The 144179-nt window shown below is 41.7% G+C and overlaps 2 protein-coding genes and 1 pseudogene across 4 annotated transcripts; 1 reads left to right on the top strand and 2 right to left on the bottom strand.

The window, feature by feature from the left end:
* Positions 1–35321: 35321 nt before the first annotated feature.
* TMEFF1 (transmembrane protein with EGF like and two follistatin like domains 1) lies at positions 35322–139928 on the bottom strand. 3 transcript variants are annotated; one of them, XR_008558333.1, is made up of 12 exons: positions 139721–139928; positions 116468–116577; positions 109175–109304; positions 105472–105498; positions 103131–103227; positions 86535–86683; positions 84642–84707; positions 70257–70380; positions 66074–66232; positions 61490–61929; positions 35862–35950; positions 35322–35740 (listed from the first exon to the last, which is right to left on the bottom strand). XR_008558333.1 is itself a non-coding variant. In XM_054727478.1 (10 exons), exons 1-10 carry the CDS (start codon positions 139926–139928, stop codon positions 61845–61847), a joined length of 1155 nt encoding a protein of 384 aa, XP_054583453.1. In that variant the 3' UTR covers positions 60880–61844. The 3 variants fall into 3 exon arrangements, 1 of the variants encoding a protein (XP_054583453.1); XR_008558334.1 differs by lacking the exons at positions 35322–35740; positions 35862–35950 and adding an exon at positions 53625–53636; XM_054727478.1 differs by lacking the exons at positions 35322–35740; positions 35862–35950 and having other exon boundaries at positions 60880–61929.
* On the bottom strand, positions 52879–60329 carry CAVIN4 (caveolae associated protein 4). The gene is made up of 2 exons (XM_008141855.3): positions 59922–60329; positions 52879–53636 (listed from the first exon to the last, which is right to left on the bottom strand). Exons 1-2 carry the CDS (start codon positions 60327–60329, stop codon positions 52950–52952), a joined length of 1095 nt encoding a protein of 364 aa, XP_008140077.2. The 3' UTR covers positions 52879–52949.
* Positions 113377–113922, top strand: LOC129151716 (ferritin light chain-like; annotated as a pseudogene).
* Positions 139929–144179: the final 4251 nt, after the last annotated feature.

Below are 144179 nucleotides of genomic sequence, written 5' to 3'. Positions count from 1 at the left end.
GAAGCAGAGTGACCATACACCCAGTTTGTCCAGGACTGTTGTCACCTGTTGTCCTGGCTTTTATTACTAACAACCCCGTTCACTCTCAGAAGTGTCCCTGTTTGGGCATGTCAATTATACACGGTCACCCTACCTAAGGTCCTCTCCGGATTCAATGTGACTTAACACACTCTCACCAAAGATTTCAAGGGCTTCTAGACCCTTCCCTGCAAAACTCTCCCCAGCTGTTTTTGAGATTCCCAATAGGGTTTTTTCCTAAGTGTCTCTGCCTTCACACTGCGGTTTCCCTATTTCCTCCTCTCCTGCTCTGCTCCAGTGAGAAGCTATGTCAAAACCCCTCACCATGGAGGCCGCACAGCAGCAGCCCAACTGCTCCCCAATTCTGGGTAATGCAGGGGGAGAATCCCACACACCTGCTCGTGCCACACTCAGGCAGAAGGCCTGGGAAGCAATGTGAACCCAGGCACCCAACAACGCTCAGAGGTCTTTCTTGCATAACACCTATTCTTACTGCTCAGTGCTCCTGTTAGACTCAGCCCTCAAACTGAGGGCCTAGCAACCAATCTAGGTTACAAGTGTGTTTCCTTAGACCCACCACGTGGGTGTGTGTGTGTGTGTGTGTATGTGTGTTTTTCATGGTGAGCCAACATGAACTGTTCAACCATCACCTCAATTTAAGTATTGCCTTTGTTTTTAATATAATTTATTTAGGTATATGTTTATATAATTTGCTTAACAACTTGCTCACAAATTTCTTGAAAATTAACATTTGGCTTTCACAAGTCGTTTGTTAGCACATCACATGGTAAGATGTAAACCTTGACAGGTATTGCCAGATGTTTTCCCAAAAAGTTCTCACATTTCTAATTCCAACCAACAATGTATGACTACCCATTTTTAATTTCACCAGCATGTAGTGTTTTCAAATTTTCCCTTTTTATTTTCCTAAGTACTAGTGAAACAGAGCACCTTTTTATGTATTTACTGGACATTTGCATTCTTTTTGTGAATTTTCTGTGCATATATTTTGCTCGTTTTTTAAATTAGGGCATTTGCCTTATTTTTATCACGGTATTAGAGCTGTTAAATTTGTCTTTCATAGATGTCAAAATATTTTTCCTTTATGTCTTCTATCTTTTGATTTCATTTGTTATGTTTAAATGTACATATTTTTAAGTTTTTGAAGTTTAATGTCTCAGTTTCTTCTTGCAACTGAGTTTCTTGTCTTGCTTAGGAAGTTCTCCCTTCCCAAGATTATGAAAATATGCTCCTTAATATATCTTTAAAAATATTTAATATATCCACAATGCATTTTTATTGAGGTAAAATTCACATACCGAGAAAGGCACAGATGTTAAGGGTAGGACTCAATGGTTTTTGACAAACATTTACACCCAAATAAACAACAAAAACGTTGAAATCCAGAACATTTTCATCACTCCAAAGAGTTTTCATGTGGCTTTTTGCCATCAATTCACAGACCTCATTGACAGCCACTGTTCTGATTTCCATCACATACGTTAGTTTTGCCTATTTTGAACTTCATATCAATGGAATCATACAGTGTCTGTCTTCTTTCACTCAATATAATGTTTTTGAGGTTTTTCCACGTTATTGCTAAGCCTGCTGAGCTGTATTCCTTTGTATGAATATACAAGAGTTTGTCTACCCATTCTCCTGTTGATGGATGTTTGGGCTGTTTCCAGTTTGGACTCTAATGAATAAAGCATCCATGAACATTCACAAACACACATCTTTATGGACAGATTGGATAGATCTTCTCATTTCTTCCCAGGGAAATAGCTAGAATTGCTATGTCTTCAGCTAGATGAAGATTTAAACTTTTTTAAAAGTTTAAATAAACTGTCAAACCTTTTTCCAGAATGACTGTACCATTTGATACACATACAAGCAAAATTGAGAGTTCCCATGGCCTCCCATCCTCAATATTTGTTGCAGTCCTCTTAATCTTAGCCATGTAAGTAGCCTTGAAGTGGCTTCTCATTGGGATTTAAATCTGCACTTCCCTAATGACAGCCCCTTTTCATGTCCTTAGAACCATTTAAATTGGGCAGTTTGTCTTTTATTGGTGAGTGGTAGAGTTCTTTATATGTTCTAGATACAACCTTGTTGTCAGATCTCTGAATTGTGACTATTCTTTCCCACTTGTGGCTTTTCATTTTCTTAACAATGTCTTTTGATGACAAGGCATATTTAATTTCAATAAAGTCTAATTCATCAATTTTTGTTAGTAATTATTTTCATGAGGAATCTGCATTCTCTGAGTTCTCAAAGATGTTGCCCTATGTTTCCTTCTAGAAACTTTACAATTTTACCATTTAAATATAGGTCATTAATTTATTTCAATTAAGTTTTGTTTATAAGTATGAAATAGGCCTTGAAGTTCATTTTTTCTCCGAATGCTTAATCAGTTGTTCCAGCACCACTAAACTGAAATCTTTATGAGGGCAGGACTAGTCCTATCAGAATGAAAAGATAAAAAAATAATTGCAATGACTAGAATTATTAAAGATAGAATTGGACATTTTTATACAAGCTGGTGTATAAATCATAAATTGATAGTCCTTTTCTTCAGAGCAATTTGGCAAATTATCAAGATCCCTAAAATATATGTAAACTTTGAACTAGCAATTAATTGATTTTAAAGGTTGAACTTGCAATTTAATTTCTAAGAATTTATGCCAAGGAAATAACTCATATGCCCAAAGATTTATGTACAACAATAGTCACAGGATAGAAGTAATCCAAATGTCCAAAATCAGGAGGCAGGTAAAATAAATTATGATATTTATAATAAATGTTACAATAGAATTTTATGCAGCTATAAAATTGGGTTCATGAATGCTTTACAACCCTATTGATATATATTTGCAATATATTAAAAGAAAAAGTAGTATAAAACAGCAAATATCATTTGACTACATTTTCACAAAAAGATGGCATGAAAGATCAGAGGGATATACAGCAACATGTTGTAGTCTTAAAAGAGTAGTTTATTCTTTGCACCCATTCATTCTTCAATCCTTTACAAAATTTGGCGTTGGGATTATAGGTAGTGTTATTTTTTTTGTCTATATTTCCTTTTTTTCTCTACAATTAGCATATGTTGCTTTTATACTAAGAAAAAAAAACGTAATAATTTTAAAAGAAAAAAAAGGGAAGCCTCAAAACCCAGTATGTGTTTTTGGTCACAAGTTGTTTTCCCACTCAGCTTCTACACAGCTGTATTTCAGGGTATCGCTACTTCTTTCCCCTTGCTCTGTGCAGATATCATGTGGGTACATGGCAGATTTACAATTACTCCTCCTCCACTCAGCACATCTATTGTTTTCATCACAGCTCTGGTAAGTGTGTGTCATGTGGGCAACCATGGAGAAATAATGAACAGCTCATCAACACTATCACAGAGTAAAACGGGAAATAAAAGACTAGATTGAGAAAAAAAGATAATTTCTAGCAAATATATCCATAATTTCAGCTTTCATGCAGAGAAGAAAATTAGGGGAAAATTGGAATTGCATTTATTGTCCATGTGTTAGAATAAAGAGAACTTGTCTCCTCACCTAACCCCGCCCCCACCTCTGTACAGTTTGTGCTACCATTTTATACATTTGCTTTACTTATGCAGATAATAAAAGAGGCATGCTATTTCTTGTTCTGTTTCCTCTTTATGTCAGTAATATAACTTTAGCCCTATCAACTGGTCCCCATTTGACCAGTGCCTGGAATCAGGAGTTTCCCTTAAACTGAAGGACTTCCCTTGATCTGAAAACACAATTCATCAGGATCTGTTTTCTTCTTCTGAAGTCAATGATTATACTGGGAAAGGAGTAATTGCTGCTAGCTGCCATCCACTCTTTAGTCCTCCACAGGACTGTAGCATTTTGGAACTAGAGAAAGTCTTAGATGACAATAGCTGTCCCTTGAAAGTGTTCACTCTATAATAGGCATCTTTCTAGGAGCCATGCACATATATTAACACATTTAATCCTTACAATTCTGAGGTATGGTCTATCCGCATTACAAAGATCAGGGAACTGAGGTACAAAGACATTAGGTGAAATTGTCCAATGTCACATCAGAAGTATTCCAAGATAGGAAGGGAAGTTGGCACTAAAGTCCCTTAACAGTCATGCTCTGCTGTTGCATTTTTTTAAATTCTATTTTAATCATGTCTATTTTCTTCTTTATTTTATCCTTCTATCTTTTCATTTACGTCTGTTACCTAATTATGATTTATTGACCCATGTATCTTCCTACATTCTATGGAGGATATAAAATAATCACCTGAAATCTTAATCTTGCAGTATTTTGTTTTCAAAGATACATTCTTCTTTTGAGTTTTCAGGATCATATTTACTCTTCCATGTTTTATCATCTTTTCCAAATGTCCCATGTTGAATACTCGACTTCTATCTTTAAATGAAATAAAAATTATTAAATATTTGCTCAAAGTCAGGTAAGTGAACTTCTCTTGCCTACTTGTTTCTTGAATACTGGAGCTTTCTTACTCAGATATACAGCTGGAAAGTAGATTGTAGGTTGGGAGTAGATTTAGATTGCTTCTAGCAGGTAACTCTGCTGTTCTGGTGTGAGGGGTTTCCTTTCCCCTGTTCCTGGGGTCTCTGGCATACTGAACCATTCCAGTGAATTAAAAACCAATTCCCCAGGATGTACTGCAACAAATGTCTCTTTTGCAGTCTCTCCCCCTAACCATAATGTTTTACCTGTTGAAAACTACACATCATCATCATCATCATCATCATCATCATCATCATCATCATTGTTCACTACACATCTTGAACACCTATCATGTACTGACACTGTATATAACACACTTTATATCTCCAATCCATACAATAACCCTACAAGATAATATTATTGTCTCCATGATATAGATGAGGAAAGTGAGGCTTGAGAAGAATAAGTCATTTCCCCAAAGTCTCTCAGCTATTATGTAAAAGAAGATTCTAACCCAGATTCATCTGTTCATTCATTGCTCCTATACTCAACCCCTTTTTGCAACTCTGTTGTTTTCTAGTAACCTTTTGTGTAAATTAATATTAAAAGATAAGAAGGTGGAATTTTGTATTTTTGCCATCTTAAAAGTCATCGATTATGAAGGAAGTTCAGACCTTGAGTCCCTAAGATGAGGCTGATGCTAAGTAGGAGGAATCACAGTATTTTTCCCTTCTTTTTTTTCAAATGGTGGCTGTTTCATAAGGTAAAGCATGGATGTGCCAAAAAGGGAAGATGAGGAGGTATTTCTTAATCTACTCTCCGTCAGTAAGCCCTTTTTCTTTAACTTCTTAGGTGGTATAATCTAGTTTTATGATTTTCCTTGTATCTTCATAGACATGTTCATACAAAGTTAGGAAAGGTTATATCAGAGATTGCTAGCCTAATACTATTTTTAACACTGCAATTTTCTATCATTGGGCTAAATTAGGTGGTTTGTGAGAGTCACTGAAATATATGGGGCACACTGACCTTCTCACCCCTCTCCTACACGTGAGCCTATTTCACACACATATAGACACAATTACCTGAGAATTTTCAGATGTCAGCTGGGGGGAATTTGCTACAAACAGCCACAAGTTTAAAAATACTCCTGGCATTAATTTCAGGTAAATTAGGAAGATGAGTTTGTCGTGAGGCCAAACACCTCCTCTAACCTGAAGGAATGATCATTCAGAGCATGTCATTCAAGGTGACAGAGAAGACTGAGGGTCATTCAGTTCTTTTCAGAGTTGCTGCCTGTAATTATCTTTATTTACATGGCCTTTTTATAATTTTCTACTTGAATCAAGGAATTGAAGAAAAATAAAATATCCATGCTCAGCATTCTTTTCACGCATGCATACATTCCCTAGATATTTTTTTTTTTAGAGAAAACATCAATTCAATGGGAAGAATGCTGAGAGAGCAGGATATGGTCCGGGTTATAAATTAACAGCCCATAGTATTAAACAATGAGGATCATTCATTAATGAGCTAAATACAATGGACAAAAAAAAATGCATTTTCCTTCTTCCAAGTCATTTGGTGAAATATTAGAGCTTAATTAATTGTAGTTTGAGAAAGAACATTCTCTAAAAATATTTTGACTTCATTCTTCAGTAACGGAAGCCTACTATTTAGTATCCAGGAGTCATAAAATCTGTCCTCTGTGCTCTTGCTGTTAACAATTTTGTACTTGCAACTACGCGTTACTAAAAATATTGAAGGAATTAGCACGGGGTTAGGACACTGGGAGCTGAAATCCTATGCCCGAGAAACTCCTGTGGGTTTTGAAGTCAGCCACATCGCTGAGTCGGTTGTTCATGTGCATGTCTGCTGGAGAGCGTGATCAGCTGGTGCCAGACTGGGCAGGTGTTGTCTCCACGTTCCAAAGGAGGGACAGAAGCTCTCTAAAAATATCTCCCTTCCTTATTCACGCAGGCACCATACTATTCTGGGAATAAATGCTTTACTCCCAACCACAGGGTGTGTATGTATTCGTTTATCTTTTATACAATTTCTTGTCCCAAAGAAAAAGATTTGTGTTTACTATGTCACATTTGACTTGATGCCTGTAACATATTCCTCAACAGATGCTGAGGAATGAATGATTCAGCAAGCAACTCAGGACCTCTTTCCTGGGAATTATATTGTAAAATACCGAAAGCCCAAAGCAATTGGCTTATTTTTAAGTACCAGTGCATTCCTTACACATTTTTATTTATTTTCATAATGCTCATCCTTATCTAGATATACAACAGTAGTAGGGGGAGATAGAACTTCCTTTGGCAACACAGCCCTCAGCTTCTGTCTTCCTGAGCTTTCTCCCAAACATATCTCCCTAGGATCCTTCTCACTATTTTTGCTCAAGCTATTACCTCCTCCTCCAATGATTTCCTTCTCATTTACAACAATCTGAATTTTTTAAGTCCCAGCTCAAAATTCACTTCTTGTAAGACTCTCTCCCCAGGAGCCTGCCATCCTTCCCTACTTCACCCCTCAGCTCATACACACTATGTCTGTGCTGGTGGCCCTGGTACTTCTAGTCTCCCCTCTTTATGGTTGTTCTCAAGTTACTTACGATGCACCACTATTTTATGTCTCCTTAATTATGAATGCCTTTCAGGAAAGCACCTGTTCTGTCTTTTAGACACACTCCCTTCCACTGCCCAATAGGGTTGATTTCCCTACATTGTATACAGTAAGAACCCAATGAATGCTGAACTGTTCAAAGATCACACTTCACATGGTTTCAACCAAAGCTCAAAGCAGTTTTTTGTTCTTGGTTCTTTGGACAATCCATACAGCCCTCTGACCTACAGCCCGGCACTTCATACACGCACCTTTTCCTAGAAACATAGTCACCCCTCGGTAATGTATCCTAACTTATCTTGTACTAGTGGCCCAGTGCACAGACTCAAACACTGGTGGGGTCCCTCAGCCTGGCCTGCACCTTCTCGCAATCTGGGACCCCTGAGGGATGTAGCAGTGTGGGAAGTGGCAGGCGGCCAGGGAGGAGCCCAAGCCAGGGCTGGGCGCCAATTCCACTTAACCAGCCCCGCTGTGCCTGCCACTGCTACCACTCACCACTTGATAGCACTGCTGTGGAAGCAGGAGAGGTTCGTGCCACCAGGAGGGTGCAGGGGGGAGGGGACCAGCTCCTGCGTTGAGCCTCTGCTCCCTGGTGGTCAGTGCATGTCATAGCGACCAGTTGTTTGGTTGTTCAGTTGTTCAGTCACTTAGGCTTTTATATATATATATACTAGAGGCCCGGTGCACGAAATTCGTGCATTGGGGGGGGTGTCCCTCAGCCCAGCCTGCACCCTCTCCAATCTGGGACCCATCAAGGGATGTCTGACTGCCCGTTTAGGCCTGATCCTACATCCCTCTCACAATCCAGGGCTGCTGGCTCCCAATTGCTCACCTGCCTGCCTTCCTGATTGCCCCTAACCGCTTCTGCCTGCCAGCCTGATCACCCCCTAACCACTCCCCTGCAAGCCTGATTGATGCCTAACTGCTCCCCTGACAGCCTGTTTTCCCCTAACTGCCCTCTCCTGCAGGCCTGGTCACCCCTAACTGCCCTCCCCTCCAGGCCTGGTCCCCCCAAATGCTCTCCCCTGCAGGCCTGATTGCCCACAACTGCCCTCCCCTGCTGGCCATCTTGTGGTGGCCATCTTGTGTCCACATGGAGGTAGCCATCTTTGACCACCTGGGGGCAGCAATCTTGTGTGTTGGAGTGATGGTCAATTTGCATATTACTCTTTTATTAGATAGGATAGAGGCCTGGTGCATGGGTGGGGGCCAGCTGGTTTGCCCTGAAGGGTGTCCCAAATCAGGGTGGGGGTTCCCTTGGGGCATGGGGTGGCCTGGACAAGGGGCCTGTGGTGGTTTGCAGGCCAGCCACGCCCCCCTAGCGACCCAAGCGGAGGTCCTGGTATCTGGGATTTATTTATCTTCTATAATTGAAACTTTGTAGCCTTGAGTGGAGGCCTAGGCCAGCCAGGGTGTGTGGAAAGCTTGGCTTCCTCCATCGCCAGGGGCAACTCAAGCCTCCTGCTCTCTCCAGCTCTGTGGCTGCCGCCATTTTTGTTGGGATTTATTTATCTTCTATAATTGAAACTTTTTAGCCTTGAGTGGAGTCCAGGGCCAGCCAGGGTGTGCGGAAAGCTTGGCTTCCTCCATTACCAGGGAAACCCAAGCCTCCTGCTCACACTGTGGCCACAGCCATCTTGGTTGGGTTAATTTGCATACTCGCTCCTGATTGGCTGGTGGGCATGGCTTGTTGGTGTAGTGGAGGTACGGTCAATTTGCATATTACTCTTTTATTAGATAGGACTAGAGGCCTGATACACGAAGATTTGTGCAAGAATAGGCCTTCCTTCCTCTGGCTGCCAGCACCAGCTTCCCTCTGGCAGCCAGGACCTGGGCTGCTTTGTTCCGACTACTGCCAGGCACCCGGGACCTGGGCTGCTTTGCTCCTGCTGCTGCCAGGCACCCGGGACCTGGGCTGCTTCGCTCTGGCCGCCACCACCACAAACCAGGGGTGCTGCGGCCACTTGGAGCACAACCCCACCCCTGGTGTGTGTCCACTGGGGCTTGAGGCGGCATGCAGTCCCCTCCCACCCATCTGAGTGTGCAGCTCCTCCTGAGCTGGTCGTGACCATTACAGCATCCCAGCCTAATTTGCATATTACTTCTAGATATAGATGATATATATATAGATACAGATATAGATATAGATATAGATATAGATAGATAGATAGATATAGATGATATATAGATAAGACCTTCCTAATAGGATCTCACAAGTAATTTTATGTCAACTCAGACTCATCCATGCTCCCTTCTCTTTCAGAGCCTCCTACAATTCTTAGTCCAAATTTCCTTCAAAGTCTTCCCTGCATTTTTTCACCTTGCCCCCTATCCTCCCCTAACCAGACAGAACCACTGTGTCCTCTACTTCCTGTAGGTCTTCACTTATGCCTCTGAAAGCACTTATGTCTCTCTCTCCTCTACTAAATTGTGAGCTCCAAGAGGGTAGGTAGGAGCCACATCTTATTCATCTTTATGCCATGAGGATAAATGCCATGGCACCGTTTGCAGCATAACCAGGGGCTCCAAGGGAAAATATATCATCGCTATTATTACATGGAGAGACAGCATCATGTGGCAGCTAAGAGCAGGAACTCAGAACCAGACTGCCTGGGTTCAAGCCCTGGCTCTGCCCTCACTAGTTATAACTTTGGACAAGTTCATTAACCTCCATGCTGCAGTTCTCTCATCTGTAAAATGGAGATAATACTAGCACCCACTTCACAGCAAGATCATGAGAATTTTATGAGGCAGTATTTGTCAAGAGCTTAGAAGAGTACCTGGCAGTGAATAAATGTTTAAGATGTTTGCTTAAAAATAAATATTACTCAAGTCCTATTCCTGTGCCACATCATTTGAGAGAGAAGAAAATGCAACTCAAATCCAAACTCTTAAGGCTGATTTTCCCCATCAATTGTTTTCACCAAGTATTTGCACAGTCAGAGCACATGGACCCTTTGTATTGTTCCCTACCCTGAAAAGAGGAATTTGGTAGCTGGAATTGATTTCAGAGATCACTGAGTTTAAACTTCTCATTTTAAGGGTGAGGAAACCAGGGCGAAGTGGCTTTCCCAGGGCACAGGGCTCATTCATGACAATACTTTGTTTTCCACACATTCTCAGATAATACCAGAAAGCTTGAGTGTGGTTAAAATTATTTGGAGAAAAAGAAATGTCAGCAAAACTGGTGTGAGCACAAGGCCAATGGTGATTAAACCTGTGTTCTTATTCAAAACAGACCTCATTATTTTCCGACCACAGTTGGATTCTACTCCTTCCGGTGAACTACTGTGCCCTTCTCCTTAGATAAAATTACCGTCAGTTTCAGAAAAGGCCCCTAATTGCTTAATGAGTGGCAGGAAGACTCGCAGAATGTTAAATTGCCTTGGTGTCATCCGGGGAGAATCCCATCAATTTTATGCTTCCAGTGGGAGAGTACAGATGATTGCTACGGTTACAAAGCGGGGACCTCATGGAAGAGAATGCAATGCAAAAGGTGCATGCTTTCTTTTTTAAGGGTTAAAGAAATTTCTCATGTCTGAGGGGGATGCTTCAGGCTGCACCTCCAACCCTCGAAGATCAAGTCATTTTGAGATGCAGTGAAACAGGAAAGTCAGGGACATGAACCATGGGGTGGGTTCACATTCAAAATCCTCACACGGGAAGTCTGGTCCTAAAGACACAAGCAAAAGCAAAACCCGCGTGGTCTCTTTTGAGAGATGATGCCTGTTTTTTTGCCTGCTTCTCTTTGACAAACACGATGTGCAGCTGGGAAAGAGCATTTTCATAAATGTTTCATTCTCCCTCCTCCAGGCAGAGCATCGCTGGAGCATGAATTATGGCCACTTGGCTGACAAGCCTCTTTCCATGAGCATCCTTTCTCATTGGCGGTCACAGTAGAGCCTCCAGGGGAACTGACTAGGAGAAAAGAGCTCAGGATCGGAAAACACCCATGGCTTCTCCCTTGCCCTGGAGTTTACCAGGCAGTTGTAACCTCTCCGTGCCTCCGTTTTCTCATTTATAAAATGGGGGTGGTAATAGTATTTACCTTACAGAATTTTTTTTTCTCAAAGCCAAGATGAACGGGGTTTTCTTGGTTGTGAACATAGGAAAATTCTGCTGTTGCTGACTTCTCCCTGTTATGATTCCCCTTTCAAGCATTATTGCCATTGTGTCATATTTAAACAATAAATTATTGTTAATCCTTTTTTTTTTGTAATGGTGAACAACTTCCATGGTTGCTGAGTGTTTCCCATTGCAGCTGTAAGCACAGCACTGTAGGGGTCACGCAAGGAGAAAAGAACACGATGTAGCCCCCAAAACCCTCTGCCTCGTTCATCTCTCCTAGAATTCCTCTCCCTTTTCATCCTTACCTATAACACAAAACCATCCACAGAATCCACTTAATTTACTGAGAGGCCCTCATAAACTACTTCCATAATACCTGGAAAAGTAGAAGTCGCTGAAGTAGGAAAATCGAGTCATCTTTAAGGAAACCCTCAATGGGAGGTAAAGCAAAATGCACTCTGGGAGTATTGTGCTTTCCAGGACTTGACTTCTCCTGTGTCCCCAGCTCACTGATGGCCCCTTTGCCCATGCAAACACCCAGCTCAAAAACTTCCTCTTCCCTCCACCTCATCACCAACACAGGTAAGTTCTACTCTGAAATATTTCTTAAATATATCCCCTTATCCCTAACCTCTGTTACAACCCCCTTGATTCAAATCATCATTTCTCAGTATGTTATCTGAAATACATTTTGGAAGGCCTATTGGGTGAATAGGAACCATTGCTCAGTGCAGTTATTTTTTCAGGAGGTTTATAAGGGGAAATCAAGGCTGAGAAACAGGAAGTAAAACATGATTAATGGCTTGTCAACATGAGATGTTGCTAGTAATATGACCTTGGGTAATGCGTAACCTCTCTGTGCCACGGTTTTCTCATTTATAAAATGGGGTCAGCAATAGTATTACCTTACAGAATTGCAGTAAATAAAAAAATGGGATTTTTGAATGTAGAGTACTGGGCATAGCTTGGTACATAATAAGCACTTAAAAATGTAAGCATTATTATCACCGGTATTGCAATTATTGATTATTTTAAAAGCCTATCTATGCCACAAAGTCTGTATTTGGAAAGAAAGTATAAATATGGACAAAACATGTTCTGGAAATTATGAGAGCATAATAAGATTCAAACTTACATCAATTAAGTCTTTGTACTTATCTCCCTCCAATTCATTCCAAACAGTAGAGCTACTGGAGTTCCTCATTGGTAAAGTTAACCAAGTCCCAAATAATATGTTTCAAGAATTTGATATTATGGACAGAGCTTTCCTCCAAACTTTATACAACTTGCCCAAGAATCCAGCTGTTGAGATGGAGAAAAAGGTGGGACTATTACCTAATGAGATCTAACTCACAAAATGAAACGTCATACATAGAGTTATCTCAATAGATGTTTCCTTTTGACCAATCGGTATTACTCGTCAGTTTTTCATGATAACGCCCACATTTTGTAAACTAAGCTGTCACTAGCTGACAAAACTGGAGGGTGTTCCAACAAGAGAGAGAGAGATTTTGTTCTTACTTCTACATGCTGTCCAAGTTCCTCTAATGCTTGGTCCAGGTGCCTAGTTGGATTAGGTGTTAATAAAACAATCAAAATCAAAGAACATTACTCCTAATGCTGTTCTAACTGCAGATCTTAGGAACAAATCCTAGTAACAATTAGTCAGTGTTTCTTCCAAGCTTTCTAGGTTTATTCCATTCATTTTAGAATGTCAGTTTTAAATTTTGGAATATGTAATTTTGTGATTGAGAGACTTAGGTAATGGAAACTGAACTGAAGCCACTAATTTACATAAATGCTGCTATTCACATGAGAACTCCTGATTGTTTTTAGCCAGATTTTAGGAGCTAGAATGAAAGTAATGAGCTAGAGACAATTTTGTCCCCATCATCATAGTAATTGCTTAGGGGTCTGTCCATGATTAGCAAATGTTTATTATGAATTTCCATCTAGCCCTAATTGGCTTAGATAACACATTTGGATTCTCAATAGGATTTGGGTTGCCATAAACAAAAAAGTTACTGCATTATAGCTGAAGAGGCCAGGCTTTGAATGAAGGGGTTTCTAACAGGCTTATGCATTTTCTCTATGTCCATGGCAACAACTAACATTTTGGGAATGCAAAATCTGCTCTCCAGAGGCCACATTAAGTACTTCTCTGGATCCTATCTTTTCATCTCTGCAATAAACCTACAAGGAGGCTACTATTAACATTAGCACTTAACCCATGAGAAAAGTGACATTTAGAGGTTTTAACTTCCCTAAGGCCCAACAGCTGGTCAGTGTGGGGCAGCAGTGGCCAGACCAGGCCTGGATCCATGGAGCCCTTGCTTTGCCTCACATATTGAATCTGAAAGCAGTTCCTGGGAGATCACAGTTCTCTTTTCATCGTTCACCTAATCATCTTTCCCTCCTTTCTTTAGTTGCTAAGGAAGTCAGGACCAGTTTTCGGTGCTCCCGGGGGAAAGCCATTTAGCATATTGGAGGATGGCTTAGCTCTGATCTGTCAGAGACAGGCCCACATGTCAGCTCCACCACTCCAGCCGTGAGAACATGGGCCCGTGATTTCACCTCTTGGAGCTCTGGTTCCTCATCAGGAAAACAGCAATGTAATACCTGCTTAGGGTTGCTATAAGGACGCAGTTAGACAAATTAATGCATGTCGTGTTGTCAGTAAACCGGTGGGGATGTGTTTGATGAAAAGATGTCAGCCTTATATAGTAAGTACAAGCACTGTTTCATAAAACGTGTGCCTGGTGTTGAGTGCTAATACACATCCTACCGTGTCACCATGTGCAATGTGTTTGAGTTGGGGCCACTGTTTCAAAGCCACTGCTCTAACCCCTCCCACCCCTTTCCTCTGAGAACTCCGGGGTCCCTTTCCAACCTCTTTTTGTTTCTCTTGCAACGAGAAGTAGAATCCCCTTTTCCTCTGGATCTGAGCTTCCTGGCAGAGATATTAGGAATACACTCAGCACAAGAAAATGAACTCTTATGTACAGGCCCTTTCTGACCTGGGGAAAAGAAACCAAGAACTTTTTCAGTGTCCTAAGCTAAGTGGCAGAAATTCGTCTGATTCTCAAATACTGCCCCCAGGTATCTCTGTGTATAGGCACGTTCTCTGACCTAGAGGTTTGCTAATAACTAATTATCCCAGAGTTTTCCCAAGTGAGTGTGTCTGGTGATTTGGATCAAGTACTTCATCCTAATTCTTCTGGTTTTCCTGTATTTATTCCATTCTCCCAATCCCTCTTGTTTATTCCTTTACCTCCTTAAATCCTTCCATTCTTCCTTTTGGCCAAATAACTTATTAGAATGCAAAATGCTAATTTATAACCTTTGATCATATATTCTTTTTTTTCCTTTTTAAAAAAATATATTTCTTTATTGATTTCAGCGAGGAAGGAGAGAAAGAGAAACATCAATGACAAGAGAGAATCATCACCGATCGGCTGCCTCCTGCACGCCCCCCACTGGGTATCGAGCCCACAACCCAGCCATGTGCCCCGAAATCGAACCTGGGACCCTTCAGTCCGAAGGCCGACGCTCCATCCACTGAGCCAAACCAGCCAGGGCTCACCATGTATTCTTAATGACAATTACACAAAACCAACATCCTTTGGTCAATTTGAATTAGCACAACTCCTCCGTAAGTGAATGGTCATCAGAACAGGTCAGAATAGTAGTATTGGTAACAATTGTTTCCACCTTCAATCTGCCATTAATCCATCATCAGGGGCATAAGCTCACCTCTGTATTCCCAAATTCCAGCAGCACCTCTACAAAGTGATTTATGAAGCTGCTCTTTGATTTGCTAATCATGCAGGCTTATAGGAGAAGCGCCCTACATTCAGAAGGCACCCTCACGAAAGCAAACAGCTCTATTAACAACGTGAGGCACTGACACAGTCATTCCGAGCCAGTAGCATCATCACATGCACAAAACAAGATGAATGGCACAGTTTATGAGGCCAAGCAAAATCCCTTCCATTACAGGATAAAAAATAAAAGACACCTGATTTACCATGAATGCGAGAGACAATCGTCATCTGTGATGTATAGTTACTTCTCTTTACTGCAGACTATGAGGAAGTGTTTCAATCATGTTAGCTGGGGTTTTTACTTTTACCACAATAATTATTATTGACAGATTCATTTGGGGTAAGAAATGGTCTTTCAGAAAAACACTGGGTGATTTCAGCAGAGCCCCGGGTCTGGGAGCAGATGTGCATTATAACGCAATATGTGGTATAATGAGAAAAGCATTCTTCCCTATCCTATTAATTATTGGCACTACCTGATAATCCAGAATTACTGACCCCTCCCACCCTCCAGCTAGCAGATATTTGTGTATCGTAATACACTGTGGCCCAAACACAAGCTCAACTCTGTAATGGTGAGAGCCAGTGTTTCAGTGATATCAACCTGAACTCCACCTATTCCTTCTGCATTGCCTATAACACAACTTGTGAATAACACATAAATTCCTTCCAATAGGTGAAGAGCTTAGTAAATGATACAATGTAATTGATGCACTATTGCACAGAAATTGTTATTGTTCATTACAAAGATGACTTTAAAATATGGAAAATGCTTAAGATGTGAGGTTAAATGATAAAAGGAGAATGCAAAACTGACAGAATATTAGGATTACAGATGAATAAAAGTGCAGTTGGATATAGGAAAACAGGAAAAGGCAAGCTGTTGTATTCACAGGGAGGATGACAAGCAATTTCTTTTATTTTCCTTTAAAAATACCCTTTAATGTTCCTCGATATTCTTATCATAAAAGTTATTTTAAAATCAAAGCTCACCTCTTACAAAAAAAGTTATTTACTCCTTATCATAAACTAAACTAAAACCTGCATGTGATAAAAGCTGAAACTTTTTTTTTTCAGGTTCAAAAATAGTGTTGGAATCTGCCAAGGAATTGGCTCACATTATTCAATGTCAGACACATTTACACTCATGTGTATTAGTAATTCCTTTGGTTGACTTTGCCTTGCTGTTGTCATGGCAACCATTTCCACTGCCATTAGTACCTCTAGGGCCCAGCTTTGTTCACATATTTTTAGGCCGGTTCTCTCCTAACAAAGCAATTAATACTTGTGGCATATCGGTAGCAGAAGCCCTGGCGACCGGTCCTGTCTCTAGAGCTGCTGAGCACTCTGTTTCCCGCCTTCCTGCTTTCACAGGTGCTCTGTTTCGCTTGCTTCGTGCACTTCGTCCCTAACTCTTGCAAGCCTCTCTACTGTTTCCAATTACAGCCTGCTTGGGTTATTTCAGGTTTCCTTTTCTCACACATATTCCATGTTTCCCTACCAAATGGCCCTCTATCCATCATCAACAAAACAGCACATTTTCATTAGTGATTCCTTTGGGCCACGGCTATAGAAGAGAGGCAAAATCCCCTAGGACTAACTGAGACTGTACAGTGATTCTGGACTGATAATCAGAGGGTAATATAGTCTGGACTTCCACAACTCTAGTTGCAAGGAGGTCACAAAAGCACAAGATAGCCCCTTGCATTTTCTGACCACTGGAATCATCGACTAGTCCTTTCTAATGAAGATTAAGAGTATTAGCTTCCTTTTGTCATGCCAAATCAATTTCTCACAGTATGACCAATGTGGCGAGGTTGCTATAAGATGGGCTTATTCTTATACTGCTGAATAGAGAATACATTTTGCACTTTTTGTTAAGCAATAATCACTATTAAAAAAAACCACACCTTATCAATGTTTGCTCCCTTTGGCTCTAAATTCTTATAGGAATATTTTCTAGGAAAATAATCTAAAATGTAGAAAAAATCAGGTATATAATTTATGCAAAGTTGCTTATAATTGCAAAAACATTGGTAGCCATCTAAATGTCTAAAAGTAGAAAAATATGTGATGTCAAGGTAAAATATTATGCAAATGATACATCTATAATAGCACACCAAGTGCAAATGATGTAATGATAATTTAAAATATTAATTTAAGAATAGGATGGGAATATGTGATAACTTTATAAAAAGAATAAACTAGACACTGGGGCAGTGGGGGCTTGCCCTCATCGGTGGGAGTGGTGGGGGGGGGTCAATAGGAAAAAAGGAGACATAGGTAATACTTTAAACAATAAAAATAATAATAAAGAATAAACTAAAACACAAGCCCCGTAAGAATAGTAATCATGTTTGTCCTATCTATATTGTACATATATAACTTACAATGTCTATAAATATGTGTTGTGTAAGTGAGTGAATGAATGGACAGTTGAATATGGGTATCAAAAAATGCTAATACACCCAAATTTTTTAAATGGTTGTTTTGGGACCTGGCCAGTGTAGCTCAGTGGTTGTGTCTAACTATGAACCAGGAGGTCACTGTTCGATTCCCAGTCAGGGCACATGCCGGGGTTACAGACCCGATCCCCAGTAGGGGGCATGCAGGAGGCAGCTGATCAATGATTCTCTCTCATTGTTCTCTCTTTCTCTTCCTTCCTCTCTGAAAAATATATATATATATTAAACTGGTTGTCTTTGGGAGACAACTTTTGGTGTTTTCTAAATTGTTATTTATTTAATTGTGTTTTCCATCTAACTAACTTTTAAAGACTTTTGGAGGAGATGAATTAATCTTCTTAGATCTATACATTTCCTAGGAATCAATACAGAATAAGTCTATACCCTTTTTATAGAGAGACATTCAAATAGTGGGTGTCAGTTGCAGTGATTTCAAATAGACTTTGTGTAACACAAATTCCCAGCCTCACCTAAGGCTTTAAGTACTTCATTCTACAGGATTAAATGTTTTTAAAGTAGGTAGAAAAGCGAGTAAACTTTAGAACTCTGTACACATGAGAATTCTATACACTAAAGTTACATTTATTATTTTATAAATTCTCTTCCTAATGTATGGGTCACATCTTTTTCATCTTCAACATTTTTCTTGCCTAATGAATTAAATTCAACTTTTTAGTCTGGCATTTAAGGACTTGAAAAACCTGGTTTCAAAGTCGATCTCCAAGTTCATGTCCCATCACAATATTACCCAAAGCCTACACACTAGCCTCCCCAGATTATTTGCCTTTTGCTATGTATACAATATAATGCCTTGCCTTCCTCCCTGTGTTCACACTGTGCCCTTAACTTGAACTGCTCTTTTCCCTTCCTTGTCAAAACCTTTCAGCACCAGCTCACATATACCTTCTCTGGGCATGAAGATACTACCAATGATGAAAACCAGTCTGTGGAATGCTTGGATTGAATCCCTTTTACAGTTTCAAATACTCAGGCATTTTAGTTTTTGCTATCAAATTGATCAAAAATCAAAGCATCAATTATTCATTGGCCTTCTAATTAGGATTTACTGTGAGCAAGTCTCATTAACGAGAAACATCCATTTTACCTGGCAGAGGTTCACTCAAGTCCATCCTGACAGGGAACTGTGTGTGTGTGTGTGTGTGTGTGTGTGTGAGAGAGAGAGAGAGAGAGAGAGAGAGAGAGAGAGAGAGAGAGAGAGAGAGAAGGAGAGAGAGAGAGAGAAGGAGAGAGAGAGAGAAATGGGGCTTAGACTCAGGGTTAATGCAACCAGCACTCGGCAGCATGTGTTGAAAGTGTGCGTTGGGTGATGAGGGAGAGGAGCGCATAGGAGAAATTTCTGGGATTGTGGAACCATTTGCTAACTTCTTTAAGAGTTCCAAAACTGAAGTGTGGCTCACTGGTGGTAAGAGAGAAGAAAAGAGTAGTCATTCTCTAGGCTGGTAGATAGGCCAAGAATAGCATGTGAAGGGAAAAATAAATTTCAAAGGACATTTGTTTCTACCTTTTAAGGCATACTTGGAAAAGTTATCAAAAGATGACATTTTAAAATTTTTTAAATGTTTCCCTTTTCTAATGGTTGCCCAATACTAGCCGCCACCCTGCCAATGAGCACACACAGGAGATAAAACCACCAACCCAGAAAAACACCAGCTGTCGGAAGAGACGAATACATGGCCCCTCGGTTAATTCAGGCACAGAGATGCCCACGTGGAAGCGCATGTCCTTTTTCTCTCCCACCTCCTGTGGGTGACACCTCAGCACAGCCAAGCCATTTTCTCTTGCTTTATAGTCATCTTTCTGCAGTCTTTTAGAGCATTTATTACATTCCCATTTTTAATAAATGTTCAGATTTTCATCCTCATCACTAAAGGCCATATTTATAATACCTCTCTCTAATTTGTATGGAAGTCCACTCAACCAGTTCATTTCCAATAAACAGAATGCACTTTTCCTCATTTTGTACTTCACTAATTCCCTCAATAAGCTCTAACAGAATTACACCAATATTTCATCTCAATGCCTTTTTCCACTAATTCACGGGAAGACTGCTAGTTCAAACTATTTCAAAGGTCCAGATAATTGATTGATGGTGATAGGTATTACTCCATCTCTCCAGAAGAGTGAACAAAAAGAAATGGAATTAAATCACCTCAAAGAGGAAATTCTGAGACAGAAGGGAAAAGCTTCTTAAGCATGTAAGTCACATATTACAAGAGTTTCTATGTCAGTTTTAGAACACCAATCCTCAAAGTTCTTTACAAAGAAGTTAAGCCTATTTTTAAAGCCCCAATCTCCTTGGAAGAAGTGATTTTGAGCCCTGGCCGGTTTGGCTCAGTGGATAGAGCATCAGTCTGTGGACCGAAGGGTCCCGGGTTCGATTTCAGTTAAGGGCATATACCTTGGTTGCAGGCTCCTCCCCAGCTCTGGCACTCTGGTCAGGGCTCCTGCAGGAGGCAACCAATCAGTGTGTTTCTCTCACATCGATGTTTCTCTCTGTCTTTCTCTCTCTCTTCCACACTCTCAAAAAAAAAAAAAAATCAATGGAAAAATATCCTTGGGTGAGGATTAAATAAATAAAATAAAATAAAATAAAACATGGCAAAAAAATTTTAAAAAAAGAAGTGATCTTGAATGAAAGACTACTTGATGCCTTGTATACTATATTAATGTACAAAAAGCCATAAAAATATTAAGTGGATTCTAGTACCAGTCTCATTTCACTATGGAACTAATAAGAACATAATTACATTATCATTTGTACAGCTAACATTTATGGAACATTTAGTAGGCAGCAGAAATTTTGCTAAGAGCGTCACTTGAGCTGTGCTATCATTATTCTTATTTTACAGGCAACATAATTGAGTTTGAGAAACACAAGGTCACACAGTTATTACGTGGCAGATCCAGGATATAAACCTGATGTTCTGACTCCTGAGCCGCACACTTAACCACCGCACTATCTGAGTTAACTAGCAGGGCCAGGGACTGGCCAGACTTTCTCAGATGGTTCTCTCTGGACCCTACACTGAATGGCTTCGTGTGTGTGACTCCCACCCGCCCAGCCTGCCCTCTGCTGGGTTCTCTGTGGTGTCTCATGTTTCTTCCGGGGCTCTTATTAAAAAGACTTGGGTCTATGGTTGAGTACTTACTCGAAGACTGATTTTGTCATTTTCTAAATCCCTAAACATCTGCTTGGCTTCCCTCCCACAGATTCTGGGTAATGGCTGCATGGCTACATGGGGCTGGAGCTCCCTGGTTCTCCTGTCTCGGTGCTCTGCAGCTGGCTCTCCTGGCCCTAACCTTCCCTGCTCTGTAGCTGAGCTCTGGTAGCAGGCTCAGCATAGTTCCAAGTCCCTTTGCCATAAAAGGTCTACATCTGCTTGAAGTGGAAAGTAAAAATGGCTCCCTCATTGGACAGCAACATGGAAACAAGGACATTCTCTACAAAACCCCATTGAACAACCCCATATAAAACGTTCAATTACTTCAAAAACTAAATAAATAAATGTTTCATTACTTCACACCCAACTTTTGTATAGGTTGTTCTAGAATAATCCAATAGGAAACAGAGCTTTTGAATCACATTAGTAGATTATAAATTGAAAAAACTTTAATAAATAAAATCTCCAGGTACTTTCACGTCTCCCATATTCCCATCCTGCAGCACACACACAGTAAGAGTATTAGTTGTACCATGTCATACAGTGATCCGTTTATCTTTCCGTTTATCCGTTTATGCTTTTTGCTTTGGCATTTGGCCATTTACCACAAAGGAGGTGAGGACCATAGGGATAAAAGATGGACACGTGTAGTTCTGCTACTTTTTTTTCCCTCCCCCTCTCCCCCCCAAAAAACAGTTTTTAAAGACACATGGTCTCTACATCATATGTCTTTGCTTTGGATTCATGTTATGGGGATATTTGAAGGAGCTGGGATAATTCCAGCCACACTGGAAAGGAAAAAGCACCAGTGTAGTTATCAATCATGTTTTCAAGAAGATATGAGCATATTTTCTTAAATGCTGGATAAAAAGGCATATGAATAAGGAGTATGTTGAAAATCTCAAAAATGCATCTATATTTTAACTGCTAAAATCTGCTGTCTCATTAAGCGCAATAGGTAAATTCCAAATGGAGACCATGTAGCTTTAAGAAAATTAAGTTCCTAAACAGTAGAAACATAGCCAATCATTATTATCAAAATTATTTGTCTATCTTGCTTAGTGCACAAGGCATCACTTATTCCCAAAAAGAAATATTAGGGCTTTGTGGTGTGGCGGCTTCTCACAGCTGTCGGAAGCCAGTTTTCTTATCAGTCCAGCAGGAGTGTAATTAAAGACAATAGCCAGAGCAGCTGTATTGAAAAAACAAGTCATTTGTCTTCCCCTTCCCCCACCCCTTCTGCACAAGTAGTTAATCTGAACACAGCATCAACTCCAATCCTCAACGCTTCTTCAAAAGGCAGAATAGAAAACATATCTGCTTCCCACTGTGGATTGTGAGGGTTGAAGAAATACTTGCTCTTATCTTGCTATTGCATTATATAAAATGCAAGTGATTTAGGTCTGGATATTCAAATGCTCCTGAGGTAGGGCAAGATTTTGGAGAATGAGAAAAATTACCTTAGGGAGAAAGAGAATCTTGGAAAACAGCTTATACTCAGTGTTATTTTGGGAAATGTTTCACAACAGGGTCTCCAGGGGGGAAAGGCCATTATTTGTAACATTTTCTAATGTCTGTGGTGTGAATGTCCCCACAGACATTAGAAAAAGTCTAATTTTGGACATTTTTGGCTGATTTCCAGCTACCAATATGACATCATTGAACAGAGAGTTGGGAAAAGATGCACAGTAGGATGCCCTGATACAGTATTTCTACCACACCTACAGGAGATGTAAATATTCTCAAGGACTTCAGTAAGAGTAACATAACTAGGAAGTAGTGAGTTTTTAGTATTTGTTATCTTTGTTTTTAATGTAATATGTTAAAATTTTATATAATTTTTAATAATGGCTATGTTTTTCGCCTTGCAGAATTCCTGAAAACAATCAGCTCTTACAAGCCAGTACCAGCTGACTCCAGCCCACCACTGTCTACTATGCTTTAGCTACCACATTACTGGAAGTAAAAAGTAGCCCTCTAGTTATAACAAGTGAAAGAGAAGGCTTTAAGAAAACCACTCGGAGAGTTCGATATTTGGCCTCCAGGGATTGGGACATACAAACTGACTCTCGCCTGAAAAATCTAAAGGGCAAGAACGAGCTAGCAAGAGGCTTTGATAGAAAAGCAAATGAGCCCAGCCAGTATGGCTCGGTGGTTGAGTGTTGACCCATGAACCAGGAGGTCACAGTTCGATTCCCAGTCAGGGCTCATGCCCAGGTTGCTGGCTCGGTCCCCAGTGGGGGGCATGTGGGAGGCAGCTGATCAATGATTTTTCATTGTTGATGTTTCTGTCTCTCTTTCCCTCTCCCTTCCTCTCTGAAATCAATCAAAATACGTTTTTTTAAAAAATATCCTCACTCCTCGGGTGATGATAAAAATATATTTTTAAAAAGAAAAGAAATTAAAAGCAAATGAGAGGTGGCTCCTTGGGGCAGCCTATTTTCCCAGAGTTTGTGAAACAAAGGATGTGTGACTATTTCCTATGGACCAAATGGGGACTGTGCACAAGAGAGCTAGCGTGGTCTTGTAGATCAAGTTCAAGAGAGTCACCCAGAGGCACAGAAAGACCACCACAGAAAGAAGCCAGGGGACTTCTGAGTTCCTGAAGGAGGCAGGAGCTTTCCTGAGCCTTGCTTCAGAATCTAAATGCCCATGTCAGGGAAACAGTGCCTTTTTTTTCTTCTGAAAAACCAAAAATCAACATGGGGTGGAATAACAGAAGTCCTACGTTGGAAAGGAACAGGCAGCAGTCAATGCTGGGTAGTGTTCACACGTGGAGTCTTCTTGTGTTGCCACAAGATGGCAAACACTCAATATTGCTTCTCAAATTGAGCAATCCTGTGGATTCCTGTGAACAGGAGCTCACAGATAATTTTTGATCATCACATAAAGGGGTCAGGGTCTTCACTACTCAAATGTACTTTGAAATTGTTTTTTAATTAACGTCATTACAATATAAACAGCAAGTGTAAATTCATTAAAATTAAACAATTCAATGGAATCATTATGTTCCCCTAAATATATTCTCTGATGCTGCAGTCTTTTATGAGAAGACATACTTTTTCAGGCTTCTCTCTTACCTCGGCTGTCTCCTCATACCCCTGCCCTGAACCTTACCCCCACCCCATTCTTCTCTCCAAAGAGAAAATTCTAAATTCTAATTATAAGTCACATTCCAGGGCATGGATCATACCACATTTGCTAGTGGGTCGAGCCACCAGGCATAAGGGGTCAGCATATGAGTGTGCTTTCTCTCTTCTTTCTCTTCCTTATATGATGCTGAAGTGATAAGATGACCCATGTCCTGGCCACGTGCTCTCTGAAGAGGATACAATGATCCTCAAAAATTCTTAAGGGGGAAAAAGAAAGTTGTAGAAAATTACTCTAGTATGGTAATATCTATTTCTTTCTCGTGTTCTCTTTTCCACCCTTCTTTTAAAAAGCATCTTAACATGCTTTTTTAATTTTATACCCAGAAACTATTTCATTCAAAATTCTAAAAGAAAAAAATTCTACAAGTTCTAATCCTGCTACTTGTTTCTGATGACGCTTACGTAAAGTGAATTGTTTCCATATGTGTTTTGTGCTTTTAGATTGTGAGCTCGTGTTTAGTGCAGCCTCTAATTTGAAAACTAGCTGTAAACATGGGGAGGAAGGATGTTCCCAACATTTACTCTTTAACAAACATTAGCTATTATGCCAGGTGGACCCTATCCATAAGGAGCTTTAGAGTTATATCCACCTGTACTGATTGGATCAAATAGGCAAATCCAAGTTATAATATTTATAGCTAACACGTACTACGCCATCCTTAGGTGCCAAGCACTTGATATGCATTACATGTAATCCTTCAACAATCCTTTAAGGGAGGTACAATTATCCCCATCTTACAGAAGAGAAAAGCTGAGGCTTGTAGAGAAGTTGATAACTTTCCCGTGGTCACTCCTAGTAAATCGTACAACCAGAATTTAAAATCATGTCATCCTGATTCCAGAACCCAAACTAGGCTATATTATAGTCACACACAAATTTCAAAGCATTCACACTCAGACACGAAGCGAAGGTAACAACGTAAGGCCAACAGGGGGGAGACTGGACTGAGATCCAGATGCTCTTCATTCATTTGGGCATAAACTATGGGCTGAGAGTCAGTAACCTGCTGCAGAAACCCACCTTACGGAACACACACACCCAAGGTCTGGTCGGGAGCAAGATTTACTAATTATAAGTTAGTAATTTCACGTTTCACAAAAGAGGGACACTGAGGCTGCTGCTTCCCATGCCCCCATCGGAACGATCCTGGGCTTTCAGGAGTTCAGCGGCAGGGTGTTTGGAAGAGAAAATAAGGTTGGGGTTTCTGTGGTAGGGGCAGATAATTCCAGAAGTAAATATGGTTACACCAACGTTTATTGACATGCTGAAGCCCACCATCTAGTACACACATGTTATTAGGATAAAGAAATCAGGATTTTCACCACGTGCTGTGGTATTTGAAAATGTCACCGCACGGGTCTGGAGGACACGGCTCTCAAAAATTTGTATTTCTGGATTTAAACAAAGACAAGCTGAGATGGTTTGTCACGTTAAAAACATGAGACGCTAAGAGTAAAAAAAGCATTTGGGGAATGGGCTTCTAAATGGTACTTTGAAGTCATTATTTAGATGGATAATCAGTACCAATAAACATCAAGAACGCTTGTGCCCACTTACTAGCAGGTGCAACCTCTTCTGAAGAAAAGGTATTTTCAAGAACTCAGACTAAGTGAAATATGGTAAAATACTTGCATCTCAATAGAATACATCGCGCAGCCTTGAAAATCTCATGTTAACTGCTTATACCACTATTTGCCATCTATAAGAGTTCTACCTGGAACAATTAAGAAGGGGCCGAAACCGGTTTGGCTCTATGGATAGAGCGTCGGCCTGCGGACTCAAGGGTCCCAGGTTCGATTCCGGTCAAGGGCATGTACCTTGGTTGCGGGCACATCCCCAGCAGGGGGTGTGCAAGAGGCAGCTGATCGATGTTTCTCTCTCATCGATGTTTCTAACTCTCTATCCCTCTCTCTTCCTCTCTGTAAAAAATCAATAAAATATATTTTTAAAAAAAAGGGGGGGGGGCGAAACTGAATACATTCTTTCAAAATAACCCATGCTCTTGAGCATTATGGAAATAAGCACTCTGCAATTATTAACTCTCAGATTCTTGCCTGAGGCTAATTAATCTCTGGAGAACACCAGACAGAGTTCTTGTTAATGAAGTCACGGCCAGGGGTCAGCAGGAAGGCTATTCAGGGTCACTGTGCTTCGTGACTTCCACCACCCCAGCTGGTGGCAAGGGGGACACAGCAGGACAGAGGGCGGAAACAGCCCTACTGGTGCTGCCTTTATATACAAAAGAAAATGTATTATTAGGTCATTGCTGACATTTAACAGGTAATTCACTCACATGACTTACCATTTCATACCCTGTAATTTCACGTGGTTCTCCTTTTAATGGCACACTAACAGATGCACATTTCCCATTTATGTCCAAAATCACAGCAATTTCTCCTTTCACCAGTACGGCTCTTCTGAAGGGTGAGGAGTGTGAAGGTGGGCGCACCAGGGAACCGCACCCAGCGCTCTCGACTGAACTGCCTGTCCGATCATTACTCTGCCTCCATCTGCCTCTTGGCCTCTGTGAGCGCGTCCCACCCCCACGTCGGGGCCCTGCCTGCTTTCCTTTCCATTTTAGAGCTACTGTCTCCCTTTGCGCTTTGGTATAGGACTCCGTTTCCCTGGGCGAGATCTCCTAAAGGAAGCACCAAGAACATTCTTGAGGATGTTGCCGTTTATCCCAATGGGAAAACAAACAGGCCTTAACCACAGTAACAAACATGTAAGCTAGAAACTGATTAAGACTCCTCGGGTCCCCTAGTAATTGTCCTCGGGGAAGCACAGTTCTGGGGATAGTGCAGATTCAACATATGTTTCCAGAAAGAAGAATGCACTACCACTTAGTAGCTTACGGTATAACTATACAAAGACCCAAGCTGCTTTAAAACAAAGAAGAGAGGGGCGGGGGGGAGGTGACTTGTATATTTACATGGAATGATCTCCAAGATAATTTAAGTGAAAACTAAGTATAGAACCGATACATTTTGCGTTAAAAAAGGAGAAAAATATAGTTAAATATATCTACTTATAAATGCCTAAAATACCCTCTGAATGATACACTTGAAAACAGGTAACAGAGATTGCTTCCCCGGAAGGGACCTGGGTGGCAGGAGGCATCCCTTGGAAAGAAAACTTCTCTCTGCAGTCCCTTGTATATTTTTTGAAGTTCTGTTCTTTCCTCTCTCAGCCTCTTTACATATAAATGTACTCACCATTCCATAGATATAGATAGCTGATAGACAGATTTTCATGTTAAGAATCGGAAGAGATCATCCAATTCTCTGGCATGAAAAAGATAACCCTCTCCTTTCTCTCACTGCCACTTCTGTCTTCATTCATCTGTTTATTAAAGGATTGTTGTGAAGTGAAAATGCATTCTTGAAGTATAGGAAAACTACAGGAAATGAAAAACTAGCTCCCTTCTCTTCCCCATTTTTCTCCTCCACTCTGCCTCCGCTTTACACAGAGCCTTCCTTTTCCTAAAAATAAATTTTGAAGAAAGCTCTTGAGCTATGTCTAATAATACATTGTTGATTATTAGATTGAACTTGAAATATTTTTAAAGACTTTGTGGGAACATATGCTTTGTTCCCAGGGCTTTTCATCTTTATTTGAGTACCACCAGTAATACTTAACCATCTAAGATGTAAATGTTCTCTGAAAATTAAGTTGAAGGCCTGGCAAGTCTTCTGATAAAAGACAACAGCCTCCTGCACATAATGTCTTCCTTCCATCAAGCATTTTTCAAAAGAAAATTAACATCTTCAAGTTTAGTGAAAAACAATTTGATTCAAAGGAGAATTGATGGTTGCAGATGGCCCTCAACTTCTGTTGCAGCTTTGAAAACATTCTTCCGAGTAACCAAAAATTGTTAGTCTAATGTGAAAAAATGAGAACTCAGCCCTGCCATAGAAAATGTAGCAAGAGCCAATAGTTTGCATTGCCTCTGAGCTGGAACTGAGAAAAAAAACAGTAGATCAGATAAAGGCACTATGTTAAAATATATGTCAATTTGCTGATATTATTGCTGACAACTATTTGCTCCCTACCCTGCAAGAGAGTAACGCATCTCCGTGGTTTGCCATGATTCCTGCAAGGCAGAGCACAGCTCACTGCCCATCATCAGATTTGGCCATGGACTTGATTGGCCAATGAATGTCAGCAGAAATGACAGTGTGCTCCTTCCAATCCAAAGCTTAAGAGGCCTGCTCTTGCTTTGTAATCTCTGCCTGAAGAACAGCATATCCTAGAGGGGATGCTCCATTAGCCTGGATTCCAAAATGAAGACTCATGGAAAAGAGCCACCTGGAACAGAGTCCCAGCCCCAGCTGCAACCACAGTCAACCTACAGCAATTTGGGAGAGTGTCAGCCCATCCACGCAGGACGGACAATGAGGCAAAGAAATCAATCTCTGTTGTTACTTGCCACTGAGATTTGGGGGTTGCTTTTTATCACTGATTAGATTACTAATACAACAAACAAATTAGGATGCACACATCCCAAGAATGGGGAAACTAGATATCTGTGTTCTAGAGAAAGGGGAAAAGAAATGAACATTTTAGAACATTTGCTCTAGGCCAACTAATGTCTAGGAGTTTTCATGGAATTGCCCACCAATATGATGCCCAAAATAACCTCTTGAGTCGCATCTAGAAAATGAGAGGCTAGGGTTCTAGGATCTGTAAGTTCCCAGAATGGCATTTCACATGAGTTCTTTAGTGGAGCCTTTTGTAAAAAATAAATAAATAAAAATAAAAGATTCATGTCATAACCTATAGTCACTGCTTTTTCAAGAGAGTGGATATCTGGCCTAGATTAATCCCCAGGTTTTTTAAATACTATGACTAGTGTTTTAAATGTACCAAGAATTAGTACTATTTTTAGAGAAGACTATTGTCTAATTCACTAATGTTTGAATTTTATTACTTCAGAAAACAAACCCATTTTTATTTCCTATTTTTCCTTAATATCACCTAACTACCAAAAAAATCTTAGAATTCTTACCTTTTTAAGGCCAATCTTTAATTAAAATTTAGTTTCCTCTTAAATGTTCATGAATTTCATTAAGATGCTGAGAAGTGTAATGATATAAATGTGACTCTAACTACTAATTTGTCTTTTCCAAAAGTTTATAAGTGACAAGAAATATCATCAAAAGATTTCAACTCATCAGAGTCTGGTATTATTAGAGATCAATACCATCATCATTAATAACATATGGCCATTGTTCTGGGAAGAGGAATACATCTGGAATTTGATAAATGGATTTCTAAAAGAGAAGACTGGAAATAATCTATTCAGGCTGAAAGAAAGCTTCTACTAGTAAAGGCAGGCAAAGTCAAATGTAATATTCTGAATCAAAATTCTCCCATGCCTCTCCTGATTTGAAAGGAAAAACATCTGTAGAAAGATACCATACACATATTTTAGTGACGCTAATATTTTTAGCCATTTTATTTAACACTTTAACTATATACCTATTGAATAGAACAAGATATCTATAAATGTGCCAATCTTCTTAATTCTAGGCAAAAAATGAAAAGATGTTGGGCCAGAATTAGAACCAGCATATTAGAAAAAGATACATGGAGGCTATATTTTTCCAAGTGCATCATTAAAATTCAATGCTATGAACACTCATTTCACAATTGCACTGTTATAGATGCATACATAATACAGACACAGACAAAAAATATAAAACATAAGTTAGATGAGGGGGTTTGGGGATAATCTTTTGATTTATATATTTTCTATTATCTTACCTAATAATAGACAAACATGTAAATTGACCATACCTCTGCTACACTACACCCACAGCCAATCAGGAGTGAGTATGCAAATTAACCCAACAAAGATGGCGTGTTAATTTGCATATACAGGTGAGGAGCTGCCAGGAGGTGCGGGACGCCTGCTATGAGGGGGTGGGGGCAGTGGAGGGACTACAGGAGCGGTGCTCTGGCCAGGAGTGAGGACTTGCAGGCTCCCAGGTGGCCAGGAGTGAAGCCAAGGGAAGGAAGGCCTTTTCTTACACGAATATCGTGCAACGGGCCTCTAGTTGTTATAATAATATTTTTAAACAATTACAAATAAATGCTGCTCCTAGTATCTTATTACAAATACTAATTTTCATGTTCTATTTATATATCTTAATTTTAATAAACCTAAGCAATCATGCTCTTTTTCAGAAAACATTGACATCAATAGCACCAGGGAGTAAAATGAAAAGCAAAAGTATCCATGAGCCTAAAATAATTCTAAATTATGCCTTTTATCATTGCATATTTATGAATAGGGGGAAGATAATGGAGTTTCATCCCCATGACTATAAAATTAAAATATATATATATATATATATATATATATATATTAAAACAGAAAAAAAATAAAATTATAACGCATAGTTTTAGATAGCCCTACTATTCAGAACAACTAAAAGATGGGCATAATGTTTTAATATGTATATTTGAAATATACACTACCCTCAAAAAGACAGTAAGAAGATGTGAGGCCAAGATCTAAGAGAAAAGGAAAACCAAGAGAGGTAATTCCAGGATTTAGAACACTTTCTCCTCAAGACAAATGCCAGTCCTGAAAATGACAAGTGAGAAGCTGAGAAGGTGAGCACAGTTCTCTTCAGTCTCACAGGCTGAGGGGAATAAGCATTTGAGTCCCAGGCTGGCCAAGGAAGAGGGGCTCTGCACTTCCAGTGAGATTCTGAGAGGGTGTGGGGGTGCAGGAGAAACAGACTAGCCCTCACAGGAGCTGAAGCTCCGATTCCAGTCTGCTCTGAGTTTCTGGTGGAATTCAGTTGATCTGCCCAGATGAACTGTCTACAAGAGCCAAAGGAATCATCCCTGGAGGAAGAGAACATCACCCAGAGCCTCAAATAATCTTTAACATTTTTCAAAAGTAATACCTAGCACTCAATAAATTTAAAAAGGCATATAAGAAGATAAGATGTATTTGAAAAATAAGGAAAAAAAACTACAGGAAGCAAACTCACAAGTGATACAAATGTTGAGCTATCAAAGACAGATATAAATTATTATTATGTTAAATCAATAAAATGGGAAGATGGAGAATTTCAGCGAAGAACTGGGAAGCAGAATATAAATAAAATGGCAAGTGGAGAACTGAAAACTAAAACATTGTAAAGTGACAACAGGAGATTATACACAACCGAAAGGACAATGGAGTAGAATGTCAGAAGAAAACATGCAGGCTGGAGCATGGAGAGTCAAAGTGGAAAAACAGAAATGAACAGCAAAGACATGGGATGTGGTAAAAGGGTCCAAAATAAGAGATAATAATGCAGAAGGAATCTTTGAAGAAATAATGGTAGAACTTTTCAGAAAAATGACAGAAACACCGAGAAGTGCTACAAACTCCAAGAAGAATAAATATTTAAAAAAACCATACCTAAGTGCATCCCAGTCCAACTGCTGAAAAACGAAGAACAAGAGAAAATATTAAAATCAACCAGAGGAAAAGAGGTATTACCTTTAAAAGAACAAAACCAAAAGGAAAGAAAAACAGCAAGAAGACAATGAAATATCATCAAACTGGTAAAAGAAAATACCTCCCAACAGAGAATTCTATATTTACATAAAGTATTCTTCAAAGATTAAGGCAACATATCTCTATACATAAAAGCCTAATAATGCGAATTGTCCCCTCGGGAGTTCGACCGAGACACCGGGAGTTCGATTGCTCACTATGATGTGCGCTGACCACCCGGGGGCAGCGCAGAATGAAGGAAGGCCCCTGCCAGCGGCCAGGGCAGCTGGCAGCCAGGAAAGGGAGGCCCTGGCCAGCAGCCAGAAGGAAGGCCCCGGCCAACAGCTGGAAGGTCCCGATTGGCCCTGATTGCCAGCCAGGCGTAGGGACCCTACCTGTGCACAAATTTCATGTACCAGGCCTCTAGTATTTAATACAAATACTGAGAGGATTTGTGATCAGCGTAAATGCACTAATGAAAATACAAAAGGCAGTTCTTCAAGAGAAAGGAAAATAACCCCAGAAAGAAGCACTGAGATGCAGAGTACAATGCCGAGAAGGGTAAAGTATGTCAGTATATCTCAGTGAATATTGCCTACAAAGTCATAGTAATAATGTCAGGTGGAGTTTAAAATATAGTACTAATATCCTTGACATTAGTAGCACAGAAGGCAGGAGTGGCTACTCTATCATTTTTGCATTACCCAGAACTGATAAAAGATATAGATAAGATAGATCACAGGTATTTGATCAGTCATAAGAAAGTAGAAAAAAAGAACATAAACTAGTAGGACAAATAAATATTAAGATGATCAATTTAAACCCAAATATATCAATAATACATTGAATATGAATAGATCAAAATACATAATTAAAAGAAATGGTTGTCAGACTGTCAGATTAAATATAAGCCACTCAATCCCATAAAAAGATACATTATAAACAAATGAGATTGAGACTAAAAGGATGGTAAAATTGTATATGCCATGCAAACACTAAACAATAGAAAGCTGGTATATCTTCACTACTATAACACAAAGCAGACTTTAAGACAAGAAGCATTACTAGACAGACATAAAGATGGACATTTTATGATGATAAAAGAGTAGATCTAAAAAGAAAATATAATAATTCTAAATTTGTAAGAATCTAAGAACATGATCTCAAAATATATTAAACAAAAAAATGGCAAAATAAAAGAAGTAGGAAAATCCACATCATGGAGACTTTAACACATCCTTCTTAGTAACTATAGAAAAAGCAAATACGCCATCAATAAGGATATAGATTCTAACAAGATTAACAAATGACCTAATGGACATTGTGCCCAACTAGTGTCAAATACACATTCTTTTCAAGCACCACAGAATGTGTTTATCAAATTGTCCAAAGTCTGAGACAAAAATCGAGTTTCAAATTCAAATTTCAGAAAATTTAAATAATATAGGTTATTTCCTGACTAACCACAGTGGAATTAAGCTAATAATTAATGCCAAAAAGATAATTAAAAATCCTCATATGTTTGAAATTAACCGACACCCTTCTAAATAGTTCATAGGCTAAAGAAGTTAATGAAAGTGAGAAATCTCTGAAATGAATGACAATGATTTTTTTAAATACTATATATCCATTTTTACAGATGAATAACTAACACCACACTTAGAAGAGCTTTTATGGCTTTAAATGTGCATATTAGAAAAATGAGAAAGGCTCAAAATTAATTATCAGAACTAATCTTAAGAAATTAGAAAGGGACATTAAATTAAAAGCAAAGGAAGGTGAAGAAAGGAAAACATAAAGACCAGAAATTAATTTAATAAAAAGCAACTAGATGAGAGAATCCTTGACAGGCCTAATGAAATTAATAAGCCCCCCACCAAGACCAAGAAAAAAAGGCAAAAATAGGAATAAAAAAGGACATCAACCACAGTGGCTACAGACATTAAAATACAATAAGTGGATATTATTAACAACTTTATGCTGATATACTTGAAATGATAAATCAACTGAACAAATTCCTAGAAAAACATAACTTAGCAAAAATATTAGAAAGTGTCAGTAGTCCTATATCCCTAGAGAAATTGAATATAGCCTGATATTTTTTCATGCAGTAATTTATTACAAGCATTTCCTTATGTCATTAAATATACTTGTTCAGTGATAGAGGACATTTATTAGTTACGACTGGGGTTTCATAAGCTTTACTAATTCTTAACAACGTGACCTTTGGTTAATTATATAACCTCTTAAGGCCACAATTTTGTTAAAAATACCAACCTCACAGATGGAATATCACATTTACTTAGTACAATGTTTGATCTAGTAAATGTTGGATAAGGATAGCAATGAGTGTGTTTAATGACTGCATAGCACCCTATTTTTTTCCCTCTTACAAATGTTACAAGAAAATCCTTGTTTATCTACCTTTACACAAAGCTCTAATTCCCTCAGGATAAAATCCTGGAAGTAAAATTGATGGATCAAAAGAGATTCATGCCCAGCCAGTGTGGCTTCAGTGGTTGAGCATCAACCTATGAACCAGGAGGTTACAGTTCGATCCCTGGTCAGGGCACATGCCTGGGTTTCGGGCTCCATTCCCAGTGTGGGGTGCGCAGGAGGCAGCCAATCAATGATTCTCTGTCAACATTGATGTTTCCATTTCTCCCTCTCCTTCTCTGAAATCAATTAAAAAAAAATTTTTTTTTTAAAGAGAGATTCATGATGGATGGAGTCTAATTGTCTTTCAGAAAAGCTGAATCCAATTATGCTTCCACAAACAGTATAAAAATGCTCACTTTCTATGTCCTTGTCCACCTGGACATTATCCTGTGGGGAGCCGGCACGGCCAAGGCATACCCAGCCCCAGGGCACCTTATGTGCCGTGCCAGCTCAGCCAGGTTCAGTGAACCCGAGTGGGGGCGATGAAGGATTGGAAAAGACAGACAAGAGAATGAAAGCTAGGAATCGGTGGGACGCCACTTCCCTGCTGGGGATACAGTGCCATGGACCACAAGCTGTGTCTTTATTTTATCGCCAGATGCCACGAGGCAAAGGAAGGGCGTGGTCAAGATGTTTACAGCATTCTCGTGGGTTTCAATCCTACTCAACTACATGCACCTGATCAAGCTTTGTTTACTTGCAGCCTATATCACTTAGGCACGTGGGACCATGTGTTCGGACCATAGGTTCAAGCTGACAACTACAGCTGTTGGCTATAATTGTGCTGGGAGGGCTCTGTCCTCCAAGCTGGGACTTGCACGTGGCCACAAGAGGACTGTGCCCTCTCATCAGTCCAAGGCTTGAATCTGTCCAAACACTGTAGCTGCGCCCCACATTCTCCTTTCATATTTTTGCCGATTTGGTAGGACAAAGTGGCAGATCAGTATTGCATTTAGTTTGCCTTTTATTTATTACTTAGTAAGTGTGAGCATTTAGTAGATCTCTTGGCATCTGTAATCGTCCTTACATACGTTGCCTTTTCATATATTTTACTGGAGAAGAGAGGGTGTTAAACTGCGAAGATCACCAAGTCTTTGTCGCAAGGAGAGACAGAGAAAAAGGCAGACTACTCCAGATTGGCAGGGGGCAGGTTTAAAAAAAATGCAAGGAAACGTACGAGGGTTGTCTTCTGCAGTCGCACCTGCCCACCAGAATTTTAAACCTGTACATAGAGCCTTAACAGGGTTCAGTCACGTTTTCAGTTCAGATGACCCTCAAGGCTGCGCCCTTGAAAACAGCTCCCATTGCGGGAACTGTGGGTGGAAGTAACTTTCCAAGGACAGGGGAGGAGCCTCTGATAGAGACAGAGAAAAAGGCAGACTACTCCAGATTGGCAGGGGGCAGGTTTAAAAAAAATGCAAGGAAACTTACGAGGTTTGTCTTCTGCAGTCGCACCTGCCCACCAGAATTTTAAACATGTACATAGAGGCCTTAACAGGGTTCAGTCACGTTTTCAGTTCAGATGACCCTCAAGGCTGCGCCCTTGAAAACAGCTCCACTGTGGGAACTGTGGGTGGAAGTAACTTTCCAAGGACAGGGGAGGAGCCTCTGATTGCCTGGATTTAGCTCTGGGGTCAACGGAAGGTCACATCCTCTCAATTACCTTCTCCAACAACACCATCTGAAAGTGTTTTAGCTAATCTTTCCTTTCTGGAGACCCAAAAATTGTTTGGGCTTCTTGACAGCCCTTCTTTCACCGAATTTTCTCCTGGGACACTTGTATTTCTTCACATTGATTTATAAGAGCTCTTTATAGAATTATTTACCTTCTAATTCTGCTTAGGTTTATTTACTTTCATCCCCATTTAATAATGAAAGTATTCAGGCAATGGGTTTGTCTCTGATTGCAGTTTTGGTCATAGCCTCTGGGGCCCTCCAGGGAGTTTTCTCATTATCTTCTCAATTTTTCCATCTGCAATTTGTTTTTCATAGTGTCTAGATTTAGTACAGAAATGTGAAAGAGAAAACAAAATCAGGGCAGCACAATTACCAACTCACATTATGTTAGGTGTAGATTCTTGAATATTACATGAAACAAAGCACATAAAAATCATACCATGAGGATATTCTCAACGAGGGTAGTTGGCGTCTTTCCCAACTCAAAGGTTAAAGGAAAAATATTGGAGCAGGGAAAGAATATAAATTCTAAAAGGCAAAAAAAAAAAAAAAATACATCTTCACTGTCAGAAGGGATATGTAGTTGAAATGATATTGTGCCCATTACAAATCATGTTTTCACATACCAGATGAAATCCACAACGCTCAAGTCTCACAAAATGAGAGAATTCCAATGCCAGGCTGTGGACAGGCACCAGCTGTCGTTAAGTCCTCAGTGATCCCGAGTGAAAAGCATGTCACCACAACAAACTGCCCTGGGGTCTGTTTCCCTGGGACTGGAAATTACTTCCATGACTAACAATGTATGGAGCATTGTTTATATGGTAGTGTTGACAGCTTAGAAATGACTGACATTTGCAAAAGAGCCATCTGATGAGAGTTTCTGTGCAGTGAGAAAATGGGCAACCCCAATTTTGCTTAATCATGTTTATAAAATTAATAGTTAACACCTTCCCTGAGGAGCAGATTACAATAAAAAAAAATTATAAAATTGTGTCCCATCCAATGAGATACAGTAAAATAGGACGAGAAGAGCTTGGAAAAGCAAAGTAAAAAAGATGGGAAAAGTGTCCAATTGCATAAGGGATGCTGATTCTAGCTCCTATTTTGGCACAAATGACCCTGTTCCTGTCAACGCTTAACTGTAACAATCTGAGGCACTGGCTCTTTTCAGATGCCACAGACATAGAGGATTTCTTAACATTGGCATTTCCCAAAATGACTTCCCACAGCATCCTTACAACACAGCACACATTGCACATTGGTCTGGGAAACATCATTTGGAAGGTTTTTTGTAAAAGGATGTTTATTGACAAGCATACAATATATTGCCTGGTAATGCAACACTACCTATGCACAATTAGTAACAATGATCCTATATAATAAAAGTGTAGTATGCAAATTGTCCCCTCAACTGGGAGGTCATCCAGGAATTTGACCAGGGGGCGGGGCCAGCTGGGGGAAGGGAGGGAGGCCCCGGCCGGCAGCCGGCAGCCACTAGGAACCCTACCAGCATACAAATTTCATGCACTGGGCCTCTAGTGTTGTTATATATTTTATATATTATTTGTTATATGTATATATAATATAAATATATGTAAAATGTATTTAGGTAGTATTTTTGTTATATATATATACACTAGAGGCCCAGTGCATTGGTAGGGTCCTTAGGCCTGGCTGGCGATCAGGGCCGATCAGGGCCTTCCTGCTGCCAGCCAGGGCCTTCCTTCCAGCTGCTGGCTGCTGGCCGGGGACCTTCCTTCGTCCCACGCCACCCCCTGGTGGTCAGCACACGTCATAGCGAGCGATCGAACTCCTAGTCTCCCAGTTGAACTCCCATAGGGACACTTTACATATTAGCCTTGTATATAGATACGCAGTTGCTCTTCATTAATCTTAGAGTCCATATTTATAAAGTTTTCTATTTGCTAAAATTTATTCATAACCCCAAAATCAACACTCAGGGCACTTTCAACAGTCATCTGCTGACATACATAAAGTGGGGGAAATCTTGAGCTGCCTAACGCTCGTATTCTCAGCTCAGGTGGAATAAGGTGACACTCGGGCTTCTTATTGTAGCTCTCATGCTGTAAAGAAATGGGTGTTTTGTGGGTTATTTAGTAGTTTGTCTCTACCTCTCCAAAATTCATCTTGTGTGCTATACATACATACATATATGTGTGTGTGTATATATACTAAATATATATATATGTATATATATGTATCTCAACATTAAAAACTCTAGAATAAAAAAGAACTACAGTTGGAAACACTGAAAATCCTTAAATATAAATCGTTTGAATAATTATTGCTAGAGATTGCAAACAGGGGAAGAGAATGTTTTGAAAAGAACAAGTGACATTTTAAAAACAATTGATGTGCAATAACCTGGAGAGGATAGTAAGAAGACGGGATGCAGAGGTAGGATTCTAAGAGCCTCCCATGCCCAATTCCTTCTCAGGTGAATGGGGAAATCCTACTCCATAAAGAACCACTACATGCCTGAAACACTTTCTGCAAAAAAGGTATAGTGAAGAGGCGTGGGCTGGACAGCCCACCTACTTTACTGTCCACCAATAGTCACAAGCTGAGAATTTTCCCTTCTGGCATCTCCTTTCTGCAGACCTTGCCGCAAACAAACCCTCCCACTCGGCCACAGCATTCAACTGCCTAAACTAAAGGGATCTAACAGTGGCCAGCTAGTCTCTTACCTGTGTATGCACAAAAATACTGAGTTTAGTTTTGATTTGCCTGTTTTTATAAGTATAAGGACACTAAGAAAGTGTACGGACTATCCACTATCTTTACCCAAAATGTTTTGTCGGGAAGATGATCTGTAGAAAATGAATTTTGTTGTTTAAAATTTGCAAAATGAATTAACATCATTCTGCCTCAGCAATGTCTGAGCGCTTACAACCTCATAAATAATCCAAACCACCCATGCCAAGAATGTTTCTTGAATGAAAGGTAAATAGCTACAGGGCCTTTGGTTCGTATCTTGACAAATGAAGTGACTTAATTGTCCTGCTATGGGAAAGCATGCAAAAGAAACTACAAGTAATTTACATCATGTATGCCCATATTTTCCACTTAAAAAAGAAAAGATATAGCACACTCTAATGCCTAGTTCCTGAAAGGAATTAATAAATAACATGCTGACTTATGTGAGCCAAATTTCCAAGGAACCTCAAGAAATTCACATCGTCTCACCCAGAATGTTTGCTTCTTGAAAGACAGTTCGAATTGCTAATTTCTAGGGGAAGTCAGCTACATGCTAGCCAGATATTAAGGCTTCTAAAAAGTTTACATCCATCCCAAAATTTTGTCTTAAAGGGCCAGAGAGTAAATATTTGGGGGGCTTTGCAGACCATATGGTTTCTGTCACAACTATTGATAGTTGTGCAAAAGACTAACAATATGTCCGCAAATGGGCATGGCTGTTTCAATTAAATGTATTTACAAAAACAGGCAGAGAGCCAGATTGGCCGCTAGGGCTGTAGCTTGCTGACCCCTCACTCTAAACCTTTCCTCTAGAACTCACAGTTAATGCAAAACAAGGTGTGAGGAGAGGGGCAATGAATACTCCCCTCCATCCCTGAATCGGAGCCCGGAATTCTAAATACAACATTAGCCAATGCGAATCTCTCCTTTGTCTTGCTTGCTAGTAGGACAGGTTGTTCCTCAGAGGCAGTGAAGACGTGAAGGTGAAGAGGAGCTTTCAGAGGAATCTCCTGTAATAGCACGTGACTCAATCTCACTTCAGAGGGATCCTCCTCTGGTTCAGAGGAAGGCATTTTAACCTGAAGCACCACGTCTTTCTCCAGGAAAATCAAGCACCAGAGGGTCTTAGCCTGTCACCTTGTGGCGAGTTGGAGTATGGACAGGGAAATCTTAAAACCAAGACAACCAGAACAAGGTAGAACGCTTTGTAACAGGCCCTCTGTAACATTCGCTAGAGTGAGGCTACAAGCCATACAAGGAGCCAAAAAAGCTAGTCCTTGTCCTCAAGGAGTTTACTATCTGCAGGGGACCAAACAAATATGAATCCAAAAGAATTGCACAAACATATGTAAAATCACAACCACAAAAACATGCTCTTGCGTGGTGCTCTGAAAGGGAATAGAAGTGATTCCACCTCTCGGGAAGGTGGGGTAAGCTGCCCTGAGAATATGATGCCACTAGGCTGAAGGCCGGTAGGGACTTAGCAGGTGGAAAGGTGACGGAAGATGATTTCAGAAAGGGAGCCGTGTCTGTAAAAGCTCGGCCACAGGAGGGAAGCATGGGGGCTCTGGAGTGAGACAAGGGCAGGAAGGGAAAGGGGCCAGACTGTGCAGAGCCCCAGAAACCATGAAAATGGGAGAGGGGGTCTTTATTCGGTAAGCAGAGTGAAACCATAGAAAAGTTTTAAGCAAGGAGGAGTGGCAAGATCAGATTTACATTTTACAAAGATCACACTGCATCTCAGTCAAGGTGTAATCGGGAAACAGAAATTACACAGCAATTTGGGGAAGTTTAATATCAAGAATTATCACCTATTTAACAGGAGATTGGAGTAATGGGGGAATGGCCTGTAAGAAGTAAAGAGAACTCCAAAAGTACAGGGGGGGAGCAAAAGTAGGTTTATAGTTGTGAGTACACAAAACAGAGTTTACTCTTACATTTTTATCAATTATTGTATTATTTTCCATATGAACAACTATAAAACCAGTTTTGCCCTCCCTGTATAAGCATAGCGAGTACAAGGAGCAACCACTCCCAAGGAAGAGCCTCCCACTCCCAGGGCTGAGACCCAGACCTTGCAGGGTGAGGGGTTAGGGATACGGATAGGGCTAGGGTTAGTGTTAGGGCTAGGGTTAGGGGTAAGGTTAGATAACCATAAAACTAGCCCAAGCCTAAGCCTTAACCATAACCCTAACCTAGCCCTAGCCCTAGCCCTGGTGCTGGCAATGCAGGGCACACTGGGGAGCCTGCAGAAAGTAATGCACACTTTCCTCCAGTGTCTCTGCAGTGCCCTCTACTGACAACGTTTAGCATCATGCAGATGGCAAAGGAAACATATTTAAAGGATCCAGCAAAGCACCGAGTACTTGAAGCTGAGAGGCCACAAATTGATAACCAAGACACACTGGCCTCCATATAGAGAGCCTTCTAGAAGAGGAGGAAAAGTAGGTAAAAATAGACCAGTTAGGAGGCATTTAAGTGATCCAGGAGAGGAGAAAGTGGTAATCCTATATAATAAAGGGCTAATATGCAAATCGACCGACCAGCAGAACAACCGGTCGCTATGACGCACACTAACCACCAGGGGGCAGATGCTTAATGCAGGAGCTGCCCCTGGTGGTCAGTGCAGCCAGAAGCCGGGCTCACGGCTGGGGAGCGCAGCGCTAATAATGTCCGACTGACAGCTTAAGCCTGCTCCCTGGAGCAGGCCTAAGCCATCAGTCAGACATCCCCTGAGTGCTCGCAGACTGCAAGAGGGCGCAGGCCAGGCTGAGGGACCCCTCCCCCACAAATTCATGAATTTCATGCAACAGGCCTCTATAGTAACCTATAAGATGCTGCACAAAACACACTAGCAAGTTCCCTGTGGGCTACAGGAAGGAAACAAAGAAAGTGGTTTGTGGCCCTCTACTCACTGGACTTGAAGAGCTGCCCCAGAAGATACGGCAAGAGAGCAAAAAGGGTCAGCTGTCACAGGTCCTAAGAGATTGGTAGTACCTGCTGTACTGAGTCAATGCTTTATAGACAAAAGGCACAGGGGTAGGATTGCTCCCAAGAGACAGACTTGCTGGGCTTAACAAACACATCCTGTGCAATCAGATCCACCCAATCCATGCAAACACAACCACAGCCAGGCTTGCAGAAGCAGGCCTCAGGCTCTGCAAAGTCACTCAAGAAAAGTGAGTGTCACTGACAAACCATCACTCCTATTTTTTTTTTAATTTTTAAATGAATGGCCCTTTTTTAAAAATCCAGCAAATGTGGACTTCTGGTGTTTCATAAGGGCCTTCAATTTACCTGCTGTCTCAAGATCATCAGGGGCGCAAGGTCCAGGTTGGGGGGTGGTGGTGGTAAAGTGGCCCAGCTTGTTTATAAGAGACGGTGCATTTCTCCAAAACCATTAACAGCACCAGGTGGTAGAACTAGAGTACCATCTGAGAAGGCAGGGTTGAAGTTAATGTGTCTACAACTAAAACGTACTACCTAAACACAAAACCAAACAAGAGTTGCCCTGGCCGGTGTGGCTCAGTTGGTTGAACGTCACCCTGTGCATTGAAAGGTCACAGGTTCAATTCCTGCTCAGGGCACATACCCACGTTGCAGGTTTGATCCCTGGTCAGGGTACATGTGTGCGGGAAGCAACCAATAGATGTTTCTCTCACTCTCTCTTCCTCTCCCTTCTTCTCTCTCTAAAATCAGTAAAAACATTTTTAAAAAAAAAAACAAGAGTTTATAACAACTCCCTCTGGGCAGTGGGACTGAGGATGGGGAGATGAATGGGGCAGGTGACCATTATTTTTGTTTTTCATTTTAATAAACCCTTCTATGTGGTTTGATATTTTTTTAATCAGTGAAGTAAAGGTGCTGAGAAACGTTCAAATGGATGAGAGAAAGCTGTTATATCATTACGACACTGGACTGGAACTTTAATTACTCCAAGACCACTGTTGGGTCTGAAAGTAACACAAGGACTTAGAAACACAATTCTTTGCCCATCCTGTATATCAAAAGGAGTGAAACAGATCACCCTAGTGGATTTGCGAAGAACTTGGCTAAAAACCTCTTGAATCAACCATCATCCTGCCCATAAGATGATATGAAAGAGTCAGAGCAGGGCTGGAAAGGGGGTGAGACCGAGAGCCCTGTTGGTCCTCCGACCAGGGATGGTGGGTGTAAGAGGCCTGCCTCTGACTTCAAGCTTAGCAAAGGGGACCGCTGCGAGACCACGCAGGGAGCTTGTACTTCAGGGGTCACAGTGGATTGCCGTCTGGATTTGAACAGGTCTGCACATCTGGAGATCAGTGGCAAATTCTGATGTGGCAAATTCTCGGAGCTGATCCTTTTTCTTGTGGAGCGTTTGCAGAGCTTCCTCCTTCAATGCGTCTCCTTCAGCAAGTCCCCAACAAACCACCCCCTCAACTTCTGCATCTAACACTACAGCTCTAGCCCCTTCTGCTCGCGTCTCCTCCCCTCTGAAGGAAGCCAAAAAGTAAGGAGGTACCTTAGGCTCCTCTCTTCCTCTCATGCCTAGACGCAGCAGGTCCCCTGGGAAACAGACGCTGAGATATGCGTGCAGATGGTTTATGGAGAGCAGGTGCTCTCTGAGGGCTGAGGGAGGATGGGGGCAGGGGGCGGTAGTTGAACCACTGATTCAGTTCCCACAGTGGCCTCAGCCAAATCCTAGGATGATCTGGAGCTGGGTGGCCTTCACAATAGCCCCTCCCTGAGGCAAGGGGTGGAACCCGTACTCTCCAATCAACCTGGGCCTGCACGTGGGCTGCTCTCAGGAGAGACCATGTGCTTGGGTGAGGTGGATCTCTTGGTAGAGGGCAAATCTGATAGCAGGACCAGCTGAGAGGCATCCGAAACTCCCAGCACCTGGAGGTACCAGTGCCTCGTCTGCAAGAGGGAACCTGGACATCACACCTCAGACCCCACTCCACCCTTCCTATCAGAGCCATCAATACATGTCTCCCCTATGTCTACATTTTAATTTTCAAATAAACTCCTTCTCTTTTCAAATTACTATTTAAAAAATACCTAAAAGGCACTGTGGTAGAGACCTAGCAATTGGTCAAGCAGACAAATAACTATCCAAATATACACTTTGAATCTATGTTGTGTTCTGAAGAAAATTTAAAAGTACAGAAAGCTATGTGATCATACAATAAGGGAGGTTTGCCCAATAGGGAGTTAGGTGCAGTCAGGGAAAGCTTCCCTGTAGACGTGTCATATAAACCAGAAAGAGAAGTGGGTATTAACCAAGTGTGTGCTTAGTTGAGGGGTAGGGTGGGGTGGCAGAGGTGTGGACAGGCTAAGGGGATGGCCTCTGCAAAGTTCCTGAGACAGATAGGACAAGGGATGAGAGGACCTGAAGGGCCCTGAGTCTGGAATGCAGACACTGAGAGGGAAGAGTAATCATTGATGAGGATGAAGAGGTGGTCAGGAGCCAGATCCTGCATAGCTAAATATTTAGGTCTTCTTTCCTAAAAGTAATGTGAAAACCACTAAACAATTTTAATCTCTATGTAGTATAAATTATATGCATTGATTAAGCAGCATATTCAACTATCCCCACTCAATGCAGATTAAATGGATCCTAGAGATAAACAAAATGGTTAAAAGCTAAACTCTTCAAATGTTAAGTGCCGGGCGCAAAAAAAAAACACACAATGTTTTGAATGCAGATTCTATTATCACTACCTCGAACAGCTACTGCAACTTGGGTTTCTCTAAATAGTACCTAGCTGGCACTGACTGTTTCTAAATGCTAGTGCGAGTCCTTTGCGTAAATTACCTGACTTAATAAAACACTCTCACAAAGAGGTACTATTTAGAAACTAACGTGCAATTGCCCAAGTTCTCACGGTCAGTAAATGGCAGAACAAGGGGTCCAATTATAAAGCTAAAGCTTTTGGTTGCTACATTGAAATACGCCACCCAGGTCTGGGAAGCACCCAATCTCACCTGAGTTTGAGTATGTCCACACGGCCTCAAACTTCCTCCCACCACGCACCCCTCAGACACCACACAACAAACCACAGGCTACCTTTTCAGGGCCACCCCCTAAAGTCAGAGAACTTGCTACTGGCTGATCCCACTGGGTCCTGACTTATTCTCCCCTTACCAGCTGATGCCCCAATCTTCTGGCAGCTAAACTCGCCAGGTCTAATGGATATATCCTAAAAACATGCAAACTTAACTGACTACAAGCCAAAGAAAAACAAGGAGGCAAATCCGCTGTACTATTTGAATAACATTATTATTGTCCTATCATCCTGTTTCGTGATGTTAAAGTTCGCCCTCTATTCCTAAGAGCTGGTATGCTCCAAACTGCAGGTTTATAAACAATTATGAAATAAATATCCACTAGATGTCAGCCTTGAGCCGCAATGGGTTTTCCTGGCACAAGAAGGAGTAAGCCATGAAGGAGCAAATATTTGGAGTTGGAGTGATTTCCTTTGCAGTGGGAACTAAGGCAGGAATTGTAGTCAGCTTTTTGTGTGAACACTGGTGTGATTTTTCAACGAGTGTAAATAATTAGGTCAATAGATTTGATCATGTCACTTGCTCAACAAGCTCCAATATGTCCTCCTTCAGAGTAAAAACCAAAGTCTTTGCCACAGCCTATAACACCCCCCTCTTCCCACTCTTCCACCTTCACCCACGTCAGCCACTGACCCCTGACCACACTGAAATTTTTCCCCAAATTTTGTTGACTCATTCACTTCAGGACATTGTGGCTCCCTATCAGAGAGATCTTTCTGGACACTCTTTCTAAAACCGCACCCAGCCTGCACCACCCACCCATTATGCCCTACCCCCGAACCCTGACTTATTTTTCTTCATAACACTTATCCCCACCTGATATGCTTACTTATTGTAAGTCTCTCTCTGCGGTGTTAGCTCTCTGAGAGCAGGGACTTTGTCTTGTTAACTGCTTTAAGCCCAGAGTTTGACGCTACCAGGCTTATAGGAGGAGCTCAATAAATACCAAGTAAATAAATGGCCTAAATTCAAAGATCTTCAGAGAAGATGTCATACAGTTCCATCATTCATTTGTTTACATTTCGTAAATACTTATTCAATACCTAATATAAAGAAGACATTAAATTACAGGAGGTGCAAGAGACATTATCTCATTGATGAGAAACACAGTTAAGTCTCTTGCACTCAGCTCAGACTCTCGGAACGCACGCACGTTAGAAAAGGTTTTACAAAAGGAGCTGTATGAACATGACACCCCTGGCTGCTCATTATGAAAACTATGGAACAAAAACATGATGCAGGCATTGGTCTCTAGGCACCTGATTTATTACCCTGCTCCCAAACAGACTGTTCAATTCTTAAACCCTCTCTGGAAGGAGGTGCTTTTCTTCACAATAAAGAAAAAGTCTTTCTTTGTGGATAACGCAATTCCCTTCCCCTACATCTGAAACCCATGTTCTTTTGCTTTCTTCTCAGTGACCACAGAGACCACCAGACTCCTCCACAGGCTCTATTAAAGATGTTCCTGGCTTTGATCTGCAATTCAGCTGAGAGAGTTGGTTTGGGGCCCAGAAGACTCATGATTAAGTTTCACAATTTCCATGTTCATTCTCCCCATTTCCATGCCCCTGAGGAAAAAATGTAATAATCATCATCCTTTCTGCACAAAATTTTTAAAGGAAAGGAAAGCAATCCACCTTATGCATATCATCTGATTTCCATCAAACTGTAAGAGTAAGTAAGTTACAGCTCCTTTGGACCCTAACCAAATAGTTAGCCTCTTTCCAGCCCTGCTCCCTTCCAGATGCTGTCATTCTGGAGAGGAAAAAAATAAATGTTTAAGACTGACATTGAAGGAGGTAAATATATATATATATTTCAGAGAGGAAGAGGAGAGATAGAAACATCAATGATGAGAGTATCATTGATTGGATGCCTCCAGTGTGGGGACCGAGCCTGCAACCTAGGCATGTGCCCTTGACCAGAATCGAACCTGGGACCCTTCAGTCCGCAGGCTGATGCTCTTTCCACTGAGCCAAACTGGCTAGGGCAAGGAAGGAGGTAACTTTTTAAGAATATGGGAGAATGACTACTACATTTTGAGTGATTTTACTCTCCAATACAGGTTTGCCTATAATGCTGGTGATGGTTTTTTATGTGAGGAAGATGTATGAGTTTCAAATAGAGAACTTTTTGGTGAACTTTCCTCATGGATCTACAACCTATTGTTTATGTGACTATTTTTTCTCCTGTTGAGGACAATTTAGTCCTATTTCCTTACAGCTGACAATATGTACGTTTCCCTCTGAAATCTTCTCCATTGCTTGAACTAGAGCCAAACGCATCCCATGCGTAATTCTGTTCATTTATTTCTCCTCCTTATGGGAATGTTCTAAATAAATGTGGCACAATAAGAGTGACAAATCATTTCAATGGGTTTTATTTTATTCTAAAACAATATATCTACCTACCTAGACAGTTTGTTGAGAATTTAAAGCTTATGCAAATTTAAAAGGCCTAATGAGACTAATAGCAATGTTATGATTAGCCCAGGAGATTACCAGGATATCACGATTGATGCCAGGGCCAGGCTTCAGCAGGAGGAATAGCTCAGTGAACACAAAAGCAAGAAACTGAACCAAACCATCCAAACTGTGGTGTCCACTATAGTGCTAAGTTTAAGCTTAGAACAATATATGATGTTTCTCTGATCTTCAAGTGAATTATATCAGGAAGGTTTGGAAATCAGACAGTATCTGAGGATAGAGAATCCTTATCCTTTCAAAGGTAAATGAGTCACAGAATGGTGAGGAGAAAATTCTTGAAATGTGAGCCCAACAATTGTTCAGAAGAATAGCTTCATTTAGACATTAGCTAACTTCTTGACTCACTCCTTCTTTCAGGGGAGATCTTTATCCACACCCTCCTTCAAAGTCAAACTGCCTAAGCCCTGGCCAGGGTTGCTAAGTTAGAGCATTGGCCCTGGCACCCAAGGGGTCTTGGGTTCAGTTCCCAGGTAAAGGCACATACCTTGGTTGCAGATTCTATCTCCAGCCCCAGTCAGCTCAGTCAGGGGGTGTGCAGGAGGCAACCAATCGATGTGTCTCTCACATTGTTCTCTCTCTCTCTCTCCTCTCTCCTCTCTCCTCTCTCTCTCTCTCTCTCTCTCTCTCTCTCTCTCTCTCTCTCTCTCTCTCTCTCTCTCTCTCTCCCTCTCTCTCTTCTCCCCCTACCCTCTTCCTTTCACTCTAAAATATCAATGGAAAAAATATCCTCAGGTGAGGATTAATAAAACAAACAAATAGCAAAAAAGTTAAGCTGCCTAAAGTTTCAGCACCTTCAGGTCAATGTGCCCACAGCAGGCCTCAGGAGTGGCAGCCACCTTCATTGGGCGACATTTAACTGCACATTGGGCCTCAACAACATGAAACAGGCTGTGGCTTCAAAATGGACTCTACATTCTGGTGTGGTGGGTTTTCTGGCCCAGAGCCCTGGCCTCTCTAACTCATCTCCTTGCTACCTGCCCTTCTGAACCGGGTTACTCAGAAGGGAGGCCTTCATTCTCACAGTTCCCCCTGGAGGAGTATGTGAAGGAGGCCTGTGGCTTCCCTGCTAGTTGAGAAAATGGACTCTGTTCTGCTCCACAAACCTTGCTCTCCACACTGCCCACCAGAGCATGCAGTGGGGAGAGAGGAGAGTCTATCTCGTCTTAAGTCTAAGCCACATTCTGCAAAAGAATTTACCAGATGTTCTACGTTTGAGGGATTTGTTGGACATGTACCAGCCAGTAATAGATGACACTTTGGTCCCACTTTGTTGGCAATCCTTATATGAACTCTTCCATCAGCCAGAACCTTTAAGAGGAATGGGTTGCATCAAAACCCACCTTAAACCCCTAATACATTTGTGATGACGTGACTCAGACTAATGCGACAGTCCCCAAAGTACCCACAAGGAGACAGAGACTCCTATTGCAACCACGGCGGCTGATAGGAGTAGCTACATGAGCATGGCCTTGGCCTTGGCCAGTGTACCAGGTGACAGCAGCTTTCTCTGTAGTGTCAGCTGCAATATCAAGCATTGTGTTGACTGGAATCCTCAGGTGCCAAACAACGGATATTAAGAGAAAAATTCCATTCTAAGAATCAAAAGTAGCTTTTCTCTGGTGCACACAATGAGCAAGTACAAACTTGGCCTTGAGCTAAGCCAGAGATGAGAGGGAAGCTCTCACAATGGCTTGGACCTGAAAGGCAATTCTGCTTCTCAAGGACTTTGGAGCGCTGGTGGAGAGGCTGAGGAGCTTGTCAGTTAAAATCGGGCTTTTCTTCAAGCAGAGGGGAGAGCCACAGTGGCTAGAGAAGGGGGGCTCCAGCGTGGGAGCTTCCGGAGTCCCAGCTCCCCCTTTGTTTCTCAGGCGAGGCCCAGGGACCAGCAACCAAGGCCGTCAGAGGCTCAGGAGTGTTATCTTAGAATCCCTATCTCAGCGAATAGCATAGTCACCTGCCCAAGTCAGAAACCTGGCTCTCATTCGCTTCCCATCACAACCCACATCCAAGTTTACCCTGTTCATAGCTCTGCCCGTGTCAATGCTCTTTCTTACCTGGAAATGCAAGGGCCCAAGTAACTGGTCTCCCTGCCTCTGGTGAGTTAATAGAGCAACTTTTCAAAAACATCGATCATGGCACTCGGTTTAAAACCCCTCAGTGGTGTTTTATGGCCTTTGATGTAAAACCCAAAACACCGTCACAGAACCTCTCCAGCTGTAACTTGGCTTGAATTCTACATCATTTAGCTGATTTCGGATTGGTCTTCGAAGGCCAACTGAAGCATCATTTCCTCTAGCTATCAGACAGCCCCTCCCAGCTTGTTAAATGCTTCTTCCTCCGTGCTCTGTCATCCTTTCTGAAACCTGAGGCTCTTATCACAGCACAATGATGCTGGGTGACGTGGCCATCTCCTCCACCGGTGAAAAGGCTCAAATGCAGGGACCATGTCCTTCATCTCTGCATTCACGATGCCTAAAGATGGCTCTCCAAGTGCTGGTGGCCCAAATGAGTACAATCCAGTTCCTGCCCTCTTGAGAAGCACAGTCTAGAGGACAGTGACACAAGTGCTATGACAGATATAGGATCAACATTCTACATCAACACCTTCCTCCCTACAGTCCCATTACCTTACACACAGCACTAGTCGCACTGTTGAATTTTTGCTTCACTGTCTGTCAAAACATGGAGCCAGAGATAAGGGTTGGGAGAGAGGAAGGAAGGGTGTCCTATTCTTCTTTGAATCTTCAGTGCCACACATAGAAGCCGGTATGTAAAGGTGCTATATGTATTGAATACATGGAATAATTTAATCATGCCCCTCTCCTAGGGGATGGGGAGGTGACCAAGGAAAACTAAAACAAGAAAATTGACATCATCATTGAACTTGAAAGTCATCTCCCAGAATGAGCAAAGGCATCGAGTGGCAGGACAGTCTGGTGAGGGCCCTGGACAAGCACAGCTGATTTTAGAAAGGTGCCCAAAACACATTCAAGCCTGAGGATAGTCTGCTTCTCCATTCTCTCCTATGGGGATCTTTGGATGTCCTGAGACGCACAGAGAAGAGGTGGTTATCCTAAAGCTCCTATCCGCTTACAAATCACCGAGGGAGTCTGACCCGACAAGAGCAGCTACAAATCCTCAGACATCACATAACTCAGAAGCGGTCACAGGAGACACACCAAATTCAGCAGAGGCTTCTTCCGTTTTCATCCACCTCAAACCAGGTACCAGCACACCCCAAATTCACATGGAATTGAAGATGAGACCACAGGGACCATGCCCCCTAGTCCTGACTCAAATATGCCATGCAACTTATTTGGGGATCAAAATCTGTAATTTTAAAAATCAGATTTCAATAAAAGAAGCTATAGAAAACGTGTCTCAGGAAAAAAGGAGTGGGGGGAAGCGCAGTAATTTCATGTAATGGAATTGCAGTTAACTGTGATTCTGTGGAATATTTTATGTGGAATGCCCCATGCTTTTCAGCTGATAGAATCAGAATGAACTTTGTTCTAAAGCAAACCCTTAAATGTGCAGGCAAGGCAAAGAATAAAGCCCAAATGAAAATACTGTTTTAGTTTATATGTTGATGAAAACTTGTTCAGGGGAGTTTGCACACACTACAAATACAATCTCGGCAAGCTGAAGTTTCACGCGTCTCTTATTACTAATTCACATTTGGCCTGTTTCTCTCACCTATAAGCCAGAACCAGCCACCACAGAATCTCCAGGAAAGCCCTGGACCATCCCGTGCAGGGGAGAGGGTGGCACTTCCCTACTCCAGCCGTCCATTCTGTGGAAGAGCTTAGCTTGAAAGGGGCTCCATGCCCTCGGGACCCATGGATGTTGCATTGTCCTGCCTCACACACAAAGAGAGGGGATAAATCCTGCTAGTAGTTTTATTTGAATAAATTGTTAAAAAGCTGACATGTATAATTTCAAAAACAGAGAAGAGTAAAATGAGCAGAAAACCTGTTGTGTTGTCTTTTACAATAAGGAACACTAACCAGCCTATTCCTTGCATTAAGTGGGAATGTGTGATTTTGCAGCCCATTATAAATAGCCATTCTTTACATCAAGAAAACAGGGGAAAGAAAAGAAGTAAATATCATGAATGCAGAAATGAGGAATATCCTAAATATGGGGAGCAATTCAAGAGACAGAGTGACATGAAGGGTAAAATCCTAGTTCAAGAACGCAGGACAAGATCACAATGATCTCTGAGGACACGAAATTGTTTGAGTGTTTCTGAGTTTGCACAACGTCTACCGTGAAGAAGACCTGACCATGTTATAAATCCTTCGGCATCAAAATTCAAATATGTCTACATGGGAAATGTTCCATAACATGTCAAGTCTGTTTATACAGTGGGTCAGTAAGTACACAGATGTTACAAAGATTCCTCAAAAAGGTCTATTTGCTGAAAAGTGTTTTAGCCCAAAAGAGATTTAGTCTGCATAGGGCTAGAAAGAAAAAAAAAAGAAGCTTATGTTTACATTCTTCTTAACCTAGAAACATACCTATTATAAGAAAGGTTGTTATATCAAATTCACACCATGCTGTTTGCATTCATTATAAGTAACAATATTTACAAATAGGACACTGACATCAAACTTAGTAAAGTGTCTTTTTTAAAATTCAAATTTATTATGGTTTTAAGGAAATATGTGATTAGGCATCCAAGCTCTCTTTAAATAACATTTTTTAAATTATCCATTGTACTGTTAAACGTTATATACACTTTAGTTTTCAATATAAAAAGATGAACAATGTTATGATTTTATGTGTTCATGCAGATTGAAGAAGAAATGATGCTGAATCAAACTCCCAAACCCAAATATCTGGGGTAACTGAGTAAAATGTCTTAAAGTTGGTTTATTCTGTGTTTGTTTATGATGTGTGTATATTGATTACAATTATTACATGAGCATCCAAAACTGACCTGAAAGCTGATTGTTATCCAAACTCTTCAAGTTCAACAATTCCATCAGCTCCTCCCTATCATAAAACCAGATATCTAAATATTACCAGAAGTGCAGAACCAGTATGACCCTGTCTATCTTTCTTTAGTAATAATGTCTACTTCTGGATTGGCTAGGCCTAAAGCTAAGAGTGGAATCTGGCTTCCTCCCAGAGCAGCTAAAATGAACCCCTATGAATACTGTTTTGGACAGACACACCCTGAGGGCTTCACTCTGTAAAGCAGAAATATCTGAGGTTGATTCCAAACTCCACCCTACCAGGGCTGACTTTGTACACAGCCACAGTCTTACGCTGCACACTCCTCAAACGAATGTTGCTATAGTCTACCACAGATCTAAATAAAAAGAAAATTAGAAAAAGACTTTTTAAGAAAACTCTTAAGACCCAACTCAACCCCAAGGTTTCATTTTAGTCTTTGATTAAAAAAAAAAAAAATGATGTCACATAAGCATTTATTTTCATTCCTGATTCTGTGAAAAGACTTGAAGACCAACTTTAGTGTCTGTCCAACCTACGTCCTCACCACATGGCTGGCAGGACTTTTTCAGGTTTAATTAGTCTGATTCTGTGTTTGCAAAATCAGTAGGGGTCGTTTCCTCTGGATGTGTTTCTTGTTCCCCCAGAATGCACAGTGTTTCCTTGGGTCTTCACAACAGTGCTCTGAGATGGGCGGGACAGGCCTACCCTCTCCAATTTACTGATGAGCTTATGAGCAGGCGACATGCCAACCGCTCACTGTAAGAACAGCTGTGACCCAGAACCAAATGCTCAATCCAGAACTTCCACTCTTCATGCAAAAGCATCAAAAGGACATGTGATTACTAATTTACTAGCCAATCTATTGATTTGAACATGTGGATGACATAATCCCCTTGGAGGTTGGCCACCCCCTTAAATCTAGACCAAAATGGAGAGTTCACTTGCAAATCATGGCCACAAATCTGCCCTGCACTTGTCTTAAACTACTAAACACCTAACTGGCCCTCTCTAGGAAACTATTTTTCTGGTGTGCAAGAGAAAGGAACTTAAGAATGCACAGCTGCCATGAGAATGACATGAGAGGATGCTGCTAGAATCTTATAAGCCCGGAGGAGAAAGAACGAAGCCCCAAGGAAGTTATTAGGAAGTGTATATAATATTTATATTACCTTTAAGAGTTTAAACATAAGAAATAAAAATCATACCACTTATTGTTTCCTAAATGGCCTATAAAGGTTAAGTGACTATACTACTTAAACTGGAACTGCGTGATTAAGGTGATTTACACTGAAAATATACTTAATTCCTCTCTATGAAGACTGCTTTAAATCTACCAAAAGAGATTCGTCATCCTCTACTCTCACCTGGGGCTTAAAAGTAACTCTTAACGGCTCAGGAGTCGGGATTTCCCCCCCTTCGCTGGGAGGATGCACCCCCCTGGCCTCCTCGTGGTCTGTTTCACTGAGCTCATTGCCGTAGAGCTCACTGATGGGGCCCAGAGACTGGCTCCCGGCAATGATGTCCACGCCCATCTCCTTGACCTCTCCTGGACCTTCGGCCACCGTTCCTCCTTTAGCTTTCCGAAGGCCACGCATCTTAAAAGTGTCCTTCGAGGGAGCTGCATTAGAAATAGATTGCTTAAATCTTTCCCCTGACTGTTTCAGCCTCTCTCCTGACTGCCTCAACCTCTCTCCTGACTGCCTTAGCCTCTCTCTCCTCTCTGGGGTCACTATTCTAGTTCGCATTCTGTTGACTTTCTTGTCAAAATTCTGCCGCGTCTTCTGCATGTTTTCTTTGGAAAATGCCTTTTTGAAATTATCAATGCGCTCCTTGCCTGACTTTCTAAGCCTCGTGGATCTGCTTTCTTCAATGTAATATTCTTCATCCGAAGACAGATCTATTGGGGGATCAAAGACATCTTCATCGTCCTCCTCTTGATTCTCAGTTATGTTTTTGTCTTTAACAATAGACAGGGAAGTTGGACACCGAATATCCTCCTGAAGGAAAAAGAAAGCATGTTAGAGACCAGTTCTTTTTACCTTCTGCTATGCCTTTAAATCTCCTCCATAGGCTGTTTATCCTCTGCCCACTTCTCCTTTTAAAAAATGTTTCTAATGATGTTTAGAGAGAGAGGAAAGGAGAGGGATAGAGAGATAGAAACATCCATGAGATGAGAGAGCAATATCATCGACCAGCTGCCTCTTGCACATCCCCTACCGGGGATCAAGCCCACATCCCAGGTATGTACCCTGACTGGGAATCAAGCCAGTGACCTATTGGTTCCTGGGTTAATACTCAACTGGTGAGCCACACTGGCCAGGCTGCCTACTCCTTAAATGTTGGTATTTTTCCAGGTTACTCTCTCCTTAGCCCTTTTTCCTTCTTCATCTCCCAAGCTCACCCTGAGCAACCTTATCCAAGCCTCTGCCTTAAGATCCAATTGTAAGCAAATTCACAAATATTTTCACCTTTCCCTTTCTCCTAAGATGAAGACACATTTTTAAATAATGGACAGACCCCTCCACCTGGTAGCACGAGTATCTCAAACTTAACTCATCATCCTCTCCACAGCTACTTCCCTTCCTGAACTCTCAGCACCAATACCCATCCAGGTGCCACTCAGCTAGAAACCTCAGAGTCATCATCCCAAATATTTTCTCTCCTTCCCATCCCGTATCTAACTGCTCACCAAGTACCGTCAATAATACTGCTTAGTAACTCACCTGTTCCCTCCTCCTTCCTCCCTGCCTCTACCAAGGTTTTAATTCAGGTTCTTGTCACCTGAGGCCTGAATCTGTGTAATACTTCTACCTCCAAAACATCACCTAAGCATTTCCTGAGAAATATGTCTAAAGCATAGCTCTGATCACATCCTTTTTCTACTTTAAAACTTTTGGGAGCTCAACAATACTCAACGGATAGTGTTCAAACTCTTTAGTATGATGAGAAGGCTCTTCAGTTTTGAGCTAAGCCACGTCCCCCAGTCCAGCAACACAGAGCTACTCTCAGTTCCTCCAACATGTAATACAAACATTGTATAGGTGCGTCTTGCTTCCTTAAACTCCCCTTCACCTCTGTTCAACTTTGTAAAAAATATCTCTCTTCAAGAATGGGTTCAAATGCCCCCAACTTCCCCAAGAGGCTAATTGTGTCTCCAATTTACATCAAAATGACACGTGCACACCTCTATTTATAGCATTTATCACAGTCTGAATTGAATTGGAACCCTACTTATTTATAAATGTCTCTGGGGGCTTTCACTTAATGAAAAGTTCACGAAGACAAAGATGTGTCTTATGTTTTATGCCCAGTATGACTGTTGGGTTAAATAAGAGGCCATATCTTCATCCAACAAATGGTAACTAAGCACCTACCGTGCACAGTCAATGCTCTAGGAACTGAGAATCACCTCCTGTGAGGAAAACAGAGAAGAGCTTATAGTTTCAGAGAGAGGTAAACAAGTTAAATGTAAAGTATGTTGGCTGGTGGTAAGTGCTAAGAGGTGAAAAATAAAGCAGGGAAGGGGGAAATACCATGACTAGGAAGGATGCTCGGAAAGGCCTAATAAGGTGACATTCTAGCCTAGACCCACAGGTAATGGGTATACCCGCGAGGGAAGGAGAAACAGCAAGGTGGACGAAGTGGTTGGAGCAAAGTGATCAGGGGGCAGGCAACAAAAGGAGGAGAGAGGGCAAGAGAGGGAACAGGAGAGCTAGATCATGTAGGGCTCTGTGTCCAATATAGAGTGTGAGAGGAAGCCTTTAAGAGTTCTGAGGAGAGAAGTGCCATGATTTGACCCATGTTGTAAAAGGATCACTCTGTTGAAAATAGGCTATGGGGGCAAGATAAGAAGCAGGGAGAACTGTTGGAGACCACTGAGATAAGTCAGGTGAGAGTGGATCAGGGTGTTGGCAGAGGTGGTGGTGAGAAGTGGTCTGATTCCACTTTGAACATAGAAGCCAACAGGATTTGCTGGTAGGTTTGGATGTGAGTGTTAAAGAGCACTATCATTTGGTGACCACAAATGGTAATTCTCAAGTACATGGTCTAAGCAATTGAAGGACAGATTTTTCCTTCCTCCAAAGACAGCAGGAGGAAGAGACCGGAAGGGAAGGATGAGATCTACATGTGATGACTCTGAAATGCCTCCTGGAAATCTAAGCAGAGATGTTGAGTAGGCAGCTGAGTATGTAAGTTTGGACTTTAAAAGTGAGGTCTGGACTAGAGATAAACATGTTGGAGTCACTAACATAAGGATTAAATTAGAAATCATGAGATTAGATTAAAGCAATCACGAAGACATTGAGTGAATGAGTCTACATTCTATTATTAAAACTCTTTGGGGCCAAGGTGTGTTTCAGAATTCACAATATTTCAGATTTGGGAAAAAATAATATAACATTCCCAGTGAGATCTTGGGAAGCATTTTTGTGGAAAAAATATGAATATTCACTCTAAGGTGGGCTAAAGACTATAAACAGCCTCATGCTATCTCAGGTCAGATTTTGTCATCGACCGAGTTTGGGTCAAGTAAGGTCTTGCTGCCAAATAAGTTAGTAAATAATATAGGTTTTGGTGTTATAGATAAATGGATTTCGGATTTGTAGGTAAGAAGAGATGAGAAAACCAAAAGGAGATAGATCAGCCAGTGAAGCAGGAAGAAATCCAAGAAAGAGTAGCAGCCCTACCCCTACCTCCCAGAAGCTAAGGGAAAAGAAGTTTCAAGAAGAGAGGGAGGGGCTAACTATCAAATGCGTCCAAGGAGAATGAGAATTAGATTTGGGAACACGGACACTGGTGACCTTACCAGCCCAGAAACACAGCTGCTAAAGGAACCCAACTATTTAGAGATTATTTCTAAAACTAAACAGGGAAGACTTTGAAGATCACGAGACTTTTAACTGAACCCCCAAGTTAAAATTCCCTAATGAAGTCTGTGCTCCTACTTGATATCCAGAGTAAACCTGTTCAAAAGAAAATGAATAAAATTAAGAAACACATTGACATATATTCCAAAACCTACCAGACTGATGGTGAAGAAGAATCCCTGGAACCTTATTTCTTTGGATACGTATTTAAAATTAAAATCTTTTTGACTATAGGACTAGAGAGTCTAGGAGTTTTTGAAAAAAGGGCAGAGTGGGCGTCTCATAGCTCTCTGATGAATCAGAAGCAGCCAGATTATTCCTCTTTTCCTGACACCTGTTGCAGGGAGTAGCTTCAGCAACACCAAGTGGGTGGGTATGGCCTGAGAAGGTATAATTAGATAAAGAAAGAGCCAAAAAATAATTACTGCTTGGTAGGGGAAAAATCCATCTCAATCCTGCTGTGAAATCAGATAGAACTCAGAAATCAAATATAACTCAGAAATCAGATAGGGCTCAGAACTCACATATCCTTCTTCAATTACACAACAAATTATACAAAAGCAGACTTAACAGAAAACAGAGATAGTCAGGGACAGTACTTGTTATATGAATCCATTTGTTGTAAATCCCATGAGTCAGAGATACATGAGTCAGTAGTGAACACACTGTAATAATAATTGAAGATTATGGGGTTGAATTATAATTGATTTCCAAATATGATTATTACATACTTTTTATGTAAAAGTCCAGGTTTAAAAAAAAGATGTATTTTATAACAAAATGATTACTTTGGGTCAGACTTGAATATTATAGTAATATAGCTAGGGGGATTTGGAATATATAGAAGTCTGGGATTTACCATTAGGGAATGGCAAAGATCTCACTCGGTGACCACAGGCCTGTGCTTAGTAAGCAAAATTGTTAGAAGATATGCTAAGACTCCTGTTTTGTATGATCAAAAGGTCATCAAAATGAAAGTATGTTCCAAAAAAATGATAATTGTATGAGAAATAGATAATTTTTTGTAATGCCAATGTCCAGGATTGGGTGAAAGCTCAGCCACACACAACTGTGGGAGATAAAATACCAATAAGGGTTGCCACCAAAAGATATATCGAGGGAAAACTTTTAGAGGAAGGACCCAAATGGAAATGCACATATCCTATAGCTCAATTAGCTTCAAGTTAATTTTAGTAGAAGGAGCATTCTCAATATAATTTAGTAGAAGGAGCATTCTTACTTACACATATGAACTATGAGAATGAATGACAAGAACTTTAAAAACAATCATGTGAATATTGTATCGTGTTCTAACATCTAATGAATCACCAAATTGAGTTCTATATCCACTGTTATTTGCCTTTGTCTTTTCTCTACCATTATGGTTGACTGCTTATTGACTAACTGCTGCTTACTCCGAAAACTTAATTTCACGAATCTTCACAGCACTCTGTCTTACAAGGAAAGGTATCTGACCTAACTAGTACCTCTCAGCGATTTTTTCATACTATCTTCTATTCATTCAAGTAACTATAGGGGCTCAAAGAGAGGGGAAAAAATAGCAGGTTACAGGAAATAAATGGTGAATAAATACAGAAACATCATAACTTTTAAAAAAAAGAATTACATCAATAGACAAACAAGAGTCTATTAGAACTTTTCAGAAACTTCTGTGCTCTAGCCTCTGTATAGCTTGACTGGCACCTGCTCCATTCTTGGCACGAAGGTTCTCAGGACAAATGCTGGACACTAAGAATGTTTGCTGGCGTGACCCAAGCAAGCGGAGGGTGATGTGTACCCGTTACTGCTAATGCCCTTGGAAAGTGAATTGAAGAACGGATACCACATTCTCCAATACCAAATCTAGATCCCCATTGCATACACTAACATTGGAACGGGGCTCTGAAGCGAAGGTGACTAATTTTTTTCAGGTTTTTAAGTCTGGAGAACTTCCAGGGATCTGGAAGGACAGGGAAATGACATAGTCCAAACTATCTAACTTTGAAATAAGCAACACTTCTCCTCTCCTCCCTATTCTTCTTCCTAAATAACCAACAGATGCAAAATACCGCTGTGTAACTTTATCAGTCAAGAGAGGGCTATGGAGAATTGACTAATGTGTAGAGAATGCTGTGGGAGGTTATGGCCCACATCCCTAGTATCTTACAATTATCTGCCTACATAATCCAACTGCCCTTCTATTTCATTCTGTTTTCATTCTTCTAGGGTTGTTTTTTTTTTCCCCTAAGCATATGGGCATCCTTTTTAAAAACGCAGTAATGATAATAATGTATACATGCACCATTGAATATATTACTGATTTTATACTTAGAACAAAATCTTTGACAATAATTTTTCAGGCCAAAAGATTTGTGAATTTTTAAAATTCTTAATATGTACTAACAAAACTACCCTACAGAAATGTTGTGCCAATTAATTATCCTACTAGTAGAACAGTGAGGTGCTTGTTTTTTTCTACCCTTAAACTCTAAATATATTGTTTTGGAAACTGCAAAAAAGTAGGTGAAAGAAGAATCCTGCTCCTTTATTTTGTCTTTTGTAAACTGTCTGATAATGATTTTCCCGTTTTTCTACCATGAGAGGAAAGTTCAACTTTTTCTTTTTGATTTGTAAGAGTTTTAAACTATATTATAGATAGTATGCATTTGCCACGATTATGGTCCTAGTTAAAAAATATGAGTTCAACTCTACTACAATATAGGAACTTAGCTCAATATGCGATGCCACACAAAAACTATTGTATCAGCTAAGTAAAAAGACTTTGTAATTAAATATAAGGAATCACTTCTGTGACTCCGACATTTGTATACCTATAGTAACAATAACAAAAATAAGAACAATTGCCTGGTTCATTGCAAAATACAGTTTCTTATTATTGTAACTCGTGTGTAAAAATTCCAATAGATTATATTCTGAAAAGCTTACATTGTACTGCTTAGGGTCTTCCTGGATCTCCATAATAAGAAAAACAAAACAAACCACATCGTGGGGCTACTGGTCCTCAGCTTCTTTCTGATATAGAATGTTTTATACCAGAGGCCTCTTAGGGCTCTTCCAGTTCGAATGTTCTAAAGCCTATGTGAGGGCATCACGCTAACATGGCCTGTGTGCTGAAAGAGCTTTCCCAATATTAAGTTTCAAAGGCAAGAAATAGACTCAGCTACAGCCCACAGTTCATATTACACGAAATGGTTGAGAGGCTCAAAATACTGATCTGATAGTACGTTCGTTCACTTAAAAGTGGTTTGATCCTGAGATGTATGCTGATAGAGAATTCTACTACATGCATATATATACAACAGCTCCGAGGCAATGTTCTGCTAGGACTTGTTGGCAGTGAAAGCAGGCGAGGGGTTGCAGTAGCAATCAAGGTAAAGCCAAGCACAAGCTTACCTGGAATATCACCACCCGGAATTTGTTTTTCTTCATGATCTCCTCTTGCTTCGTTTCCACTTTCGTCACGTGGACTTGCTGCTTCTCCACCCGGGCCTTCACGTCCTTGATGTGAGCACTGACCTTCCGGGTTTTCTCAAACAACTTGTTAATGACGTAGCCTGTGTTGCTGTGGGACTGCGAAAGCTTCAGCAGGTCGATCTGGACGGACTTGATGGAGTTTTCCATCACCCGGTGCCGCTCTTCGATTCTCTTCTGGCTCGCCTGCACTCTGTCCACGATGGTGGCCACTTTGTCCAGCACCGTCACGATGGTGAGGGCGGCGTCTTGGTCTTCATCTTCGGCCATGCCCGACAGGCGGTTCTGGTGGATCTTCTCGGCATTTGAAGCAGACCCATTATGTTCCATTTTGCTTATTTCTCAGCTCCGGCGGGCCTCCCACCACCAATGCTGGCACTTGGAGCAAACAGCTTGATAACAGGCAACGGGGCTGTTTAAAGGGTTGGAAGCCCCACCCCTGGAGACTGGTCAAGTATTTATAACTACAAATGCCCATACGTGACGGTTCTGCAATATGAGCCCTTGCCGAGCACTGGGGACTGTTCCAAACATGCTGACGGACTGACTAAGGGACTCAAATAAGACTGTGTGGATAGAGGAGAAAAGCTTTTTTCAAAAAAGCTCACTGAAGCCACCATGTTGCTAATATTAAGCCTAGAAGCCAAATGACCAAAAAAGCGAACTCCAAATGTTGGGTGAGACTTTTGCCTTTTGATCATTTCCAGCAGCATTTGTAAAAGCAAAGGGGAATTTTGGGCAAAAATCTGCTTTTTTCTATTCATTTCACTGACATATCAAAGAATCTAGTAAATAAACACACCAAAACAAAGGCCATATAGTGAAAACACTATATTATGACATGCTTTTCCAAATCAAATATTAAAATTAATATTCCATTTTTAACATCTTAAATTCTACATGCATACTTCTGAATATCTAAACTACACATTAAACAGCTGAATACATTCTACTCGCACTTCAGATCTTGAAACACCAACAATCTATTATTATAGCTATTACTACAGGACAAATTTGGATAGAGGTCTTAGGTAATTTTTAAGCTCACTTTAAGAGCACCAATCATTAATCATTTTTTGCATTTTATTCACAAACACTGATACAATTATTTATGTTAAAACAAATCTTTTCTTTAAAAGTTAATGTGTATTAAAGAAGTTTAACTGAGAGGGTAGGCTTTATTCCAGTCTGTTCGTTAAACAGACTATTTTCACAATGTCTAAATCTACTTTCCAGTGATCTGTCCCATCATTGCTCCCAGATACTTTTTTGAGTTACCAGAATTATTTTTTTCAAAGAAAGGAATAATCAAATTCCAGTCCGTACATCTTATAAATATTTTACACCTAAACACACACGGCTTTACAGTTCATGCGATAGGCAGTGTCTAGAAAAACAGTTACTAAATCCCAAAACATTTAAATGTCTATTTAAACACAGTGTCTTCTAAAATTTGTTTTGTAAGAAAAGTAATCTGTAAACATCTTTACCTTTAGTTCATGCTTAGTCATTTGCTGTGGTCATTGTGGAAGAAGTGGGTATGACTTTACAACCATTTGTGAAGTGGTCCACCTTTGCAAAAATATTACATTCCATGGGTAAAGAACAAGTCTTAGAATTACCATGTGGTACAAATTTATGAAATCAATTTCTGTATTTAAAAACATAAAACAAAGACTACTAAACAGTCCAAAACTGTTGTAGCGGAATATTCTAAATACGAGCCAACTGTACTACACTAAAAATGTCCAAAAATAAGGCCTCTGAAATAAATATTTCCATTCTTTAAAAAAAGACATAATAAATGTACATCACATGGTCAGTGTACATATAAAAGCCATCATTTTAAACCATCCTGGATGACGTATCTGAAGTAAAATGACCTAGGTTTTGCTTCTGTCGTCGTCCTCTATTGTTTTTAGGGCATTTTCTGTTGAGTTAAAAAAAAAAGAAAAAGAAAAATGTCATTTTGTTCAGGATATTCAAATGTTTCCAAAGTGATGCACATTTCACACATAAAAATGTATTGCATGCCCTCCCACGGAAGGGAAGCAGGACGCTAGTTGGTACAAGACAAGGTGAGGACCCAACATGTCAGACTGCTATCTTCCCGATAAAGTGGGGAGGTGGAGGGTTAGATATAAGATGCAGGTCCGGACATGCGCAAAATTCATTTCCAGGGTCTCTATTGCTGACTGGCACCCCCAAGAGGAATCCCGTCCTTCCTCTGGCCGGGTAACCCCCTCTGCCCCCACCCCACCAGAAACTGATAACATATATTTTCCCTGAAAGTAATTCTATTTTCCCTGAACATTGACACCCCCAAGATGATAAGAATAGCTTAGATGAAGGGAGAAATCAGGAATATGCTTTTTCAACCTCCGATAGGAATACACAGGAAATGCCTAGAGATTTTAAGCAATGACTGCAAGTTGTTCCACCACCCTGCTTGGGCAAGTCACAGAACCCAATAAAGTACAGCCATGCGTGGGTAAGGGGAATTCCTGGACGCCGCTCTTACTTTATCGTACGTGTTTCTCCCTGTGGTAGAAATCTCATTGTGCTGTAACTGCGTTTGTTCCTTTCCACAGAATGCAAACATATGAGCTCTTATTGTGTCTGCACAAAGCACTGTGCTACACAATGTGGGATACAGGGACTGGGATGAGTTCTGGTAATGTTGAGCTTGAGCTCTGCTGAAAACTAGCTGTGCAACCTTCTTTTCCTATACGTAAAATGTTAAGAGTTCGACTAACTTCTAAAATCTCTGCCAGCAAGGAATTTATTATCTAGCCCTGGCTGGGTGGCTCAGTTGGTTGGAGCATTATCCTGTACACCAAAAGGTTGCAGGTTTGATGCCTCGTCAGGGCACACACCCAGGTTACAGGTTTGATTCCTGGTCAGGGCACATAAGGGAAGCAAGCGATCTCTTCTCTTTCTCTTCTCTTCTCTTCTCTTCTCTTCTCTTCTCTTCTCTTCTCTTCTCTTCTCTTCTCTTCTCTTCTCTTCTCTTCTCTTCTCTTCTTTCTCTTCTCTTCTCTTCTCTTCTCTTCTCTTCTCTTCTCTTCTCTCTCTCTCTCTCTCTCTCTCTCTCTCTCTCTCTCTCATCAATTAAAAAAACATGTCCTTGGATGAGGATACAAAAAAAAATTTTAAGTCATTTATAATCGAATGGAAAGAAAGTCTTGCATAATGAGTACTCCAAAATTTCCATATTTTTAGTCAATTTTAAAGAGCAATGCATTGCCTTGTTTTAAAAGCCTTGGTGGTAACAATCCAATTTATATATTGTTTTTCACAAATGTTATCTCACGAATCTTCATAAAAACACTTTGAGATACTGCTGGAATCATCGCTATTTCCTAAATGGGGAAACTGGTTGAGAAGTCAAGCGATCCCTCTTTTAATTGTCACTAATTCACTATGATCTGGAAAAGTTCCAATTCCCTGAGGCCATGGCTTTTTCATCTATAAATTAAGGGGGTTTGTCTAGGATGATGTCCAAGGTCCCTGCCAATCAGTCATTCTATGAGTCAAAAAGCAAGAAAATAGATTCCAAGCATAAAAGAAAACAATGTTACTCATGCAGTCTTGATGAGTGGGTCAGCAGGAACATCCTTTTAAAGGAAGATTCCTTGCATGTAACAGCCACCAGGGGATAAGTGAACAGCTGCCCATAATGGACTGCGTGGGAGAGGCAGTCTCTAAAAATTCAAAGGAGACAAGTCCAAGTAATATATATATGGCTAATATGCAAAGTGTCCCCTCACGAGTTTGACCAGGAGTTCAATTGCTCGCTATGACATGCGCTGACCACCAGGGAGTGCTGTGGACCATGTCAAGCAACCAGCAGCAGCAGGGTGCTGAGGGAGCAAGGGAAGGCGGAGGCAGGGAGGTGGGGAGGAGGGGAACCTGATTGGGCCTGATCGCCGGCCCAGGCCTAGGGACCCTACCCATGCACAAATTTTGTGCACGGGGCCTCTAGTTATAATTATAATATTCTAAATCCAAGAGAGCAAGTCATTGTAGGAGAGAAAATACCACAATAAAATGGCAGGCCTCAAGGACAGACTTATAATAAATCAACGAGATGACCCTTTGGTCATGGAGACCCATGGGTGGTAAAGATACAGTAACACAGTTAAAAATATACTGTGAGGGCAGCAAATGGGTCTGTGGTATAAACTGGAGGGTATGAACTTGAAAACTACAAGCCAGATAATTTAATACAGTAGCTGAGGATTACAGCACACGAAGAACAGCAGCACAGAGCTGGATAAAAGGCTGGATTAGGATTTGTACACGGGCTTAATGTCCTCTCTGATCTTGGGTGAGATACTTCCCATCCCAGGGCTGCAGTTTCGTTTCTCTAGAACGAAGGGGTTGAACTAAAGTTGCTTCCCGCCGACTCTGACATCCTTTGATCTTCTTCAAGATGGCACTGTCACTGGGCTTCAAAATCTTCCCTTACCTCCACCTTAATTATTTCTTTCACCTTCCAAACCATTTACTACTCCGTTAGTCCTTTACTCTAATAATGTCCTAAATGGTCGTCCCTGACCTCACATTTTCTCTCCTCCACTGAATTTTGCAGATGACCTTCAAATTAATGCTCGGGGGGGAAAAAAATGTTGTATACCAAATCCCCACCCCCCCACCCCTTTCAAAACCCTGAAAATGAAGTTGGAACCTTGCTCCCATGATGTTCATGATGTTCACACTTAGCCAATATGATTCCCAAGATGGTTCCGTGGAAAGGGGAACCGTCTGGGGCCTGGGCGGCCCTCCATCCAGCCCAGGCCCTTCCGCTTACTAGTTTGGGTGACCACAGACAAATGCCTTAACCTCGGAGAGCCTATTTTAAGTGGCCACAGGCAGGCCTGCTGTTGCCTGTCTTTTTTTTTTTTTTTCTTCCTATCTTCTCTCTCTGTAGTCATTACTTTTTATATCATTATGTCCCTACTTTCATCTACTGCCCAATTTTATACTCAGTCGTCTTGCCAAAGGGCAGATCATCTGTTCTACAGAATAAAATCCACTGACTTTAGTGCCTGAATTTCATGAAAAAATATCTATTACTCAGAGAACACTTTTTTTATTATCATTTCTAGATTTATCATTCCAGCTCCAGATGGCTGAGACTACTGAAGGTCTGGCTGCCATCCAGACCTTGGGTAGAGTCATAAATCCTCTCTGGCCTGCCAATCCTCTGTACTCGATAGGCTCCACGCCCCTGCCCAGAATAAGGCAGAAAAGCATACGGATGATGTTGATGAAACTTCTGAGCCAAACCTTAGAGGAGGTAAGGAAAAGGCAAGCAAGACAAGACACGAGACTGGGAAACATACACACAATAGGAACCCGATTTGCTTTGACTTTTCTCAAGTCCAGGTCAGTTCTGACTTAGGTATTTCAGCTCAGCGTGGGAAACACCCATTTTATGCTAACTGCAGTCCAAGTAGTCCTTTCACGTGTGGCTTAGTTATGATAAGTTCCAATGGTTTTAGTTGTACCATAGAATTTTAAAGTTTTGTAGTCATGACTGTATTCCAGAAAATGAAGTAGTGTTAAGATAATGATATAAGAAGAAAAGCAGTTTTCTTTAACCTCTGGTTTCTTCCTTTCCTGTTATAGTCACTACGAATCAAGTATATGTTCTTAGGACATAAAACACCTTGCGGGTCAGCAGGGCTTGAAGACTTTCGGCACGGCTCTTCTGTGCGTGTGCGGACCGTTCCAAAGAGGCTGCTCCTACCGTTACTGTCCCCAAGTGCAGTGCTTAGAACCGACACGCCGTTCTAAGATCCCTAAATTCCTGTATGCCATTGAATATCCTCATGCTCCCTCCACCTGCAGCTCAGATAGACCCAAAACCCTGAGAATGAGTTTCTGCCCATCTTCTAAAGAGGCAAGACAGGGAGAGGTCAGACCCACATGGGACCCTAGGATTTTTTTCCTAATAGACTGGTGGACTTAAAAGCCCCTATCATTTAGAGCGAGCTTCAAGGCTCTCCTTTAATTTAACAGCTACCCACCTCTAATTCTAAGTTGTTATCTCTTAGGTCATCACCTACCTTGTTATGCACATGACAATAGCTACTATAATGGCGATCTGCACAGCTCCGATAATTGCTGCGATGAGAACATGAGTGAGCTTTTGCCTGCTTGGCACTACGTAGAGAATACTAAAGTCTGTCTTTTCACAGTGCTGTCCAGTGTAACCAGATTCACATCTGAAAAGGCAGAAGGGAAGGAATTTCTATGAGAATTACAAATTTCAATAATTTTAGGTTTTAAAATTAAAAGGTACAAAAATGATATATTTTAACAGGCATAGAAAATCAGGCACCCTCCCACCACCTAAAAAAAAAAAAAAGCCATTTGTGGATTTCCTTACACACTTTTTATTTATTTTTTTCCTTACACTCTTTTTAATATATCTATTTTACATGGTGCTTTCCCCCGCCCCTATCATTATATCACATTAATTTTTAAAGTTGCTAGTCTTTATTACCTTCATTCAAAAATAGATAAATAATATTTCATTCAGTGACTATAACAGAGCTAACTTAACTTATCTATTTCTGGTTCTAAGACATACTAGTTATTTTCCATTTTTCACAATTATAAATTAGGTACGGTGAACATCTTGGTTGAATGTATACTTTTGTATATTAGTGTTATTCCTTAGGCTAGATACTTAGAAATGGTATTATTGAATAAAGAGGTATAAACATTTACAGTTCTTTGAACATAGCACCAAATTATACTCGAGACACTTTTCAGTGTACATAATATCATCACTTAAGATGCAGGCAGGAGATAAGTTATTAATAATAGAAATGAAGACAAGCAGTCGAGTAGTTGCTAATCTTAGAAATTATCTAATTCCAATTAAAAGTAAATAAAAGGCAACAATATCGTGATGATAATAATATGACAGGAGGAAACATTTAAGACAGTTAACAGAAAATTTACAATGTTAGCTGACAGAAGTAAAATGCATGAATTAGGCAGCCTTCAGTTGGAAATGATTAATAAAACATCTGGAGTGTATAGACAGTGTATTTATTCATGTCCCACACTTCATTACAAAAAATAAAAAGCTTTTTTAATAAAGCATTTATAACAACAAAGAAACCTGGGGACAGGGACGAAACGGGGGTGATGTGAGTCCACCAATCCCAACCCTGAGGTTCCTGCCAGAAGGTGTCACATTGGGCTCTAAGCTTCCTAGCAGACCAAAAAAAAAAGGAACGTAGTAAGGTGGATATATAGACTATGGGATAGAATTGAGGGCACAGAAATGCTCCCATACATCTTTGGTCAACTGATGCCTGACAACGGTGCTAAGACAATTCAATGGGGAAAGCACAGTCTGCTCAACAAATGATGCTGGGACAGCTGGACGACCACATACAAATAAATGAAGTTGGACCTCTTCTTCACAACATACACAAAAATTAACTCAAAATGGATCATAAACCTAAAACCAAGAGCTAAAACTCTAACACTCAGGGGGAAAAAAGAAGTACATCTTCATACCTTTAGATTAGGCAATGATTTCTTAGATATGACACCAACAGCACAAGCATCATCAACAACAAAAATGTTAAATTGAACTACATGAAAATTAAAATCTTCTGTGCATAAGGACACTATCAAGAAAGTGAAAAGATAGCCCGCAGAATGGGAGAAAAATTTTGCAAATTATATATCTGATAAGAGACTTACATCTAGAATATATAAAAAACTATAACAATTGCTTAACAAAAAATTGCAAAATGGGCAAAAGATCTGAAGACATTTCTCCAAATAAGATATACAACTGGAAAATAAACACATAAAAAGATAGTAACACCATTAGCCTTCAGAAAAATGTAAGTCAAAACTACAATAAGATACCACTTCATATAATTAGAATGGCCAGGATAAAAAAATTCAGATACTAACAAAAGTTGGCGAGGATACTAACGAAAATGCAAAATAGTACAGCCCCTTTTGAAAATGGTCTAAAATTTCCTCAAAAAGTTATAAACATAGTTACCATTTGGCTCAGCAATTTCACTCGGCATTTGCCTGAGTGAAATTAGGTACATATATCCATATAAAACCTGCAAACAATTATTCAGGGCAGCATTATTCATAATAGCCAAAGAGTGGAAACAATCCAAATATTCATCAATCAGTAAATGGATTCAAAAATGTGGTGTTATCCATTCAATGGAATTCATTCAGCCATAAAAAGGAACAAAGTACTGACACATGCTACAACATGGATGAACCTTAAAAACATGATGCTAAGTGAAAGAAGCCAGTCACAGAAAACCACATATTATATGAGCCCACTTAAATGAAATGTCCAGACTAGATAAATCTAGAGAGACAAATAGATTAGTGGTTGCCTAAGGCTGAGGAGGATGGGAAACTTGGGAGTAATAGCTAAAGGGAATGGAGTTTCTTCTTGGGGTGATGAAATGTTCTAAAATTCACTATGCGGATTGCAACACTCTGCAAATATACTAAAAAACCATTGACTTGTCCCCAAAAAGTGAAACAAAAGAAAGTGGTAAGATCACTGACACAGAATACAACCTCCACAAAATAAAATCAAAGCAGCTGTTCAAAAGAACCACAGTTGCTATTGTTACTAAATTCAAGGGAACTTTATCTCACTGGTCCTCATTAAGAGAGGGGCAACCCTCTGGTACAGAGGACACCATCCTCAGCAATGCAGCTGCAATAAATTCAATAATATGAGCAAGTCCCTTAGGAGTTTTTAAATAATCTTTCATGGTAAGCTAATGGCCAGAAGTCAAAGCTCAGTAAAATAAAAAGTTCCACAGGGAGCTATAACACCGTCCTAGATATGCAGCACTCTTGACAGTTAAGCTTAATCCAAAGATTAAAATCAGAATATAAAAAAGAATGTATAGGCCATTTATTGTTCAGGCAATCCTCCCTGGATACTATTTTCTGCAACTCACTTTGAGTTATACTCTCAAAATACCTTGAGTATTAACTTCTAGGTGATTACTTCTTCATCTTATATTCATTAAAGGCAGATCCAGGCTACGCTGCCCTCCATTCTTTCACCACACATACCCTCCACAGTAATCCCATTCACTCCCATGGCCTCAAGTGCTGATTCATTCAATTAACATGTTTACTGAGCACCTGACATGTAGCAGGTACTGTAGCGGGCATTTGGGAAACATCAATGAGCAAAAGAAATAAAGATCCCTGGCCTGGTTACCCTCTAGCTGGGGAAGGGAGGGTCAATAAACATAATAAGTAAATTAAATGGTTACTTTAGAAGGTGATATGTACTACAAGTAAGGTTTTGCTTGCTTGTTCTGTTTTGTTTTTGAAAGCAGGAGGAGAGGAGGAAAATGAAAGAGTCAGGAGAAAGGAGCTAGAGGAGTACAGAAACCAAGCGACCTGATTTTCAAGTGGCCTCTTTTACTTCTTAGAAAGAGTCACTGGCTTGGAGACGGACAGAACAAAAGGAAAGTATACTATTTCTCCATGTTTTGATGTTTTTACAAAGAAAAGAACAAAGGATTCTGGTGAAACTTCACGAGGCAGGAGTGAGCAGAATAACCCATCTCCCCACGTCTATGGAAACAGCGCCTGGCTAACTGGACCAACCTGAGGAGGGGATGAGCTCCAGGCAGCAGCAGTAAGAAGTGCTACTGGCAGACAGAACAGCAAAAAGCACTACCATAGGTTGAATATCAGAAAATCAGAGCTCTAATTTTGTCCCAACTCTATTTGTAACTTGCTGCTAACTGTGAACAAGCCACATAATCTCTCTGGAATCAGACAGGTTTGCAGCCTTTCCGTTTCCATCTCTCCCATCACACCTGGTTCTACATCCTCATCCCCTTATTTTTAGACATCTATTTTAGCACATATTCTGAGTTACATGTTCTCTGTTCTTCACACATTCCTCAGTCCCTCAACCACCTTATGACAGATTGCCTAACAACCAAATAGTGTTGAAGTATGGCATACTTATTTTTATATAAAAATATATAACATTATATTCAAAAGGTTAAATCTCAAAATCCTAATACAACACTGTTTTGCATATCATCTGCCAACTTTTTTTGAAATGACGCTTTTTAAAATATCTCCACTGCAAGTAAACAGTATTTTTTGGTAATAGCTCATCCACATTTTATTGCCTTGTATAGAGCAGTGACCACCGACGGGAAAAAATGTCTCATCTCTGACCTGGAGGTACCGACTTACCTACAAGAAGCCTTCTGAGTAGCATAGATGAATTCACACTTTCCATGGATGCAGTAACCATTGAGATTTTCAGGGCAAGGCATGTGGTTTCCAATATAAACATCCTCTCTTTGATCACTAGCATCTTAAAAGAGCATAAACCAGGTCAATAAATAATGAAAAGCAAATTGAGAAATATGGACTTTTCAAGAGTTCTGAGACAATAAGTAAATTCACCCCTTGCTGGGTAATTTGGAAAGGAAATTTATCAAGTAGCGAGGTGGATAAGAATCAAGGTCACATAATGCCAGAAACACAGCAGGTAGACTGCTTAGACTCAAAGCATTTGGAAGTATTTGCAGGATGTGACCACTATGAGCTCCTGTTATTTAAAAACAATCTGAAAAAAAAACACAAAAAAAACACAACTAAACATCTTTGTTAAAGACATAAATGTGACTTCTATAAGAAAGCTCATCTCTGTGACAGAGAGATGCTGTATATACCACTGGCTTTTGGAGAATCAACTTATTCTAATCATTTACCTGGGGCTATGAAATTGAGGCCAAGGAACACTGGAATGGCAGAAAGTTATGGGATTCTGAAATTTTAAAGTAAAAGGTTTATTTTTGGAATAAACACTAACAAGCATACTGATTTTTTTCAAATGAAAATAGTTTTGCTATTTTTTTATACAGCATTTTTAGTATATGTTAATGTAAAAAATTTCAAATAATATAGAGGACAAAAGATATTTAATCACCTGAGATCCCCCTATCCACAGAAAACGATTGTAAACATGCTGATGAACAGCTGTTCAGACTTAGGTATACTGATTTGAACTAAACTGAGCTGAAGTGAAGAAAATGGAAGTGTGCTGAGTAATTTCACTGTCAGAAATGGGAAAAGGGTCAGGAAGGAAAAACAGAAAGAGGCAGGACAGATGAAGACATAGAGACCCAGTCTTCAAGATCAATCATATTCATTCATTCATACTCTATTCATTCCTCTCTCGCTCTCTTTTTTGTAACCAAGAAATGACACCTTTAATTTTCAGTAAACTGCTACATCATGGGGAGTTTTTTTATCTAAAGTTTTACATATGTCTCCTTTTTCACCACCACCCCCCAATAGATCCACTGCCCCCCCGCCCAGCCATTCCCACTCCCGAGGGCAAGCCCCCACAACTCCAGTGTCTGTGTCCATTGGTTATGCTAATATGCGTGCATATAAGTCCTTTGGTTGACCTCCCCTGCCATTTGTCTCTGTATCTATTTTTGTTCATCAGTTTACGTTGATCATTATATCCCACATATGAGTGAGATCATGTGATATTTATCTTTCTCTGACTGGCTTACTTCACTTAGCAGAATCTATCTATCCCTCTCTATCCCTATCTCTCTCTCTCTCTCTCTCTCTCTCTCTCTCTCTCTCTCTCTCTCTCTCTCTCATATACTTACATACACATACTCATTCACAAAGCCACACATTTTGGAATGGATTTTTGTACTTTTTTTCTGGCACATTAATTCTCAACTCTATGGACCCAGAGTTCCCCAATGTGTACAGGCCTGTCAATTTCCTATTTCCTGCCGTTTCTTTTGACAGTTCCAGCTTACAGATTCTGTGTATTATTAGCTGTGTGACCTTGAGCATACTGCTCTCTCTAAGCTTGACACTGCATAACTGCAAAATCAGAATCATAATAGGGCCTATACATCATGTGGTTTCAAGGACTACATGAGATAATTACTGCATGTACAAGACTCTAAAACCAGCTAGCATCTCATGTAACAGCAAAGGCTTATCTCCCCCAAATACAAATAAAGGTGCTAATATAATTTGAAGAATGTTAATGGAAACAAAAAGGAGTAAAATAGGAGGCAGTGTGTGTGTGTGTGTGTGTGTGTGTGTGTGTGTGTGTGTGTGTGTGTGAAGGGGAAGAGCAAGAGAGAAGTGGGAATAGAGGTGCCAACTGCAGAAAAAACTGAGAACAAAAAATGTAGATTTTTCTGAAGATCAAAATCTATACTAATAAAAGGGTAATATGCTAATTAGACCGGGTCAACTGGCCATCTTCCGGACATCCAACTTCTTTCCAGACAAAGCCATGGTGTTGGGGGCCGAGGCAGAGGCAATTAGGGGTGATCAGGCCAGCAGGGGAGAGCAGTTAGGGGTGAGATCAGGCTGGCAGGGGGTTAGGGGTGATCAGGCTAGCAGGGGAGGGCAGTTGGGGGTGACCAGGCTAGCAGGGGAGGGCAGTTGGGGGCAACTAGGCCAGCAGGGGAGGGCCATTGGGGGCAACCAGGCCGGCAGGAAAGGGCAGTTGGGGGCATTAGGCAGGCAGGCAGGTGAGTAGTTAGGAGCCAGTGGTCCTGGACTGCGAGAGGGTGCAGGCCGGGCTAAGGGACACAATGTCCCCCTGTGCACAAATTTCATGCACTGGGCCTCTAGTTTACATATAAAAGGAAAAAATTTTAATGATGATCAAGCTCAATGATAGAATAACTAAAGCCAAGAGGTTATGTCACCCCTAACAAGACCAAATTGATGCCTTTTAACCTCAAAATTCATGTATTTACATTGTACTAAATTATGCCCAGAAAAAGAACTACACTAGAATTTAAGAAGCCCAGCATATAAATTCTCAATTTTAAGGACATCTCTGCTGTTTTGTGACTTTGGTCTCACTTTCTCTAACAGAGTTAAATGAGATCAGCATTGTCCAACAGAAGTGGAATACAAGGCATATGTAATTTTTATTTCCTTAGTAGCCATATTTTTAGGAAGTAAAAACAGGTGAATTAATTTTAATCATATATTTTATTTGACCCGATATATCAAATAAATATCATTTCAACCAATAATCGACATTTATTGTAAAACTGGTATTTTCCACTCTTTTTCCTTAAATTAATCTTCAAAACCCAGTAAGCCTTTTGCACTCACAACACACCTCAATTCCCCCCAGCCACCGTTCAAGCGCTCAGTAGCCACATGTGGCCAGCAGCTACCAGGCTGGACAGCAAAGAATAGATGACTTATTCATTTTTCATTTATTGATCATGTTCCACATGTCAGGCACTCTGCTAGGCATCCTATCTAATAAAAGAGTGATATGCAAATTGACCATCACTCCAACACACAAGATGGCCGCCCCCATGTGGTCAAAGACAACCGCCACCATGTGGACACAAGATGGCTGCCACAAGATGGCCGGCAGGGGAGGGCAATTGGGAGGAACCAGGCCTGCAAGGGACGGCAGTTGTGGGCAATCAGGCCTGCAAGGGAGGGCAGTTGTAGGCAATCAGGCCAATAGGCAAGGGCAGTTGGGAGGGACCAGGCCTGCAGGAGAGGGCAGTTGGGGGTGACCAGGCCTTCAGGGGAGGGCAGATAGGGGTAACCAGGCCAGCAGGGTAGGGCGGTTAGGGGCAATTGGGCCAGCAGGGGAACAGTTAGGCGTTGATCAGGCTGGCAGGGGAGTGGTTAGGGGGTGATCAGGCTGGCAGGCCAGAAGCAGTTAGGGGCAATCAGGCAGGCAGGCAGGCAGGGGAGCAGTTGGGAGCCAGCAGTCCTGGATTGTGAGAGGGATTTCTGACTGCACATTTAGGCCCAATTCCACTGGTATTGGGCCTAAACAGGTAGTCGGACATCACTCGAGGGGTCCCAGATTGGAGAGGGTGCAGACTGGGCTGAGGGACACTCCTGCCTGCCCCCTGCATGAATTTTGTGCACTGGGCCTCTAGTGGGAGATAAAAAAATAATTAAGACATATCCGGTCCTCAAAGGGCTCACAAGGTCTCCGCCAGCTCCCAAACGGTCATTCTGCTGTGACGAAAGAAATCAAGCCCTCCTGTAGGCTGCTGAAAATCCTGAGCACCCACTCGTCTACTACAATTCTCATGATATTGTTGTATAACTATTTGGGGTTTTTAAATCAATTGCTACCATGAGACTGTGAGAGCCTTTGAGACCCTAGACGTTTGTGTTACTCATTTCTGTGTAACTCTTAACACTTGGAAGGTAGTACTTTTCTTGCTCTGGTTTAAAACTAAAAGTGCTATTCTACGTTTGAAATCAAGCCGTAAGTGGCGTAAGGGAAAAAGCACTGTCTCCCATAGCACTTATCACCCCGCACCTCTCAGAACATGGCACCTTCCTGGTATCACACACAAGGAAGTATGTAATGGGACCACAGAGACTGAGGTTATGCACCAACCTATAATAATAAAGTCCTGTAAGGTGTATAACAATAGGACTGGATAGTCTAATGAGACTGTGATAATGTCCTCATCTACCATAAGAAAGTCCTATAAACAGCAGAAATTTTCAAGAATAATGTGGAGCTGAAAGTTAGCAGGATTCAGCTACATGAAAGCAATGAGAAAAAGTTAACTAATTTAAGAACAGGGTTTTGAGAAATTAACAGACAAAGTATGGCCCAAATAGCATTTACTGAACTAATTAATAAAAGAATGTGGCATCAAGCTCTAGACAAAGCGAAGCTGTATAAAACATGAACATGTCTAATAAAACTTTAAAGTCTGTGGCTGTCACAGAATCCAAATTCGGCATTCTGCTCAGTACCAATGCTATTCATTCTATTCTATTTACATACTATTTCTGTGCACAGCCATATGCTCAGCTAAGCTACACAAGATATTTATTGAAAGTATACATGGTCCCAGTCTTGAAAAAGTTTATAATCAATTTAGGAAATCAACATATACACACAAAAAGCTGAACAAGCTCCAGCCGGTTTTGCTCAGTGGATAGAGCATTGGCCCGTGGACTGAAGGGTCCTGGGTTTAATTCCAGTCAAGGGCACAAACATCAATTGCAGCTCAATCCCTGGCCCTGGTCGGGATGTGTGCAGGAGGCAACCAATTGATGTCTCTCTCTCACATCAATGTTTCTCTCTCTCCCTTCCACTCTCTAAAAATCAGTGGAAAAATATCCTTGGGTGAGGATTAACAAACAAACAAAAAGCTGAAAATACAAGGGAAGAAGGAAGAGAAGTGTGGCTCAGTAACTGAAAGAGCATTGGTACTTAGATATGAAAGTGATGTATTATTAGTGACTCTTGCAAGTTAAGAATCACAGGAGGCCAAGGTAGGGATGAGGGAAGTCTAGGAGAGCTGGAGACCTTAATCTAGGAGTCAGTCCAAGAGTGGACTTACAGAGGAATGGTGGAAACCAAAAGGAAGGTAGGACACAATTCTCAAGAACAAGTAATAGACGAACCTACAAAGATCTGTACATTCAGACTGGGGAAGGGTATAAGGCCAAGTTGGAAAAATAAGGTGAAGTCAAATTATGGAAAAACATGAACTACAAGTGAGAAATGTTTTCTTGATCATATGAAGAACAACACAATGAAAGCCGTGTTTTACATAAAAAATTAACCGAGAGTGGTTACCTAGGGCTGGTAGTTAAGGGGGATGGAGAGTAACTGCTAATGGGTGTGAGTTGTTTTCCTGGGGGGGTAATGAAAATGTTCTAAAATTAGATTATGTTGATGCTTGTACAACTCTGTAAATATAACAAGAACACAATGAACTGCACATTTTAAACAAGTGAACTTAGTAGTATGTAAGGCTCAAAAAGCTCTGGGGGAAAAGTAATTGGATACCAGCCTGGAAGATAAAGGGGCAAGAGAACTAGGAAGACCAATTAGGAGGTCACTACATAATAATAAATAAACTTGTGACAATGAAAAAGCTAGCAGTAGGAATAAATACTAGAGATGCGGAAAAATAGATATGGCTTGAAGTTGCTTTGGAAAGTAAATGAGCTAAAAAACTCAGATCTGGAATGGTCCCTGGAGGCTCTCTGGTCTGATGAAGGAATCCCTTTAGTTAATAACCCTAAAAGCCTGTTTTTACCTACATACTTCCAGAGGTTAGAAACTCAACTTGACACAGTTAATTTCAATATTACCAAATTTTCTTATGTTAAATAAAATCTCTCTTCCTTGAACTTTGTGTAGATTTCCCCCATGTCTATTCACCCACTAACTCATTGCCCACCAATTATTTTTCTTAAGGTCAAACTTCCCCAGTCCAATCCTTTAGATAGTTTGATACAACCATCTATAAGCGTGGTGCCCAGCCCTGGCCGGGGTGGCTCAGTTGGTTGGAACATCGTCCCATACACCCAACGATTGTGGGTTTGATTCCTGGTCAGGGCAATGCCCAGGTTGTGGGTTTGATCCCCAGTCGGGGTGTGTGCAGGAAGTAACCGGTCAATATGTCTCTCTCTCTCTCTCTCTCTCTCTCTCTCTCTCTCTCTCTCTCTCTCTCTCTCTCTCTCTCTCCCTCCCTCCCTTCGTCCCTCCCTCCTCTCTCTCCTCTCTCTTTCTCTCTCTCTCTCCCCACCCCTCCGTTTCTCTCTCTCTCAAATCAATAAAAATATATCCTTGGGTGAAGATTAGAAAAAAAAAATTTAAAGAAAGACCAAGGCTAGACAACAAATTTTGCCAAGATGATAGCTGATGGTAGATTACCTATTTGGAAGGAAATTAAGAAAGCAAGCAAGGGGAGCAGAACAGAATTCTGGAATAGCTGTGATAGAAGATAAAGAATGCCAGGGTTTAGGGTCAGAGAGTCCTTGCTCTGTCATTCTACACAAGCCACAAAATCTCACAGTTTCAGCTTTTTCATCTACAAAATGAGGACAACATGATGTAATGAGGATTAAATAATAACACAGACATGTGAAAGCACTCGGCACATAGTAGGGTATTCAATTGACAATTGCTGAATGGTGAATGCCCTACAGATGTTCCTCATGAATCATTAAACATGCTATAGATAGGAAGACCTCTGAGCACAGTCAGGCTACCAACAAGGAAACTAGAAAGCAAAAGTATTAACAATTCCCATAATAACATCAATAATAAATTCAGTGATATGCCATTTAATATTCAGAGAAATCCTAGGCAGTAGATATTAATACCACTTTATAGATGTGATGATTGAGGTGCCGAGAAATCAGGCCACACAGCCTTTAAGTGAGCACCAAATCTGACCCGTGAGCACAAGCGCTTTACCGTAACACTATTATGTCACCAAGCTACCCTGGGAGGGGTGTAGGGAATGGACGAATGCAGCATGTCCAAGCACCTGCTCTCTAGGCCAAGTAAATTAATAACTTCAAAAAGGAAAAATTAAAAAGGCTGTAAAGATGCCATAAAGCAGGGGCAGAAGCAGAGCCTCGCACAGCAAGAACTGGGCAGAGAATGGTCCTGTCTAAACAATGTCCTCAGGCAAGTGGTGACAGGCAGGCTCCAGGAATCACAGCTGCAGCCACTGGTGTCTGAACAATGTTTTGTGTGTCTGCACCACACAAAGTGTTACTTGGTCACCCAGCGGCTCCTCCCACCCAGAAACAAATCCTCCACCAGCAGCAGTGTTTTCAAATACAAAGGAGAGTATGGTTCTAAGTGACCATGATGGAAGAAAACCCAGCGCCACATGGCTTATCTGCAAAGGCATGTCCCTCTGGCTATCCATCCTGGTCCATCAATAAACAACCCAAACAAAGCACAAGGAGTTGTATTAACAACCAAGACATGCATTTTGAAGGTCAACTGCTAAAGCCACGACTACAACAAAACTGTATCAGTAAGTCTAGGGCTCATTATTTCTACAAATCCCCAATTAAAAGATACAATATGCCCTTTCTTTCTTCCCCTATACTACCTTGCACCTCAAGCTTCATCACTAACATATCTCTCTGTATATCCTTCCCTAACCCCAGTCTTCCTGAACCCCATCCAAGAATTTTCTACCTAGGTAAAAACGCCTACCTACCTTCCAACACCTCCCACTCTTTCATTTCTAAATCTACTATCTTTCACACCAACCTTGACTCTTCCTGTCCTAGCTTTTCCACTCTGTCCAATGAAACACCTTTTCTAATGTGAATAAACGCATCCACCTTCTCATTCCCTTAGAAAATATTCCTTTCATCTCCCTGACATACCAAGATCACATTACTTTCTAAAACACCTTTCCTCCCACCTTCCCTTACGGTCACCTCTAGATCGGCATTCCATCCTCTCTCCCAACACCCTTCCTCTCTTAGGGGTCTGTGCTGTCCACCTACAAATCCTTCTAACCATCCTCATCATGACTCTCCACCACGCTCCACGACGCACACCCTCAGACTTCCTTCAAGGTGATTTTAGCAACTGGCTCAGTCTTATCTTTAGATGAGGCAAAATTTTTCAAAACCATTGGTTTTTCGAAAAAGAGAGAGAGGAAGGAAGAGGGATAGAGACATAGAAACATCAATGAGAGAGAAACATCATCGATCAGCTGCCTCTTGCACACCCCCTACTGGGGATTGAGCCCGCAACATGGGCATGTGTCCTGACTGGGAATCGAACCATGACCTCTTGGTTCCTAGGTTGACACTCAACCACTGACTGAGCCATACTGGCAGGGCCAAAACCATTTTTAAAAGGTAATATCAAAAGGGCTGTATTAGAATATATAAACAACAGTCACCAAGCAATGGAATATTTCTCTGGTATTGCTGGTCAGCAGGCAAGGAGACTACTGAGAGAAAGAGGTCATAGGTAGGGTGAGGGTGAGGGTGAGAGGGAGGGTGAGGGTGAGGATGAGGTATAGCTCAGGAAAGAAGCAAAAATGTCTTGGTAATAAAAAAGTGTTGTGGTTCAATTTTAGACTGTATGAAAATACCTTTTGATAAAAAATGGCCTCATTAAAATGTCATACGCCTCAAAGGAACTTCCTGGGTAGATGGAATTATTATAGATTGTGATAAAGTACAGTGTACATGGGATGTATTCATTTGTCAAAATTGATAGCTAACATTTGTGTATCTCAGTGCATGTAAATTATACCTCAAAAAAACAACAGTAAAATAAGAATAATGACAATCAAGTGAATGGGATTATAAAGTCAAAACAAGAATGACAATGCTGACAGAGAAACCAAGATGGCGGCATAGGTGAAACACCTAACCTGTAGCCGGGCACAACAATTTCAAAGGCACAACTAGAGGTCAGAACGGACATCGTCCAGAGCCACAGGAGAGCTGGCGGACTGAAATGCCCACAGCTGGGGGGAAGGAGAAGGCCACGGGGACAATCGGGGGAGCCGTAAAAGCCTGAGGTATGGAGAAACTGGCGGAGACAGGAGCACGCGCGCCTGCGGGGAGGATGGAGCCGGAGAGGAAGGGGCGGCTGACGGCCTGGCCAGCGTTCACTGGCAGGAAGGAGATAAAGGCTCCGGAGTGCTCTAAGCGCCGGCTCTGACTGCACTGAGCGCCAGTTCCGGGCGAAACCCTGGGAAGCCAGGCGCAGGCTGGGGGAATGAATCTGGGCTGTGGGGCGCAGGCACAGAGGAGCGGGGGAAGGCAGAGCTCCAGAGGCGCGCACGGGAAGGGGCGCAAAGGACGGACTGTTGCCTGCGCCACTGAACTGCCCTAGCGGGAAGGAGACATAAGCTCAGGACCATGCTGAACCCCAGTTCCGACTGCACTGAACCCCAGTTCCGGGCGAAACCCTGGGAAGCCAGGCGCACGCTGGGGGAATGAATTTGGGCTGTGGTGGCGGAGGCACAGAGAAGCGGCGGCTCCAGACGCGCGCACTGGAAGGTGCGCAGAGGACGGACTTTTGCCTGCGCCACTGGGTGGCCCTGCTGGGAAGGAGACAGGGACGCCACACTGCGCTGAGACCCAGTTCCAACTACACTGAAACCCAGTTCCAGGCGAGAATCTGGGAGTCCAGATTCATTAGGGGAGGGACTGGACTGTTTGGCAGTGGGCGAAACTCCAGGGCGCGTTTCTCTCAGAGGTGTTTGCAAGGAATACAGAGGGACACAGACACAGGAGCCTCATAGGGCGGGGCTGATAGGAAGCCAAGGTTGTAGGCTCCACCCTGTAGCTCCGCCCCAGCCAAGCTGAGCAGAAGCTTTTTCCTGCTGAGTGCCTCAGGTAGTGGCTGACCCACACTACATTGGAGACCCAGAAACGAGGGCATCTAGTGGTTGGTGGGAGATGACACCAGATTTCAATCACTTGCATAAGGGAGGCATTCTAGAGGCAGACTCAGTGAACGCCAAGGCATTGCTGCATCAAGACCCGGCCCACAAACATGTTTCCTGCACAGCAACTCTTCCTATATAGACAAAGAGGGTCCTCACGGCCAATTGGCCTGGAGGACAATTCCTCCCAGTGACACCAACAACAATCAAGACTTAACTGTACAAAGGAGGACCAAGATGGAGACATAGGGCGGCAGCCTGATCGTTGCCTACCACAACAATATTGAGACTACGACGGGAGAGCAGAGCAGACACCAGCCAGAAAGACCGGGGGGCTGGCTGAGCAGATGCTCTACAACTAGAATAAAAGAGAGGGGTACGCAGGATGATGCTGATGCCGGTGACCCAAAGTTCACACTTTAAGAACTATGGCTCAGGCGACACAATGGTGGCCTGGAACGTGCTCGGCGCAGTTCCCCCGGCGGTCTCCGGCTGAGGGGACGGCTCCACTCGCTGCCGAGCACGGACAGACGAGCCCCTGGGAGACATGGGGTGGGAGACTCCGTGCTTGCTGACCTCCGAGTCCTTCAAGAATCTCAATGCCCCGAAGTGGCCAGGTGCGCACGCTCAGCGACTGGCCACCGTTGCAGACCCAAGGGCCGACGCAGCGACACCGGACCAGCCCACCGCCGGGCACCGGGCACACCGGAGCCTTACCGAGCCCGCCGCCCAACGAGTTCTGCGGCAGCCGCCCTGGAGCTCTGAGAAAATGACCGAAGGAATTGCTGAGAGGGAATTGACCAACAGGAATTGGGATCAAGAAGACGAAACCCCGCTGAGACCCGAGTCCAGGCGAGCCTGCGAGCCTCTGGGCTCAGATGTGGTCACACGCCTCTGGGTCTAGGTGAGGCCTCACGCCCCTGGGTTTGGGTGAGGCCACGCGCCCCTGGGTCCAGGTGAAGCTGGACTCCGGGTTCGGGTGAGGCCATGTGCCCCTGGGTCCGGGCGAATCTGAACCCTGGGTCCGGGTGAGGCCGTGGGCCCCTGGATCCGGGTAAGGCTGGGTCCCGAGTACGGGTGAGGCCGTGAGCCCCTGGATCCGGGTGAGACCACGCGACCAGGGGTCTGAGAGAGGTAACGCGCCCCTGGGTCCGGGTGGCTTCGTGCACCTAGATCCAGGTGAGGCCACGTGCCCCTGGGTCTGAGAGAGGCCACGCACCCCTAGGTCCGGGCGAGACCATGTGTCCCTGGATCCGGGTGGGGCCTCGTGCACCTAGGCCCGGGTGGGGCCGCGTGCCCCTGGGTCTGGGGGAGGCCAGGCGTCCCTGGGTCCGGGTGAGACCGTGTGTCCCTGGATCCGGGTGAGGCCGCGTGCACCTAGACCCGGGTGAGCCCAAGTGGCCCTGGGTCTGGGAGAGGCCAAGCGTCCCTGGGTCCGGGTGCGACCATGTGTCCCTGGAGCCGGATGAGGCCTCGTGCAGCTAGGCCCGGGTGAGGCCACGTGCCCCTGGGTCTGGGAGAGGCCAAGCGTCCCTGGATCCGGGTGAGACCATGTGTCCCTGGATCCGGGTGAGGCCTCGTGCACCTAGGCCCGGGTGAGGCCACGTGCCCCTGGGTCTGGGAGAGGCCAAGCGTCCCTGGGTCCGGGTGAGACCATGTGTCCCAGGATCCGGATGAGGCCTCGTGCACCTAGGCCCGGGTGAGCCCAAGTGGCCCTGGGTCTGGGAGAGGCCAAGCGTCCCTGGGTCCGGGTGCGACCATGTGTCCCTGGATCCAGGTGAGGCCTCGTACACCTAGGCCCGGGTGAGCCCAAGTGGCCCTGGGTCTGGGAGAGGCCAAGCGTCCCTGGGTCCGGGTGCGACCATGTGTCCCTGGATCCGGATGAGGCCTCGTGCACCTAGGCCCGGGTGAGGCCACGTGCCCCTGGGTCTGGGAGAGGCTAAGCGTCCCTGGGTCCGGGTGAGACCATGCGTCCCTGGATCTGGATGAGGCCTCGTGCACCTAGGCCCGGGTGAGCCCAAGTGGCCCTGGGTCTGGGAGAGGCCAAGCGTCCCTGGGTCCAGGAGAGACCATGTGTCCCTGGAACCAGGTGAGGCCTTGTGCAACTAAGCCCGGGTGAGGCCGCGTGCCCCTGGGTCTGGGAGAGGCCGAGCGTCCCTGGGCACGGGTGAAGCCAGATCCTGGGTCCGGGTGAGGCCGTGCGCCCCTGGATCCATCCGGGTGAGGCTGGGTCCCAGGCCCGGGTGAGACCACGCGCCCCTTGGGTATGGGTGAGGCCACGTGCCCCTTAGTCCGGGTGACGCCGTGCCCCTGGGTTCGGCCGAGACCAAACCAGAGGGAGTCGGACCTCCATTACCACCATTTGTCCACCATCCAGAGCTGAGGGGTCAGTGCTGACATGTACACATAAGGAACTACTGGACATTGAAATTGGGTCTCAAAAGAACTGTTGGTCCAGGGGGAAGCTCACTACAGATTGATTCATTTGCCTGACAGCATAACTATTATTGCTCGTCTCACATTCAGTTCTTATTAGTATATATCTAGTGACATATGATCTCGCTCATCTAGGGGAAATGAAGAACAACATAGACTGAGGAACAAGAACAGAACCAGAAGCAAGGAGGCATCGATCGGACTATCGGGCCTCAGAGGGAGGATAGGGGAGGGTAGGGGGAGGGTGGGGGGGAGGGGGAGAGTTCAACCAAAGGACCTGTATGCATGCATATAAGCCTATCCAACGGTTAAGTTCAACAGGGGATTGGGGCATGCGTGGGGAGAGGGGTGGGATGGGAATGGGGGGATGAGGACAAATATGTGACACCTTAATCAATAAAGAAATTTAAAAAAAAAAAAACAAGAATGACAATGCTGATCACCTATTGAAGATGAGTATTGGGTACATTATACTATTCTGTTTTCATATGTTTGATATTTTCTATAATCAAGTTTTTAAAATGCCACATACCCATCCATCTCCCACACACCTCATGCTCGACCATCATATCCTTGATGCCTTCAACATCTACAAGAAAGCTTCTAACACTGCAATTTCAATGGTTACCGACGGTTTTTCAACAGGCCAAGAAAAGCACCAATTCAGCCTGCATGCTGGACATTCAAACGCTCCATTTCATGAGCACTCTCCTCCAGGAGCTCAACTGAAAAGATCTTTCTTGCTGAGAGCTGTCTTACAATTTTTCCAGCTGCTTCCTTTGGTTCTCTGGATATAACCTCATTCAGCTTTTATGTTCCTATTGGTCCTTTCCCAAGAGTAGTTGTGAGAATCAAAATGAAATAATGGATATGAAAATGAGAAGTAAAAGAGCACTGCACGTGAGGTCAAGGGACCCGGAACCCAGCCTCTGCTCAGACCTTTACTATATGTAAGACTTTGTATAGATAAATCCTACAGCTGCTTTGAGCTGCATCCATTTTTTGACAAGTATGGAACAGACACTCTACTAAATGTCAGGAATACAAACATGAACATGATAGATACAGCCTCCTGTCCTCACTGAACTCATAGCCTAGAGGGAGATACAGATGAGTAAAAAGGCAACTATAATTAGAGTAGGTTATATGCTTGGATAGGGGAGTATATGAGACAGGCACCTAATCTAGATTTAAGGGTGAAGGAATACTTCCCAAATGGAAATGACTTTAAGCTGAGCCTGAAATGATGAATAATAGGCAAAGAAGAGTTCCAGGTAGAGGGAACAAGGCTGAAAGACCTGTGCACAGAAGGCAAGTGTTAATAGTAGGTTCTACAGAAGTAAAGAGGATATAAAAAGCAAATATGAGGGATCTTTCCATATAATTTCCTAGAACTGCATGTAAGTCTATAATTATCATAATAAAAAATTTAAAAAACATATGTGAGAGTATTCTGTACATTGAGAAGCGCTTTAACTATTTCATTTAATATTATAACTAACTAGAGGCCCAGTGCACAAAATTTTTGCACTGGGGAAGGGGGGGTCCCTCAGCCCAGCCTGCACTCTCTCACAGCTCTCACAGTCCGGGACCCCTCGCTCCTCACCACCTGCCTGCTCACTGCTCCTTACTGCTCCGCTCGCTGCTCCTTAGCACTGCCGCAGAGGCGGGAGAGGCTCCCGCCACCACTGCTGCACTTGCCAGCCATGAGCCCAGCTTCTAGCTGAGCATATGTCCCCTGGTGGTCAGTGCGCATCATAGCAACTGGTTGTTCTGGTCGTTCCACCGTAACAGTTGCTTAGGCTTTTATTACATAGATAATCACTGCAGAATATATATTGCTTAACAGAGAGCCAAGTTGGAAAGGTCATTATAATAGACATAGAATTACTAAGGACAGCTAGTGATCACATTTCAATAGTTGGCCAAAATTTTAAAAATCATGACTCAGTACCTTTCACATCTGGTCGATATGGTAGTCCATCATCTTTCTTTCCCAACAAACTAGTGTCGTCTGTGTCTGTAAGAGAAAACAGTTTTCAAATTAAGATACATATGATATTTAAGTCACATCAGGTAACTCCCAAATATTACAAATGCTCCGGGTCCTTCCCAACTCTGTCCACTATCCCCGCTCACATTCCCCACCATTCTCTTCATCTATTGTGGCATTTCTGCCTCAGGGCTCGGGCCTCTCAGATGTATACACACTCTGCAGGCGAACAGTCTGATTTCATTTAGACTGCACCTCAAATGTCTTCGCCTTAAAAAGTCTTCCTCAGGCAAACTAAAATAATGCACACCCTGAAGAAAAAGGATTAATCCTTTCTCCAAGGGACAATGGTTTCAAGATTTACCTTCTACCACAGTTTCCCTGGAAACATATCAGATTAAGATAAATATAGAATCTCAGCTTGTTCTCAGACATTTTTACTATAAAAATGACCCCGGACAGTGCACTGTGTTTAGACTGGGAAGGCCGTAACTGAATCGTTAAGTACCCGCTGGGAAGCACAAGCTGAAGCTTCCTGTACACAGTGGGGGAGGAAAGGGAAGATACAGTTAGGTGTGGATGGAAATATTATACAGGGGACCAAAATAAAAGTTAAGGGCCAACTACTCCAAAGGATTCTCAATCTGCATGAATTTCATTTAACAAAATTCTTAAGCTTGGCCAACCGCTCTGAATTTGAAATTCCAGATAGTATCATCAACCATGCTCCCGTTCTTCTGGGGGGGAAAAAAAAAAAAAAAAGATTTTTTTTTTCTCCAAGCTCTTCTTTCAACCTAGACTCTAAATGCCACCCCAAGAACGAAAGGCAAACCAAACTACTTCCTTGAGACCAAAGCTAAGTGGACTATCTACCTACCTATCAGCAAATGGTTTCCTCTACCATGCCCCCCATTGAAATCCTCAGATGAGTTTCTTGGGTATCATTTGGTAGCTTAGACCAGAAGTACTGCACATAGTTGTGCAGTATTACACAAATAATTTGGTACCAATATAAAGTACCAAATTTTGGCTTACTATTTTTTCCCCCTTAGATCAGTTAAAAACATATCCCTTTAATAAGTCCAAAAAAGGAAGGAGGTAGGGGAGGGTGGTTAGACCTAAGAAGCAAGAACAATGTACAATGCTAGTCCATGAGCATGTGCCTGGCCCTCGTGTGTTACTAGGAAATAATACATTATCCTAGCCCTTGTGCATCTTACTGAGGAAAGAAGGTTTGAAAACATCTGTCTTCAGGGCCTGAGTAACTCTAGTAGGGATAGAAAACAAAAACTCATTCTTAGTTGCGCTTATGGCTTCTACATATGACAAAAAGCAAGAAGGGAAAAAAGAATTTTTACTGAAGGTAATTATTTTTCCTTACATTCTATAACTTCACACCATAAGTTCTAATGGTACATAATATGTAGGGCCAAAAACTACAGAAAGAGTGTGGAAACAAAGTAAACTACTATGCTCTAGAGAAAAAGATGAAGAAAAGATGGCAATATTTACAGTTTTACTCTAATTAAGATACTAGTAAGTTGATTAATTCTTAAACAGCTATAATCATTATAAATTTAAGACAACCTTTAAGAACTATGAACGTATCTAGAAATCCATGTTAAAGTCAGCTTCGTAACTAAATAACCAAAAAGCATAGTTTGTGTCTTCAGAAGATACAAATAAGTAAGAAAAAAAAATCTAAAATAGTAATATAATAAAGAAATTTAAAAGCATAAAAAAAGAAAATAAAGCATAGAGTTCTCATTTTACAAGTTTGGAACACTATCAAAGTGTACAAATAAGATGAAAGACATACAAATTAAAGAAAAGACTATGGATAAGCAATATTACCTGTGCAATGTCCAAGATGCCTTATGTCAATTTGCTCTTGCTTTATACAAGATGCTTCTCGAACAAAACAAGGATTGTTATAGGAACTCCCATCAGAAGCACACACGGGGTTAAAACTGTATCCACTGCAGTCTATATTACATACACACCTGTAGGAAAATACAAAAATTACCTATATTTTACAACAAATGTATTTCACAAGGCTGCAACCTCAAAGAAGAGAAACTCTCGGTGTTCAGCGGACACTAAGTTATATAGGTAGATGTACAGATTTTGAGGACTTCCATTTTATGTTTTATATCTATTATTTATTTTTAAGAATAGATGTTTATTTTCTTTCCTTTAAAATATGTTTATTGATTTTAGAGAGAGAGGAAAGGAGAGGGAGAGAGAAAAACATTGATGTGAGAGAGAAACATCGATTGGCTGCCTCCTGCACGCCGCCTACTGGGGATCAAGCCTGTAACCTGGGCATGTGCCCTGACTGGGAATCAAACCAGCTACCTTTTGGTGCATGGGACGACCTTCAACCAACTGAGCCACATGACCAGGGCTATATCTATTATTTTTAAAAACTGTCTCTGTTATTGGGTGAGGAAGGTATACTATTATTACTTCTTTTTTACAGATCAGTAAACTAAGATTTGGAGGAAGAATCTGGACACAGATCTGGTAATTAGGTGGGCTAGGATTTAGATTCATGACTTTTAAGTCATAATTCTGTGTCCTTTCTAGGATACCATGTTGCTTTCCAATGGATGCTGATGACATTTGACATCTCCTGCTTATTGTATCTAGATATGAAAATTCTAGAGAAACCACTGGAATATTAATTTTAGGATGAGGTTATCGCTAAATTCTTGCCTGAAAGAAATTATTAGCTGAGGATTCACTTTGCTTAAACCAGTCAGGGACTTAAAACAACATGTTGATGTCTGCTACAGAAAGCAGACTACAGAGCAAAAGGGATTATGAGAAAGGAAGATGGTCCCTCCATAATAATAAAAAATTTCATTCATCTGGAAGATATAATAATTCTAAACATTTTTAAATAACCTCAAAATCTATAAAGCAAAAATTGATAAAACCACAATGAGAAATAGCCAAATCCACCATAGCAGATCTTAATATGCCTCTCTATAGTCATATATCAAGCAGACATCAGTAAAACTAAAATATCTACAGGTGCAAGACATGATGCTGGGATTTTCTTTAAACTACTTCCCCCCCCAAAATGTGGGGAGGTAAAAATAGATTAAACAAAACTGGACTTTTTGAAGCTGAGTGATGGACATATGAGAAGGGGTTATGCTCTACTATTTTTTCTCCTTTTCTATATGCTTGAAATTTTTCTTATCCCTGGTAAATTAAAGACCTATATTTGAAAGGCAAAGTTACAGAAGACCTAAACCAATAAGAGACCAGTAAATTTAACTTTGAAATGAAGAATGTCCCATAAAGAGAACAAACAAAAAAATATACAGCCCAATAACAAAACGAATAATCATTATCTAGAATATATAAACAAAAATCTACTTTTAAAAGATATATAACTTAATGGGTAAGAAGTGGGCAAAGCCATAAATAGAAATAAATAGGAATGATAGAAGAAGCTTATAGGAAAAATATATATGAAAAGATGTTCAACTGTTAAATAATCAGGAAAATGCAATTAAAACCACAATGAAACAGATACTATCACATTCACTAAAAAGGCAAAAACTAAGAACAAGAACAATACCAACTGTTGACAAGGATGAGGAGCAAAGGGAATTCTCTTGCTCTAGTGGAGGGAGAGCTTACTGGTACAACCACTTCGGAAAACAGGCGTTACTGTGAAAAGCTACACGTGCAAAAGCCCAACAACTTCCTATTAGGACTATCTCTCACACATGTGCACCAGGAGAATTGGGTGAGAATGTTCACAGCAGCATTATTCATGAGAACAAATATCAGAAACAATCCAGATGTCCACCAACAGTAAACCAGACTGTAAAAGATGTGGTATGGTCAAGCAAATGAATTCAATAAGCAGTGAAAAATGAATGAACTACTTCTGCATACATTAACATGAATGGATCCCAAAAACATAACGTTGAGCAAAAGAAGGTACATGTAGTATGATTCCAGTTATACAAAATTCAAATCAATCAAAAGCCAAATAATATAATGAGACTAATCACTTGTGGTAAAACTGAAAAGTAAGCAAAGGCACGATTTCCACAAGATGCAGTATAGCAGGTTTTGTTTTCATTGGATTTATTCCATTACTCAATTTCTAACTTCTTGGTGGGAGAAAGACGCAATTAGAGAGGGATTTGTGGGGGGCAGCTCTGAAGTATTAATAATATTATATTTCTGGCTTGGGAGACAGCATTCACAAAAGTTTGTTTCATTTTTGTGCATTAAACCAAATGTGTAAATTTTCACCCACTTTTGAATAAATGCTCTATTTCACAATTTTAAAATTAAGGCACCAGAAAACAATTACAAATTCATAAGAAGAATATTTACTAACTTCAGTCGAAATGGCTTTTACATTTTTAAAGGGTGGAGAGGGGGGGACATGTAACAGAGACCATATGTGGCCTGCAAGGTGTAAAATATTCACCCTCTGGCCTTTCACAGAAAAACTTGGCTGACCCAGGTTTAGGACAAAATTGGGATGGCAGTAAAATAGAAATGGTGGGCCATGGAAGAAAGCATTACAGAACTGTTTCAGGATTATGAAGAGGCTCATCAACAAAGTCAAGATACCATTTCAACCCAGAAACAAGTGATTCAGCTGTGGGCACTGTCGCTCAATCAGGACCTGCCTTGGTCAAGTGTCTGACAGTCAGGCCCCTCAATGGGATGGCACCACTGCATGGAAGACCAGGAACTGCGAGAACAAACCATCGCTGCTGCTTTCAATGGCACACAAGGAGAGAAAAGGAAATTACCAGCTCCAGGAGAGTCCAGCTCAAAAATGAGCAGAGGAGGAAACTATTACACTCCAGGGGACACTGATACAACTGATCACAGCAATTGCAGGTGTTTGCAGACAGGCAACAGCAGCTGAGGGCAGGATACCCAAAGCTTAGGAGTGTGCAATGAAGTGGAAAGAAATCACGTTAGTAAATATGGCAAATTCAAAACATTTAACAACCATTTACTCTGCACCTACCGTGAGGGTATAGTCACATGTGCCTCATTTAATCCTGACTACAACAACTTATGAACAGAAAAACTGAAATGAAGAAAGTTAAAAAGTCTAAGATCATAAACGAACAAGTGGCTGAAATGGTGCTCTTTCTACTAATTACAGCTGTTACATAAAACAGATATCTCAGCATAGAAACTGACAAATGAAAGGAGGCAAGTACATAGTTATTTTCACATTTACATCATGAAAAATATTGTCACTAAACTGGCCTCGCTTTTCTCTCAAACACACCAAGGACACTCCTATACCAGGGCTTCCCCTTTCCATGAAATACTTTTCCCACAATAAAAACCTTCAACAAAATGGGCATAGATGGATCATACCTCAACATAATAAAAGCCTTATATGACAAACCTACAGCCAACATCATACTCAATGGGCAAAACTAAACCCATTTCACCGAAGAACAGGAATGACACAGGGACGCCCCCTTTCACCACTCCTGTTCGACATAGTTCTGGAAGTGCTAGCCATAGCAATTAGACAAGAAGAAGAAATAAAAGGTATCCAAATTGGAAAAGAAGATGTAAAACTGTCATTATTTGCAGATGACATGATACTGTACATAGAAAACCCTGAAGACTCCATCAAAAAATTATTAGGCTTAATAAATGAATTTGGCAATGTAGCAGGATACAAAATTAATGCCAAGAAATCTATGGCATTTTCATAAACCAGTGGTCGGCAAACTGCGGCTCGTGAGCCACATGCGGCTCTTTGGCCTCTTGAATGTGGCTCTTCCACAAAATACCACATGCAGGCGCGCATGTACAGTGCGACTGAAACTTCATGGCCCATGCGCCGAAGTTGGGTTTTGGCTCTAAAAAGAAATTTCAATCGTTGTACTGTTGACATTTGGCTCTGTTGACTAATGAGTTTGCCGACCACTGTCATACACCAATAGTGAACTTACAGAAAGAGAGATTTTTAAAAATCCCATTTACCATCACACCAAAAAAATTAAGATACCTAGGAATAAACTTCACTAAGGAGGTAAAAGACCTATACGCCGAAAACTACAGCACACTGAAAAAAGAGATAGAGGAAGACATAAACAGATGGAAGAACATACTGTGTTCATGGATTGGTAGAATCAACATCATTAAAATGTCCATACTACCCAAAGCAATCTATAGATTCAATGCACTCCCCATTAAAATACCAACAGCATATTTGACAGACCTAGAATGAACTCTCTAAAAATTCATCTGGAATAAAAAAAGACCCCGAATAGCCACAGCAATCCTGAGAAAGAAGAACAAAGTAGGAGGGCTCTCAATAGCAGATATCAAGCTATATTACAAAGCCACTTTTCTCAAACCTGCCTGGTACTGGCACAAGAACAGACATATAGACCAATGGAATAGAATAGAGAACCCAGAAATCGACCCAAACCACTATGCTCAATTAATATTTGACAAAGGAGGCAAGAACATATAATGGAATCAAGACAGTCTCTTCACACCCTAGCTGGTTTGGCTCAGTGGGTAGAGCGTCGACCTTCCGACTGAGGGGTCCCGGGTTCGATTCCGGCCAAGGGCACATGCCCGGATTGCGGGCTTGATCCCCAGTGTGGGGCGTGCAGGAGGCAGCCAGTCGGTGATTCTCTCTCATCATTGATGTTTCTATCTCTCCCTCTCCCTTCCTCTTTGAAGTCAATAAAATATATATATGTGTGTGTGTGTATATATATATATATATATATATATATATATATATAAAATTTTATATATATATAAATTTTTTTTAAAAAAGACAATCTCTTCAATAAATGGTGTTAGGAAAATTGGATAGATACATGCAAAAAAATGAAACTAGAACACCAACTTACACCATACACAAAAATAAACTCAAAATGGATAAAGGACTTAAACCTAAGACGGGAAACCATAAAAATATTAGAGGACTCCACAGGCAGCAAAATCTCAGACATATGCCGAAGCAATATCTTCGCCGATATAGCTCCTAGAGCAATGGAAACTAAAGAGAAAATAAACAAATGGGACTACATCAAAATAAAAAGCTTCTGCACAGCAAAAGAAACCATCAACAAAACAACAAGAAAGCCCACTGCATAGGAGAACATATTTGCCAATGTTTTCTCCGATAAGGGTTTAATCTCCAACATTTACAGGGAACTCATACAACTTAACAAAAGGAAGATAAACAACCCAAATGGGCAACAGACCTAAATAGACACTTTTCGAAAGAGGACATAAGGATGGCCAAGAGACTTATGAAAACATGCTCAACGTCACTAATCATCCGAGAGATGCAAATCAAAACGACAATGCGGTACCATCTCACACCTGTCAGAATGGCTATCATCAACAAATCAACAAATGACAAGTGCTGGCGAGGATGCGGAGAAAAAGGAATCCTCGTGCACTGCTGGTGGGAATGCAGACTGGTGCAGCCACTGTGGAGAACAGTATGGCGTTTCCTCAAAAAACTGAAAATGGAACTCCCATTTGACCCAGTGATCCCACTCCTGGGAATATATCCCAAGAAACTAGAAACACCAATCAGAAAGGATATATGCACCCCCATGTTCATAGCAGCACAATTCAGCCTAAGTTCCCATCAGCAGATGAGTGGATCAAAAAACTCTGGTACATCTACACAATGGAATACTACGCTGCAGTAAAAAAAGAAGAAATTCTTACCATTTGCAACAGCATGGATGGAACTGGAGAGCCTTATGCTAAGTGAAATAAGCCAGTTGGAGAAAGATAAATATCACATGATCTCACTCATTTGTGGAATATAATGAACAACATAGACTGATGAACAAAAACAGATCCAGAGACAGAGAAGCATTGATCAGACCATCAAACCTCAGAGGGAAGGTAGGGGAGGGTGGGGGTAAGGAGGAGAGATCAACCAAAGGACTTGTATGCATGCATATAAGCCTAACCAATGGACACAGACACCAGGGGGGTGAGGGCATGAGTGGGGTGGGGGGTGAGGGGGTAATGGGAGGATAAAGACACATATGTAATACCTTAATCAATAAAGAAAAAAAAAGAAAATAAATAAACAAATAAACAAACAAACATTTTAAAAAAATACTTTTCCCTCAAACATCCACCTAGCTCAATCCTTCACTTCCTTCAAGTTTTTTCCTCAAATTCTAAAAGAATGGCTAAAAATTAAATCCATTTAAGAAGTTAGAAAATTAGTAATGAAATAAGTCCAATGAAAACAAAAACAGGGGAAATATAGATGATATAGTTATAAATATATAAATACAGGTATAAAACTATAGATATATACCTTAGCAGAAATATAAAACAAAGTTACAAAAGAAGAAGATCAATACAGCCAAAAGTTGGTCCTTTGAAAAGACTGTCAAATTGACAAGCAGGATGGGGGGAAAAAAGAAAGAAAAAAATATTAGGAATAAAAAAGATGACAGACTCAATGGGAATTATGATTAATATTAAGTTATTATAAACGACTGTGTTAGCAAGTTTGAAAACAAGTGAAATTAATAACTTCAAAAATATTAACAATCAAATTTTACCAAAATGAAATAGAAGCTGAATGATACTATAATCATGAAAGAAATTAAATCAGTTGTTTTTTTTTAGAAAAATCCCTTAAAGACAGCATCAAATCCAGGTGTTTTTAAAAAGAAAATCCATGAACACATTAATTCCAAACATTCAAGAAAGAGATAATTCTATTATTACACAAAGCCATCCAGAGACTAGAAAGAACACTCCCTACTTTATTTTATAAAGCCATATAGCCTTAAACAAAGTACAGGTTATAACTCATTGAATAAAAATGAATAAGAGAAAATCTCATCCTTACAGCAGATAGAATACCAACTAATAATGCACAGGCATAAAAAAGATACTGTAATCAGAAAGCAAGAATAGGATGTTACACAAAAGGTCCACCATGAGAACAAAAATGAGCTTTGGGGAATTAAAAATGATAGCAAAAACAAAAAGCTCAAAAAAGTACTGGAAGATAAAGCTGAAGAAACCTCTCAGTAAGCACAGCAAAAGTATTTTTAAATAGGAAATAGGAGAGAAAAGAGAAAGGACTAATCTAGGATGTCCAACATCCAAATAACAGACGTACCAGAAATAGAAAAGAGAGGCAAGAAAATCATCAAAGAATACACTGGAAGATTTCACAAGTCCGAAGTCTCTAAGTTTCTAGGAAAGGGCATAACGCTGTGAAATTTCTTGACACTGGGGACCAAAAGAAGATGGTCTGAGAGAGAGAGCAAATCATATACAACGGGTCAGGAATCGGAATGGCTTCGGCCTTCAACGGCAACCCTGGGTGCCAGAAGACGACAGAGCAATGCTTTCACAATTCTGAGGGGAAATGACCTCCCGGCCAGAACCACGCACTTGCTGAGTTACAGTATTAGCTGCAGGTGAAAAACATTTCCAAATGTCTTGTACCTTTTCTCAAGAAGCTGCAGAAGGATAAAATGAGAGAGTAAAACCAAGAAGTTCAAGGCAAAAATTACCAAAAAACACGCAAACAAACAAACAAACAAAAAAAAAAAAAACAGAGTAACCTATATAGGGGTGACACAAGGAATTTATAGGATGATACTTGTGGTATAACAAAAAAATATACTTGGTTTTCGTCCCCTGTTCCTGGCTCAGAGCTTCTAAACATCTTTTCTCAGTGATAGCAGAGTCTCTTGTATGCTAAGGAGATGACTCATAGCTCTTTCCTGAGTTCTGATAATCATTTGAGTCATTTTAGCAAATTATCAAATGTAGGGGAGGTCTCCAAATGAATAGTATCCTGGGCAGAAGTGCAAGAGACGTCATTTGTGACTAGTGTCTATCGCGGAGACAGTCCCGTGGGTCCGAGCCCTTCACCTGCGGGGTCTATGCTAACTCCACGTGGAGAGTGTCAGAACGAAAATGAAATTAATTATAGGACATGCCGTTTGTACAGAATTGGAGAACTGATGGTTGTTGGAAAGACACTCATTAAAGGAAGTCCCTGAGAAGACACCTACATACATGATGGAAAGGGCAACCAGTCCACCCTGAAATACTTCCCCTCTGTAGCTCTGTAGACAGTCGTGTGGCTGGCTGCCATTACCAAGACACCTAAAGCCACTGGGTCCTCTTTTTTAGCTAGAGGACAGAATGCCCAGGTAACCCTGGTCCAGAGTCCGATCTGTATTTAACTCGTCTTGACCGTGTGGTGAAGTTCCTAGACTCCCCTCCATGAACCAAATGAGCGCACTCATTTAACCCATACCCCTGAGAGCTGGAAGTCGGCCATGGTGCGATTAGGAGGAGAGAACACACAGCAGCCCACTCTCTGAAGGTGTTTCTGCCAGTCATCCATACCTGGTGACGCTGGAATCCTGACAGGTGTCTCAACTATAAAGAGCCCTATGTTCCCATGACTCACTCATGGTCTTGCCCACCGACTTCCTAAGAAGGGAATCTTGTAAACTCTCGGGAAGTTGAAAGCCAGCTCTGACCCAAAGACTGTTCCATGAACCTTCAGCAAGCCTTCATGTGCAAGTGGCCATACGGCCCTTGCTTTTCCATGGCTGGGTTAATGCTCGGCACTGGTAATCTGGCAATGTTCTATTTTGTACTCAAGGTGTTAATAGGTGTAGTGTTTTTTAACTTGTGTATTTTAAACACGTCTGTATGCAATGTGGATTTTACAATAGAAGTTTTAAATAAAGCGTAGACCTGTATGTATAGTGTACTGTCATTAGCTTGAAAAAAGGAAAGAAAAGAAGATGTACATGTTTGCTTGTACGTGCATAAAATCTCTGGGAGATTAAATTAGAAACAGGTTGCAGTGACTGCCTCTAGCACAGACAACTGGGAGGCTGGAAAAACGGACCTGCTGGTGTAAGGTCTCTTCAAGTTTTTGAATTCCTAACATGGCGAATTTCATGAAGGCATACATAAAGAAATGCTTCAATGACTTCTATGAGTTAGCTCTGTGATTTTGGCAAGTCACAACTCCTCGCCTCTAAAATAGAGATAATACCTCATAACACTGGTGAAAGAATCAAATAAGCTTTTGGGAAAAGTCCTTTGAAGTCATCAAATACGATGCACATCTGAAAGGTATTACTATTATTGAAAAATATCTATCCTTCCCCTTCCTTTCTCCTTACTCTACATAGAAAGTGCCATTCCTTCTCGACAGGGTAAGTTTATTTTAGCAGGTGAGAAAACAATGGCTTAAAATAATTCATGTGAAGTTATTCAGACTTAACAAATACCTAATGAAACCTCTGACAGGCTCAGCACAATACTAGTCTCTTTCACACATTTTAGTAAATCCTCCATATGAACCCGTGTGCGGCTCTGAGTGCATAATGAAGCCCTACTGTGAACTGCCCTGTGTTCACTAAAGACCTATGGAGGGCCCCTACTATACCCAACCTCAAGGCAAATTCATCCAATAGAGAAATCAGCAAGACAAAGCCCCTGTCCTCAGGGAGCCCACAATCTGCTAGTGTTCCCAGCAGTATAATAAGTGCTACCCACAGGTTGTTTCTCAGGACCAAGGAGGACCACTGAATAAAGTCACCTAACTCACAGGGCCTCGGGGACAGAGCAAGGGGTGCTGACTTCCGACCCAAGTCACGCTTCATCCACATCTAGAAGGAAGAGTAGAAACAAGTACAAAAAACGGGGATGGGACTCCAGACAAAAGAAATAACAGAGGCAAAGTAGTATCAAGGGGAACAGCATTCGGAAAACAGAGCAAGAGGTCATGGGGATACGGTGCTTTGCATTTTAAAAACAAACCTCTCAAAGGAAACCTTTCCTGCAGCTGTGGAGAGCTCGGGGGACTATTTCTGGACAAAGGAGACTGTCTTTGCTAACATCCAACTTACACTTTGTACAAAGTAAAGTTTGGTAGTGTTTATTTCCTGTTATCAGAAGGAAAAGAGCAGCATACAGTTATTTTTCTTTTTTTTAAAATACATTTTATTGATTTTTTTACAGAGAGGTAAGGAGAGGGATAGAGAGTTAGAAACATCGATGAGAGAGAACCATCGATCAGCTGCCTTCTGCACACCCCCCACTGGGGACGCGCCTGCAACCAAGGTACATGCCCTTGACCGGAATCAACCTGGGACCCTTCAGTCCGCAGGCCGATGCTCTATCCACTGAGCCAAACCGGTTAGGGCTATTTTTCCATTACAATCTAAGGGGCCACCATAGGAATTTATTAAATGTAAATAGTTTTAAAAGTCTACTATTCCATGCATCCAGAGTAAGGCAATGTTCAATGATGAAAATTATACGTATCTTTCATTAGGAGGAAATAAGAATAGACGAGCAGATAATGGTAGAAAATTTACTTCTTTGTGTCTTTTTTAAAAAAGCATATGTGGTTTCCAGAAACAAGGGCAGAATGGAGGACACAGATGTATATAAAGCATTCCTCTCTGTGTGTGAACAAGGGAAAAGATTTCATTGCAACTCCTGACAGAGACTCGATCAGATTGTGATACTGACCAGCAATCTGCATCAAAAACAGAACATGGCATCCAAAAATGACAGCGATGTCCAGCAGGTGGGTGAACTGCTTATCAAGGCTGTCAGTCATGCTGCACACATCCATGATTCTCTGAGCAACTCTGAGCTCTTCCATCACTCAAGGGCAAAAAGGGAAACAGCCTCTCCAAAGAGACTGACATCAAAGAGGCAGAAGAGCAGGAACTATTTCCATAAAGCACATCACAGACAAGTTCAAAGAAATAATTTGAGGATTTTTATGACTCACCTGCACTGACATTACGCCTGATGAATCTACAGATTGCTCAAACCATTCGTGGGCAGGGATTTAGGTCAGGTGTTTAAAAGACACTGATGTGAAGGAGTTCTATGATTACCTGGCCCACTGTCCAGATAATGGCTGATGGCTATCTTGCAACAATAACTTCAGATTAGAAACACGGTTTAGAAAAAGACGGGGTTTGATTGCTAAGAATATGTGGTTTAAGAAACACAACTTCCTGTAAAACAGGTACTGCTTCCAACTTTTAAGCCTAAGTACAAAGTCAATCCACTATATTTCACAAAAGTCACAATGGGATACTGAAACCTCACCCCATGTGGGAGTCGAATTTCTGGGAAGCTCAACCTCCTCACCACACATATAAATTCAAAAGCTAAGCATGAATGAGGATATCCATCACAAACCCATGCAAAGCCCATAATGCCACTGGAGAGACAGTGCTTCAGGAAGAAGGGGGTGAGGGGAAGCCTCTCAGAAGCAAAAATTATCTATCTATATATATAAAAGCCTAAGCAATCGAATGACCAATGACCGGTCGACCGGTCGCTATGACATGCACTGACCACCAGGGGGCAAGACGCTCAATGCAGGAGCTGCTCCCTGGTGATCAGTGCACTCCCACAGCGGGAGCGCTGCTCAGCTGACCAATGGGCACCAGACACAGGGCTCACAGCTGGCAAGTGCAGCTGTGGTGGCATGAGCCTCTCCCGCCTCCGTGGTGGCAGCAGCAGCAGGCGCAGTGGGGTCAGGATGAGCAGGAGTGGCGCTGCGCCTGGCCCAAGCTCGGGCTCCTCCCCAGCCACCTCCCGCTTCGTGCACTACTACATCCCCAGAGGGGTCCCGGATTGCGAGAGGGTGCAGGCCAGGCTCCAGGCACCAGGCCTCTAGTTCAAACTATAAAAATTTAAAATAGCCACTGGGCAGACAAGAGAGATAAAATATATGCAGTGAGTAAAGTTTCTGCACTTCACTCAAGGACCTATTTACTCTGATTTTACATTTAGAATTTATTCTTACATTAGCTACAGTTCCTACTTGCATTTTGTTTCTTATACGAGAGAAATGGAGAAGCAAGTTAAGAGTTGGGGCTGCCTGGCCTGCTTGGCTCAGTGGTTGAGCGTCAACCTATGAACCAGGAGGTCACGGTTCAATTCCCAATCATGGCACATGCCTGGGTTGTGGGCTCGATCCCCAGTGGGGGGTGGGGGGGAGGCAGCCAATCAATGATTCTCTCTCATCATTGATGTATCTCTCTCTCTCTCTCTCTCTCTCTCATTCTCCCTTCCTGTCTGAAATCAATAAAAATATATTTTTAAAAAATAATAAAATAAAGTTGAAGAAGGTTCTAATTTAAAAAAAAAAAAAAGAGTTGGGGCCATCTACAGTCAGGCCTACTTGCAAGGCACACTGACAGACCAGAAGCAGCAGCTAAGAGTCCTACTGAAGAAGAAAAATTATTTTTTTTAAACTATATAAGAACTCAAAACACAAAGCAGAATGGCTCCTTAGGCACAGAGGTGAAGCAAACTGTTACTAAGAACACCAGTGGCCCCTGAAAACAGTAGGGTAAACACGTGTATGCACAACACAGTGTTTTTACTGCTTAACTACAAGCCATTCAGCCTCACCTGCAAAACCTGGATGATGCTTCCTTGCCCTACCCACCATAAAGAGCTAAAAATAATTTATGTAACAACGTCTAAAAACTAATATTGTTGAAATATGTTCTGTGAACTATGTTTAAGATGACAATACACTTAAATCAATTTCCATTTAAATGGCTAAATAAAAAATTAGCACTTCTCTTACTACCAGAAAATCAACATGGTACCATTTTTTCCCCTCTTGCCAAATGACAGATTTTTAAAAAACTGTGACCAAGATAAAGAGAAAAAGCTTTCTAAAGCAAGAGAAAGCGTTTGGCTGCCCTTGGGAAACTAGATAGGTTATATAACCACTCTTCTGACAGGGAAGACATTTCAAAATGAGAAAGTATAAAATATGTTAAATGAATACCCATATCTTAAAGTATGACATGAAATATCATACCTATTATAGTTACAGAGCAATATTTTTCAAACTGAAGGTCATAATCACTAGTGGATTATGAAGTCAATTTAGTGAATCACTACCAGCAATTGTTAAGAAAATAGGATAGAAATATTAAAGTGCACTGCATGTAATATTTCATAGAATTTTGTTTTACTTAATATGCATTATTACCATGTGTATGTGTATACCAGTGCTGGGTCACAGTGTCAATGGAGTTGTAGTCAAAACGTCTGAAAGTGACTGATAAGCAAATCAATAAACTGGCATATGGTGGTCGAGATAAAAACTAAAGAAAATTTGTAAAGCACCTAGTACTCAGAGTGACGAGGAGATGATAAGGACACACAGAATTCACAGCTGGGACCAGTCTGAGGAAGAGGGCATTGTTTTTTTAACAGTCATCAAGCAGCCCAGCCCCTGTGTAGCTCAGCAGTTGGCATTGACCTAGGAACCAAGAGGTCACCACATGCCAGGGTTGTGGGCTCGATCCCCAATGTTGGGGGGTGGGGGGGGCACATATAAGAGGCAGCCAATCAATGATTCTCTCTCATCAATGTTTCTCTCTCTATCCTTCTCCCTTCCTCTCTCTCTCTAAAAAACTCAATAAAAACATATGAAGTATAATGTTTAAAAAGTCATTAAGCAGCAGTCTATGAAGTAGGAAAAGATAATAGCTTTCATTCTAGGAATAAAACAGACAAATACAGGGAGGTAGATGTAAGAAACATACTGTTCTAGAACTTAGGAGAATCCACCCCACAAAACCCTCTGACTTCAGTCCTCATTTTCTCATCTGTAAAGTAAGAGGATTAAATCAGAAAATAAATTTCAAGAACCTATTCTCTGATTCTGGTAGAATCCTATACAGTAAAGATATAATATGCAGATGGTCGTTACACCGTGAAGCATAACAACTGACCGTGTAACGACTGGATCATGGATCAGCAGGAGGGTGGGGCAGTGAGCTACAAGTGGGCAGGGCAGCAACCTAGGGGGCGGGGGGGGGCAGAGGGAGCTACAGGAGGGCGGGGCAGCGAGCAGAGAGCTACTGGAGGCAGCAGCAAGCTACTGGCAAGCTACTGGCACACAGATTCGTGCGCAGGGCTACTAGTTTATAATAATTAAGTCATCATAGGAGTATGTGGATTATAACTCAGACCTTGTATTTAATAACTAAAATGTTATCTTTTAATAAACAATTATATAACACCTTCTTAATAAATAATAGGTTTTTACACAAAAATCAAGGCACGATGGCTAATGCCATATTTCAGCATCTCAGTTTACTACACCCCAAAGGTCTAGATGGCTGGGTCAAAATTACCTTCAGACAAATGTTACCATTCAGACAAATGTTACAATTCATGAAAAGCATATAGAAGGGCCTTGAAGTAGTTATATAAACTTTATATATCTTTCTTGGTACCATGACCCATTTAAAAGTGGAATTTTTTTAAATTACAGTCATCACTGAGATACATATAAATTGTTAAACTCGGCCACAATCAATAATAAATGTTTTATAGACTAAAAGATTAGATGCTCCTAAAATTTATTTTTGTCTCCTTCCATGGTAGGAACAACCATTTTAGCTTAGTCACTTACTGTGTAGGTAAAGGAACCAATCTGTTCCTTCGTGTTTTCCCCTGTGGTTACATCACTTCTTGGCCTGGACAAAGCTGCCTGGCCCAGTGTGTGTTGGTTCCTTAGTCTGCATGCTCCTTATTACTGGTAAGCCCTCCCCGAGTCTGTGCCCACCTCCTTACGCTTAGAGTCTGTATCTGCAAGAACGGTGGTTGCAAGTTCTCAAGTAAATAGACACACACAAAATTGATTTAGTACATACAACAGAGTTGCCCTGATTGGGCACAGACTACCCATTATATCATGAGGAGGTGTTCACAGAAAGATGCGTATGTCACCATGTAGATGTCACATTTGGGGCCACCTCTGAGACTAGATGGAATCTGTTCCACTTCTAAGCCCAAGATCTCTTTCAATTTAGGGATGAAAAATGAAAGCAGAAAAAAATGTATGAAATAGGACTGAACAGAGATACTGTCAAAAGAATAAAAACAGATCAATAGACCAAGCCAATCAATCACTGACAACTATTTTGACTCTGGACACTATTATAAAACAGTCCTGAGGAAAAACACCGAAAAGAACGAAATCTGTACACACACACACACACACACACACACACACACACACACACACACACACAATGGTGTTTCATCATGCCATATTATTAATACGAAATGAGAAGAGAGTGTAACATCTATTATCTGTTCTTTCTGCAAGTCCATATTACTCATTTCTCTTCTTGTCTTTGGACTAATATCTACTTTGGAAAACATGTTCTTCCAAATCAAATCACTCTGAAATGGGTAGACACGTCAATCCAAGTGACCAGCGTGCAGAAACAGCAAATTCGGGCATTGCTGAATTCACTTTTTACTGCACTTACTGGTCTTTTGCCAATTCTCACCTATTTTGAAATACATACCAAGTACATTATCAGACATTAATTTTACCAAGTCCCATCCAAATAGCCGATTTTGACATTACATCATGCTGAAAATGGTGTGATCCTGACTTGTAAAACTCACTTTGGGCATTAGTGCTAATTAAAGCATATTACTGCTATTCAGTGAAAGGCTTGAATATGCATTTGAGGCTGAATAAGGCACAGGACTGAAAAATACACAGCAAAAAAAAAAAAAATACACATGAGTAAGAATGGGTAAATCTCTATAAGGTAAGTATTTTAAAATATGCACTAAGGGTATATTGAAGCAGGGAAGATCCATTTGTGCTATAAGGTCCTGGAGTCAGCAGTAAGGCTTTTAGAATCAACCATAAAAAAGGCAAGCACCACAGGGAAACAAGAGAAGGTTGAGACTGGGAATCAACAGCAACCTGATGAAAGGAAGAAGCAAACATGCCTGTGTTGATGATTAATTGCTACTACTCCACCAAACAACACCGCTTCTTACAGGGAAGGAATGGAAAAATGGACAATGCTACCCAGGCTGAACATGAGTGAAAAAAATAGAACAATATAATGTCAGTCTGTGCAACTGGGACTTCTATACATAAATTTTACTTATATAAAATATTTACTTACTATAATCTAAAATTTTGAAATGGTTTTGGAATTTTTAATACATGAAAAGATACATGAAATGTTTTGTGTAAAAATTCAAGGTAAGCAGAAACTAGTATTGATACTAGTTGAAAGTATAATAGGATAATTTAGAATAAGAGCACTTCTGCTTTAGCCTTTGGTATAAAATTATCAATGAAAAAAAAAGACAGAGGTAAAACCAAAAAGTATTACAAATGGATTTTCATTCTAAAATATAACATTTAAACTGACTTAAATAACTATAGCATTACATCAACGTAAGAGAGATGTCAATAGACTAGCATTAAACAGAAAAATAAAATAAAAGGCACACATAAAATATACAGAAGCAGGTTAAATGATACCTTTCTATAACATAACTTAAAAAAAAAAACCTCCACATAAGTTTATCCCTTTTCCTCAGTCAACTCACCCAACGTTTTCTGCATCTTCATCACACTCAGCTTTATATTTGCAAGGTCCACACTTGGAGTGTTTTCTGTGAACTTCGGCCCCTGACCCTTCCTCTTCTGTTTAAAAAGAAAAATCAAATTTTCAACCAAGATTTGGGATCCTTCCCAGATATGCTTCATATTTCAGCAGCAAATATTCTATTTCCAGGGGAAAGGTACCCCAGCTCTTGAATTACTTCCAAAATCTATCAACGATAAAGTCCAAGAAGGTTGCCAATATTGAGTACAACATATTCTGTGAGAAAAACAAGTATTGGTGCTGGCAAAATAACCCACTAAATTATGCACAAAGGAGCAATACAGTAGGTTTTAATAATTAGTTCCCTTTACAAGAATATCCATATAACATTATTTAAGAGAGGTGGGGGGGGACATGAGCAGTAATTTTAGTCCAGTGATTACTCTAACTACATAACAACTAATTCCAGAGTTTTAAAAAAAATCCTCACATTTCAAAAAGGAAAGGGGGTCTCTTTACAAAGGATGTGCCCCTTTTTCTGCTTTGCCACTTAGCACAGCCAGAAACACCCAGAATGCAGAAGTGTGTGGGAATCCCATGATCCATCTCAAAAAATAATTAACTACCACCAAGACGCCAATTCACCTCACATCCCACATTTTAGGGAGCCCTACATTTGTGGGTCTCCATTTGAGTGGACCCTATCCTAATGATCTCACACTAGACAGAGAGATCCTAATGATCTCACACTGGACAGAGAGATCAATTTTAAAGCCAATTCAGGGATTACTCTTTACTCAAGGAATTTCCCAATCTGGTTTGGGGGAAAAACACCTTATTCAAGGCATATCAATCAGTAAAAAGGTATTAAAAGGAAAGTACCCAAACCTAATGTGCGCTTTTGATAAAACTTCCAATTTTTAGTGTCTGCCTATATTTTAAGTCCAGATTCTCATGAACAATCCCCAACAGATTCCAGGGATCATAATCCTAAGTATCTCTAAGGACCAGAAACATCATGAGATCTAGAAATCACGCAGTCACCTTGAGCTCGCATATGTTTGTGTATTAACCTGAGCAAACCTCTCAGCCCTTCTAACTCAACTCAGTTTATATCCACAGGGCAAGACATCCGATACCTGTACTATACTATAAGCAAATCTTGAGATCAACTTCCATTTCTTTAAATATAACAATGAGGACAGTTTCCTAATGAATGTCTGACCACATGGGCTAGATCACGTGATCTCTTAAAATCCTTTCCAGCTCTAAAATCTGGAACTTATGATAAACCTGACCTTTCACACATGATCATGGAGTTTCTGCTTAAATATGTCCATTTAAATCCAATTCTATTGTACAGCAGCTGTAATCATCTTTTTTTTTTAAAGCTGACACTGTCATACCTGAACTTCTTCCTCAGGACAGTTCTTCTATTCTCTAGGTGGCTTAAAATCCCTACCAAATGTAAAATTTTAGGATTCTATGAAATGTGTAAGTCTGGAGTAAGGTTTTAAATCGTGCAGAGAGGATCACACAGTATTTGTTTCATCTGCAGAAGTGTGAACGTTACCAGTGAGTTTTCTGTTAGCGTATCCCCATAGTACCTCAAACATTATTTTGCAGGCAGTGGACACTCATTAAGAATCACAGCTTCATGAAACTATGAGATAGATTAGTCACTCTTAATTCTGACCATCTAGAGTAAACTTGGTTATATGCTGTCCCCAAATATTAGTTTCCTATAGCAGAAATAATTCATATATTTGTACAATAAAATTAAAACCAAACAGGAACATTTGAATGGTTTAAATTAAACTTTAGAGTCACCAGAGTTTGTTCTGCAAGTCTTCTCTTTGCTGTGCACAACTCACTCTAGTGTTTTTGAAAACCTGTACCCTGAAAACTCCTTGAGAGTAAAAATGTGTAAGCATGGGGCGGGAGAGAGTTATGAATATCCTGGTCCAAGCTAAAATCACTTGTGGGGGTGATCCTAGGAGAGGCACTCCGGTACAACCTCAGCTCAACAGGAGCTACATTTCCCCTTCGTCTAGCAACAAATCTTTAGTAGAAAAATAACTGCCTGAAACAAAGATGCCAGGCTAACGGGGACAGAGGGACTGGGGGAAGGGGGGTGATGGCTAAGGGTCGGGGGTTTTCCTGAGATACTGAAAATGTTCTAAAATTGACTGTGGTGATGTACAACTCTGTGAACATACCAAAAGCCAGTGAATTGTACACTTTAAATGGGCAGATTGCATGGTATGTGAATTTTAGCTCAATAAAGCTATTTTACAAAGTAAAAGAAAACAAATGCCTTTCACAAGGTACCTGAAACTTACCTCCTTCTCCAGATCCAGAGCCATTATCTGAGAAAAAACAAACAAACAAAAAAAGAGTATAGATGAACACTTCAAACAGGAATTTTCTTTTCAAAAATCAAACTGGGATATTCATTCTCGGGTAGCCCTTTTCTCACTTTCTTTTTACTACCAACCAGTTCATTCTTACATACCTATTTTGTACCTTTCTCCAAATATAAATTCTTTGGACACATAACTATCTATACCTCAGACATCTTGGTAGCCCATTCAGGAAATATCCAGGGGCCTTGCACAGAGTAGAGACCAATGAATACTGTAAAATATTTTAATGAACTCACTTAAAACGTAGAAGAAAACTTTGATTTTGCTAAAGCTTGAGAGACATAAGGAAGAAGCTGTTTTTATGAGGAAGGGAGGGAAAGAGCTTTGGGTCTTGCTCCAAGTATCTTCTTAATGAAATCTGTGGCTAAAAACCCAAAGCCAAAAGGTTAAGAAAAGCCCCAAGGTTCGGAAGGAAAAAAAACCTCAGGGTTGCGGTTTTCACATTCTTGATGAAATTAACTTCCTCTAGGAAGCCTAACCAGAAGGAATCTCACCAAGATGTAGGTGGGAGACTTGTTACTAGTGAAATGAAAAAGCCAGGCTAAAATGTAATGAATGTAAAATACTGATTTTATAATCCTAAGAGAACCAACATATGGCACAGAGCACGCTGGAAAGAGAGTCATGCTGTAGTATCGTCGGCGCCCAGCAGTAAAATAGCAGAAACCGCCTGTAAAGAGCCTCACACTTGATCAGCACTCTGCAGGGGGAGGGTAAACTGGAGAAGCCACCAGCTCTGCAAACAGTTCTCTGGAGTGGGAGACACCACCTGTAACAACACTGCTGCCTTCCCGTGGAGCTCCTTCAGACAGGAATCCAATTCCCAGACGGGGCAGACATTGGGAAAACATATTGTATGCAGTGCCCATTGCAAAATCTTCACGGGGTTTTATAGAAAGTCTTCAATTGCGTTCAATTTTGGTTAGTCAGCCATAAAAAATTACATCTTCTCTAAGTAATAAGGAAAATAAGGAGTGAAAGCCGAAAAAAAAAGAGAAGAGGGGAACTCAATCTAAAATAGTTTTTATGACCAAAATTTTCTCAGGAAAACACTCCCTTTTTCTTCTATCCCACACTGATTGGGTACATATAGTATATGCTAGACAACATGGTAAATGATAAATAAGGCAGTTCCAGACGATGAGATACTTAATCACTTCCAACCTTTTTATAACCCATGTCCAATTTAAAAAATAAAATATCTAATACCTTCTTTTAGTGTTATTTAAAATTCCCCAATAAATTAAATATTGTTGTAACTGCAGAGCCAGTTCAAACTGGTCTTATCCTGTGTCTAACCAGATAGAGTTGGCTTTTCAAAAACAACAGAACAAATCTATGTTCTGCAGCCGTAGCACATGCAGAGGAGAGAATTCTGACCTTCAATAAAACAGGAACCAAAGTTTCACATCCCCTGCCCCTAGCCCCAACCACAGAGCTGAGACTGGACCAGAACTCAATCCTGGGAATCCTTTCAGAAGCAAAGGGTCCAGGAAGATCCAGTGCTAAAGCCCTCCAATTGAAACCTGCCCCACCAGCACTTCCACATCCAGCCCCTCCTACCCTAACCCATTCACTTCCACCCCAAACCCTCAATGGGGAGACAGATTTGAGCCTTGCCTCCTTGCCTGTGGACGTCCCAATAAAGCCTTTTATTTTTCCCTCAAAAGCCGATGTCATAGTATTGGCTGCTATGCATGGGCAGCAAGCCATTGCCTGGGAACATCATGACTACTCTGCTAATGAGGATGAGTTCTGTATTTTCACTGTACACACGCCTTCCCCAGCCCACACAACTCCACCCATGCCTAGGATTATGATGTACCTCCCTAGGCAGGGCACACTGCCTTCCAGTTGAGAAATAACTGACCTGGCTAGAAACAGACATGTCAGATAAATGAAATACAGTGAGGCATATACATAGAGATATGCACAAAGTGCAAACAAACTCTGCCGGGAGACGGCATGGAAGAAAGATTTCACAGAGGAGCAAAGGCTTAACCTCGATCGTAAATCATTAAGAGTTTTCAAGTAAACAAAAGAAAATGCTACTTTTAGCACAGGGAATAGGCCCAATCAAAGAGCAAATGACAACAATAACACCGGCCCATCCAGCAAACAACAAAATTGATATAGTACCTTATAGCTGAGCTCATTCAATCCTCATTTAGCTACCCCAAGAGGTGATATCCATTTAACAATTTGGGGCTCCGAGTTTGGTTAAGGGACTTGTCCAAGTCATACAGTAAATAAGAGCTGGAGCTACTTCAAAGGCAGGTTTTTTAACCCTTATGCGGTGCTCTTTCCAATTTACCACTCTGCCTTCTAATGTTTAACATTCACTGCCTATCAAAGCATTTGGTGTCTTAAATACATACTCTTCATAAATGATGCACAATTAAATGGGGACTAGAGAGCTCCATGTTCCTCTGTGGTCTCTAAATCAAGTATTTGAAACACAACATATGTAAGAATCACACCAAATGATAGTTAACTGGCCTAAGAACACAATAATTTCACCAAGCACCTAATGATTTAGTGTCTGGAAAAGAATCTGGCCTTGCCCAAAGAGATGTCTGGCCTTGGTCCTCAGCTTTCGGAAGGTAATCTATGTCATACTGTATAGAAGTGTCTTGTTTAGGAAAGGTACTGACCACATCAGATCTTAGGGTGGGGCCGGCCACATTCAACAGTCTTTGGGTTAGAGACCAACCACGTGATTTAAAGTGGGGGCTTTGGAGTTTGAAATCAACCACATAGACAATCAATCAATCAATCATGCTTATGTAATGGAGGCCCAATAATAACTCTGAACATAGGCACTCTAATAAGTGGGAAAGAAAGGAACGGATACATCATCATATAAGGGTAGTCTCTACCTTTACTGCTAACCTTCATACAATAATTCTAATTACAATACCTCACCTTCCTCACTGCCCCCAAATACAAATGCAAGTAAGAAACTTACATTAATGCCTTCCAAAATCAACCACCACCCATTCAGGAAGGAAGTAAATACAAACAAGTAGGAGGAGGGGGGTGAAAAGGGTTGACAGACAGAAAAAGAAGACAGGAAAAGAAGAGCTTGGAAAGAGACACATCCTGGGATGCCACCAATGGCTTTCTATGAATATTCCCCACCCCTCCCGCCCACCAAAAAATAAAAATCAACAAAATGGGGCCCATATCATGTTCCACCCCAGATCTTATTCTAATAGTCAAACCACAGGCGAAAGAAATGCCAAGTCCCCACAAAAAAGGGCATTAAGCATCAAAAGTATACTGAGAGGTCGATACATGACCACTGGGGGTTAATAGAATGAAAGGAATGGATACATCATCATATAAGGGTAGTCTCTACCTTTACTGCTAACCTTCATACAATAATCCTAATTACAATACCTCACCTTCCTCACTGCCCCCAAATACAAATGCATGTAGGAAACTTACATTAATGCCTTCCAAAATAAACCACCACCCACTCTTTCCCCCCACTCCCCACACAATCCCCACCAATCCATACAGCAGTTCTGAGACTCCACCTCTGACTACAAACTTCCTTTTAGAAAATACGGCAGAACCATTTCTTGCATTTACTCAGAAGAAGATCACAACATACCAGAGTAGCACGGTCCTCTTGCTACTACTGTGATCTCTTTCTGGTGCTTACAAGCAGCTCTTCTGAGAAAGCATTCATTTTGATATGTGTCCCCATTTGATGCACAGACGGGAATGTAATTTGTATGGCACTACAAAACAAACAAAAAGAAATATCAGAAATAGGCATGAATATTAATAGTTTATTTTGTATTCATGAGTGCAATACCATAGCAGTATGACACACTTCTAACTACAGGATAGCTTTTTCTTTTATTTGGTTGAAAAAAAAGTTAGATTACTTTCTCCTACCTTCTGCACATTCATAAACTTCTGAGAATTTTGTGCCATTTTAAAATGTATTATTTCGTTCACAAAACTGAATGCAACTTTTAAAATGATATAAGTAAAAATACAGCAAGAAAATTATATACCATATATGTACATATATACATATATATATACTAGAAGCCCGTTGCACGAAGATTCGTGCAATAGACCTTCATTCACCTGGCTGCCTGCACCAGTTTTCCACTGGCACTAGGGACCCAGGCCTTGGCTCTGGCCACCACCTTCCGCCTTCTTTCAGGGTCGGGGCTTGGCCCCGCGCCACCAGCAGCAATGGGAGCGGCGGGAGGCCCTGGCGTCTCCCGCCGGCCCCGGTTCCCTCAGTCGCTCAGCAATCGGAGCGGTGGGAGTCCCCAGCACCTCCCACCGGCCCCGCTTCCCGCAGCGATGGGGGGCGGGGCAGCGCGTGGGGGCCGCCATCTTTACTGGGTTAATTTGCATAGTGCCCTGATTGGCTGTGGGCATAGCGAAGGTATGGTCAATTAGCATATTACTGTTCTATTAGGTAGGATTCTCAATTTCTTAGAAAAAATAAACATTCATAAAGTAAATCCTAGAACAAAACATCAATAAGTTTTTTAGATTACTTGTCATGGTTTTTTATTTCTATTATTTTGTGTATTCCTCAATTTTTCTCCATTGCACAAGATTTACTTTTATCATTTATTTACTCTTAAATATGACATGCTACCACAGGTCAAGCACTGGTAAAAACAATCTCTAATGAAATATTTTATGAGCAAGTTTGCATGCTATCCATTATCAGCAGACTCCTACAATAACTTCAATTAAAATTAAAGTTTTACTATATTGCTTCAATTATTCATGAATCACATCCCTCTATTCTCTTGCCCTAAATTGTACATAATAACTTGTATGATGTCTGCAGGAGTCAATTTTTTTTTTTAATTAAACAATGCATAGTTGTAAAGGAAATCATAAGCTCCAAGATGTCAAGTGCTACCTCTATGAACTTTTCAACCAACTCTTTGCTCAACAAATGCTTAATGACTTTTTAATGGTGTGCTCTCAAAGGTGTTAATAGCGCCCCCTAGGCATAGGTGCCCCTATGAAAGACTTTTGGGTTCTTAGAATGATACTGTCATTTAGCAGAAAGATTTTTTGGCTGTTACAATGATAAAGCACATTACGGTCATTTAGCAGATGGATCCCATGGATGCTAGCTAGATGTATGTCCTGCAAAGGAAAAAACAGTACCACACAACAAAGACACACACACCATACAATTTCTGAATGCTTCTCTAGCCATTCACATGGGAACTATGGCAAGACTTACTATAGATAAATAAGCCTGCTCTGCTATAACTTAATTTTTATTCTAGCATCCACCATACCTCTACATTTTTGTTTTTAGATATTTCTGCTATAAAATTGCAATAATCTTTAGTAAATCAAAACATTCATTACAAGTAGATAGATATAAACATGTGACTACTGTATTGTCTTCTACTGTAATCATGCCCAAGCATTTACATGTTGAATAATTTATAGTAGGATAATTTTACTATAAATTTTTTATTTCTCCTTTACATTGCAATTATACAATATATTGATTTCTTTAATTATGTGTTTATGTAGGTTGCATTATCTATGAATTTCATTAAAGAATAGTAAAGAAACAGGATACAAATTATTGGTTATAAAAAAGGGTCATTAAGTCTGATAGGGCTGAAAATCTCTAAGGTAATAGCAAACATTTATTCAAGACTTTACATCTAGTCAACACCAGTGACAAGTTATGTCCTATCGAACTTAAATAGCATAACAATCCTGTGAAGCACATGACTTAGTGCTTAGAGCCTGGGATCTCATGTAAATGATTTCCAATCCTGGGTCCACCACCTATGTGACTTTGGGCTAACACTAGTGTCATTTTCCCCACCTGGAAAATGGTAATATAATAATATCTATCTAATAAAGATGTTATGAGGATTAAATAAGAGATAGTCATCTTTAGCATTTATATCTTGCCACAGTAAATTCTCAATAAACATTAGCTGGTTTGGGTATTGCTATTATCATTTCTGACTCTTAAGTAGGCCCGGGGTCATAGCTAATAAGTGGAAGACTTCATTTCCTCACAATTGATATTCTCTACACAAGTCATATGTCACCTGGTGGTAGCAACAGAGGACTTAACATAGCCTGGGCAATGTCCCTCAAATTCAACCTAACAAGCTCATACCTAGGCGTGAGCATAGGAGAGGAGAAGTAGACCGGCTACTCCTTGGTCAGTCCATTTCCAAGGGTCTTTCTTAGGAACCTCTCCTTATGCTATGGGAAAATTAAGGGATGTGGGCAATTTTGGCATGGCAACTCCTGACTTAGGCACTGACTCTAGCCTAAGGTCTGCCTCCTCTATACCATCTCCCTTCCTGGGGAAAAGAACTCTCCACTATACCTTCTCTTGAGCAGGAAGAAAGTGTTTTTGAAGTAGTTTAGAAAATAAGAAAATAATCATGTTGTGATGGTTGACTTAGTGCGTCAATTGACTGGACCCCAGGTTGCCCAGATTAAACATTATTTCTGGATGTGTCTGTGAGGGTGTTTCTAGATGAGATTCACTTGAATCAGCAAACTAAGTGCCCTCCCCATTATAGGTGGGATCATCCAACCCACTGAGGGCCTGAATAGAATGAAAGAGTGGAGGAAGAAAGAATTCCCTCTCTGCCTAACTATTGAATGGGAACATGGGTTAGTCTTCTGGTTCTCGGGTGTCCGACTCAGACTGAGACTTCCATTATCAGCTCACCTGATTCTCAGATCTTCAGACCTGGACTGGAACCAAGGGGAAGAAAGAAAACAGGGAAAACATCATAGGCACTCCTCTTCATATATTACCCAAGTTTTAATGGAAAGATGCCGTACTGATCATTTTTCTTTGTACCAAATTAATAAAAGTAGCTTTGTGTACATAATGTGGCAAAATATCATAGCTTTTATTTGTAGACTAAAAAAATTTTAGACTTTATTTAAAATCCTGTTATTTTTTGTTATAATTACATTCCTGAAAGCTTATATTAACACTGAAAGCATCCTAAATCATAACCAAGTTTTTTAAATGAATTGAAAGATATAGCTAAAGCACCCTCTTATGTTTAACTGGCTTATGAGGTCATTGTTCTTAAAATGGCAAGAGTCTATGTCATTTATAAGCTTATAAGGAGGCAGAGTAGTAGTCAAAGGAAGTAGTCAAACAGGATCAAATCAGCTGTAAGCCCTTAGGCAGTTTGCTCCTACAAGGCAAGGAACTTGAAACATCTTTATATCCTCAGCCTAGCACGTAGCACAAAGCAAGCACTGGATAAATGTCTACTGCTCTCAACTCCTAACTTTTATTTCCCTTTCCTTCTTTGCCACCAGTAAGAATGCAAGGGATTCAGACAGATCATGAGAGGATTTTCTAGCCGTTCAAGCATGTTTAAAAGGTCAAAAACACTATGCCTTTAAGAGTTGTAGGGAAAGACTTTCAAATAATGAAAATCAAAATCATAAAGACAAAAATAGACAAATATGATGTGAAAATTTAATACTATCAAAAATGAAAATGACAATAGGATAACTTCTTTAAAATACAGAGTTCTTTCCTGTAATCTAAACTGAAAAGGAACCATCTCTAAGGTAAACCTACTAAGTGATTTAGTGCTTAAAAGGGAAATTAGGCAGTGCCCTCGGTGGTCCCGGACCTGTCTCTTGCTTCAACAATGTTTGGACAGAACAGACCCAGGGACGCCCCTTCCTCCAGCCTCCGGCCACTCTCCTCCGTCTCATCCAGTCACCACCTTCAGAACCACCTCTGGGACCAGCCAACACACCGGGGTTTTTTCTACCTTAACTCCTCATTGCCGAACAGCCATGAGCTCCTAAATTTGCCAGAATTATTCCACTGAGGTGGAGGCTGTGGTCAACCGCCTGGCCAACCTGCCTCTGCGGGCCCCCCACACCTGCCTCTCTCTGGGCTTCTATTTTGACCATGAAATGTAGCTCTCGAGGGCATGGGCTGCTGCTTCCACAAGTTGTCGGAGAAGAAGCGCGAGGGCACTGAGCGTCTCTTAAAGATGCAAAACCAGCGCGGTGGCCGCATTCTCTTCCAGGACGTGCTGAAGCCTCCCCAGATGAGTGGGCAAAGCTCAGGATGCCATGGAAGCCGCCCTGGCCTTGGAGAGGAGCCTGATGCAGGCCCTTTTGGGTTCTACCCTCGCACCTCATCACCGTGACTTCCCAGAGAACCACTTCCTGGGTGAGGAGGTGAAACTCATCAAGAAGGTGGACGACCACCTGGCTCACATCCTGGCTCACATCCGCAGGCTGGCCGGCCCCCAGGTTGGGCTGGGCGAGTATCTCCTCGAAAGACTCACCCTCAAGCACGATGAGGAGTCTTTGGAGCCCAGAGGCCTTTGAGAGGCCCCTCTGCATCCCCTGGTGTCTGGCTTTTACCTGAGCCTCTCCCGGAAACTACTAGCCGTTCTTTTAACCACCCTGAAGCCCTCTCCATGCATTGGACCAAATGAAACAATAAAGCTTTTTGCAGGGAAAAAAAAAAAAGGAAAGAAGACACATTGGTATAAGACAGACTATTTCTAGAAGGAAATATAAGAAGTAATAGATGTTGCCTCTGAGAAAAGCAATTGGTAGTCTGTAATGGTAGGAAGACGTTTTTCTTTATAGTATCTACTAGAGGCCCGGTGCATGAATTCGTGCACTGGTGTGGTCCCTCGGCCTGGCCAGTGATCAGGGCAATCAGGGCCATCTCACCCAGTCCCAGTCGGAGCCAATGGGGGCTGGCCAGCCGGGGAGGGACCAAGGAAGGTTGGCCGGCCAGCCCACGAGGGACCACAGAAGGGCTCCAGGGCATGTCTGGCCCTCTCACTCAGTCCTGATCAGCCGGACCCCAGTAGCAAGCTAACCTACTGGTCAAAGCATCTGCCCCCTGGTGGTCAGTGCGCATCATAGCAACTGGTGAACCGATCCTTCGGACACTTAACATATTTTGCTTTTATTATATAGGATATTCTTATATATTGTTCAAGTTGTTTACTATGAGCATATAGTGTTACTCTTTTAAAAATATCAAAACAGTACCTACATGTAGATTCTTGTGAGATTATACAAACTTTTATATATATTATATATATAATATTTAGAACAGTTAATGAATAAAATGCTCAGCACAGTAAACAATATATAAGTGCTCAAATAATGTATTGTATATCATGTACACACATACATATACATATGTATAACACATACTGTATGTATGTGTGTGTGTGTGTGTGGATATATATATATATATGTGTATATATATATATATATATATATATATATATATATCTACAAACCACTATAAGGGAAAAAAAATACTCCCCCAAATAGGCAAAGAATATGAAATATTAATTCACAAAAAAGTAGCCAGTAAATATTAAACATTTTTAATAGCTCTGGTTATCAAATTAAAATGTTTTTTGCCTTTCAGATTTATAAAATGTAAAAGGACTTCAAAATCTACTACCCACAAGCCGAGGAGAAATAAGCAGTCTAATATATTGCTATTGGTGAAAATGTTAATCTGCCCATAAGTATCCCATTCACCCAACAATTCCACATCAAGGAATTTAATCTAAGGAAATTAGAAGACAACTGAAAGAGGGAAACAGCTCCAGTCTTCTTGATACAGGGTGGCTAAAACACTAATAAATAAAAAAATTAAAAAAACTACAATCTTTCTGGGTTGCAGAACCAGAGGTCAGAGTTCAGGACAACTGAAAAGTGAGAGAGAAAATACCTGAAAGGAGAATCAGAGGGGAGTCCAGCTTCTGTATACAAACTCAGACCAAATCTCTGGCTGACTTCTGAACCACTCATGGGGCATATTCCAAGCCGCCAAGCTAAGGCTAAAAAAAAATGAACTGATTTTTGTGTTGCTGCCACAATAGGGAAAACAAGATTTTGCCATTTGAGTTCAGCCAATTCAACTGTTTCATAAATGAAACAGTGGGTATGATTAGAACAAGATTATGATTGGGGCGGGGGGGGGGGGGGGGAGACTCTTGTTCCTTCTTTGTTTCATCTGAAATCCTGAATCAGGGACCATCTTGTGAGCAACATTCTAAAAACAGATTATAATTCAATCATGTAAAATGAACAAAAAGAAACAAATGAGTGTAACACATTTTGCTTCCTTTCTTTTTTTTAAATATATTTTTATTGATTTTAGAGAGGAAGAGAGGAGAGAGAGAGAGAGAGAGAGAGAATATCAATGATGAGAATGAATCATTGATCAGCTGCCTTCTGCACACCCCACACCAAGTTCAAGCCAGCAACCCAGGCAAGTGTCCTGACTGAGAATCGAACAGTGACCTTCTGGTTCATAGATCAATGCACAAACACTGAGCAAATCTGGCCGGACTTGCTTCCTTTCTTTTTACTTCTTTTTAAACAATAGAATTACAACTAAAACAGCACCTGATAAGCAAAGATCTTAGTCTGAAGTTACCTATTCTAGTCCATCTCTAACCGTGACCTACCCTCGGGCATCAAGTCAGTGATGTTCTTTGGCCTAAAAAGATGAGAAAGCAGCAAATAAGGAGGGAAAGAAATGGACTAGAAAGAGAAGGAAAGGGGGGAAATGTCCACATTTTAAATAAGAGACTCAACTACAACCTGTACTTTGTTTCCCTTCGGTGACAATTATACATTTGAATAGAACTTTAATATTTTTTCAAAGCATCTTCACATCTGCTATTGTCAGACTCTCCATTTACTAGTAGTTCAAGGAAAGAAGCACAGAAGATAATAGCACTTCATCTGGTAAGAAAGAATTAGTGGGCTGTGAGCCCAACATCCTTGTGGGGTCCAAGGTGTTTTAAGCTTTGTAATTTGAAGAATGAAAAATTATAAAACATGAGAAATGTAAAAAAGATTTCAAAATAGGGTTGGGTTTTCTCACCTGAAACTGACATGCACATTTCAAACCATCTCCATCTTCTTTACATACGCCTCCATATTTACATGATGATTCATCACAGACTCTTACATCAGACTCCCTCACATTTAATTCTGTAAAAGAGGAAAAATTGTTTCTTATATATGTGTTTGTCTTTTTGTAACAAAATATACATATATAAGTAAATGAAAAAAGAAATCCTTAAAATTTATAGAGCATTTCATTCACAATAATAATAATAATAATAAGACATAAATAACATACAAAAAGCAAGTTCTATAGGACACAAAATATTCAGGATTCCCCAATGAGACTCTTGCATAATAAAATGCAAGTAATCCAAACCAAAATAAAATGCAAGATTTAAATTTCAGGATTTCACAAAATTCCAAAGGTAAATCAACAATTTTTCTATTTTAGACTCCCAAGGCCTTAGGGTAATCATCTTAGTATTGTTTTAATATTTTAAATTATTTTTCTAATGATTGCTACTTTTAAGGATAACAAATAACTACACAATATATACAAATATGGATTCATTATGTTGTAACCTAAAACTAATATATCAATTAAGCCTCAATAAAAAAAAAAAAAAAGACAATTCACATCCAGAATAACGCCATTTATACAAAGCTCTAAACCCATGAAAAATAAAACATTGTTTAGTTTAGGGGTATTCTTTTTTTAGATGATAAAAATATTACATGACGCCAGAACCGGTTTGGCTCAGTGGATAGAGCGTTGGCCTGTAGACTGAAAGGTCCCAGGTTCAATTCCGGTCAAGGGCATGTACCTTGGTTGCAGGCACATCTCCAGTGGGGGGTGTGCAGGAGGCAGCTGATCGATGTTTCTCTCACATCAATGTTTCTAGCTTTCTATCCCTCTCCCTTCCTCTCTGTAAAAAATCAATAAAATATATTTTAAAAAATATTACAGGACAAGATTTTAAGCATTTTCAATCATCATTTAAGAAGTCAAAAAAGATAAAAGAGAAAACGGAAAAAAAGTAACTTAAAAAAGTAATAATTATTGTGGTACCTAGAATAAATTTAGGATGATCGTTATTTACTCTAGACAAATAAACCACTTTAATTACAAAGGAATTATAAAGTGAACTTGAATTTCATACAATAGGTATATGTGGAGCATTTATGTGCAAAAAATGAAAGAGATTCAAAATCTATCAGACTTAAAAATTTTTGATCACTGATTTAATTTTTTTCTACTACAGGAAACGCAGCCAATACTAGCATTCTGTGGTCATTTTGCTCCTACTCCAAGACTGTCAGTCTTGCTCTAAAAGCATCAAATTAAGGTTTCCAGGAAACCAAATGAATTGCTTCAAGGTAGTGCTATGTAAAGCTGCCAATCATGCGGAATTGGGTAAAAACCACTACAAAGCAATTTTCACATTTTGCATGTGGGGAATGAGAGCTACAACAAACGCTTTTATGCAAACAATAAACAAATGATTGTTTAAAAAACACATCCTGGTGCAGTGGGAGCAGAGAGGCCTAAGTTAGCTTCTGACTGACACCCATAGCTGAAACTCTGGGAAGGGCTCGGGTCTCCTGCAGCTCTAGATCAAGGTGAGGTCTTGGCAAGCAGATCTCAGGGAGCAATTCTCCAGCAGCAATTCTCCAGTGATCCCTCATCCCTAGAGGAGCTAGGAGTCCTACCTTAATAGGAAAAGGTAAAAGTCATGAAATTCTGATTATTAGTCATTTTACTTTATGCCTATCCTGCTATGAAATCCATGTTATTTTCCTGTGGTAATGTATTAAATGTGGTTACTTATTTGATCAGAAGCAATTAATTATCTACTATGTAACTAATCCTATGCTAAGAATTTGGGACTCAGAAAAATACATAAGAGGGAGCTTATGATCTTGCTAACATATGGAGCAATTAGTGATGAATTCAATGTAGCCTATAATAAAGAGGAGAGCTGTGTAATACAGACTATGACTGCTCTTGAAATTTCAAGAAGTAGGAAATTAAAAAAAATAGATTTGAAGCACAGGGTGCAATGTCAGAGATGGTTAAGACTTGCATTAATCTTGAAAAATTAGTAAGACCTATATTCTGATTATAAAACTAATATAGGCCAAGCCGGTGTGGCTCAGTGGCTGAGCATCGACCTATGAACCAGAAGATCACAGTTCAATTCTTGGTCAGGATCCCCAGTGTGGGGCGTGCAGGAGACAGCCAATCAATGGTTCTCTCTCATCATTGATGTTTCTATCTCTCTCACCTTTTCCCTTCTTCTCTGAAATCAATAAATATGTGTTTTAAACTAATATAGGATCATTATACAGAATTTAGAAAATATGTTTAAAAATAAAGAATGTTTGAATTGCCCCTAATATGTGAGTCATATCAAAAGAGAGAAAAGAATGTTCTTATCTAGGAAAACAACCTTAGTGAAAGAGACATACATCATTTAATAGTACACACAAATATTAATACCATTGGTTCCCAAACTACAGATATTAGGAAAACTAGTGTCATAGACTAGCGTGTACCTTCATCTTTTAAAAAAAGTAAGAATTTCATTTCCTCAATGGAAAGAATTTTCTCATTTTAGAGTTTTCTTCGTTTATATTTCTAAATTGTCAATATCTGAGATTGCCAGCTGTCAACAAAACTAAGGTTTGACAAGTAAGAATATTAATAGAAAATTCCAGCAGTGTTTTATGAGAACACATCATCCTGAATGTCACAAGGTCATGAATGTACCTTTTGATTTGTTTTGTTATTGTGGTAGTCACTGCTAATGGCCTACTTTGAATCTATTCTCCCCTTCTTACTTAATAAGGGAACCTCGATTTTGTCCAGGAAAAAAAGGTACTCAGCTAAATAATCTGTATTTCCCAGATTGCCTCACTCCCGTGCCACAGTTCCTACGTAAGCACTGCCCCTTCCTCCCTCGTTCTTCCATTCCTCTTCCTGCCTGGAGAGCCTGTGCCCAAGGTTATGGCAGCTATCTTACATGCAAGCAGATGAAAGCTACAAGTTAAAGAGAATTAGGGAATCACCACAACTACCCTGATTTCATCCCTCCAGACTTACTGTAATAAGAAATAAACAAACACAAAAAATAAAGCCCTTATTCAAGCCACAGGTTATTGGCACGTGTAATTAAACACAATCCTGATATAATGATTGCATATAAATTTAATTAAGATAACTTCCGAGCAAAAGTCTTAAGTTTATGCTATGTCATGTAATAAAATTGATTTATCAAGACCATCATGACTTCCTGGTGCTCTGATTCCTCAGAAATATGAGAATCACAGCCTTAGCTCAAACTCACAACAGGAGGAATTCTATTTTGAGATCACCTTCTGAATGTTATTTCAAGTATTCTGTACAGTACCAGCCATCAAGAGGGGATTCTACTCCCTGTCAGTGGTGATGATGATTACACACCTGCCTTCCTGAGCCCAAGATGGACATTCAGCAAAATAGATGAGCCATTATTGAAGCCCTCAAAACTCAGCTCTCCAAGTAGAAATATTTTACACAAAGAAGCATTCAGAAGAGTGGCTCTAAACAGAAATATTTTGCTTTGGTTGCAAATCTGCCCATCACACAACTCCCTACATGTAAGACTTGTCTCAATTTTCATTAACATTTCAAAGCTGGGGAAACAATACACACTAGGGGAGGGACCCTCCTTACCTATGAACCTGAGGTGTCAAAATCCCTAACTTTTGGCAGCACTGACTGGATTCAGGCTGCAGTTCAAAATGGGACCCGTTGGCCCCCTAGAATAATATTTATGACTTTTCTACCTCCCTTCCATTAAACAGAGTGCAGTTCTGAGAATCTTATGAGTTAACTAACACAGAGAGCCAAAAGTGATTAAACTATGCAAGCTGTTACAGCAGAATTCGGGGCTTCTCAACCTGGGCACTACCGACATTTTAGGTTAGATTATTCTTTGTTGTAGGGGACTCTCCTGTGCACTGGAGGGTGTTTAGCAACATCTACCCATTAGATGCCAGCTATAACATTTCACAAAAGTGAAAATAAACTGTATCTATGAAAACAAAATTGAATGCTATTAAAAGACTTTTAAAAAAGCAAGGTACTTTTTAAAAACCGCTGTTGCATTAGGTAAAGACAAGATAAAAATCTAGACTTCTGCATCCATAAGTCTATCAGTTCCTTTCTTAAAAGATTAAAACTGGAATTTATAATCAATGTATTATGAATGGGGTTTATTCAAGAAAGGGAAAATTTCAACTATTCTCAAAAAAATTTGCCCGATGGTGTGGTTCGGTGGTTAAGCATCGACCAGGGAACCAGGAGGTCACAGGTTCGGTGGTTAAGCATTGACCAGGGAACCAGGAGGTCGCTGGGGGTGTGCAGGGATGTTTCTATCTCTATCTATCTCTTTCTCTCTTTCTTTCTCTCTCTCTAAAATCTTTCTTTCTCTCTCTCTAAATTCTGCAACTTTGTTCAAAATGTTGTTTAATAAGTTTATATCTTTTAAGTTAAAATAAAATGCCACATACATTTATGAATCATTTTTGTGACTCCCCACTTTAAATAACTTTATTGATTAACCAACTAACTATCAGAAGCTTACGGCAGCAAGACAAGGGGGCCTCCTACTATACAGAGTGAGGCAAAAGTAGATTTACAGATGTCAGTATGTAAAACACAGTTTATTCTTGTATTAGAGGCCCAGTGCACAAAATTTGTGCACTGGCGGGGGGAGGGTTTGTCCCTCAGCCCGGCCTGAACCCTCTCCAATTTGGGACCCCTCAGGGTATGTCCAACTGCTGGCAGTTGGACATTGCTTTCACAATCTGGGACCGCTGGCTCCTAACCACTCGCTTGCCTGCCTGCCTGCCTGCCTGATCACCCCTAACCGCCTCTGCCTGCCTGATCACCCCTAACTGCCTCAGCCTGCCTGCCTGATCGCCCCTAACTGCCTTTGCCTGCCTGCCTGATCACCCCTAACCGCCTCTGCCTGCTGACCTGATCGCCCCCTAACCACTCCCCTGCTGGCCTGATCGCCGCCTAACTGCTCCCCTGCCGGCCTGATCGCCCCCAACTGCCCTCCCCTGCCGGCCTGATCACCCCCAACTGCCCTCCCCTGCTGACCTGATCACCCCCTAACTGCTTGCTCCCCCACACCAGCCTGATCTCACCCCTAACTGCTTGCTCCCCCTTGCTGGCCTGATCTCGCCCCTAACTGCTTGCTCCCCTGCTGGCCTGATCGCCCCTAACCACCTCTGTCTCGGCCCCTGCCACCGTGGCTTTGTCCAGAAGGAATTTGGACATCTAGAAGATGTCCAGTCGACCCGGTCTAATTAGCATATTACCCTTTTATTAGTATAGATTATCATTTATTAGTCACTGTATTCTTTCCCATACGAACATGTGTAAACCTATTTTTGCTCACGCTGTCTATAAAAATGTTCTGCCCTCAGCCATCCCATTATGTTATCTCATCTTGTCTCTTCTCCCTCAGCAGTCTCATCCACTCCCACCACTCTGAGTCTTCAAATCTGGTTTCCCCCAACCTTATTAAGCCATCTCATCTGTTTTAGCCCATGCTATTTCCAGTCTCCAGAGCCTACTGGGGAAAGCCCTACAAATTAATGCTCTCAAAGTACTTACCAACATGTGGAAATCTTTAGTGCACTTCTAAGTGATTCCTTATTGACTCCCCCCAGGACACGTTCAAACTTTTTACCTTGTTCTTTAGAATAACCCAATTTCAATGGATTTATACACATTGTTGAGATGTTACTAGCACTTGGGAAACCTTCCATTTTTTAGAAAAGCACAGCAATCCAATCTGACAGGACCCCTGTGGGACGGTTTCACTCCCAAAACAAGTCCAGCTTTTTCCTGACCCTGCAGCCAATTGTCTAGGAGACAGTTCCACAATCTCTACACTGAAAACACATTTAAAACATTTAAACACTTAAAATACCCCACACCAGGAAATGGTGTGGTACAGCCATGGAATATTATACAGCTATTTTATCTGACAATATGAAAATATGCAGATGAATGTCAAGTGACAAAGCAGAAGACAAAACTTAACAAAAGCACTATGATTGCGCATGAAAAACACATGTAGGAAAATCCAGCCATGAAAAAACAAAAATGGTAACAGGGACTGTGTAAACAGCCAGTTAAACGATGATTTCTTCCTCTAGTCTATATAGTTGTATGGGGGTACAGGGGGTGATTTCTAACACAACCCCAGAGACAATTTGCTATATAACTGACAAAGCATTAGTTTGGAGGTCAGTAGGGCCAGGTTCACGTGCTAGCTCTTCACCTTTTAGGATATTAACACCTTCCTTAGATATTGTAATGGTTAGATCTGTACTAAAAAGCCTAGAGCAAATGGGTATTAAAACTTCGCTTCTTTTATTTCCTCAGACCAGTGGTCGGCAAACCGCGGCTCGCAAGCTACATGTGGCTCTTTGGCCCCTTGAGTGTGGCTCTTCCACAAAATACCACGTGTGGGCGCGCACGTACGGTGCGATTGAAACTTCGTGGCCCATGCGCAGAAGTCAGTTTTCGGCCTGGGCGAGTCTATTTTGAAGAAGTGGTTCTAACGCCGAGCCACACTCAAGGGGCCAAAGAGCCGCATGTGGCTCGCGAGCCACGGCTTGCCGACCACTGCCTCAGACCAATGTGAGGGACACCTTGAATGACACAAATGACTAAAAAAAAAAAAAAAAAGCCACTTCAGGGTAAAATTGAATAATAGATTTGGTAAACATTGACTCCAGTCTCAGGAAATGGGATGAATTTGAAATTAAATTCTCCTCAACTTATTTACTAAATTAACCAGTAGTTACCCTATCTAATTAAAGGGTGATATGCAAATTGACCGCCACTCCAACACACAATATGGCCGCCCCCATGTGCTCAAAGATGGCTGCCCCCATGTGGACACAATATGGCCTCCACAAGATGGCCAGCAGGCGAGGGCAGTTGGAGGGGGACCAGGTCAGTAGGGGAGGGCAGTTGGGAGGGACCAGGCCTACAAGGGAGGGCAGTTGGGGGGGACCAGGCCTGCAGGGGAGGGCAGTTGGGAGGGACCAGGCCTGCAGGGGAGGGCAGTTGGGAGGGACCAGGCCTACAGGGGAGGGCAGTTGGGAGGGACCAGGCCTACAGGGGAGGGCAGTTGGGAGGGACCAGGCCTGCAGGGAGGGCAGTTGGGAGGGACCAGACCTGCAGGGGAGGGCAGTTGGGAGGGACCAGGCCAGCAGGGGAGGGCAGTTGGGAGGGACCAGGCCTGTAGGGGAGGGCCATTGGGGGTGTCCAGGCTGGCAGGGGAGGGCAGTTAGGGGCAATCAGGCCAGCAGGGGAGCAGTTAGGCATCGATCAGGCTGGCAGAGGAGTGGTTAGGGGGTGATCAGGCTGGCAGGCAGAAGCGGTTAGGGGCAATCAGGCAGGCAGGCAGGCGAGCAGTTGGGAGCCAGCAGTCCTGGATTATGAGAAGGATGCCCGACTGCCCAGTGGGATCGGGCCTAAATGGGCAATCAGACATCCCTCAAGGGCTCCCAGATTGGAGATGGTGCAGGCTGGGCTGAGGGACACATCCCCCCACCCCCCCCCATGCACGAATTTCATGCACCAGGCCTCTAGTCTTCAACTATAAAGACATGAGGGAGAAAATAACCTGTATTCAGTATTTCATGATACAAAACCAAAAGCAGTTTACATTAATATTAAAAAGCATTGACAGAGATGACTAAAACTTCTCTAAGCTATATTTATGCAGAGAAATTTCACATATGCCACACAGTTATCTAACTCCAATATTTTTCATCCCATTCTACATACTACTCCTGTCAACCCACCCTTTGTTAAATGCCACTTTGATGGTGTCAATCGTCCACCGAACACCTACCATCATTCCCTGCTGCCTCCTTCAGTTCTAAATGCCTGTGTCAGGATGCTCAGCCAAGGTGACGAGGAGGACAACCTACTGCATGATCAGAAAGGAAAAAAGACCTAGATCCCCAGCTGGGTACTAAAGGTATTCACGGTCTTTCTAGCCCTATCCAGCCCCAACCCAAGGTCCTGAACTGAGGTACTCTCTCCCATACTCCTATTTCTGACTAGCTTGCCAAACCTGTGTGTTTCCTTCTCACAGACCCATAAACTAAATCTGATATATTACAGTTTTTTAAAAGAATCTGCACACTTCCTAACATGATAACATGAAGTTTTTTTTACAAGGCAGATTTTCAAAAATGTAAAACACAACTTGTGTTTTAATGCCTATTTTAAAAATTTGGAAGGTATATACACCAAAATAGGAACCATAGTTATTTATTAGGAAAATTTAAACTTTCTCCTTTAATTCTATATTTTTCTGAATTGAGTTTTACAATGAACTTTTATTACTTTTAAAATCAGATCAAACAATTATATACTACAACATGTAAGAACCTTTAAAATATATGTTACGTTAAAAAAAGCCAGGCATAAAATACTGCATACTGTATGATCCCATCCATATGAAATGTCCATAAAGATACCAAATCGCTTTGTGGTTGCCTGGGGATGGGGACAGAGAAATATTGGGACTGACCTGTAAATAGGTCTGGAAATTCTTTTGGGGGTAATGAAAATGTTCTGTAATTAGATAGTAGATAGTGGTGATGGTTGCACAACTTAGTGAATATATTAAAAATCACTGAACTGTATACTTTAAAGTGGTAAAATTTATATTATGTGGATGATATCTCAATAAAAATAAAAATAATCTTAAAAATCAGATAAATCGTATTAAATTTTGAAGAAAAAAAAAAAACAGGCATTATAATCTGGTATTTAAGGAGCAGACCCTAGAACCACCCCATCTAGATGAGGATCCTGGCTCTGTCACTCATCAGCTGTATTTGACCTTGGTAATTTACCTCTGTGCCTCCATTCCCGCATCTGTACAAGAGGATGATAATAGTACCTGTCTCATAATGTTGACGGGGACCTAAAGACATGGAAGGCACACAGAGCAGTGCAGAACACATCATAAGGGTTATATTAAAAGTTAGCTTCTCTCCTGGCCAGTGTGCCTCAGTGGTTGAGCATCGACCTATGAACTGGGAGGTCACAACTGGATTCCCAGTTGGGCACATGCCCGGGTTGGGGGTTCCATCCCCAGTGGGGGGTGTGCAGGAGGGCAGCCAATCAGTGATTCTCTCTCATCATTGATGTTTCTCTCTCTCTCCTCTCCCTTCCTCTCTAAAATCAACAAAAAGATATATTTTTAATACATTTTTATTTATTGCAGAGAGGAAGGGAGAGGGATAGAGAGATAGAAACATCAATGATGAGAGAGAATCATTCATTGACTGCCTCCTGCACACCTCCCACTGGGGATCGAGCCACAACCCAGGCATGTGCCCTTGACCAGAATCGAACCTGGGACCTTTCAGTCCCCAGGCTGACGCTCTATCCACAGAGCAAACTGGCCAGGGCAATAAAAATATTTTTTTTTTCAAATCCACTATGAAGTGAAAAAAAAAAAAGGTTATAAAACTATATAAAGAGTTATAATCCTATTTTTATTTTGCAACATATATGTTTATATTTTAAGATTTTCTAAGTACATTCAACACATTTCCTCCAACAAAATTTTTTAAATATCAATAAATAAATCTGAACACAAGAACATCGTCCTCTGCCTTTATTTTTAACCACTATACCTTAGTGTCTGCAACACTAAGTGGAATAGGAGGTAGCCAGGATCCAGGGAAGTCACCCACAAATACAAAAATCCACAAAACACCCGGGTGGCACTGGAGAACACGATATTAACTATTTTAAAAGAGAATTTTTAAAGTACTTCACAAAACTCCGGTGCATTAGAAAGAGCACCGAGTTGTTGGGGTTCTAACTATTTGATTAAGTACATGATCTTGGCCAATCCCAGTTGCCTGGAGTAAAAACAGGTATAATAATAATCCCTTCTAGGACTGCAAGGACTAATTGAGATAAATAATACTAAATTTTGATATTTTTGCCAAACATAGCTGATTAGTGAGATCTTTACAAAAGAGCATTGGAAACTATAAAGGATACTTCTCATCTTTGGTTGAACCAACCATAACCCAAACTTTAAAGCAACCACAACCTTAAACCCCAGCAAAATGTTGTAAAATAGTGAAGCATTAAAAAAATAATAATAACTGAGTCTAATTAAATGGCAATTAGGAAGCACTATGGCCTGAACTAGAAAAGGAAAGCAATAATGGTAACACAATTGCACCACCTAAAAAATATCTCAAATTACTCTGAAGAGAAAAAATACTATGAAAAATAAACACAGGACACTAAACAACTGAGCTGACTAGTGAACAATGAAGAAACTACATGTATCAATAAGGCTGTAAACAACAGAACTGATATAGAAATATCAGCAGTTTAGATTCACTTACAAAACAGTATTAGATGAAAGCTGACAAGACAAAATAAACTGAATTTTAAAATTCTGAAAGGAGATCTGACCTGTGAACAATAGTGACTCCGGGTTAAACAAAAAGTGCCAAAACAAACACTAACATCAAGAAAAAGGTTCAAAATGTTGCTGGTATAAAATGAAATAACTTCAGCATAAACATTAAGTTATCAGAGAGGCAGATGGCAATCATCACACATTTCTGTACATTTTTCCATATTCCTCAAATTTTTTACATCGTACAAATACTGCCTTTATAACCAAGAAAAAAAGTGTGATTTTTTTTTCTTTTCCTTTTTTTTTTTTTTTTTGAAACCATGGAAAAGAGAGGCTCAGAACACTTGCACAAAAATGAGAGAAATGGAGCTGTGGCTGAAAGCATAATACCTGTCAAAGTTTTTGAAATTGGAAGAATATGCTAAGAACTTCAGAACCTGAAATGACTTTTCAAAAAATGATGAAACAACTGAGCCATGAAAAATACATGACAATGGTAAAAACTATATATTAAAATAGTAGCAAAGGATTAAAATCATTTGATAAACTAAAAGCAAATGCTAAGGGAATTTTATAATTTAAACATAGAATTTTTAAGTGCATGAGAAGTAGGCCGAGTCCTGAATGCTTCATTTCTCCCATGAGAGAAGCTAATAATGAAACTAATAGTAGGAATAATGAAAACAATTTTGTTAGAACAATGTTTCTAACAACGAAAAAAAAAAAAAAAGAGGGGAAGGAGGAGGATGGATGACATTACCTTCCAATCCAGCTTTAAAAAAAAAATGAGAATTCAAATTCCATTAAACAAACCACATATGTATACTGGAGAAACGAGGGATAAAAAAAATATATGAACTTAAAGGAACTTATCTCACATAAATGTTTCTCTCTCTCCCTTTCCCTTCTTTTCTCTCTCTAGAAGTCAATTAAAAAAAAAGAAAGAGAATAAGGTTGGGTATAATAAACGAAGTTAAAAAAAAGACAATAACAAAGGCTAGGATGTGGAGAAACTGGAGCCATCAGACATTGCTGATGAAAACATAAAATGGTACAGGCACTTTGGAAAACAGTTCAGCAGTTCCTCAAAATGTTAAACACAGAGTTACCTTTGACCCAGTAATTCTAGCCCTAGGAATAAATCCAAGAGAATTAAAAACATATTTCTACACAGAAACTTGTACATGAATGTTCATAGCACCATCTATATATATAAAAAGCCTGTGGTCATGATGCCCTAACACCGTAATGACCGATCAGCAAGAGGCTGTGTGCGCGTGGCCAGGCACGCGCGCGTGGGCGGGGACTTGACTCTGGAGGACTTGACCGGAGGTGTGGGTGGGTTTCTGGGTCCCGCCTCCCACTGTGGTGGCGGCGGCCACGGGACTCTTTCTCGGACTTGCCTACCGCAGCGCCAGCGGGGACTTGACCAGGAGGTGCATCAGGGGAGTCCCGCGGCGCCGGCCACAGGGCGGGACTCAGGGGAGTTCCACGCAACGCTGGCCCCGCGGGGTGGGACTCCAGGACTTGGGGCAGTCCCACGTGGCGCCAGCGGGGTCCTGGGTCTCGCGTGATTTCGCACACTGGGCCCCTAGTTATTCATAATAGCCAAAAAGTGGAAACATCCCAAATGTCCATCAGCTGATGAAAGGATAAACAAAATGTGATATAGATATATACTATATATCTATCTACCTACTTAGATATATAGTATGTGTCTATATCTGTATCTATGCAATGGAATATTATTCAGACACAAAAAGAATGAAGTACTAATACATGCTACAACACAGATGAACCTTGAAAACACAATGCTAAGTGAAAGAAGCCAGTCACAAAAGGCCACATACAGTATGACTCCACTCATAGGAAAGGTCCAGAATAGGCAAATATACAGCAAAGATAGTAGATTAATGGTTGCCTAGTGCTGGGGAAGTGGGGTTTGGGGAGTGACTGCTAAACAATATGAAATTTCTTTTTGGGAGGAAGATATTCATGTTCTAATACTGATTGTGGAGACAGCTGCAGAACCTTGGGGCTATATTAAAAAAACTAGAGGCCCAGTGCATGATTGAATCATGCACGTGTAGGGTCCCCTACACACTTTCGCTTTTCGCAGTGGAGCTGGGTGCCTGTCTGCTCCGGCACCAGGCCTTTCAGAAGCCTCCAGCTCGGCGGAGGCTTCTGAAAGGCCTGGTGCACCAGCAGACAGGCACCCAGCTCCCCCACTTTTGATGGTCCGCGGCCGCTGAGGGGGGCTTCCCTGCTGTTGAGTCCCGCCCCCTGCGCCTCTCAACGGCCGCTGAGGGGGGCTGGCGTGGACACCTGGCTACCCTGCCGTTGAGAGGCGCAGCTGGGTGTCCGCGGCAGGCCCCCTCAGCAGCCGCAGATCTGGCCATTGAGAGGCACAGGGGGTCCCGCCCCCTGCGCCTCTCAACAGCAGGGTAGCCCCCCTCAGTGGCAGTGGATCCGTGCCTCTCAATGGCCGGATAGGCCACCCCGAGTCCTGCCCCCCAGCCTCCCGCCGCCCAATCGTGGGCATAGCGGAGTGATGGTAATTTACATGTTACTCTATTATTAGATAGGATACTTGGTTGTGCACTTTTAAAAATGATGATGATGATGGACAGTAACACAAATACCATAATTACTCCATTTAATGTAAATGGGTGAATGCCTATGAAGGCAGAATGGTCTGTATCTGAGTTGGGAAACAAATCCTAACACTTAAAAATTAAAAGATAAACACAAATCCAGAAAAAGATGGGTATTATGATTTACAGATATTCCTTAAATCCACCCTACACAAAAATTAAAAGTACAAAAAAATATGAAACAAAATAAAATTTTGTTTTTATTTGTCTGGGAAAATGTATATGCCCTAAGTAGAGTAACAAAAATGTAAGATAAACTAGAAAACTGTGAAAAATAAGCCTGTATCATTGTAATTGGAGGTTTCAATTGTTCATTACCAGAAGATGACAAAACAAAGAAAATTACAGAACTGACATGAAGTATATTTTAAACCATTCCCCTAAGTAGGGGCAACTTGGCAGAGTCAGGTTCAGAAAAAGAAAGACTGAGATAGATAGATACAGAAAGAGACAATACGGCAAATACAGTAAAATTTTAACAACCGGGAAACCTGCAACTTTTCTCTAAGTTTGAAATTAATTCGAAATAAAAATGTCTAAGTAAATGTAAGGTATATAATAGGGGACTTAGAAGCCAAGGAAATAACACTTTCTTTCCTGGAGTACAAGGATCTTTCACATAATTTGTTCTCATACTAGGACTTGGAGACACACCTAATTTTAATACAAAAGCTATAAATTCCATGATGCATTCTTAGACCATAATGGAAAAAAAAAAAACTGTAAACACATCTAAATTCATATATTTTATAACAATAATGAAAGAGATTTTATCAGTGGAAAGGAAAAAGAAACATGATGATCTATTTCCACCTAAAAATTTAGAAAAACCAAATAAAAAAGGAAAGTTGAAAAGGGGGGAGTACTAAAACTAAGATATCTATAATAATAATAAAAGTGTAATATGCTAATTAGACCAGACATCCTTCCAGGCGAAGCCTGGGCTTCGAGGGAAGCCCGGGTCCTGGGTGCCGGGTCCTGGGTGCCAGAGGGAAGCCGACAGCGGGGGAAGGAATGCCTACTCTTGCACAGATTTCGTGCATCAGGCCTCTAGTAAAATGAATAAAGGAAAATAGATATGGTTAAAAATCATTAGAAAGCATTTCAAGAGAATGGTATAATGAGAGATAGCAGGGTAGCTTTCAAATACAAAGGGGTGGGAGGTGGATTTAAGGAAAGAGTTGAAAAGAACAGAGTACAGCCCTAGCCGGTTGGCTCAGTGGATAGAGCGTTGGCCTGGGGACTGAAGGGTCCCAGGGTTTGATTCCGGTCAAGGGCATGTACCTTGGTTGTAGGCACATCCCCAGTAGGGGGTGTGCAGGAGGCAGCTGATCGATGCTTCTCTCTCATCGATGTTTCTAACTCTCTATCCCTCTCATTTCCTCTCTGTAAAAATATCAATAAAATATATTTAAAAAAAAAAAGAACAGAGTGCAGTGGAAGTGCAAGGAGTGCAGGCAGGAGGGGTTTCAGACAGGAAGGGTGGCACTGCAGAAGTAAGGATTTCCATCGGACTTGCTGATTGTGAATAACAAGAATGAGTGAAGAAATATACACCAATTTTGACTCTCTTCCAAACTGGCTCTCCATCCCACATTAAGAGCATCACAATTCACCCCGTCTCCTCCACCAGGAGCCAACAGCTAAGGAAGAAAACGATCAATGAAAGGCTAGCCAAGTCAAGAGCTCGGCCCCACTGAACAGCTCTGGCTGAGTTCTGCCATGCAGAAACGAGAGCCCAATGTTGCCAATACCTCCAACTTCAGACAGGAGACCAAAATCCAGATTTTTAAGTGAAACCTCCAGATTTTTAATGGCAATTTTTAAAGACACTGTGTAAGCCAAGTAATTCCTCTGGGTTCCCCCCATTTCCACTGTTATCTTTCACCATGCTCCCAGTCTCTTCCCTTCTCCTTTTCATCTTCAGCAATTCAGACTTTGCTTTTTAAAACCATGATGTTACTCATATCTGTTAAAAGTTTCCCTTTGTCTTCATCAGATCAGCCTCCAAGACCCTCCACTAATGTGGTGCAGTGTGTGACACATCTCCTACTCAAGTCCCCATATCCCAGGATCCCCAAATATTCCCTTCACTGCCTTTTCTAATGCCATTCCCTCAGCCTAGAATACCTTTCCCCACTCTCCTCAGTTTCTGTGTTTGTTCAGTCACTAATTCATTCCACATACATTAAATATGTAAGGGACACTGATTCTGTGCCATACACGAGTCTAGGCACAGTGGATATAGCAGTGAACAAAACAGCAAAAACCCCTGTCCTCCTGGAGCTACACAGAGGAGACATAAGTAACACATCACACAGGAAAAGGTGCTTTGGGGCAGGAAAGAAGGATAAAGGAAGATGAGGATGGCAGAGGGGCAGAGGAGATGGAAGGTAGAAAAGGCTGCAATTTTAAGGCATCATTCTGGAAGTGCCTGGCAGAGCTGAGGGGTACATAACTGGGACAAAAAGGTTCCAGGCAAAAGGAACGTCAACAGCAAGGGCCTCAGGCAAGTGTGCCTGGAGTTCCGAGATGACATTCCACTCTGTCTGTAAAGCCCAGTTCAAGTGCCACTTACTCAGGAAAAGTGTTTTTGATTCCTACAAATCAAAATTACTCATCCCCTTGGCACTGTATTTGTATCTTCCGCAGAGCACTGTGTACAGTGGAAACCCTCTTTTCAAAAATATACAAAAGTAATCGCTGACCAATTAATCAAAAAACTCAGGTAAAGCGGGGAGTCATGTAGAAATGTTATGTAAATACTAGAGGCCTGGTGCACGAAATTTGTGCACGGGAGGGTGGGGTGTCCCTCAGCCCAGCCTGCACCCTCTCCAATCTGGGACCCCTCGAGGGATGTCCGATGCCATTAGGCCCAATCAAGGGATGTCCAACTGCCCATTTAGGCTGGCAGGGGAGTGGTTAGGAGGTGATCAGGCTGGCAGGCAGAAGCAGTTAGGGGCAATCAGGCAGGCAGGCAGGCGAGCGATTGAAAGCCAGCAGTCCTGGATTGTGAGAGTGATGTTGGACATCACTAAACGAGCAGTCAGACATCACTCTCACAATCCAGGACTGCTGGCTTTCAACCGCTCGCCTGCCTGCCTGCCTGATTGCCCCTAACCACTTCTGCCTGCCAGCCTGATCACCCCTTAACCACTCCCCTGCCAGCCTAACTGCTCCCCTGCCGGCCCATTGCCCCTAACTGTCCTCCCCTGCAGGCCTTATCCCTCCCAACTGCCCTCCCCTGCAGGCCTGGTCACCCCTAACTGCTCTCCCCTGCAGGCCTGGTCACCCCCTACTGCCCTCCCCTGCAGGTCTGGTCACCCCTAACTGCCCTCTCCTGCAGGCCTGGTCGCCCCCAACTGTCCTTCCTTGCAGGCCTGGTCCCTCCCAAGTGCCCTCCCCTGATTGCCTGATCGCCCACAACTGCCCTCCCCTGGTGACCATCTTGTGGTGGCCATCTTGTGTCCACATGGGGGTAGCCATCTTTGACCACATGGTGACAGCCATCTTGTGTGTTGGAATGATGGTCAATTTGCATATTAGGCTTTTATTCTATAGGATTTTAATCATTTTTAACTTCAAACGTATAAATGTACATTCCTTTCCCCACGTAGCACCAAAATTGCTTGAGTATGGGTGTGGGGGTCACTTTCTTGGCTAAACGACACCCATAATCCATTATCCACAATGTCTATTTTCTTTCCCTTTAAAGTGGAGCAAGGACTTCAAAAAATACTTGCAAAGTTTTGTAGGAGTAGAATCCTTCCAGAGATTGACAAGGTTTCTCTAATCTGCTTCAGTTGTCTTGACCACAATCTAATTCACTGAAAGGCAATTCTTTCAGCCTCATGCCTTTATCAAGTCTTTTCAAAGCATTTCATAAAAACAACTCTTTCTGCACTCATATTTAATCAATGTGAGTAATACTTATTAGTTTATACTCACAAATACCCAAGGTACAAATAAATTTGAGAACAAACACAATGGATTTTTTCTTGGCAGGCAGAGAAATCAAATGGCAAACTAGAGCTAACCTACCAGTTTGAGCATCCCTGTGCTGTGGGATGTGGTTAGTATAGTTTAAAATTACACCCAGTGAAGAATCTGAATAGAAATTTCTCCAAATGAGAAATTTATATGGCCATTTACAGGGTCAACAAGTACATGAAAACGTGCTCGAGGTCATCAGTCATTAGGAAAATGCACATCTAAACCGCACTGATACACAACTTCACACCCACTAGGATGATTATAATCAAAAAGACAATAAGACGTGTTGGGGAGGATGTGGAGAAATTGGAACCTTCAGACATTGCTAGTAAAAACCCAAAATGGTACAGCCACTTTGGGAAACAATCTGGCAGTTCCCCAAAATGTTAAACAGCTACCATGGGACCCAGCCATTCTACCCCTAGGTGTATACGCAAGAGAATTAAAAACATATGTCCACACAAAAACTAGTACACGAATGTTCACAGCAGCATTATTCATAATAGCCAAAAAGTGGAAACAACTCAAATGTCCGTCAACTGATGAGTGGATAAACAAAATACAATATATATCCCTACAATGAAGTACTACTCAGCCACAAAAAGGAAGGAAGTTCTGTAGATACATGCTACATAATGAACCTTGAAAACAGCATACAAAGTGAAAGAAGCCAATTACAAAAGGCCACATCTTATACTATTCCATTTATATGCAAATGTCCAAAACAGACAAATCCATAGAGGCAGAAAGTAGAATAGTTGTCAGGGACTGGGGGAAGAGAGGAACATGCAATGACTATTAATAAGTATGAGGGTTTCTTGCTGGTGTGATGAAAATGTTCTGGAATTACATAGTGGTGATGGTCACCTAACTTTGTGAATATACTGAAAACTGCAGACCTTAACATTTTTCAGTACTGTCAGCATTCAATAAATGCTTATTGATGGGAGAGAAAGCCCAGAGGTGTTAAATAGAAATTTCCACTGTATATATTTACAAGAAGCTAATAACCACCTCTTTTAGAAATGTAAGATTTATTTGTTCAGTCTAATTTATTATATAAATACTAGGAGCCCAGCGCACAATTCGAAATCGCGCAGCGCCACCCACCCTGGAGTCGCCGGTCCGTCCCTGCCTCCCTCTCCAGCCCTTGAAGCAGCTGTGGCTGCTGCTGATCAAGCCCTCCCCCAGCGCAGGCACTCGGAGGCCCCTGCCGCCCCGCCCCCGATGCTGCGTGCACAACCTCCTCCTGTCCAGTCGACCCGTTACGGCATCCAGGTTAATTAGCATGTTTCTCTATTTTTTATATACATATAGATATCTATATATATAAAAGCCTAGGCGACCAGCCGACAGGCCAACCATTCGACCCTCCGACCAGTAGGTATCACACACACTGACCACCAGTGACTTGGCAGCTGTGGTTCTTGAGTGACGCACCCAGAACCAGAGAAGAGGGAGCCCGATTCTGGGGTGCGTCGCCCGAGAACTTCCCTCTCTCAATCTGGGACCCCTCAGGGGATGTTGGAGAGCCGGCCAGATCTTCACAGGCCAGGCCAAGGGGTCCCACCTGCCAGAGGGACCCCGCTCACTTTGCAGACACCCTTTAAGCCACAGCGCCACCCCAGGTGCTGCTGGCCAGGGAAGGATGGTGGGAGGTTGGCTCCAGGGCCTGTCCAGCCTGTCTCTCCCAGTCCCGCCCCGCCAGCCACCTTCTAATTAATTTTCTTTCGATGTGCACAAATCTGTGCACCAGGGCACTAGTCCTTAAATAAGATCACAAGGCCCTTAAAAGCAGGGATAGCTTCTCATAAACAGTATTTCCCTTAACATCTAGTATATTAGGTTACACTAAATGGGCAGTCAATCAAGGTTCACCAAATAAATTAATAAATACCCACATGTTACATACCAGGGATCTAGAAGTGCCCTGACCACGATTCCATGCTAATTAGGGAAAACTCACTTTTCATTCCCCAGAATCCTGCACTACCACTAAACAAGGCATTACTCTTAATCTAAAATATATGTCATCCATTTAAACCAGCTTTACCACCATATCACAATCGAGGACAACTTCTAACTTCCATGACTTTTTTAGCATTTTTAAATTGATTTTAGAGAGGGAGGCAGAGAGAGAAACATTGATGTGGGAGAGATACATCAATTGGTTGCCTCCTCTACGTCCTCCAATGGGGGATGGAACCCACAACCTAGGTATGTGCCCTGCCTGGGAATCGAACCCGCAACCTTCTGGTGCACAAGATGATGCTCCAACCGTATTTTTCTACCTCTTCAACCACATTCCCTAAGATAGAAACATCTCACATATTTGGCCTCCTCCTTCTTCTCATTCTACAGCCAAAAAGGGCCATTACCATTAACTTCATGTTACAAACGGGAAATAAATATCAATGTCTGAGGCCACTTTTCTTCAAAGTTCATCTTTCTTCACATGAATCATGCATTTCCAAACCCTTTTCTCTTTAGACGAACAGGGAACTTTCTAGTAAGTTAGATTTTAAAAGAATAGGTACAAATAAAGCAATAAGTATAAAGTCAAGAATGACTGGAAAGCTGAGACAAAAGGACAATAATTTTAAAAAAACAAAAGCTTGTTTAGACTTAAAAGAGCTAAACAAAGAACTCACTGCTTAGGGAAGATGATGTAATATCAAGCGATGACAGGGACAAATGCAGACCCATTTAGCTTCTTATTTGCTTTGGTTATCTTCATCAAGGAATATGATCTTTAAACTGGGAAGGGTAGAACTCTGATACAAGGGGGCTAACATTTAGGGTAAGTGGCATGGAGAGTGGACGGTAATGGAATACAGAGCTAGCTCAAAAGAATTTGCTTTCTGACCCAAACAAATCACACTCAGTGATACTGACGAAACTTTTAGATCTGATTGCTGATTACCTAACCTATCTTGACAAGCAGCCAAAAAGACCAGGAATGAAAGAATGTATTCTCAATTTTCAAAAAGGGAGAAATGGGAATCCAGAAAAATATCTAGGGTAAATTTGCTATGTATCCCTGGAAAAAATTGAGAATGGCTAAATAAGTTTTTGAACACAATAAAAAGAAAATGCCACCGTGGGGTCTTTATTAAGGTAGGCTACACAACATTTGCTTTTTGATAGGATTACTAAAATGAAAAAAGGCAGGATAATATATACAAATACATAAAAGATTCTAACAGAATCTTTTAATGATAGGCTGGTGAAAAAAAAATGGGAAAATGTTGAACAGCAGAAGCTCATAAATCTGTTAAACTTTACTAGGAAGATGTATAGCTAGCTGGTTGAACATCTGGTTGATTAATGTATCAACATCAACCAATTTGCAAGGAAGTCTCCAGGAAAAATATCACAGAATTTCAGCCTTTTCCATGAATCAGGATGCCAAGAGGTCAGAGTGGGCTGAACTGAGGGTCCAAAACCAAAAATCAACAGGGAGTCAAGGCCAGCATTTAGATTCTACAACTCAAATATAAAAAGGAGAAAATGTGAGAAATATCTAGGTAATAAAAACAACAACAAAAAATCTAAATAATCTCAAGATGCTAATAGATGCATATGTCCAAACTCAATTACTCTAATTCCCTAATTAATCAAGTTAAAAATTTTTGTTTCCATTTGAATCATTCCCAGGTCTTCATCCTGATAAGAATTTACAAATGCATTTAGTTAAAACCCTAGCTTGCCTGGCTGGTGTGGCTCAGTGGTTGAGGGTCAACCTATGAACCCGGAGGTTATGATTCAGATTCCCAGTGGGGCAGACCAGGTTGTGGGCTGATCCCTAATGGGGGCATGCAGGAGGCAGCCAATCAATTATTCTCTCTCACCATTGGTGTTTCTATCTCTCTCTCCCTCTCCCTTCCTCTCTGAAATCAATTTTTTAAAAAAAGAGGAAAACTAGTTTTAGACTAGAATTATTCAAGTGTATCTTAGCATTAGAAAACATTTTATTTGATCAGTCTAATTTATTGACATTTATATAAATATATCCTTAAATAAGATTCAGATATTATTAAATCCAAGTCCTTCTTTTAATAGAAGAGAAATTAAGAAAAATTAATTTGCTCCAAATAATGCAGCTGCTTAGCAAGGGCCATGATCCCCAAATCAGTCCCCTTTTCCCACACCACATGGTTTCCCAGTCCTCTGTGTCATTCCTTAAAATCTGTACTATGCACTAGGGTTAGAAAACATACACAAAACATCCATCAACACTACATTATGCTAAGGAAAAATTAGCTTAGCAAGATCACATAACCACAGCACATTAGCCCATAAAATATTTTGACATGGTGTGATCACTTACAAGTTTGATAACCAATGTTACCAAAAGGCACTCTAAAATACAAATGGTTTTTATTCTCTACCATTAGTGTGTGATTATTTATTAAAGCATCATCCCATATCCCACTTAACATTAGAAAAATAAAGTAAAAGTTATTACATGGATGGAAAAGCTTTTAATGACACGCCATTGTTTACTGTGCTCAAAACCCTGCCCCCATCATACAACATACCATTACGAAAATTATTAAAAGGTTTTGGACCTTCAAACCTAAACAGCAGGCCAAAGGTTTTCTTCATTTAGGGTAGCACAGGAGTCTTGTGCTAAGGCCCTCTTGCTTCCTCCTCCCAGAAACAAAGCCCCTTCAATAGCTCAAAGGTACAAAGGTTGTCTGTCAGGAAAGCCAGTGGGTCCCCAGTGGCCTAATGTCCATCCTCCTCCTCCCCCTCCCCTTCTCTCATATCCCCCTCCCCACCCCGAGCCTCTAGTCCCACCCCCTTAGTTTAAAGAAGACAAATGGAGACTGGAGGATTGATAAAAGGGGAAGTTGGCAAGGCTGTGGCTACTGATCACCAGCATCTGCCAGGCCAGCTCCAGGAGGGCCCACCCACCCCTAAATGAGACCTGCATGCCTCTCCTAGCCTCGGGGCCCCTCTGGGACCCCTGCAGAAAGGAAGAGGCAACTTTACTGCCCAAATACCCTCCTCCCCGTCTCATCCATTAGAGTCCCAGCAAGCTCTTTGTTTCCAACAGCTGTGTGTGTGTGGGGGGGGGGGGGGGGGGGGGGGGGCGTGAGGGAGGCAGGCGGCCTCCGAGTGAGGGGAGAGGTCACTCACTCCCTAGCTCCGGTTGTTGCCAACATCCAGGCTCTCCCGCAAAACATCCAGGATCTCCCCTTGTTCCAGACCCCCTCAATAACCCAGGGTCACACCTTGCTTGACACGAGGCGCTCTCTGAAACCTAATGACCTCTTGCTGTTACCTAAACGCTACACGGGATGACTCCCTAGTTCCTTCCTTCTGAATCGGCACCACGGGGTTCACTCCAGGACCCCCCACCTTTTCTCCTAATGCACACCCCAGGGCATATCCCCGAGCCCCAAACTTCACCCATGCACCACACATAAAAACACAGGGTCATTTCCTGGGCCCCAGAACTATCCGCGGCTCAGATCCACAGAGCCGGCGTCACCCCAACCCCCGAGCGCGCTCACCTCTGCACCCAAAGGACACACACACACACACACACACACGCACACAGTGACTCTACATCGCCAATCTCCGTCCTCTGGGCCTCCTGTTCCCTTTACTCACACCATTCCTTCGAGACCCCAGTGCCCTAAGAACCTCCCCAGCACATGGTCACTCCCCTGGCCGTCAGCCTCGGTCCCCTGGCCACACTCACACACACACACACACACACACACACACACACACACACACACACACTCCCTCCCTGCCTGGGGCCCCCCTCTCTCCCCTGAGCCTTCACAACATAAACACGCGCTCCCGCCTGCACACCCACGATCACACGGGGAGCCCCGGCAGGCTGCCTCCGCCTCGCGGTGTCCCGGCCTCACCACCTCCCTGCCAGCCGGGCCACCCTCGCTCCGCCGCCCGACACACTTGGACGCACGCACGGCCACTCCCCATCCCCAGAGCCGGTCCGCGAGCCCGCACGGCTCCCGCGGCTCCACGCCCTCCGCCCTCGATCGCCCTGGGGCCCGCTCCCCGGGACCCCCCGCGCGGGGCCTTTCCCAGACCGGCCGCGGGGACCCGGAGCGAGGCGGAGGCGCCGGGGGAGGGAGGGGCCGCCGGGGCCAGCTCCGGGCCGGCTCCGGCCGGTCCTACCTGAGCAGTTGATGCTCTTGCCTTTGCCGCCGGGACACTCCCCGCCGCCGCCGCCGCCGCCGCCGCTGCCGCCGCCGGCAGGCTGGTTGGACGCGCGGCTCCCGGGCAGAGAGAAGGCGAAGAGCAAAACCACCGACGTGTAGCAGCAGAAGGCGAGCGGGGGCGCGGCGGGCAGCCGGAGCGGCGCCTCAGCGGCCGCGGCGCCCATGGCTGGCGCCCCTGGACGGCGGGAAGCGCAGGGAGCCGCAGGCCCGGGGCATCCAGCCGCGCGCCGGGAGCCCCGCCGCCGCCTCGGCGCCTCCTAGCAGCCGCGCCGGGTAGCCCGCGTGCGGCCCCTCAGCATCCCGGTGCCACCGCAGCGACCTGGGCAGTCGGAGGGTCCGGGCGCACGCGAGGGTCGGGTGCGCGCGGGGGTGCGAGCCCACGCAGGGGGGAGACCGAGGCCGGGGAAGCGAGCGGGCGCGCGCGTGCGGCCGGCGGGGGTCGCGGGGGCGGGGACGGGGGCGGGCCCAGCCCCTCGCTCGCCTCCTCGCCTTCCCTTTGTGTCCGCGGCTGTCGCCACCGCGTCACAAAGACCCCGGCCCGCCCGGTGAGGGGCGCGTGACAAATCGGGCGGCGGGAGGGGCGGCTGCGACCCCGCCCCGCGCACACCCCCAGCGCCCGCGCCGGCAGCCCGGTCCCCGCCCGTGGCCGGCGCCGCCTCCGGGGGAGCTATTGTTCCTGCGGCGGGGCGCGAGCGCAGGGGGCGGGGGTCGCGGCCACCCCGTGGTCCGGGCTCGGTGGGCCAGCCCGAGCCTGGGATGCTCCGGAGGCAGAACCCTAGCAGGCATTTCTGCCGTCCTCTGCGAGTGTCTTTGAAGTCTTTGCTTCGCCCAGCAGCTGGGTGGGAAATAAGACGTGTCTATTACATATCTATTTTCTCGGTGGACAAACTGAACCCTGGAGAGGTGAAGGAGACTAGTCCAAGGTCACGACCAGGAAATGGGCAGGACCAGAATTGGAACCCAAGTTGTGACTCCCAGCTATGTAGTTCGTAGAGATGCGGGTAAATGGCTAAATTTCTGGGATCCTCACCCCTACCCCATTTCCACATACACCAACTGAATTTAAAATACTGTTTTCAAGTAAGGAATAGAGTGAAGAAATAAGAGAGTCGCCATAGTCAAGCTGCCAAATTATTGAACTTAAGTAGATTGAGGTATGAGAAAATGATTCTAAACTTGTTTTAACTAGCCTGGGAACTTAAACTTTTTTAATTTTTTAAAACTATCATTTATTTATTTATGTATTTATTTATTTACTAGAGGCTGGGTGCATTAAATTGGTGCGGGGGAGGGAAGAGGTCCCTCAGCCCAGCCTGCACCCTCTCTGAGTCCAGGAGCCCTTGGGGAATGTCCAACTGATGGCTGGGGTCACTGGGACAGGGAGCGGGCCTAAGCCGGCAGTTGGACATCCTTAGTGCTGCTGCTGCTGTGGGAGAGGCTTCTTGCCATGGCAGCTGCCAGCCCTGAGCCTGGCTTCTGGCTGAGTGGCACTCCCCCTGTGGGAACGCACTGACCACCAGGAGGCAGCTCCTGCATTGAGTGTCTGCCCCCTGGTGGTCAGTGCACGGCATAGCGAGCGGTTGAGTGACCTTAGCATATCATTAGCATATTACACTTTGATTGGTTGAACAGACGACTGGAAGACTGGACACTTAGCATATTAGGCTTTTATTATATAGGACTAGAGGCCCGGTGCACGAATTCGTGCACAGGTGGGTGTCCCTCTGGGTGGCCTGCATGGATGGAGCCAAAACCTGCAGTCCAACACCGCCTGCAGCTCCTACCTGCTGCTCCCGCTCATCCCGGCCCCACTGTGCCTGCCACGGGCTAGCGCCCAATCAGTCCCAATCAGGAAAGGCTCGAGCTGCCGCAGCAGCGCTCACCAGCCATGAGCCCTGCCTCTGGCACCCTCCCAAGGGGAGTGGCCTGCGGGATCAGGCTGAAACCAGCTCTCCGACATCCCCCAAGAGGTCCTGGATGGTGAGAGGGTGCAGGCCAGGCTGAGTGAGGGACCCCACCGGTGCACGATCGGGCCAGGGAGGGACCATGGGAGGGCTCCAGGGCATGTCTGGCCCATCTCGCTCAGTCCCAATCGGCCAGATCCCAGCAGCAAGCTAACCTACCGGTCAGGGCATCTGCCCCCTGGTGGTCATGCATGTCATAGCAAGCAGTTGAGCAGCCTTAGCAGATCATTAGCACATTGCTTTGATTGGTTGTTCAGTTGTTCTGCCTTTCTGTCTATTTGCATATTACCCTTTTATTATATAGGAGGAAGGATTTCTTAATCCCTTCACCTTTGAACTTTCTAGTATGGCATAGGGACTGGAAGCCACCAGAAAACTCTCTGATAACCACCTGAGGGACTAAGGAAAGAATGTTCACGTACCCAGAATGTCACTTAACCTGACACCCACTATCCAGACCACTGGTCGTCAAGGATTATCATCGAAAACCAACCCAGGACTGATTCTTCTCAAAAATGTACTTTTTACTATAAGAACCCTCAGCTTTTCTTTCTTCTTTGCAACACTCTGGTATTACCTAGTTAATACTATGGTATTACCTAAGACCCCTGAATAAATCATTATCATTTATTTCTAGCCAAAGCCTCCTGAGTTCATTTATGCTCTGTCAATAAAAGATTCTATATTGCCCTCTCCCACTAATAATAGCTAATATAGAGAGATTTGCTATATACCCGACCTGGACCAAGCTCTTTACATCCATTCTCTCCAATTCTTTTTTATAGCTCTACAAGGGAGTTTTCATTCTCATCCCAATTTTACAGATGAGGATGTTGGAACCCATAGAGATAAAGTGACTCCCAGTCCAGTGCTCTTCCTATCACATTATGATAAGGAAGACCCAGCCATAGGCAGGAAGATTATGGGATAAATCAGGGGGCCTCAAACTTTTTAAACAGGGGGCCAGTTCACTGTCCCTCAGACCGTTGGAGGGCCGGACTATAGTTTAAAAAAAACGATGAACAAATTCCTATGCACACTGCACATATCTTATTTTGAAGTAAAAAAAAAAAAAAAAAAACGGCAAAAACACCCGCATGTGGCCCGCGGGCCGTAGTTTGAGGACGCCTGGGCTAAATTGTTTAAAAGATCTCTGCCTTTTTTCATTCTATTATGCTGCCTCTCACCCCAGAAGGAATTTTTTAATCTCATTGAAAAACTGATAAATTTTACTCATAACATTTTTTTAAACATGTGAAAAGCCACCATCGGCAAAGCCACATTAGGGAAAATACTTTCAGTGTAAATAACTTAATATAAAGAACTAATATAAATCAAGAAGTAAACATTAACATAACAGAAAAATGGGAAGCTGTTTGTATTTTATGCCTTATCACATAAAATACAGACAATAAATATATAAAAAGATATTCAGTAACAAAATGCAAATTAAAACCACAAATTTTTTCCATAAACAATTAACCATAAATAGTTAAAAGAACTGACAAAACCTAGCACTATTAATTTACACATTTTGGGAGGGCAATTCAACCATGTATGAAAACTTTTAAAATATGTTTACCTTTTAATCTAACAATTCCACATATTGGAATTTATCCTAAAGAAATAATTGGGTAAGCACACAAAATATATATATGAATGTTTGCCCTGCTGGTTTGGCTCAGTGGTTAAGGCATCGGTGGCAGGTTCGATTCCTGGTCAAGGGCATGTACCTCAGTTGCAGGTTTCCCAACCCCAGTGGGGGCTCATGAGGAAGGCAGCCAATCAATGCTTCCTTCTCCCATTCTCTCTAGAAATCATTGGGGAAAGTATCCTTGGGTGAGGATTAACAACAACAACAAATGTATATATGAATGGTCATCACAGCCTATAAATTCTACATGTCCATCCGTGAGAAATAAAAGATGGTGCCTCTTTGTACAGTGGGGTATTATACAGTGATGATGGGGTTAGTGTTTATGAACATGGAGAAAAGCAGGGTACTAATGAGTAGGTATAAGAAAATCCTGTTTTCCTAAAATATCCATGTGTGTACATACATCCATAGGAAAAAAAATGTCAAAAAGAATATACAGTCATATATTAATAGTGATTACTTCTGAAAGGCGGGCTGTTTTGTCTGAATTCTTTTCAATTAAAGTTTTTATTGTTATATTTGAAAAGGCTCTTTCCTTTTAAATTTTACTTTCATGAAGCTTTTTACGTGAATTCACATCTTTAACATTTTATTAAGATTTACCCCAGCCCTACCCGGTTTGGCTCAGTGGATAGAGCATCGGCCTGCAGACTGAAGGGTCCCAGGTTCGATTCCAGTCAAGGGCACATGTCGGGGTGGTGGGCTCGATCCCCAGTGGGGTCATGCAGGAGGCAGCCAATCAATGACTCTCTCTCATCATTGATGTTTCTATCTCTCCCTCTTCCTTTGTCTCT

The sequence above is a fragment of the Eptesicus fuscus genome, chromosome 15 (assembly GCF_027574615.1).
Source record: "Eptesicus fuscus isolate TK198812 chromosome 15, DD_ASM_mEF_20220401, whole genome shotgun sequence".
Lineage (NCBI taxonomy): Eukaryota > Metazoa > Chordata > Mammalia > Chiroptera > Vespertilionidae > Eptesicus > Eptesicus fuscus.
The sequence above is the reverse complement of the archived record's forward strand: the minus strand, read 5'-3'. Positions and strand labels throughout refer to the sequence as shown.

Coding starts and splice junctions, on each gene's coding strand:
- CAVIN4 (XM_008141855.3), bottom strand. CDS start 60,329: ATGGAACATAATGGGTCTGCTTCAAATGCCGAGAAGATCCACCAGAAC. Junction 53,637..59,921: donor TCCGGGTGGTGATATTCCAG/GTAAGCTTGTGC, acceptor TTTTTCCTTCAG/GAGGATATTCGGTGTCCAAC.
- TMEFF1 (XM_054727478.1), bottom strand. CDS start 139,928: ATGGGCGCCGCGGCCGCTGAGGCGCCGCTCCGGCTGCCCGCCGCGCCC. Junction 109,305..116,467: donor AATGTGCATGTCAGTTTCAG/GTGAGAAAACCC, acceptor TTTGTTTTGTAG/TGCCATACAAATTACATTCC. Junction 66,233..70,256: donor ACTCAGAAGGCTTCTTGTAG/GTAAGTCGGTAC, acceptor CTGCCTTTTCAG/ATGTGAATCTGGTTACACTG.